This window comes from Pinus tabuliformis, chromosome 3_2 (assembly GCF_031772625.1).
Source record: "Pinus tabuliformis cultivar Carrire ecotype Pingquan chromosome 3_2, CPIR1, whole genome shotgun sequence".
Taxonomy (NCBI): Eukaryota; Viridiplantae; Streptophyta; class Pinopsida; order Pinales; family Pinaceae; genus Pinus; species Pinus tabuliformis.
Window position 1 is genome coordinate 614,889,210 of NC_142302.1, and position 144,179 is coordinate 615,033,388.

The following is a 144,179-nucleotide window of genomic DNA, read 5'->3' on the forward strand; positions in this document are numbered from 1 at the left end:
TCCTTTCCCGTTTTTGGCGGCCCTGCCTTTGCTACCCCTGGTGGTGACGAAGGTGATGCTTCCTTCCCCTTTCCTATTTCCTTGAGCCGGGCTTCGAAAGGCGACTGGCCTATTTTTCGTGTCCAGGAAGTTATTTTTGGGCTCCCCTTTTCGGGGGTGGCTGATGTTTTAGAAGGGGTTCTTGCACTGGGTGAAGTAGGGACGTCCCCTGAAGTGATTTGGCTGCTGGGTGGAGGCTGTGGCTTGCCCGTGGTCATCCTCTTGCTTCTCTTGGCTTCAGATGGTAGAGGGGTCTCCCTCTCCCTTTTCTCCTTCGGTTTTGGAGGTGTACTGAGGGCAGCCAACGCCGCTGCTGCCTCCTTTTCGAGAATGCCAGCCTTCTCTTTCTTGCGTTTTGCTCTCTCAGAGCTCCTTGTAGAGGGCCCCTCCTTTTCAGATTTCGGGCTTCCTGTGGAAGACCCTGCTTTGCCCACTTCCGGGCCTCCTGTAGAAGATTCTTTCTCTGTCTTCAGACTCTCTGTAGGGGGCTGTTTCTCAATGACTTTCGGGCCTCTCGTAGAAGCCCCTTTTTCCAATTTCGGGCTTCCTGTAGAAGCCCTTGTCTCTGTCTTCAGGCTTCCTGTAGAAGCCTGTGGTTGCACTTTCGGGCTTCCTGTAGAAGCCTTTGTCTCTGTTTTTGGGCTTCCTGTAGAAGCCTGTTCTCCACCGATTTTTGGGCTTCCTGTAGAAGCCTTGGTCTTTGCTTTTGGGCTTCCTGTAGAAGCCTGCTTCTCACTGATCTTCGAGCTTCCTGTAGAAGCCTTTGTCTTTGTTTTCGGGCTTCCTGTAGAAGCCTATTTTTCAATGATTTTTGGGCTTCCTGTAGAAGCTTGAGTTTGTGTTTTCGGGCTTCCTGTAGAAGCCTGTTTTTGCTTTCCTGTAGACACAGGTGTCTCCACTTCCGCTTGCTTGCCTGCTTGAGTTTTGCTTTTTGCTTTGGGTGCAGGTGCTGTTGAGGTACTTGGGCTGACGTGGGCCACCTCTGCTTTGTCCATTCTGCTCTTCATCCTCTTTTCCCTTGCTGACAGGATAGGTGTGCCACCCTTTTCTTTGTCCTTCTTCTCCTCAGCCACTGCTTCCTTTTCTTCACTGCTGGAGGAGCCACTATCTTCGACTAGCATTTTTATGTCCCCATCTCGTGTTAGATTCCTAAATGACTCCCAGGAGAGGGGAACTTTATATGAGTGCAGTGCATCCTCCACAAGCAATTTGATCAGCCCATGGTGTGCCACCTGATCTGGGATGCCATCTTTCAGCTTTGTAGCACACTCCATTAAGGATTGCAACAGGAAATAAGGAATGCTTAATTTCTTTTCTACAGGAAGCTCACTCCGGTGCCTCAATTCGGTAAGCAACCGGAAATGATACCCGTAGACGATGCTATAGCGGCCCTCACAGGTTATATATTTCATTATCTGGAGGCTGACTTCGTTCCAAGGTGGTAACAAACTGGTCCTTCGTACTCCATTCTTATCCTCCGAGAATTCTTCCTCAGGTGGAAAGAATTCTTTCTTTGCTTGCTGGCTTTGCTTTCGTTCTTCCTTGTCCCACGGCAAACCCATAGGGAGTTCTGTAATCCGACTGATGTACTGTGGGGTAATCTTAAGGCTTAGGCCCCTGAAGGTTACTGTAGCTAGTGTCTTAGATTTCGGCCTTAAAGCCTGCAGAAATTCTTCAGCTACTTCATCATCGTAACCCTGCAACTTATCACAAAAAGACATCCATTGAACCCTTGTGAATAGTTCTAACACCTCCTGGTTTTCTCTTAATTTGGTGGAATCTGTGGGTTCCCGCCTGATAAACCCACCCGGCATGATGAACACGGGGGTTTTGACTAAAGGTGACAAATGCAAAGGAGATTCGGTCTATTTTAGGCAGAGCATGCATAAAATTCACAAAACACAGTCTAATTATACTGCTATCGTGTAGAAGCGATAGTATAGGCACAGCAATCCGATATTTTTATGACCAGACTGTGAATAATGATCTTGCCACCTTTGAAAGCCAATTGCGGAAGGAGTTTCAGGGTTACCTTTTTCTGCCACCTTTTCTTACGTGAGGAATTCACCTTCCTGTAGAACTGCGTTCCTGTAAAGACTGCTTCCTGTAGGACTGCGTTCCTGTAGAAACTATTCCTGTAGGAGCAGTGTGCAAACTTCGGGGAGGACTGTAGTTGGCCAGCGGTCGAGATGTGCTTCACCGGCGTTCTGGTAGCTGAAAGCTCGGTGTATCAACGTGCAGAGGAAATCAGAAGAGCCCCTCGAGTTTTGAAGTGGAGGTTGATGAATACATGCGCATAATCTAGCCGATTAGATTTTGAATCGGCGCAGCTCGTGGCACGGGGGGTGAGCTGTCCCCGCCGGACCGTTGGGCGACGTCACCCATCATTCACCTGCATATTCACTCACTGCCGCATTCATTCCCACAGATCTGCCGCCGCCCTTTTCGGTTAAACTCGTTTCTCGGTTGACGGGACTATCCTCACGTGCGTGCTGCGTATTTTCTTTGTCGTGGCTGCCACCCAAGCATCCGACTATACCATAACTAGCCGACGTGGCCAGTCAACTGGCCATACAGCCGCTCAACCATTCATTTCTACGCCATGCAAACAAATCAAAGTAATACTCATGCGATTTGGTGGAAGGAAGGGTTGAGACACTTACCTGCGCGCGGCTGCACACGATTTTTTGGTTTTTGGACGACGGGGAGCGGATCTACCTGCTGCATGCGGCTTACCAGTCCCGGAGGCTCATGGTTACAGGATGCTGGCGATGGAGTGGATGCTCTGGTTTCCTGCGCCCGTGTGTTGTTTGCAGAGGGCGGTGCTGTGAATGGTATCCACTCATGCAGGTTTGACTGTTACAGGATTCCCGCGGGGTGCCTTGTAACAGTCTCGCCTCCTTGGGTGCATGCTGCACGACGATGGATAGAATCTTCTGATCACGCTCCCGGAGCTTCTGATGCTCGACATGGATGTGGTATGAGCTCTCGGTGCTTGTTTTTCTTTGACAAATGGCTTTACCACGAGAACTCATTGATCTGGTTTGCTGGTGCAAGGATCTTGGTTGCATGGCAACGAGGATGGTGGAGCAAGGTAATAGCGATGTTCAGGGGTGCCAACAGTGGCATGCATGCATCCAACCCATTCCTTAGTCGCTAGATCTCCGTTTGAAACAAATTTTTGGCTGTCCCAAACTTCTACAGGAAGTTTCCTGTAGAACACAGAGCTTCCTGTAGAAAGTTCGGCCTTCCTGTAGAAAGTCTGCACTTTCCTGTAGAAAATCCGCGCCTTCCTGTAGAAAGACTGCACCCTCCTGTAGAAAGACTGCGCCTTCCTGTAGAAAGACAGCAGCTTCCTGTAGAAGATTCAAACCATGATAAAATTGCACATACCTTGAAAAAACATGGGTGCTCTTGGTGGAGGTACTGATGAGGTTCCTTGACAGCATGATAAGGACCCTTGGCTGTGAGTTGAAGGGCTTCCTCTTCTCCCTAGAGCATCTGCAACCTGCAATTTTTACCATATTTTGCTTATTATGTTTTCTTTTTTCTCTTTTTTCTTCTTTTTCTTTTTTTTTTTTTTGAAAGATAACAGGGGCGCCTCAAGGAGGTTTTCACCCGTGCCATCTGCCCTGAGCACCTCAGAGAGGTTTTCACTCAAGGATCTTTTTCAACCTTTTCTCTTCTTTTTTCTTTTTTTTTGAAAAAGCAATAGGAGCGCCTCAATGAGGTTTTCACCCCTACTACCTGCCTTGGGCGCCTCAGAGAGGTTTTCACCCAAGGATCTTTATTTCTTTTTTTTCTTTTTTTTCTTTTTTTCTTTTTTTTTTCTTTTTTTTTTTTCAGATCTTCTTTCAGGGTGTGCCAGAGGCAGAGGCAGAACCCTTCTCTATGACCAATACAGATTTCTCCATAGTTTTGATAAACTCTTGTCTTGAGAGAGGTCTCCTGTAAATCTTCAATCGATGCCCATTGACAAGCATGGGAATGGCTTCCTCATCAATGGTTCGAATGAGGACAGATCCATTGTCATGGCATTTCTCCACTGTGTATGGTCCTAGCCATCTGGTTCTCAGCTTCCCCTTGAAATCTTTGTATCTGGAATCATACAACAAAGCCCAATCTCCCGGCTGAAATTGCTTGTCATGGAGATGTTGGTCATGCCACACCTTCCTCTGAAGTTGAACCACTTCTGAGTGAAGGAGGGCCTACATGCGGTGCTCATCCAGGCCATTCAGCTGCAATAACCTTTCTTGCTGTGCATGGCTGAGATCTAGGTCCAGCTGAGCTGCCATCCTCAAAGTGTTATACTCAAACTCAATGGACAGCAAAGCTTTCTTCCCATAGACCAGCTCATAAGGTGTGAAGCCGGTGGTGGTCTTCCAAGTGGTGTTGTAAGCCCATGTGGCCTCAACCAGGCGATCTGCCCAATCTTTTCTGCTGCTGCTCACCACTTTGGTCAAGATCCCTTCTAATGCTCTATTGGTGACTTCCACCTGCCCATTTGCTTGAGGGTGATAGGGGGTGGAAGTCCTATGCTTGATCTTGTGATGAGCTAGGAGATCTTCAACCAAGTTGGATGTGAACTGGCTCCCTTGATCGGTGACCAGCTCTCTTGGATAGCCAAACTTATAGAAGATGTTCTCTCTTAGGAACTCGGCCACCTTTTCTTCTGTTGCTGCTTTGATTGCTTTGGTCTCTGCCCACTTTGTCAAATAGTCAGTACACACAATGACGTAAGTCCTTTGCCTCGAAGAGGGGTTGATTGGGCCCACAAAGTCCATGCCCCACTTCTCAAATGGCTCAAGAGTCACTTGAGGTTGGAGAGGCATCTCATCCCTTTGGGTCAGTTTCCCCATTCTTTGGCATTGGTCACACTGACTGACATATCTTCTGACATCTTGATGAAGTGTGGGCCAATAGTAGCCTGCCTGCAGGATCTTGAAGGCAGTTCCCTTTGCTGCAAAATGCCCTCCACAAGGCCCATCATGACAAGTGAGGAGGATATCAAAGACTTCCTCCTCCCTTACATAACGCCTTAAGATCTGATCGGGGCCAAGCTTGAACAGATTGCCCCCGATCCAAGTGAATGAGGCACTTTTTCTGATGATTCTGCTCTTCTCTCTGGAAGATAGGTGTGGAGGGAACTGTGTTGAAACAAGATAGTTTGCTATATCAGCAAACCATGGAGAGAGTACTGAAATAGCAAACAGATGTTCATCAGGCATCTGATCATCCACTGTTCCATCCTCATCTGCAGACAAATCCAATCTAGATAAAAAGTCAGCAACAACATTTTCTCTACCTGGTTTATCGACAATGGTTAGATCAAACTGCTGCAATAAAAGTAACCATCTAATAATACGAGCATTCACATCTGGCTTATTCATCAAATATCTAATAGCTGCATGGTCAGTATGTACAAAGGTCTGGTAACCAGTAATATAATGTCGTAACTTGTTCAATGCATGGACCACAGCCAAGAATTATTTTTCGGTTACAGTGTAATTCAGCTCAACTTTGGACAAGTTTTTGCTAACAAAGTAAATGGCATATGGAAGTTTCTGCTCAACTTGTCCTAAAGCTGCACCTATGGCTTTGTTCGAGGCATCGGTGTGGATGTGGAAAGGTAGGGCCCAGTTTGGACCTCTCAGGATTAGGGCTGACACCAACTTGTCCTTCAATTCATTTAAAGCCCTCTGACAATCGTCAGTCCATTTAAACTCCACATCTTTTGCCAACAGACCAAACAATGGCGAGGCTAGCTTGCTGAAATCTTTAATGAATCTCCGGTAGTATCCTGCTAATCCCAAGAAACTCCGGACATCCCTTACCTTTTGAGGAGGTGGAACCCTCTTGATGAGAGCAATTTTGTTAGGATCCACCTGCAATCCTTGGGAAGAAATGGTATGGCCTAGCACGGTCCCTTCAGTCATCAGGAATTCACATTTTTCAGGACTGAGGGACAGGTTCATCTCAATGCATTTGGCTAGGACTTTTCCCAGATTGGACAATGCTTCCTGGAAGTTGGCCCATAAGGAGTAAAGTCATCCATATAGATTTCCACTGCATCATGGACCAGCTCCGAGAAGATGCTTAAGACAGCCCTCTGGAAAGTAGCAGGAGCATTGCATAGCCCAAAGGGAAGGACTCGGTAGGCAAAGGTGCCCCAAGGACAAGTGAAGGTGGTCTTATCTTGGTCTTCCGGGCTGATTTGGATTTGATTGTACCCGCTAAACCCATCCAGGAAAGAGAAGAACTTCTTTCCTGCCAGTCCATCCAACACTTGATCTATGAAAGGTAGAGGGAAATGGTCCTTATTGGTAGCTTTGTTCAATTCTCGGTAGTCCACACAAATTCTCCATTTCCCATTTTTCTTGGGAACCAACACTAGAGGGGACACCCATTCACTATCTGAGATGGGGTAGATGAATCCGGCATCCAACAGTTTCTGCAATTCTTCCTTGACAATGTCTTTAAGGGCTGGATCCATTCTCCTCTGAGGTTGCCTAACCGGTTTACAATCCTCTTTGATGTATATATGATGGGTACAGACCGAAGGATGGACTCCTTTCATTTCCTTATAGCTCCAAGCAAAAGCATCTAGGTGGTTGGCCAACAGACTACACAGCTCCTTTTCCTGGGAAGGAGATAGGGAGGAGCTGATCTTCAATGCTTTCTCAGGGCCGAACTCCACATTCTTGACTCTGGGAGTAACAGGGTTGGTTGTACAGAGGTCCACTAAGGTGCTAGCTTGGGCATCCTCCACCAATTCCTCTAAGGGTAGAGCACTGGAAGGTGGGTTTTGGATCAAGTTCTCGATCAAGTCATCCTCGGTTAGGGGGTTTCTTCTAGTGGTATCTAGGGTACACAGAGGTGCTGAATACACCTCGTCTTCTTATCCTTCTTCCAACCAGAGTGGTAAATCATGCTCTAAAGAAGGTTGGGCAGGAGGGTATAGGACTAGCTGCTTGGACATGGGACCATTTTTTATGGTCATGTTTCCTACCCGACAACTTATGTAAGCATCTGCAGTAGCTAACCAAGGCCTTCCCAAAATGAGAGGATATCCAGTAAGCTTGGCCTTTGGTTGCAGAACTAGGAAGTCTGCAGGGTATTCCCAAGAATCAATGGAGACCATGACATCCTCCACAATCCCTTCGGGAGTCACGGTGGAGCGATCTGCTAATTGCAGTACTGTCGAGGTCTTCCTCAAGGAACCCTGAAGATTGAGTTTAAGCATCGTATCCCTGGTCATCACATTGATGGCCGCCCCCAGATCAATCAAGGTGTGGGGGATAATGGTGCCATTGATGTGAACATCTACTACAGGACTTCCAGGATCTAGGTACTTTGGGCAGATGACTTGTCCTAGCATAAGGTCAGACAGTTGTCCTATGACATTGATAGTTGAGGCATCTTTCTTCCGTCTGCCTGGGTGTTTGAAACACTTCTCCTTAATCAGCTTGTTATATATTGGCACATCCTTGATGGCTTGGAGAAGTGGGATTTTTATACACAACTGCTTGAGCTCTCCCAGAAGCTCATCTTCTTCCGGGTTGGGTTGTGTGGTGGCTGTTAGTCTCTCAAGAAAGGGTGGAATGGCCTTTGGTTCACTTTCCTGATGGTCTTCCTCATCCTCTCGGGGAGGAGGCTGGCGATCTGGTAGAGTCTTTCCAGATCTAAGATTGATCTCCTAGATCTCCACAGCATAGGTAGGGCATGAGGTTTCCCCAGTGTATACCTGTTGGGCCTGTCTATTGTTGGGGTTCGGGTTCGGTTGAGCAGGCATTTGAGGTTGCCTTGGAGGAGCAGGAGGTAATGGTTTAGGTTGCACTGGTGGTGGAGGCAAAATGGCAGGAGGAGTGTTGTATTAGGGCCTCCACCCCGACTGAGGTGCATTCCATTGAGGCTGTGGCTGGGTATATGAGTGATATGGATGAGAAGTAGGTTGAGTGGGGTACTGAGGTGGATAAGACCATGGAGGAGGCATGGACCATGAAGGATGAGCAGGGGGACCCCAGGAAGGCATAGGAGTTGACTGGTTGGGGTTGTAATAAGCTTGAGATGCCCCTTGCATCCCCTGCTGATAAGGTCTAGATCCTTGTGGCCTCCTTTGGTTGAGGTAATAGAGAGGCTCTATGGGAGCTTCGGTCCCTTGGTACATGGCTTTAAACCCAGGTAAGGTTGGACACTGATTTGTGGGATGGTCCTCCTCACAAACGAAACACACTTCAACCAAATGCAGTGGACATTCGTTCTTAGGGTGCCTCCTTGTGCACCTAGGACAGAAGACAGCCAAGGCTCTCTCAGCCTCTTCTTTCTTTTGCTGAATCCTGAATGTATCAAGCTGCATGGAAATGGTTTGTCTCACCTCACTCTTAAGATCTTCTAATTGGTTTGCAAGTTCATGTTTGGAGAAAGGGACACTTGTTGAGAGGTGGTTTCCTCTACCTCGTTTCCGAGCTGCCCTGGAGTGGTTTCTAAACACAGTCTTGATGTCCTCATAAGGCAGTTGGTAAATGTCCCCCCCAGCTAACATGTGAAGGGTATCTAAGAGGTCTTCAGGGACTCCTCGGAGTAGGACCAACTTGAGGGATTCAGGGTCAAGTGTACATCTGGCCCGCTTATAGCTTAGTTGGAACCTCTCCTCATAATCCTTTAAGGACTCATCATTCCCCATGGACATCCGAAAGATTTCCCCCTTTGTTTCCTTGGACCTACAGTAATCCCGGTACTTGGTGTTGAAAGCTTGCTGCATTTGAGCCCAAGTGGTGATACTATTCCCAGGTAAGCCCATGAACCAGCGTAGTGCTGCATCCTTGGAAGGGAAAAGTTTCAACTTTTTCTCATCTTCAGTATAGTCATAGGTTCTACAAAGGATAGCAAACTCAAACAGGAAGGTATCTGGATCTTCAGTGGTCAACCCATGGAAGTGAGGTAAGGCGGAGGGGCTAATGTTTTTCATTTTCATCTCTCCATTGGTCTCTCGGATGGGGAAGGCACCTTCTATTCTCTCATCTTCTCTTCTATTGTCAGCCATAGCTTCAGGTGGATTGGTCTCTAACTCTTCTTCTACTATAGGGTCTTTCGATATCTCAAGTTGTTCACCTATAGGTTCCTCTGGGTCACTGTCACCAAAGAAGAGAGAAGGGTGACTCAGTGATGTGGTGGGGGTGTTTGGTAGGAATTTGCCTGATCTATCTCGGTTCCTACGAGGCATGAAATGGAAAAGACTTTCTTTTTCTTTTTGCTTGCTTTTGCTTTGCTTTTCTTTTGGTACCTGCAAAACTGAGACAGATTGATCTACAACTAACTATGAAAGATGCAAAATTAACTGAAAGCAGGAAAGAACTAATCTACTTTGCTCAAATGAAATTGCAGAAAGGAAATGCTAGTCTATGAAAGCAGGAAATGCTAATCTATGAAAGCAGGAAATGTCTATGCTACTTTTGCAGAATGGAAATGAAGTAAACTACTAGCAGAAGGCAAGAGTAAGAAAGTAGAAGAAAAGAAACAATTACTAATACTCTGACGCTTCCCCGGCAACGACGCCAAAAAGGATGGTGAGCTCCAGTATTGTAGCAATAATGCTACAACTCCTGGGGCTTCCTGTCTCTTAATTTTATCAACCCGGTAGTTCGTACAAACTTGGAAGCGACGGTGCTGTATGCACAAGTACTAGCTCTTGTCGCAGCTGTCACTTGGTCAGCTGGCACAAGTCCGCTAGGGCTCAAGCCAACTTCTATAGGCTCACAGAAGAAGCTTTATGAGTGATGGACGAAAGCTATCTTGAAGGAAGCTAACCTACTTTGCAACAAGGAAATGGAAAGCTAACAAAGCATAGAAACCCTAGGAAACCCTAATTTAACTAGTCTAACCTCTATGATGCAAAGAATGTGAAGGAAACTTCTACCAATGATGCCATTACTTCTAATAAGTGAAAATGCATGAATCTAATCTACTTGCATCTCAAAAGACATGTTTTTGTATTTTTTTCTTTAAGTGGATGGAGTGATTGTGATTTTGTGCTTATTAGGGTTTGGTTGTGCAGATGTGATGCGGAAGGAAGGAAAGCTTGAGAAAGGTTGGGGAGGCTAGGAGAGGTCCCCAGAGATCCTTAGCATCAGTCCACAGAGGTTCCTCACGTTCAGAGGCTCAGCAACCGAGTGAGTGGCCTCCTACAGGATGTCTGCAGGGGATTCTACAGGAACCGCAGGGGTTTCTACAAGAAGTCTACAAATTGCTACAGGATGACCTACTGTGGGTGTTTGAAGTGATGGTGGAGTGATGGAATGGTAGGGGGAGATGTGTAAGGTAGGAATAAGGCTGGTGATGGCTCAGGAGTGGAGAAGTAGGATGGAGAACGAGTGTATGAAGTGGGTTGATGGATGGAAGGTTATAACAACGAAATGTCTAAAGAATGAAGTTATGTGAGGAGTGGAGGAGTTTGGGAGATAACAAAGTGGAGCAGAGGTTGAGGATGTGGTTGTATGCGTGATCAAGATGAAGAAGGAGGTAATAGAATGATGAAAAGCAGTGTAAATGAAACAAATGGCTTATGACTGTCACCAAGATGAAAATTCATTAACCTAAGCTACCTGAACTCAATGAACAGCAATATAAAGCGTGTAGAGGAATGTGCATGAAGCGGTGATGAAGGTGTATGATGCAAGAGTGAAGTGCATGGAAAGATCTATCATAAACGAGACTATGTTGCAGCATGTATAAAGTGAAGAACTGCGTATTTTTGTGGCTAGTATAGGCTGCACTCCAATCTCCAAACAGAGATGGCAGTGGAGACTTTCTCAACCTTTTTTGCTGGAGCTCCAATGTATTATCAACCTGCTAATCTAACTAAACAACCGAAAGCAATTCAACCATAAACTAGTCCTATCTATGCTCATGAAAACGACTAAATTACCAAACTGTGAATTCGAATTACATGTGAAAATAAACAAACTCAAAGTGCTGGAACGAAATGCAAACACATTACAACACTGAGGAGATCTATTGCTCTCAGGTTGGGCCCTAACCTGAGAGCTATAGCTCCTTGAGAAAACTCAGAACTAGATCAAAATCTGCCTTCTTTATTCATAATCTGATGTCATGCCAAATTGGCTTACAAAAATAACTACACCGAGCTGTGCTCAAAAATTACAATAGTAATGCGAAAGTTTCAACAACCTATCAAAGGCTACGGCCTCCATACTTATGAAAAAACGATCATCCAACAGGTGTCCTTGATTTTAGGAGCTCGGCTGTCCAACTGAAGTTTAAACTGCTGATCCTGTAGGACAGTCATAATTGCTATTCCTGTAGAACAGTTATAACTGCTGTTCCTGTAGAACAGCTGGCTGCTTCTAAGCTCGGTGGGCAGATGGATTGGAGCTCGGAGCTATGGTGGGAATCACGAGGAGGGTCCCAAGACTGTGGACATCCTCTCCTAAAAACCAGCAGTGCCACCTCATTGTCTCCTTGTCTCCTTTTCACGTGGTCTTTTCTCCCTTTTAATGCAAAAACCTGGAATCATAATGCATTAGTCACGTAGATAAAATGTCTACCCTTCTTCCTACGAACAACACGAATAAACTAAGAAATGCATGCATAAGCAGTAAAAAGTGAATGGTTTGAGCAAAGCAAGTAGGCCAAATGAGCCCAAATTATACCAAAAATTGGGGCTCATCAAAGGCTATGGGTTGAGATAGAATCCTTGGAGCCCTGGACAACTTTGGAAGAGACCAATTTGGTTGGTATTAGTGATTTCTAGACCGGTTAGGTGAAATCATTGTGGTTGAGGGTTGAGGTGGTATGGCCTCTGGAAGCCTTGGTTGGTTCTATTTGGTTTAACCCATATGATCCCACGTTCATGCTTGGAATATGGCGTGGGGGTGATTGGCTGAAAGAGAGATTTTGGTTCAGCTAATCTATGGTTGGGTGGTACTTAGAAGTCCCTAACTTGGTTAGATTTTGCATATGTTAATATGAGATATTTTCCTATTGTGATCAATGAGCATATGTACTGGTTGTTATGTTGATCTTATGGCTGATTTTTCATGGCTTCTATTCTGGTTATATGCATGGTTATATGATGTGCTCTTACTATGGATGTCGTTCATGATCTGATAATGATCCGGATTTAAACAGGAACGCAACAAAATACAGAGATAACCATATACACAAAGATGCAGCGGAAATAATGCTTCATTTCATTAATAGAAAATACTGAAATATGCTTACAAACAGGAATGGAAATAAACTAGCTAGGGCGACGGTAGCTTATCTCTGAGAAGATATGTGGTGGCTACATGCCTCTCAACTGTGTTACAATGAGGCTCGAAGGCCTATTTATTGTTGAGAAACAATGAAAAACCCTTAACATTCCAAAACCTAACCCTAGAAGATGAAACGCCAAACTGTGGGCCCCGTTTGGGTAAATTGGTACACCAACTTCCTAGGGTCGTAACTTTGGCATACGATCTCCGTTTGATGCGTACAATAGCTCGTTAGAAATATCTATCCGAGCACTACCACTTTAGGAGGCAACATTCGTCCATGGACCCATGTTGCCCCAGATTTCCCAAAAAACATCGTTTAGGGCCTCAAAACGGCTCTGGAAGTTTAGGACCCGAAAAACTGCTAAAAATAGTAAGTTGTGCTACAATTAAGGAAACTGAAAATGCTGAGATAAACGATGGTGGGGGTCCAGGTGGACTTGGTAGGTGGCCACCAATATCCACCTGGATCATTCCTCCCCCCTTAGGAAGCAATGGTCCCCATTGCGTTGAGTTCCTCCATGAGATGAGGAAACTTTTGTTGAACTTGTTCCCTGGTGAGCCACTTGCCCTGGTGAAGGAGTTGGCCTACTTTGACAACTCGATACAGTTGGATATTCTGTTGGCGAGTGTTCTTGATCTGTGTGTCCATGATCTGATCATTTGCAGCTTGTTCCATGCAATCTGGAATTAATTCTGTGGGTGTGAGCTGTTCTGCAATGTCGGATGTGTCTAGCAATGGTGGAAAGAATGGCCGAAGGCGGTCCACATTGAACACTGGGTGCAGGCCAAGGAATGGGGGAATGCTGAGCTCAAATGATTATCTCCCATAGCCTTATTAATGGTGTAAGGACCATATCGGAGTGGTCTCAGTTTCCGATAGGCTCCAGTAAGGCATTCCTTTTGCAAATGCAACCAAACTTTGTCGCCCACCTGAAACTTGTGTGGCACCCGATGTTGATCATGTCGCTGCTTGTACTTGGCATTTGATTTCTCCAGAATTTCATGGACCTACTGGTGAATATGTTGGATGTGCTCAATGAAGCTGGTGGCCTTATCTGTTTCGTACTGGACATGAGCTGAATTTATGTGAGTAGCTGCAAGTGGCATGGCCACATCAATGGGGCATAGTGGTTGGAATCCCAAACCCACCTGAAAAGGGCTACGGTCAGTGGAGCTGTGAAGAGCTCGGTTGTAGCTGTGCTGACCATAGGGGAGGCTCTCGTCCCATGCGCGTGGATGCTTTGAGTTATACATGCGCAGAATGTGCACAATCATCCTATTGACAACCTCTATCTGGCCATCAGTTTGAGGATGGAAGGCTGTGGACTTCGTGAGTTTGGTGTCCAGCATTGACCAAAGACTGGACCAAAATGTGCTGAGGAACCGACTGTCCCGATCTGAGATGATAGACTGTGGGATCCCAAAGTGCACCCACACTCGTTCAAAGAAGAGTTTAGTAGTGGCTTCTACTGTGATATTCTTCTTGCAGGCCACCATAATGGCCATCTTCGAGAACCTGTTGATGACCACAAAAACACAATCATTTCCATGCTTAGTGGAAGGAAGGCCTGACATGTAATCCATGGAGATGGATTCCCAAGGACGACTCGGGGTAGGAAACGGGGTATAGAGGCCGTGCTTCTTGATGGTCAGTTTGGCAATGGCACAGGCAGTACATGATCTGATGTACTTCCCAACATCCTGTCAAAGATTCGGCCAATAGAAATAATTTCGCAGTACTGCCACTATTTTCTCGACCCCAAAATGCCCAACAGCCCGACTGTAGTGTGCTTCCCAAATCATCTTGGCACGCTCGCTTGAAGGAACACAAAGGTGACCCAGGTGGCATAACAGGGCATCTTGGAGGTGAAAATCTGGAACATGTTGACCCTCCAAGAGTGTCTAGTATGTGTGGCCGAATTCTGGGTCGCTTTTGTAGAGAAGTGGCCAATCAGAAGTCTCGTGCCCACAAGAGTTGAGCACGGTGGTTAACGCCATGATCGATGGTCGACTGAGGCAATCTCCAACATTATTGGTGCTGCCCTTCTTATACTTGATATTCAAGTGGAACTGTTGCAGGTACGTAGACCACTTCGATTGGTGATCATTCTGCAATTTCCCTTGTGTCTGTATGAACTGCAGGGGTCAGTGGTCTGTGTGGATGACTGTTTCCTTCCCCAAAATGTAATGCTTCCATTGTCGGCAGGCCTGCATAATGGAATACATCTCTTTATCATAAGTGGGGTACTTCCGAACTGTGTCTCAAAGTGTTTCACTGTGATATGCCACTGGATGTCCATGTTGAGTAAGGACTGCCCCAATAGCATAGTCAGAGGCATCTGTCTCGACCTCAAATGGTTGTTGTAAATCTGGTAACGCGAGCACTGGTGTCGTGCAGAGGCGATCCTTCAACTCTATGAATGCCTTTTGTTGAGATTCAGACCAACATAATTTTGCTTTCGCCCCTCCCTTGGTGACTTGACTCAAGGGCCAAGTAATATGAGAAAACCCCAACACGAACCTGTGGTAGAAGTTGGCAAGACCTAGAAAGCTGCAGAGCTCTGTTAGAATGGTTGGAGATGGCCAATCCCGAATGACTTGGATCTTGGCTGGATCCACATGCACCCCCTGTTCATCAATGATTTATCCCAGATACTGAACCTGGGTCATGCCAAAAGTGCATTTCTCCAAATTGACACATAGCTTGTGTTGCCGCAGTGTTTGGAGAACCTGTCGGATGTGGTGGAGGTGCTCTTCCCAACTCTGGCTGAAGATCAGAATGTCATCCAAGTATACTACTACAAATGAGTTCGTGAATGGCCGCAAGAGGTCATCCATTAGCCTCATGAAGGTTGCAGGAGCATTCGTCAATCCGAAAGGCATAACCAACCATTCAAAAAGGCCCTCCTTGGATTTGAAGGTAGTTTTCCACACATCAGAGGGTTCGATTGGTACCTGGTGATATCCTGACTTCAGATCAATCTTGCTGAAATATTTTGCCCCTTTAGTTGGTCCAGGAGGTCATCAATCCGTGGGATCGGGTACCTATTACGGACAGTGATCTTGTTCAGCACCCGATAGTCAATACAGAGTCTCCATGTCCCATCCTTCTTCTGTACCAACATGATCGGGCTCCCACAAGGTGATGAACTCGGACGGATGTAACCTTTCTGCAGGAGCTCCTGAATCTGCCTCTTGATTTCATCGTTCTCCAGAACGGAGCGCCGATAAATTGGTCCATTGGGTAGCGGCGCACCTGGGGTCAGATCGATGGAGTGCTTGACCTGACAATGCAGAGGAACCCCTGCGGGGGAGGTGAAGATGTCCTCGTACTCCTCCACGACCTTGTCCATCTGTAGTTGTCATGCAGAGGGGCCTTGTCTAGAGGCCGCAGCCACCGTCTTCTTCTTTCCTTGAAGGCGTATCATCAGGAAAACAAATTTCTTGGTTTTGGAAATGAGCTTACTGCATTGTTTTGCAGTAATCAAAGAGATGGCGGTAGGTGGTGCTACCTCTGGTATCCTGTACAACTTATTTCCCAATGTAATAATAACAGCACGGGGCCTTGATTCATACACAGCATGTCACTTCCACAAGTATGGTTGTCCTAATAATACATCACAAACTTCAAGGGGAGCAATGTCACGCAATACCTCATCCGTGAAGGGCTTGATGTTGTATGGAAGGCGACACTGCTGGCTCACGCGAAGATCTCGTCCTTGGTGAAGCCACCCAATGGTGTACGGTTGTGGATGCGCTGTGGTCGGTAAGCCCAACCGCTTCACGACCTCTGCCGAAATGAGGTTCTTTTGGCTCCCGCTATCAACAATGAACTGTATCGGGGAGCCCTTTACCCACATCTAGGAGTGGAAGAGACGCTCCTCCTCCTCTGGATCTTCGGGTTCATTTTTCTGGATCTTGGCGGTAGCAACAGTGGCGTTGGGATCCTCATCAATGATCTGCTTCCCTTTGTCATCCCCCTTATCGGGTTCTGACTCAGAGTCGGAACATGCATCTGATTCTGAAACCTTTAGCTCAACCACTAGTGACTGCTTGGCCCGACACTCACTTGTGTTGTGAGTGGAGCTCTTATGGAACTCACACCATTTTCCCGTGTCCTTTTTCGGCTTCGCGGCGCTGTTCTTTGCTTGTAGCTTCGACGGGTTGTCTTGGGTTGCCCCGCCTTGGCTTTGTCCTTTGTTCTGTGGTTTAGGGGCACCTTTCCCCTGCTTTGGATTTGCAGATCCAAAGTCTCGCTTCTTTTGTTTAAACTTCTGCTCGACCTTGACGGCATATCGGTATGTTGTGCCGAGCGAGGAGATGTTCAGGAATTGTATTTCTTCCTGGATGTACTTGTGCAGGCAGCCACGGTATTTGAGTATCAAATGTTGCTCTGAATCCTTGATACCCAACTTTGTGTGAAGGGTATGGAAAAGATTGGTGAACTCCGGCACGTCTTGGTCCCTTCCCTGCCGCAGCGTGGTCCACTTTATGTATTCATCCTCATAGCTTCCGACAGGGTAGTACTGCTCCTTGATGGCATCCCAGAATGAATTCTAGGTGGGTGCGGCTGAAAATAGTGAGCCAGTACTTTCATCCTTCTACTCACAGTAGGTTTCCCACCAGTCCTTGACGTGGGGGCTGCTTTGAGAAGAGCGAAAACAATCTTTTCCCGACTCGAAAATTCATGAACAGAAAAATAACCCTCTAGTAGATTTAACCATTTATCTACGGCATCTGCGTCTATCTGACCCTCGAATATGGGGATTTCAAAATTAACTTGTACCTTAAAGGGCGTGGCGTTTCCAGAGTAGCTGCTGGAAGCCGATGCGTCGCTTCTGGGTAGCCGCTGAAGGATCTAGGCAAAGTTGTCCATCATTGCGTTCCGTTGTCGCTCGAGGGCTTCTTCGAGCAAGATTTTGATAGGATCTCCTGCCCCCTCGTCTTTCTTCTCATCCGCCATGGGAGGCCGTCAGGATTTGCGAGGCTGGTCTTGCAAAGGTTCGACCAGTTCAAGCCCTAACTCCTTATATCCCGACCTTGTTGGGGACATGCAAAGAAAAACAGAGAAAAAGCAGACCGCTCTGATATCACTGATCCGGATTTAAACAGGAACACAACAAAATACAGAGATAACCATATACACAAAGATGCAGCGGAAATAATGCTTCATTTCATTAATAGAAAATACTGAAATATGCTTACAAATAGGAATGGAAATAAACTAGCTAGGGCGATGGTAGCTTATCTCTGAGAAGAGATGTGGTGGCTACATGCCTCTCAACTGTGTTACAATGAGGCTCGAAGGCCTATTATTGTTGAGAAACAATGAAAAACCCTTAACATTCCAAAACCTAACCCTAGAAGATGAAACGCCAAACTGTGGGCCCCGTTTGGGTAAATTGGTACACCAACTTCCCGGGGTCGTAACTTTGGCATACGATCTCTGTTTGGCGCGTACAATAGCTCGTTAGAAAGATCTATCCGAGCACTACCACTTGGGAGGCAACATTGATTGGTTGATGGACCCATGTTGCCCCAGATTTCCCAAAAAACGTCGTTTAGGGTCTCAAAACGGCTCCGGAAGTTCAGGACCTGAAAAACTGCTAAAAATAGTAAGTTGTGCTACAATTAAGGAAACTGAAAATGCTGAGATAAACAATGGTGGGGGTCCAAGTGGACTTGGCAGGTGGCCACCAATATCCACCTGGATCAGATAAGTTATTGAATGATTGATGAATGCACGTGATAAAAAGTGTTGTTGCGGCTACTTGAGAGGGAATTGGACCTTCTTGATGATTCTATGACGAAGTATAGAAGTTTATGATAAGATATGCATTCATGACCAGTAACTTCTATGTTTATCATATTTTTGACGAAATGTTTATCGTGAGACTAGCATGCTTTAAGAAAGACCTAGCTTGATTTTTGGTTGCAAAAACTTATTATAACCTTAGATTGCATTTTGAAAAGTTTTGGGCATTTCTAGGTAGTGGCCTGAAGGCTAGCCTTGAAAATGTGGCACATGTCTTGCCACTACATGCACATAATTTGTTATGAAACCAGCTCAAGAAAATATAGAAAAGATAGATCAACACCTTAGAATTCAGCCTCTTCGAGGGGGCAACCTCCTTTACATTACATAAATGAACAATTCTTCAATGATACAAATGACAAAACCTCCTTTCTATATATAGGAGTCTAAGGAGTCACAATATAATCCAGCCGACCTAACAATAATAATATAAAGCCACAAAAATAACAATAGAGGGATTCTATGGGGCACGGAAATAACAATATGGGGGTAATAGGGGCACAACAATATAAATAAGGGGTATAACTACAATAGTAATGGGGTAATCACTAGTATTATAGGGACCCAACATGCCCCTCTCCTTCAAAAAAGTGTTGTCCTCAACACTTGAGTAGTTCTGGATACTTCTGCATAAAATTCTCATCCTCCCATGTGGAATCTTCAGCGGATAAGTTCTTCCACTTGATAAGATACTCTGAAATTGATCGATTTCGTAGCTGTCGAGTTCTTGTTTCTGTGACTGCTTCCGGTTCCAATATAATTTTTCCTTCCTCATCAAGTTCTGGAAATATTGTTTGAATTGGGAGCTTGTCACCTATAACCTTCTTTAAACATGAAAAATGGAAAACTGGGTGCAATCGAGAAGCTGCAGGAAGCTCCAATTTGTATGCCATAGTACCAATCTTTTGCAACACCTTGTACGGACCATAATACTTTGGTGATAATTTATTATCCTTCTTAGCTTGCTTTAGGGACATTTGCTTATATGGTTGTAGCCGTAGGAATACCCAATCACCTACATCAAAACTTCTTTCACTGCGATGTTGATCTGCCTGTTGTTTCATTCTATTTTGTGCCAACACGAGGTTATCCTTTAAGAGTTGGAGGACTTGTTGTTGATGTTCGATGTGATGTTCCACTGCCTGAACCTTAGAATTTTCTCTTAAATATGATGTGATGGATGGTGGTTGATACCCATAAAGTGCCATAAATGGGGTCATTTTTGTTGTTGTATGGAAGGAAGTGTTATACCACCATTCAGCCAGAGGCAACCATTTGACCCATTGTGTCTGTTTATCAGATACAAAGCAACGAAGATATCCTTCCAAACATTTGTTTACTATCTCAGTTTGCCCATCAGATTGAGGATGATAAGATGAGCTATGAGCTAACTGAGTACCAAGACAAGAAAATAATTCTGTCCAAAAATTTCCAGTGAAAATGGGATCTCTGTCACTTACAATAATCTTTGGGTTTCCATGTAGCTTTTGAATTGTTTCCATAAATGCAGTAGAAACTGTACTGGCTTTAAATGGATGTGATAATGCACAAAAGTGTGCATACTTGGTAAGTCTGTCAACTACCACCATGATGACACTCTTTCCCTCAGACTTGGGTAAACCTGTGATAAAATCCATTGAAACCTCCTCCCAACGTTGGCTTGGAATGGATAAAGGTTGTAATAGACCCGGTGTCTTAATTGTTTCAACTTTATTTTGCTGGCAAACCAAACATTCCGCCACAAACTTTTGAATATCTGATTTAAGGCCATCCCAAAAAAATTCCTTCTTAACCCTGTGGTAAGTTTTTAAAAATCCTGAGTGCCCTCCTAAGGGAGAAGTGTGCAATTCCATAAGAATCTTTTGTTTTAGCTGGGAATTCTTACAGAGGTATAAGCGATCTTTGTACCATAACGAATCATTTTGCCAGCTAAATGTATCAGAAGTACTGGAATCTTGTTGTAGCTTTCGAATAAGTGCCCACACTTCTTCGTCATTCTTCCATTCCTCCCTTGCTTCGTTTATCCAATCTGGTTGGATAATAGAAATGGCACACAACAATGCTTCCACATCCTCATCCTTTCTTGAGAGTGCATCTGCCACCACATTTTGCTTCCCTTTTTTGTAGATGATTTCAAAGTCATAACCCAACATCTTTGTGACCCACTTTTGTTGCTCTTCAGAGGATAATCTTTGTTCTAAAAAGTATTTAAGGCTATCATGATCCGTTTTTACCTTGAAGTGTCTTCCCATTAGGTAGGGTCGCCATTTCTTAAGTGCATGGAGTATTGCCAACATTTCCTTCTCATAAATAGCTTTGCTTAAAAACTTTCCCTTGATTGGACGACTTTCAAAAGCAATGGGTCTTTCATCTTGCATTAGAACAGCACCAATTCCATTTCCTGAAGCATCACATTCCACAATAAAGGTTTTTGTGAAGTCCGTGTAGCTAAGACCGGTGCTTGGCACATTGCCTCTTTAAGATGTTCAAAGGCCTTTGTTGCTTCCGGAGTCCATGAAAATGAATCTTTCTTCAATAATGTTGTTAGAGGTGCTGCTATTCTCCCATAATTCTTAACAAACTTGCGATAATACCCTGTCAACCCAAGAAATCCTCGCAGATGCTTTATGGATGTGGGGATTTTCCATTCCTTAATGGCTTTAATTTTGCTAGGGTCTACCTTAACTCCTTCATGAGATACAATATGACCCAAATATTCCACCTCCTGGACTCCAAAGAAACATTTGGATCTTTTTGCATATAATTGTTTCTCCTCCAATAGTTGTAGCACCCTGTCAACATGTTCAACATGATCCTTCCAAGACTTGCTGTAGATTAGTATATCATCAAAAAATACTAACACAAATTTTCTAAGGAATGGTTTGAAAATTGAATTCATCAAACCTTGAAATGTTGAAGGTGCATTGGTAAGGCCAAAAGGCATGACCAAAAATTCATAATGACCCTCATGAGTTCTAAATGCCGTTTTTGGAATGTCTTCAATCTTCATTCTGATTTGATGATATCCCGAACGAAGATCCAACTTGGTGAAGTAAATTGATCCATGCAATTCATCCAGTAATTCATCAATAACAGGAATGGGGAACTTATCTTTAATAGTGAGCTTGTTGAGCTCCCTATAATCTGGACACATGCGCCATGATCCATCCTTCTTGTGCACCAATACTACTGGAGCTGAGAAAGAACTTTGACTTGGTTGAATTATACCAGCCTCTAGCATTTCTGCAACCATACGTTCAATTTCACTCTTTTGGACATAGGGATATCTGTACGGCCTGATGTTTGGAGGAACACTTCCTGGAATCAGATGAATAGCATGATCATGATCACGCATAGGTGGGAGACCCTTGGGAGTCTCAAATACCTTGGAATGATTGTCCAAGACTTTTTGGAGATCTGGAGAAATAGATGATTCCAATGTGGAAACATCTAGCGAGCATAATTGTGCAATTACACCTCTTTGCTCCTTTTTTAGAAGCTTTGTCATACCATGAGAGCTGATTATCTTTCCTGGTTTCCCTGCAATACCCCTTAATTCAACTTCCTTTCCTTCCATAGAAAATTTGATGAAAAGTTCTTGAAAATTAAAAGCTATTGTACCCAAGGATTGTAGCCATTGGACTCCTAGTACAACATCAGCACCTCCCATTGGAATGGAAAGCATTGGGCTAGTCAATACATATTCTCCCATGGATAGCTTGATATTATGGCACTTTCCAGAGCAATTTATTGTTCCTCCATTTGCAATCATCACTTGACACTCTGGTGCTGGATATAGGAAGCAATTCAATTCTTTTGCTACCCTACAATGAAAAAAATTGTGGGTGCTTCCTGAATCAATCAACACTATTACCTTTTTCTTCTTGATTTGTCCTTCTATCTTGATGGTTTGAGGAGTGGTAATTCCCGCCAATGCATTACAAGATATGGTTGGATTTATTTGTTCTTCATCTAGGCTTTGTTCCTGGGGTATATCTTCTTCTTTTGACCTTTCTTGCTCCTTTTCTTCTTCCTCTTCACAATCTATGTAGAATAATTTCTTCTCAGCACACTTATGACCTTTAGTGTATTTGCTATCACAACTGTAACAAAGCCCTTTTTCTCTTTTTTCTTCCAATTGTTGTGGTGTCAACCTTATAGGTTGTGGAAGACTAGGGGCAACAACACTTCCATCTTTATAGTTGTGAGTGGTATGCTTCCTAGTTGCCATAATTTTGCTTTCCATTTTTCTTGCTAACCTGAATGCCTTCTCTAATGAATCAGGTTCCCAAAGGCGAACATCATGTTGGATATTATCCTTTAAAGACCCTATGAACACATCAATCCTATGCTCCTCTGGAATATCTTTTACCCTTATGTTCAATTTTTGGAACTCCTCAATGTGCTCCATTACTGAACCCTTTTGTTTGAGACTTATCAATTGGCTAAAAAAAGTGTTTCTTTTTGTATCTTCATAATGTGCTATCAATTCTTCCGTAAAAATTGCCCAAGTGATAAAATTTTTACGAGAGCAAAGCCATTGATACCATACAAACTGATTTGGTTCCAAATATACAGTTGCCATACGTACCTTTTGTGTGTTTTGCACATTATTGAGATCGAAGAACTGCTCCATCTGTAATATCCATGTGGCGGGATCCTTGCCATCAAACTTCCTCATATCGATTTTTGGAATATGGTGGGTCTTCGATCCAACATTAGAGTCTATGGAATCATGATTAACATTACTTTTGTTCACATCATGAGTTTCCTTTACAACCTTTTCACCATTAGTAAGTATTTCTTGTAAAAAATTTGTCAAATATGTCTTCAAATCTGCCATGTCTGTCTTCAAATCTGTCTTCAAATCATCCATCTTAGCTTCCATGCCCTTTATCTTAGACTCCACGCCATTTATCTTAGATTCCACGCCATTTATCTTAGCTTCTGTTAGCTTTTGTGAGCGTGACATATGTTGCACTTGTTCTTGTAATTTTGATATATCATGTAGCATTTCTTCCTCTTCTTCATGAGTCATGCTAGAGATTTTAGGTTCCTTACTAGGTGTTTGCATTTTATTTCCTCAGGGCATCAGTTACCGATAATAATGCTTTACTATGCCCTTTGAATTCCGTTAAACCAAGCTTACACAAAAATTAAAAAAAAATCTACACACATTTTTTCACTTTATAGAAGCCTGATATTGAATCTGATGTATCTCTGTAATTTCAGATCATCCAATTCTGAGGTTGCAACCTGTAGTCGCCTTCTGCGTCCTCTTTCCAATGCCACAATTCTGAGCCCAATTGGATTCTCCAAGGAAGAGTTATGTGAAATCTCCCACGGTGACTTGCTTTTAGACTGGTTCAGTAGTTCGAACTTGTACGACATGCCACGAGTCACTGTTTCAACCTTTGAATCTGAAACACACATACAAGAAACTACAGTCTGTGCTCTTTCTGTACCTTTTTACGAAATTTCAATCCAATCCTCAGAGAGAGAGTTATGACGATTTTCCCCAGGTCACCTGTTTTGAATGTAATTCAGGAGTCTGCAAAAAGGCCAACTTCCTCAGATCATATCTCCGACAATATCGCGCGAAAAACTCTGAAATTCTGACCCGAGGTTCAGCGCCAATTCTTCTCAAATGGGTTTTTTTTGCGACTTCTGAAACGTCACAGAAAAAAAGGTATAGCGAAAATGCCACGATGACCTGTTTGGAGCAGCGAAACCCTAGAATCCAAAGCTCTGATACCAAATGTTATGAAACCAGCTCAAGAAAAGATAGAAAAGATAGATCAACGCCTTAGAATTCAGCCTCTTCGAGGGGGAAACCTCCTTTACATTACATAAATGAACAATTCTTCGATGATACAAATGACAAAACCTCCTTTCTATATATAGGAGTCTAAGGAGTCACAATATAATCCAGCCGACCTAACAATAATAATATAAAGCCACAAAAATAACAATAGAGGGATTCTATGGGGCACAGAAATAACAATATGGGGGTAATAGGGGCACAACAATATAAATAAGGGGTATAAATACAATAGTAATGGGGTAATCACTAGTATTATAGGGACCCAACATAATTGACATATTTGGGTCAAAACCACATGCAAGCAGTCCTATGGGTGCGGTTAGAGCCTCATAACCACATGCACAATGTGTGATGGGTGCGACTGGGGTATCAAGCTTGTAAAAATGAGTTCCAACTCAGGGATTGATGATTAGGAGTGGTTGTCAGGCACCTGAGCAATCTAGTGTCACTGAGGGGTGGTAGTATGTGTTTCAGTTGTAGGCCCCACCTCCATAACTGGAACTTGGAGGTCAGGTCATGTCTGTTGATCTAAAGATGATCTAAGGTTGTCATTGATGTCAACCCAAGCAGCACTATGGGTTGCCTTGATCTTGCAAGGAAATTTTGACTTGACAACTTACTCTATTTTGAGTCAAGAATCTTCTAGATAGATTCTACTCATCGAGATGTTTCCGTTGATATATGGCACGCCAAGTAATTCTTCACGGTTTGAGAGATATTCATGTTTGAAGTTAGTAACCCTAATTAGTGGGCTAAAACCCTATGGAGTTGTGGCATGGCACTCATAGTTGGTTTTGGTCATTGAATAGTCATTAATTAATAATTTTTTAAGCTCCTAAAATCCCTCCAACATTCTCTATAGAAGCCCCTCTCAACTCTATAAAAATAAATCTCATATATCCTCCAAATGTAGCGATCGTAGCATTTTCGCTATAACTTCATTTCTGCAAAGTCTTATATTCTGAAATTAAAACCCATTTGATTCACAATCTGGATGAACGTCGTGACCAAATTTCAGATCTTGGTTCGCTATATTTTCGGAGATATGATCTGTGGAAGTTAGGGTTTTTGTAGGTTGTTGAATTTCATCTCAAAGAAGTGACCTTGGGAAAATCATCATAACTCTCTCTCTGAGAAGAGGATTGGAATTCTGTAAAAAGTGGCAGATAGTGCACAGACTGTAGTTTTCTATGTATAAATTTCAGAACCGAAGGAGGAAACAGTGACACGTGGCACATCGTACAAGTTCACTCTACTGAGCTAGTCCATAATTAGGTCATTGTGAGAGATTGGGCATAACTTTGCCTTGAAGATTCCAATCGGGTCAGACATGTGGCATTGGAAATAAGACTCAGAGGACTTCTACAGGACTGATGATCACATGTTGGGGATCTGAAATCGCAAAGATACCTCAAATTAAATATTGTGCTCCTAGAAGGCAAGAAAAACTAGATCAAGTGTTGTCAAGAGGTGTAAAGGACCAGACTTTCTAGGGCAGCAAAGAGCAAGGTGCAGAAAAATGATGCAGAAAAGGTAAGCTACAGGTAAGTATATTCTATATATGCATGTTCATCTCTTAATTGCATTAGGTCCTTTGTATTCTAATTTGTTGTTTTTGTTTAGCACTGACATATGCTCTGCAGGATGAGGTAAGTTTTGCTATTATCATGTCATGGGTAATTCCTTGAAGACCTTTTGCAGGTATTATATATTCATCAAGAGAAGACTCAATGCATAATCTAATGTTCTGAAGAATGAGAAAGGGTAGCATGACAAGAGAAACAATAAAGGTGCAGAACAGCGGTAAGAAGTTCACCACATGAAGTCTTTAAGTGGGCAGCACTGCATACAGACATTGTAAAAGTATCATTGTACAGAGTCATTGTAAAATAATCTTTGTAAAAGTTTTACAAGTGTCATCTCCCAAGAGTTGAAGAGGCAGTGTCAGGAGTTCTAGGATCATCATTAGGTAGTTGTGTCATAGTTGGGGTTATGGTCTAGTGTGTCTTCTTCTTCTACATCATTCTATATCCTTGTAAAGTGGACCATTTTCCCTGGTACGGGAGTCCATTATTCTTTTATTCTTCTATAGGGTGTTAGGCTGGTGCTAGGCTAGTGCATGAAGTCACCAACAGGTTCAAGCCTGTGAAAAATTCAGGGTGGTAGGGTGGTGCTAGGGTGAGTTGTAGCTCATTGGGTGTTGGGGTATCCGTTCAGTTATCTACTGAAGAATCTCGGGCATTGGAGCGTCCATCCAGTGGGAGCTGGAGAAGAATGCTTTTCTAGATTCTAGGAAGTTGGAGCTTTCTTTTCAATTGGAGTTGAATATTAAAGAATTATTAGAAAAGCGTTTGGTGGTTTTTGACCCGGATGGGGTTTTCCACCTATAATTTTTGTGCCTCCGGTGTTCTTTTATTCACTGTTGTTACTGCATAAACATTAATTATAATGGAAGATTAACTAATGCTCTGAAAAGATTTAAAAGTGCTAATTGATAAGGAATACTGATTCACCCCCTGCCCTCTTAGTATTTTCCAACAATATCATAGTAACACTCAGCTCATGTTTACCCTAAAGAGCTTGTAAAAGAAGGTAAATGTGGGAGGGGTCATTACATGTTGTCATCATGATGTGGCATGATGTCATTAGGGAAGAAGGTTTGAAATCCATTTGGAGTGCTACCAAGTCATCATAATGCTTAATCATCAACAATAGAAGATAAATATCCATTAATAATGTACAATGCTAGCCCCAGGGCATCTTGTCATCTCCTAGACACACATAATATACAAGTTAAATCTAGCCTATATCACCAACATCCAAGGTCATAAGACTAAGGGAGGGTGTCATCAGGTGTGCCAAGTCATCTTTAAGAGAATTCTCTTCAAAATGTGCCAAAAATCCTATATCAAAGTGCTTTGTGTCATCATCAAAGTGTTTCTACATCATCTATGAAGAGTTGGAGAAGCATCATATTACCCCTCAAGGGATCTCAACTATACCTGTAAGAATCATCTAAGACATACTCAACTAATCAAGTGAAATCATCATCATGGGTATAAGAATCATAACAACATCAAGGTGGACCACCTTCAATGTCAAAGTGATCCAGGATGATCCAAGGTGCCTCAAAATTATATAGTCCCAAATTGTGATGAAAATATTGTCATGTCGAATAGATCGACGAGATGATTCCAACGCAACTTTAATGGGATCAAATGAAGTTTGTATGAGAAAGTTATCACATTCTGAAGTTTTTCTACAATAAGCCAAAAAGGAAGGAAAAAGTGACACGTGGTAGCCCCTCAAGGCGACACGTGGTGTAGGGACCAACCCTATATTTTTTTTATTTTATTTTATTATTATTATTTTATTTATTTTATTTATTTTTTATTTTTTATTTTTTTAACTAAGAATACAACCATAAGGAACTAGCATTGGGAACTCAAAAATATTAAGCACTTATATAAAACATCCATGAATTTCACTGCATTACACATAGCATCTATTTTACATGTTATTAACTAAAGTCATAATGAAGTCATATAAAGGAACATTATAATAACATAGGTACCGTTCACCAGGAGACGAGATTCAATCTTGACTTGCCACTACTTGCACTCCTTGTTGTCGGTCGCCTCCAAGTATGAATGTTGACATGCTTAATCACAATGCAGTGACCCACCAGTTGACCTCCCAGCCTACTCCTTGGGCACTATCCTTCCCCACGAACCCCCGAGATGCAATGGGGTTGTACAATGGAGGAAATGTATTAGCTCGTAGAGGAGAGCACTCCTTGGCTCAAGATTCCTCTCTCTAAAGTTCTCTACCTCACCAAACTCACTATAGCTCGTAGTTACTATTCTGACATAGTCTCATCCACCCAACAATAGGGTAGAAAAATGTCCCTTCTCCCATGGTCCGCCCCCTCTTTTATAGGAGTCTGTTATGTAACCAGCTCACAAAAATATAGAAAAGATAGATGAACGTCTTAGAAATAAGCCTCTTCGAGGGGGCAACCTCCTTTACATTACACAAATGAACAATTCTTCGATGATACAAATGACAAGACCTTCTTTCTATATATAGGAGTCTAAGGGATCATAATATAATCAAAGCCGACATAACAATAATAATGTAAGGGAACAATAATAACAGTAGTGGGCTTCTATGGGGCACAATAATAACAATATCGGGACTACATGGGTACAACAATATAATAAGGGGGTTGTACTAATAACAATAAGGGGTTACACTAGTAGTATAGGGGCCTAACATGCCCCTCTCCTTCAAAAAGTGTTGTCCTCAACGCTTGAGTAGTTCTTGATGCTTCTGTATAAAATTCTTGTCCTCCCATGTGGAATCTTCAGCAGGTAAGTTCTTCCACTTGATGAGATACTCTGAAATTGATCGATTTCGTAGTTGTCGGGTTCTTGTTTCTGTGACTGCTCCAGGTTCCAATATGATTTCTCCTTCCTCTTCAAGTTCTAGCAATATTGTTTGAGTTGGGATCTTCAGCAACTTTTGAATGAGTTTCCACCCTTCTTCACCATTCTTCCATTCATCCCTTGCTTTGTTTATCAAATTTGGTTGGATATTTATACCAACCTCTACCATTTTTGCAACCATATGTTCAATTTCACTCCTTTGGGCATATGGATATCTATAAGGTCTGACGTTTGGAGGAACACTTCCTGAAATAAAATGAATAGCATGATCATGATCACTAATACGTAGGAGACATTTGGGAGTCTCAAATACCTTGGAATGATTGACCAAGACTTTTTGGAGATCTGGAGAAATACATGATTTCAATGTGGGAACCATTAGCGAACATAATTGTGCAATTACGCCTCATTTTTCTTTCCTTAGAAGCTTTGTCATTCCATTGGAGATTATTATCTTTCCTGGTTTCCCAGTGATACCTCTTAATTCAACTTCCTTTCCTTTTGAAGAAAATTTCATGAAAAGTTCTTGAAAATTAAAATATGTTGTACCTAAGGATTGTAGCCATTGGACTCCTAATACAACATCAGTACCACCCATTAGAACAGAAATCATTGGGCTATTCAATACGTATTCTTCCATGGATAGCTTGATATTATGGCACTTTCTAGAGAAATTTATGGTTCCTCCACTTACAACCATCACTTGACACTCTGGTGTTGGATATAGGAAGCAATTCAATTCCTTGGCTATCTTACAATTAATAAAATTATGGGTACTACCTAAATCAATCAACACTATTACCTTTTTCTTCTTGATATGTCCTTCTATCTTTATAGTTTGAGGAGTGGTAATTCCGACCAATGCATTACAAGATATGGTCAGATTCATTTCTTCTTTCTCTGGGGTTGGTTCTTGATGAGTATCCTTTTCTTTTGATGTTTCTTGATACTTTTCTTCCTGATATTTCACTGCTTGAACCTTCTTCTTCTTGATATGCCCTTCTATCTTGAGAGTTTGAGGAGTGGTAATTCCTGCCATTGCAATACAAGATATGGTCGAATTCATTTGTTCTTTCCATAGGGTTGGTTCCAAGTGTATATACTCTTCTTTTGACATTTCTTGATCCTTTTCTTCATTATGAGGCCTTTCTTGTAGCGGCTTTGTCCCACCTTCCTTCAAACCCTCCATGTCTTTCTTCAAATTTTCCATGCCTTTCTTCCAATATGCTTTCATGTCATTAATATCAACTTCCATGGCATAGATAAGACTACTTATCTTCTCCTTCTCTAGAACATCATTTACCCTTATATTCAATTTTTGAAAGTCCTCAATGTGCTCTGCCATTGAACCCTTTTGTTTGAGATTTGTCAATTGGCTAAAGAATGTGTTGCTCTTGGTATCCTCATAATGCTCTACAATTTCCTCCATGAAAATTGATCACGTGACAAGTGGTTTACGAGAACAAAGCCCTTTATACCATAAAAATTGATTCGGTTCTAAATAATTAGATGCAATACATACCTTTTGTAACAATGGTACACCATGTAGATCAAAATATTTCTCCAACTGTAGTATCCAATTTACAGAATCCTTGCCATCAAACTTCCTCATCTCGCTTTTTCTTGATTTTAGGAGCTTGATATTGAAACGACTATAAATTTGTAATTTCGGCTCTTCCAATTCTAAAATTGTGACCTACAGTAGCCCTTTGTGTCCTCTTTCCAATGCCACCAGTCTGATCAAAATTGGATTCTCCAAGAAATAGTTATGCACAATCTCCCAAGATGACCTGATTATATACCTTTTTAGAAGAGCAAACTTGTATGAAGTTCCACGTATCACTATTTTGACTTTGGGATCTACAAAATATACACAAGAAACTGCATTTCATCCTCTTTCTGTAACTTCTTACGAACTTTCAATCTGATGCTCAGAGCGACAGTTATGACGATTTTCCCAAGGTGACCTGTGTGGAATGCAATTCGGGGGTCTGCAACAACCCTAACTTCCTCAGAATATATGTCTAAAAATATAGCGAGACAGGATCTGAAATTCGGAGCCAAGGTTTAGACATATTTCTTCTCAAATGGGTTTTTGTTTTAGCTTCTGAAACTTTGTAGCGAAAGAGTTATAGCGAAAATCCCATGATGACCTGTTTTAGTTGAAATTCTGGAGCTTGCAAAAACCCTAAATTCCTCAGATCATATCTCCAAAAATATAGCGAGACAAGCTCTAAAATTCAGACCCGAGGTTCAGCACGATTTTGTCTCGAATGGTTTTTTTTTTCACTTCTGAAACGCCGCAGAAAAAAAAAAAAAATTATAGCGAAAATTCCATAATGACCTATTTGGAGCAGCGAAACCCTAGAATCCAAAGCTCTGATACCAAATGTTATGAAACCAGCTCACAAAAAGATAGAAAAGATAGATGAATGCCTTAGAAATAAGCCTCTTCGAGGGGGCAACCTCCTTTACATTACACAAATGAACAATTCTTGGATGATACAAATGACAAGACCTCCTTTCTATATATAGGAGTCTAAGGGATCATAATATAATTAGAGTCGACATAACAATAATAATGTAAGGGCATAATAATAACAATAGTGGGCTTCTATGGGGCACAATAATAACAATATGAGGACTACATGGGTACAACAATATAATAAGGGGGTTGTACTAATAACAATAAGGGGTTACACTAGTAATATAGGGGCCTAACAGAGTCCTCATAAGTGACACTTGGCATTTCATGCATAATTAACTATTTTCATTAATCTAATAGTTTAATTATTCACCCACCCATGTGTCACTCTCTCATCAAGGATATCCAAAATTATTTACTTAAATTTTAATTCAAAAATAACATTTTTCCTCACCTTAACAAGATTCCTATTTCTTCTCCTAGTTGTCTCTCGATCCCTCTTTTTTACTCCTTAATTTGTGTTCATTACTAAAGTCAATTGACAAGTCACAGATTTGATCCCCTATCTACTCCCTAATTTAAGTCAAGTTGCCTCTTAGATGTATATTCTTATGTTGGTTGTTGCCACATGGAGGTTCTCTAAATTTCTCTAAAATTTAATTTATTAATCTTATTTTAATTCAACACCCTCTTCTCTTAATTAGGTTTAACTATTTTAGGATTAATATTTATACTTACATTTATGTCCCTCTTTCCCCTTTTTACCTAATTAAGTTACATTATCTACCTAATATTTTCCAACATGGGAAGGGTAGAGTTTTTAAGGTAAAATATTTTATTTCTTCCTATGATCCCCTTAACCCAAGTTTTATTCTTGATTTAATTACCTTGGTTCTACATCATTTACCACTTGATGTGAATTTACATGGTTTTCATATCTTGATTATATTTATTAATTTATTTATTTTTAATGATTCCAAGGGTGCCAAGTTTGGTCATGCCCTTCAAGAACTTCCCTTGAAGTTCCAAGGGTGTCACGCCTAACAGTTTATTTGTGATGCCAAGGGTGCCAAGTTGGTCGTGCCCTTCAAGAAATTCCCTTGAAGTTCCAAGGGTGCCATGCCACTTGCCCTTCAAACATTCAGTGGCTACAAGGGGAAAGTAAAGGTGCAACGATAGAGACCACTATTATCTCTTATGTTGCATGCTATAGTGAGACTAATGGTGTCAGGGATCAAGGAATCCACCTTGATGCGTGCCCCTTAATAAAATCCTCATGAGCGACCCAACTTTGGGACCTACCCCCACGACATCGTGATCTTCAAGGCGAAGGTGTTTCAACCTTTCCAGCCCAAGTCATGATGAGAGTGCTAGTGGGTGAGATTAGGGACACTGTCCCACCCCTCCCATGCAGTTCCATCCAATTGTACAACCCCATCACCCATATGTGAGTCATTCGGCCAAGCAACTAATTTGTGCCTGCAACCACTAACATATCATCAGAATATAGATATACACATATAGCAGGTTTCAAAATTGACTTAGAATTTCAAAGACAAAATATTAATTTTCATCAAACCAGGTGTCATCAACTCATCATATGCAAGTACCTCTGGTGGTTTCCTGCCATACTCAATAATCATCAGTAATAATGTTTCTCAGTGTTAGTCATTTTCATAATAGCATCATCAACATCACCTAGTCATTCACATCATTGTTCATTGTGAACCAGAACTAATGTAAGTAGCTAACATAGGGACACATCCATCATGGCTATCATCATCATAACATCAATGGAAACATACATATCCATCAAATCCATCATCATCATAACATCAATAGAAAACATACCTATCCATCAAAGTTATCATCGTCATGATATCAATAGAGAGCATACATATCCTTTATTGTTATCATCATCATAAATTCAATAGAGACCAAACATAACCATTTATGCTACAATCATCATAATATCAATAGAGAACATGCATACCCATTAATGCTACAATCATGATAATACCAATAGATAACATACATAACCATTAATGCTATCTTCATCATAATATCAATGGAGAACATACATAAACATCACAACCACTAATAATAGAGTCATGTGTCCAAATCCTCAACCTGAGGTCCTCAAATAATAAAATGTGGGCCTTAGGGCTAAATAAATGTTAATTTAATATCACTGTGAGTCAACTAGAGCGGGGCACTACACGTGGAATGATATATGAGGGACATGTGGTTGGTTCATATAGATGATGTGGCAAACCTTATAGGTGACATGTGGGATGGGTCGTATAGGTGATGTGGCAGCGTCTAAAAGGCATAAGAGGCTCGCGATCTGAGCCCACAAGTTCAATGGATAGGTTTAATGACTTAGTTTAAAAATGACAGATGGATAGAGCTAATGAGGTTCGACCCTATGATCAATGGAACCATATGAAAATTGCCTCAGCAATAGGCCATGAGTGGCAGTTGTAACCAGTTATGGAAATACTCTATTTAAACTTTCGTTATAACTAAAAAAATACCAAAAATGGGAGACCTGTGGGCTTGACCTCGGGGCCTCTGTGCAACAACTGTAACTGATGTGTCATATTACATTTACCCACCAACACAATGTCAGAAAGTTATAATGTGCATGTGGGCTAAGGCACATGTTGTATGTTTGTTGTAAACATGGTTAATATGATTGTTGGGGGCATTTAATATTTATAAAAAAGTTCCATTTATAAATGTTTTACAACAATGGGGCCGCAACCTCCATGGGTTTGACTTTGGGGTTGGGATCCCCAAGCGTTGTATATGTAAAAGGTTTTCAAATATGCCACAGGGGTTATGGTTGTAAAGAAAGATTGAGCTCCTTAAGGTTAATGTGAGCATTATCACTATGTATGTGTGGGTAAATGCTCATTTTTAAGCCCTTTTGGAGTTTAAGAAAGGAAATATTTGTCAAGGGGTTGTTTGAGGCTTTTTAAAACTACATAATAGAGAGCCAACTAGTGAGATTGAAGGCTTTGACGTAATTTGAGTCATTTTGCATCATAATTGAAGAGGTCACTCCATTGAAATCAGAATCAGAGACATGGCCCATACTGGGTGAACTTCATTATCAATCTTGTTATGTTCCTTTTGTTTATTTACAATTATTTATTTTTATTAATAGCATTTTTTTTCAAGTTTGGTATTTCACATTTTGCTTAAAACATCAAATCATAGGCTCATAATAAAAGATCCTGATCAAGTTTGGTATTAGAGCATAGTGAGCTAATCTGCTTTGGTTTTTTTAGTGTGGATGATCACTAGTTCTAAGCTTAAAAAGGGAGAAGGTGAACTTGAAGCTTACAATCCTGAATTTGGTTTGAGAAGCTTCACTCAAAGAGAAGAGATGGCTTCACCAAGATGAGAGAATCCTCTTAGATCTGAGTTAGATTTTCTCGAGGCATTTAGTCTGTTGTAGTCAAGAGTGGAAGAGATCTAAAAGAAAGAGGACTTCGAAAGGAGAAGGCATCGTAAATTAAAGAACGAGGGTGATCATCCCCATATTCCTCCATTTTATCCTCCTCCTACAAGACCTCTCTCTCCTCCTCATTCTTCACCCCCTTATTTTCCTTCTAATTCTCCATTGTCATCTCCTCATAAGAAGATTGCTTCAAAGAAGCCATTGTTGAAGTTGGATGTCAAGTTTGACTTACCACTATATAATGGCAAGCTTAACGCAGAAAGATTAGATATTTGTATTTGACAGATAGACATTTATTTTCGTATTCAATATATTCTTGAAGAAGAGGTAAATATTTAGTTAGCCTCTCTTTGGCTTGAAGGTACAATGTTGATTTAGTGGGAAATTAAACTTCAAGAAGGTAGTAAAAATAATGGTAAGCTCCTTTCTTCATGGTTAGAATTCACTAATGTATTGAAGACATAGTTTTATCCTTTAGCATATACTCAGAAAGCAATCATGGAATGAAAAAAATTGAGACAAGGAAAAGGACAATGTGTGTAATTTTTTACTAAATAATTTTGGAAGAAAGCATTGGCTTTGAATATTCCATTAGATTCTCCATAAAAAAATTTAAAATAAATTGGTGCATTTAATAGTTACCTTCACTACACTATTATTTTATTTAATCCCACTAATTTGGATGAAGTATGTGTCCAAGCTAGTCATCTTGATTCTAGGTGAAAGAATGTGCATAGTGATGCTGCGAAGAAGCAACCATCCAAGTAATTTGAAGGAAAATTCAAAGGAAAGAGGAAAAACTAGAAGGCTGCTACATTGAATAAATAATAGGCGAGGCTGACATGCTCTCATTTTAAAAGGAAGGGCATGATAATGCTCACTGTTGGAAGCTACATCCTAATCTAAGGCCTAGGAGGTTCATAGGAAAAGGAAAGAAAAAAAATTCTGCAACAGTGCAACAATATTTGGGATCTAATTCAGGGGATGAAACATAGGCCATAACTATAGGAGTGCAGGGTAAAACATCTTCTCATGCTAGTTCTAGTTCTTCTATTCCATCTCCAAGTACTGAAAGTAGAAGAAGTCAGCTTTTTTAGATAAGGGTGATTATTAAGCATACAAAAGTTGTTACTCTTTTTTATACTAGTTCCCAAATGAATTTAATATCTGAAGTGATTTTTAAGAAACCGGGATTAGAAACAATACCTCACAAGAAACCGTATCCTCTCTGTTGGGTTTGTGATAATGCAGAGCTACAAGAAAGGAAGTAGTGTAAACTTGGATTTGCTATCACTTCAAAATTTGTTAACTAGATTGAATTAGACGTGGTTCCTCTTGATATTTGTGGAATTGTATTAGGAAGCCCTTATTTGTATGACAAGAAGCAATATTCTTCAAGGAGGAGAAAAAATATCACCTCACCAAAGATGGGGTTGAGTATATTGTAAGAGAACACAACATGAAGACCAAGTTATCTCTTGTTACTGCAAGGAAAACAAAGAGGCTCATAAATGCTAGCATGAATTTTATACTTTTTTTGTGAAAGAAAAATATGTGAAACAATCTGATTCTTTTAATGGTTGTGATACTTCTCATAAAGATGAATTAGTTAAAATCATTTCTAACTATGATGATATTTTCTAGGAATCTGAAGGATTACCTCATAAGAGGGAGATTCAACATAAGATTCAACTACAAGAAAGTGACCCTCTTCTTAATGTTGGAATGTACAGAATGTCCATGTTCGAGAATGAAAATATCAAGAAGAAAGCTCTAGTATTTCTTGGAAAGGGAGGCATCAAGCCTAGTTCCTCTCCATGTAGATCTCCTATTGTGATGGTACCAAAGAATGATGGTACATGGAGAATGTGCATTGAATTTCATGCACTAAATAAGATCACAGTAACGAATCGATAACCTCTTCCTCGTATCGATGATTTTCGAGATTATTTAAAAGATGCACTTTACTTCACTAATTTAGACTTGCGAAGTGGCTATCATCAGATTCAAATTTTAGAAGGAGATGTTTAGAAAACCACTTTCAAAACAAAGTAGGGTTTGTTTGAATGGTTAGTGATTCCTTTGTGGCTTTGCAATGCCCTGACAACTTTTATGCATGTGATGAATGATGTTTTTTTACCATTCATTTATGACTTCGTGATGGTCTACTTAGATGATATTCTTGTATTTACAAAACTTGGGATGAGCATGTCAACCATGTCAAGCAAGTATTTGATACTTTGAAGAAGGAGAAGTTATATGTGAAATTTTTGAAGTGTGAATTCAGAAAGACATCATTAGTGAACTTGGGTTACATCATAGGGGTGGTGAATGGAAATAGACCCCTCTAAGGTTGAAGTGATTATAAACTAGCCCAAGACTTCATCAACAACAAAATTTAGAAGTTTCTTAGGAGCAGTCCAATATTGGAGAAAATTTATTGCTAACTTCTCATTTATTGCATCTCCTTTACATGCTTTGACTAGCATGAAATTGTCTTTCAGTGGGGAGGCAAGCAACTGAAATCCTATGATACATTGAAAGAAAATATTAACATAACATCAACGTTAGCATTGTTAGACTTGCAACATCCATTTGAGATAGAGACTGATGCAATTTGATATGCCATGGGAATAGTTTTGATGCAACAACATAAGCCAATCTGTTATCACTAAGACCCTTTCTAAAGTTGTTGTTAATTATACTACATATGATAAAGCGTTGTATGCATTAGTACAAAGTGTTAAGAAATGGAATCATTACTTAATGGGAAAGGAAACAATAATACACACATCATTAACCATTACAATATTTGTAGTGGCAAACTAAGCTACAACATGCATTTTAGGTGGATGGATTTTCTACAACAGTTTCATCTAGTCATTGAGTATAAAATGGGTGTAAGTAACAAAGTGGCTAACATGCTATCTAGACCTCTGATCAATGCATCTATTGTCTTGTGTAATGATTTTGTAGTACTTGACATTTATGTTAAGAAATATGTCAGGGATGCAAACTTCAAATATGTGTACGAGGTATTGACCCATGGTTCACAAGTAGAGAATTACCATTTGAAAGGAAAGTTATTCTATCATTTTACTAAACTATTTATTCGAAAGGATAAAAGAATGCATGTAATCCGAGAAGCTCATACTTCTTGTAGTTCAAGATATTTTGGTGTAGGAAAATTTGTAGCTTATTTGTAGAGATTTTATTATTGGCCTTGAATGAGATAAATCATATCTAGGTATGTAAAAGGGTGTGTATTGTGTGTCAGTAGTAAACCCACTAATAGAAAATCGGTATGTATACACCTCTTCCAATTTCTTCTCATCCATGGGAAAACATCTCTATGGATTTCGTAGGAGGTTTTCCTATGTCCAAAAGAGGTCATGATTAATTGTGTATAGTTGTGGATAGGTTCACCAAAATGTGTATTTTGATGCCTTGTAAGAAGCAAGTGATAATTGAACATAATGCACACTTATTTTATCAGCATGTTTGGGTTCACTTTGGATTGCCCACTTCTATTATTTCATATTGGGATTCCCGATTTTTGGGAGAATTTTGGTCAAGCTTGTGGAGATTGATGGATACCAAGTTGAAGGGAAGTATTGTTTTTCATCAACATAAATGGATATACAGAGGTGGTTAACAAGACCATGGTACATTAGCTCCGAGGATACTATAGTAAGAATTCTAAGCTTTGGGATCAACAACTACACTATGCACAACATGCCTAGAACCGAGCATTGCATTCATTTACACAAATATCTCCATTCAAAACTTGTTTTAGGTACCTGCCAAAGTCTCTATTGGATTTGATTTTTTGGAAAAATGTTGATTCTGATAGGTAGAGAGATGAAGATAAAGCCTAGAAATTCATTCAAAAGATTCAGATGGAGCATGAAGCAATGCGAGAATAGTTGGAGAAGAGCCAAGCCCAATACAAGGCTAGCTAAGGTAAAAATAGAATGGATCACGATTTCCAAGTTGGTGATCGAGTTTGTATACATATAAGCAAAGACATTTTAATAGGGGAAGGTAAGAAGCTCAAGCCAATCTGGTATATCCCATTTACTATTTTGGACAAGATTGGCACTAATTATTTCCATTTAGATTTATTGTTGTACATGTAGATGTATTTAGTTGTGAATGTGGAGAACTTGAAACTATATGAGCCTCTAATGATCATATATCAGTATGAGAGTATTCAAGTTCCCTCCATTGATCATTTTTCTCTTGAGTATCTGAATGAGTTGTAAGAAGACATCATTCTAGATAGGAAGATGAGAAATTCACGTCCAGCAAATGTGGAATATCTCCAAACGGGCTATAAGGGAATGAATCCAAGCATATCATGATGGATAAAGAGAGGGAAAGTTAGGGAGCAATACCCTCACCTATTTGCTAAGTAATTTAATGTTTGGTGGTCTAAAATCTTCTTAGTGGGGAGGATTGATCTAGGAGGATCCAAGATACCTCAAAATTTAGTAATCCCAAATCACAATGAAAATATCACCATGTCAAAGAGATCAACAAGATGATTCCAATGCAACTTGAATGGGCTCAAACAAACTTCGTATGAGAAAGTTATTATGTTCTGAAGTTTTCTGACAACATGTAGAAAAAGGAAGGACAAAGTGACACGTAGCAGCCCCTCAGGGTGACACCTAGTAGGCCATATGGCAGACATGTGGCTGGTCCAATCGTTGTCATGGCAAGATATACATGTGACATGTGGCATCCTCTGAAAGGTAAAAGAGGCTCGAATCCAAGCCCACAAGTTTAGTGGACAAGTATAATGACTTAGTTTAAAAATGGATGACGGATAGAGCCAATGGTGTTCAACCCTGTGACCAACGAAACCACGTGACAAATGCCCCACAAATAGGTCATGGACAACAATTGCGACTAGTTGTCGGAATATTATACTTAAACTTTCGTTATAACTAAATAACAAAAATGGGAGGCCCGCGAGCTTGATCCCGAGACCTCCATGCAACGATTGTAACCAATGTGTCATATTCCATCCAACCATTAATACAACATGAGACTATTATAACGTGCACGTGGGTTGAGGCACATGTTGTATGATTGTTCTATAACACACTTAATATGATTGGAGGGGGAGTTTGATAGTTATAAAAAAGTTCCATTTATATATATGTTTTATAACTATGGGGCTGCAACCTCCATAGGTTCAACCATGTGGTTGTGGTCTCCCAATGCTATATATGTAAAAGGTTTGCCAACACCACAAGGGTTGTGGTTGTAAAGAAAGGTCGAGCTCCGTAGTGTTATTGTGAGCATTATCATTGTGTATGTGTGGGTAAATGCTTATTTTTATGCCCTTTTAGAGATTAAGAAAGGAGAGATTTGTGCAAGGGATTCTTTGAGGCTTTGTACAACTGCATAATAGAGAGCCAACTATTGAGATTGAAGGCTTTGACGTAATTTGATTCATTTTTCATCATAATTAAAGAGGCAACTCCATTGGAAGTAGACTCAGAGACATAGCCCACATTGGGTGAACTCTGTTATCAATCTCGTTGTGTTCCTTTTATTTATCTGTAATTATTTATTTTTATTCATAGCATTTTAAAATAGTTTCTTCAAGTTTGGTATTTCACATTCTATTTAAAACAACAAATTGTAGGCTCGTAATAAAATATCCTGATCACAAAGCCATCAAAGTACTTTATAGATGCATGTATCTTCAATTGTCTTATTGTCTTATGATTGTGCAAAGGTAACCATACATAAGCATAGGAGGGTTTTCACATGACCGTACTTGGTGCTTCCTACACTAAGAGGAGGAATAGTTCCTAGGGCGACCCATTCAAATGTTAGGTACAAGTGATAGGTGTTATGGATTGGGTTTTACTACATGAGAGGTGTCATTGTATGATATTATGCTATATAGAACTATTTTCAATGAGCTCCTTTGTAGAGGAAGCACTTAGTTGTTTGAGTTACCTTCCCTGTTTTTCCAAGTCCCCATATTTAGCTTTATCCTCATTCGATATGACTTATTTAACAATATTTATTTATTTATCACGCTACAATGATGATATAATCACTCTTTAATGATGGGAAGTTTTTCACTTCATAAGGGTCTAGATGTTCATTGAGAGTTCCTTTTATATTGATAGGCGTGATATGCATGGATACTCTCATGGTAAAGTGGCTATGCAAGAGGGGCTACAATTCAATCTATAAATGAATTTTTATTGCTTTACATCCCTTATTATTATTTTGCATTTTTATATTTGGATCGTGTTTTTTCTTTTCTTATAAATGCATCAACCTTGGGTATTTCCAACCCCGTTTCCTCTTAGAACAAGGAAAATAGGGAACCAATATAAGCAATTGAAAACAATCAACCAAAATATGGGATAATGAAATGAAGGGCATGATGAAAAGTGTTAGGTATGAATAACATGGAACCCTACCATGATCAAAGCCTCCTATTTGTGCCCTCCCAAAGGAATGTCATGCTAGAATATGGGCAAATGGTAACCACTAAGGTGAAGCAAGGGAATAATTAAACAACCAATACCTGTTTATAATCCAATTTCAACTTTTGATCCATACTAGAATGCCTTCACCTTAAATGAAATCACTTAAATGCAAAAAATGGTTAATTTACCTCACAATAGATGACTCACTTTCATCATATGAGTAAGCTAGATAAATGAGTGTACTAACGGGAGAATGGGTGAGAGGCATCTATGGCTTGCTATCTGTGGATGATAGTAAGGGCTTTTGGCTAATAAGTTGTATCATAGGAGAAAAATATTCTCCCAGGGTTACACATGTATGTGGATGGGTAACATGGACCAAAAGCCTCCCTAAATGAGGATGTGTGTTTTAGAACGAATCATTATATAATTTTTCATATATCTTGGTACTATAAGGGTGGAATAATTGGAGGAATTGTCTTGTAAGACTTATTTTAGTGGTAGGTCTCAATTTGCAGATTTGGGGTCCAAAACCCTCTAAATCAATTTTGAGACATCAAACGATAAATTTTACGATCAACACTTTGTAAACATGACTCATAACCCCTCAACACTATTTAACACTATTTTACCTAGCAAGACCTTCTCAGAATGGAATGAACATAAATTTTAGGTCAACCCAAAGAAAAAGACGTGGAAAAATGATTTAAATTACAATAATTTCCATAGCAAAGCAAGTTGACATAAGTTTTATAGTATAACGGATTTGTTGCACTTGAGTGCATTTAAAAGAAATGTTGGCAAAAGGTGAACTCAAATAGCTTTTAGAACTTAAGTGTATCACTAACATTTGTATATACTTCGAGGATCCAGAAAATTAACATTAAATAATAATCTTTATCAAATTAATAATACAATGGAATGTGGCTCTTCATTCCATGAAGAGTCAATGGAATTCTTAAAAGAGAGTTCACAAAACTAAGGGTTAGTTATGATTAGTTATAAAAATAAAAGAGGTAATGGTAAACAATAATTATAAGGAGAAAATAATTGAGAAGCCACTGGGATACGTATTGGGTTTACGTCATCTTTATAATATATATATTTTTAAATACCCAAAGTCATTTGTACAGTGTGATTTCTTAAATAGTTAATTATTTTTATATTTTAATTTTGTGTTGTGATTCTAATAAAAGTATAATTTTTTTTTTAATAATGACGTCTTGGCCAGTGACTTGCCTCGCTATTAGAATCACAACACAAAACTATTCAACTCCCACAAAACTATTTACTTCGTAATTGAGCTATAAAATATTAGTCTGGGTAACACGGGTGGATTAATATTTTAAACTGAGCGTTGATTTCATGAAGATCATGATAATTTTATATAAAGGTGCATGTTCATGTTTTTTCTGGTAATGTGGACACTATAATTAAATTCTAAGCTTATAGTTTATTTTCAGATTGTTTTTCTGAATCCACCTATAATATTTTTTTCCACATATTCATTTGACTACTAAAACATAAGGTCTAAATAGCTTTTTTTGCTTAAACAAAAAAAAAAACTTAGAAACATACTCTCTTAACATAGAATATAGTTTGAAACATAGTGACCAAATACGTCTGAATCGGTGGAAATGAGTTCGATTCGTATTTCGAATAGTTCAATAAAAATTCGATCCAGTTCATATTCGCTTGTGCATTCCTACTCAGACTCATCCTATTATTTCTTGACTATTGTTTTTGCATATTATTATCACTTACTATTGAATCCCTGCATAATGTGAGACCGTGCATTTCTAATCAGACTATTCCTATTATATCTTGGAGTATTTTTTGCAGATTAGTATTACTTATTATTACTTGCTGGTTATATAAAATGCAAGCCTAATTTTTCTAATTAGATAAACAAAAAAATCTGAAGTGTCTCCAATGGTAAATGTAATTATATTTAAACTGAAAATAGATGTTAATGGAGGCAAGAGAGCAGTAAAATAGAAACTAATGTAAAATGGAAACAGGTGCCAATAAAGGCAGGATAGCAGATAAAATGGAAACTAATGGCCACGGAAATTTACCAAGATTTTAAAATTTAGACAAAATATATGTCAATGGAAACAAGATAAGAGGTAAAATTGAAACTAATGGCAACCTGAAATTTTCAGATTTCAAAATTTTAATGTTTCCTTTAATTTAAAACACTGAGATAAGTAGAAAAGAGAATTTTGAAGTTGACTAAAAACTAATTGATTTTTTTATATATATTTATGTTAAGAATTGATTTTTCGATATATATTTTTGTTAAAAGGAATTTAAAAAAAATAAGTTTTAAATATTTAATTTTTAAATATCTTAACTATAAAAAGGATTTTAAAATAAAATCAGAAACTAAATATGGATATATTTTTTAGTTTTGTATATTATATTGATTAAATTTATTTAAATTTCAAAATAAATGGAAAGAAAATGAAAGAAAAGTATTTAAGTTATATATATATATATATAAAAGATGTATAGTGACAAATTTTCTCCGAATTGAATTTTTTTTTTCCGAATTTTTACAGTATCGTATCGTATTCGAATCCGAATTCGAATTCAAACTTGGTAACTATGGTTTGAAATAAACACTTTATTATTATCATTATCTGGGATGAGCAGAAAACTCAAACTATCGAGGCTATACACATTTTTGAGACAAAGCATTTTTTGCTATGATTTCAGGGGTGAACATTTTGAAACGCAGTTGCAGCCCAATTCACAGTTTCCAAGGCAGCCTTTGGCGTTCAGTCTACTATGGATTTAAATGAGCTACCGTCGCCATGGAGTCGATGTCTCTGCAACTTCGCTGCAAAATGCCGTTTGAGGAATTTCTCTGGATTTCTTGTTTCAATTAATGGCTTTGTAAGGCCTCCATTGTGAAACAATGAAAACCACTTGAAGTCCACGGTGAACCTATCAGCTGATCGAGCGAACTTGCTGCAAACTTTGTTCCCAAGAGTCTGTCTGCTGTTTTACTCACTCATTTAGATGAGGTGAGCAGATTGTGGCATCAGCAGTTTGGCCATCTCAACTACCGCTATTTGCAACAACTCAGCAAGCAGAGCATGGTTATGGGGTTGCAGGATGTAAGATTTTCTGAGCATGGTTATGGGGTTGTAAGATGTAAGATTTTATGATGGTGTCTGCCAAGGCATTCTTGGCAGATCTTAGATTTCACCAGTCTGAGCACTTCTGCTATTTTCAACTCCAGTTCCCTTTCCTCTTAGCCATGTTCCTCTGGCTCAGAACAGGGACTAGCTGTCACGCAACCGTCTTGTTATTATTTACACTGAAATAATAAAGTGAAAATTAAATTTATTACTTTTATTCAATTTTATCAACTTAAAAAATATATATGTTATAAAGTGAAAATTAAAATTAAATTGATAAAATATTTATTTTTCTTCACGAGTATTAGTATTAAAGATAATTTAATTATTTTACATTTTTAAACCATTTCTATATTATTTTAATAAATATTAAATGTATATTAAAAAGATAATAATTTTTTTTACAATAATTATTAATATTTATTTCTTAACATTTATATATTATTTTAACCATTCTCGATTTTTTTTTCTTTAAAGTTAAAGCCTTCCACCAGCCTAGATCCATCTTAACACTGGATCTATCAAGTGCTGAGAGGGATCAAATCTCTCGAGGTGCAAACCTATTTTTGAGTGCAAAACTTGAGGAAAGGTTTACACCTCGAGAGATTTGATCCCTCTCGATGCTTGATAGATCTGGTATTAAGATGGATCTAGGTTGGTTTCAGTCGTGTGCGGTCATACAAAATTTGTTGAACATCTAATTATTTTGATCATTTTAAATATGCTAAATATGTCTAAGATTAATTTGGTCAATTTAATTTAAAATTTTCTTAGTTACCTTGGTTTGTTGAGATGAGAGAAATTGTTAGTAACTTGAATGATGAAAAATGATGAAATACAAATTTTGAGTGCAAAGTGTCAATGTAAAAAATTTGATAGATAGAAAATGTGAATTCTAAGAATATAGTCAATTACAAACAATGCAATCAATCTGAAACTATTTTCTTCTACTGTTCCTATTGTCACACCTATTAGTTTTTCCATTGTTTCATACAAAATTTGTTGAACATCTAATTATTTTGATCATTTTAAATATGCTAAATATGTCTAAGATTAATTTGGTCAATTTAATTTAAAATTTTCTTAGTTACCTCAGTTTGTTGAGATGAGAGACATTGTTAGTAACTTGAATGATGAAAAATGATGAAATACAAATTTTGAGTGCAAAGTGTCAATGTAACAAATTTGATAGATAGAAAATGTGAATTCTAAGAATATAGTCAATTACAAACAATGCAATCAATTTGAAACTATTTTCTTCTACTGTTCCTATTGTCACACCTATTAGTTTTTCCATTTTCTCATATCGATCATATGAAAAGAGTAGTTGGAATCATAGACCATTCAAATATTTAACTCGAGCTACTGTAGTAAACAACATACCTTGTCTTTGTTGCTCTCCAATATTAATAGTAGTTTTCTCGAAATTCAATCATTGTGACTTATGGAGTGTTAAACCCCAAATAATTTTCAATGGTAGTTATTTTCTATTACCGCGTTTGAATGCAAAGTAATTAACAATGTTGAATGATGGAAAATGGGAATAATAAGAATGTACCGAATTATAAATAGTTCATAGTTTCAAGAAGAAAATATTTGGGGTAAGCAAACATTTTATTTATGAAGAAAATTCAAGTATTGTATTTATGGTTGAATAATTTTTATGTGCTTACATTGAGAGAGTGTGTGTGTGTTTTGGGTCTGAGAAGGAGATACAAGGGGAGATAGATATATAGATGGGGCGGGGAGAGGGAAGAAGGGAGAGGAAAAGACAGGGAGGGAGGAAGAGATATATATATGGAGAGAGAAATGTTAAAGAGAGAGAGAAGGGGAAGAGAGAGAGAAGGAGGGGAAAGGAAGGAAGGGAGGGAGAGAGAGATATATAGATATAGAGAGAGTGTGTGTATGTTTAGGAGCTGAGATAAAGAGATAGAGAAGGAGAGACAATGGGAGATAGAGATATAGATGGAGGAGGTAGAGATGTGATTACACTGAAACCAATGCACACTATTAATCTAATTACTTTGAAATTAATGTACACCATACATCTTGTTGCATCAAATCAGAAATCAACATCTACACTAAAATCAATGTATCTAGTGCAAACAATCAAATAGGAACTAGCCTTCCATTAATGAGAGAGAGTTACAATAGAAACTAGCTTACTATTTTCCTTGTCCTGCCAATGGGGAAATTAGACCAAAGAAAAAATAGTAGGAATTTTGTCCAAAAAAACAATAATATGCTAACATCATTAGGAAGATAACATATGTCCTTAAAAAGATGATATGGCCAAGGCATATTAACCAAAGAGTTTATAGTGACTACTAGCCATGAATACACACACACACACACACATATATATAGACCACAAAAATTGAATTTTATAACCACAATAACAACAACCACTAAACAAAAATATAGTAAACATTTGGAAATTTAAGAGGAGGTGGAAACCTCAATAAGTTTAGGATTCACATGACTATTAGGAGGGGATGACCCCTTGCCATGTGGAATGATGGCCTTGATCATTGACAAGAACTTATCTATTTCTCAAAATTGAAGTTAGTGCTCATCCATCATTATCAGAATCTCATCTTTTGCATACTTCCTCTCAAGGAGGAATTTACCCATAAGTGATTTTAATGGCTAGTGTAGGTTGGTTGCATGAAGGTACTAATTATGTGTACCCCTTCTGTGCCCAATATCCAACACACAACAACAATGGAAAATAACTCATTGTTCAACTGACAATCTCACTCATTAATAATATCCTCCTCGACTTCTATAATTTCTTGTTGAATCTCAAGTGGCATTTGCATGTGATAGAGTCAGGGAAAGGATTATGTTCTAACCCTAGCTCTTGATCCTCCATGTGCACCTTTGTCTCCAACACCTCTATGTGAGCGAGCATGTTACTTAGGTATCTTGTGAAAATATGAGTTGAATCGAGCCTTAGTCAATCACCCCTTGCTAACAATCAACCTATAAGAGAGGTACAAAAGCTATCATGAGCAGAGCAGACCCAATATCCACCTAAGAGCTAGAGCTAATGACACCCCAAAAATGGTAGTGTTAGAAGCAAGTGAGAGAAGGGATAACACCGAGAATTATCTAAAACTTCCATGAAGGAGAAGAGGAACACCACATCACATGACATCAATTGAAGAATAGCCCAAAGGAAGACATAACATACCTGAAACTGATGTTGTTTAGTGAAACAGAGCTTTGTTGTATCCCAGGAACATAGGGAATCCCCTAAGCCAAAGGAGGGAGACATTGTTTATAGATTAGTAAACAAAAAATGAGTGCATTGAGACACCAAAAGCAGGTAACACTAATAAACTTTACCTAATACCAGACTCTTAGGGAGAAACCAAGAGGACGAGGAATAGAACTAAAATAAACATAGGGTAAGAGGAGCCAGACTAAGAGTGTCTAGTCCTTCCTTAGGAAAATGTTGGCTGGAATATGAATGTTGGAGAATTTCCTTCGAAGACCAAAATGATACACTTCCTAGAAGCCACTTAGCCAAAGCAAGAGGATAAAAAAGCTCACCAAAGTAGTACATCATTGAACCATGCCATCACTTGTTGTACTGACCATGATCATTAAGAAACAAAGAATCTTCTCATAATCAATTCCTAGGTAGTTGAGTTGCTAGATGGATACGAGAAAGTAATCACTAGAGTGAGAATTTATACTCATAATGAATGCAATTAAGACCATGTCTCTTCACATGAAAGAAGGTGGCATCTACATCTACCTCATCTTATGCTTGACGTAATAGTAAGGTACCACCTTCATCTTCTCCCACCTTCCTCCTTACCCAATCAATTTGAAGTGTATAACCATTATCTTAATAAGCATAAAATAATTATTTTTTAAACCAAATTTAACAATCATTACCAAAATTACACATAAGCATATAATCTAACATATAGATGCTCAGATTTAAATATCATACCAAAATGATTAAAATTCAAACCTAGATATTCAAAACAAAATGTACTCGTGATCACACTTCTTTTGACCTACCTTATTTAATTATACATTGGTATGCACCCTTTACATAGTGCATTGGTTCCACTATGTAATGGGTTGTAGGAATTGTCATAACCTTTCATTCTTTTGTGGACATTGTGATTCTATGTAATTCTTTAAATACATATATACCTTTGTAGATCCATCTTAATTCAAAATCTTTCAAGCATCTAGAGGGATCAAACCTCTCAGGGTGAAAACCTCTTTTTTTAGTGTAAAACTTGAGAAGAACTTAAGAGATTTGATCCCTCTCAATGCTTAATAAATCTGAAGTTTATATATATATTTCAAAATGCACAATAAAATTCTTTATCATTAATAATATTTTTAAAATTCAACACATTAATTTTATATTAAAAATTAAATAACTTATAAAAATCCATTTCGTTAAGCTAAGCCTATATAATATATATGTGGGGAGTTTGACGAAGAACAGAACTCACAGTAGCGAAATGAGTCATGAGTCAAAGACCATCGTTTTTAAAAAATTATGATAGATAATCATGCATCTGCACCATTGAAATGAATAATTGAATGACAGACTGGGACAGTGAAGTCGAGCATATCACTTGACTATTATGCGTTGCATGCTTTGGTACCCCTCATAGAATTTTACAATTTTGTTTGAGGTCTTCAATGTGAGGAGAAATGGGTATCCAGGCTTCAATGTATGGTCTTGCTCTCTGTTTTTTGATCGTTGGTCTCGTTCTCCATAGTTTGATGAGAGGAGAAATGGATATCCAGGCTTCAATATATGATCTCGCTCTCCATAATGTGAGGAGAAATGGGTATCCAGGCTTCAATGTATGGTCTTGCTCTCTGTTTTTTGATCGTTGGTCTCGTTCTCCATAGTTTGATGAGAGGAGAAATGGATATCCAGGCTTCAATATATGATCTCGCTCTCCATAATTTGAGCAGAGGAGAAATGGATATCCAGACTTCAATTCATGGACAAACAGAATTCGCACTCGAATTCTCGAAACTAGTATTGGAAGCAAGTATGGAGCAGAATGTTGTTTTCTCTCCATTGAGCATAAGTGTGACAATGAGCATGGCTGCAACCGGTTCAAAATGTAAAAGTCTTAACTTACAGCCCAAAGATCATCAATACCGAATATTTCACAAACAGAACTTTATATGAGATGACATACCTTGATCAACAGCGGAAGATGTAATGGCTGCCATCTACTTTGATCTGACTCCTGACTATTCCTCTTCTTTAGAATTCGGTTTCTCTCCTCTTGCCCTCACTTTCTTTATGTACTTCTTGATGGAGAAGAATGCAACTCTTGTGTGGGAGAGAGAGGACCCAATCCTTTATATATTGAACTTTAAGTCTGGTACGTCCATCATATACCAATTCAACGCTTTAATGCTTTAATCCTTTAATGCTTTAATGCTTTAATGCTTTAATGCTTTTAATTATAGAATGACTTAATTAGTTGGGTCACATTAAGATTTAGAAACTTCCATTTAATTTCTAACATTCTCCCACTTGACCCGACTATTCATAATATTAAGTGTTGAACATCATACTATGATAAATTGCTGAGAGTTATGGCGGTTGTGCACTATTAATTCAATGCATTCCCTTCCATATACTACAATACCAACAATCCATCAATTCATACTCATAATTTATATAAAACAGCATAATGGTCCACATAATGTCTTATATCATAATGATTAAACATAATATCTTTATAAGACTCTTTCTTGTTTAAAATTACATAAAATACGTATTACTACATTAAAACAAGAAACACATGATTGTATATCAGAAACACATAAAAGAGCTCAAAATGTCACACATCAATTATCATTAATACAACCAAGACCCATTCTTTGAACATGTTCCTTAAATTGTCTTGGTTGTAACCCTTTCGTCAAAGGGTCTGTAATCATAAGTTCTGTCCTGATGTGCATGATTGACATTCTTTGTTTCTGAACCTCATCTTTCACAACAAGATACTTCAGTTCCATATGTTTGGCACCTTTAGAGTACTTGTCGTTCTTTGAGAAAAACACTGTTGCAGAGTTATCACAATAAATTTTCAGCGGCTTGCTAATGGTGTCGACAACCGCAAGTCCTGAAATAAAGTTCCGCAACCATAATGCATGAATTGTGGCTTCAAAATATGCCACAAATTCTGCCTCCATAGTGGATGAAGCAACGATAGTCTGTTTCGCACTTTTCCATGATATGGCACCTTGAGCAAACATAAACAGGTAACCAAAAGTCGATTTTCTAGTATCGATGCATCCAGCAAAATCTGAATCGCTATATCCAATCACTTCTGATTCATTGGATGAGCATGTAATCTTTCGTTGAGAGAAATTCCTTAGTCTCATGCAATATACTTAAATTATTTGCAGCAAGCAAGACGTCATCAACATAAAGGACCAGATAAATAAACTTGCTCCCACTGATCTTTCGGTATATACAGTGATCAACCGTATTTTCCTTAAAACCAAAAGATGTAATAATGGTATTGAACTTAATATACCACTGCCGGGATGCTTGTTTAAGCCCATATATTGACTTCTTAAGTTTACACACCAATTGTTCTTTACTTTCTACAGAAAAACCCTCAGGTTGATCCATATAAACATCCTCATCAAGATCTCCATTCAGAAAAGTTGTTTTCACATCCATTTGATGCAACTCCAAATCATAATGAGCTACTAATGTCATTATTATTCTTAGTGAGTCCTTTTTCGAAACAGTAGAAAATGTCTCCTTGTAATCAACACCATCTTTCTGAGTGTAACCCTTAGCAACAAGTCTAGCTTTATACCGTTTGATATTACCACTAGAGTCGTGTTTGGTTTTAAAAACCCATTTGCATCCGACTCTTTTACAGCCATGTGGTAACTCAACGAGATCCCAAACTTCATTCTGTTGCATGGATTTCAGTTCTTCTTTCATGGCATTAATCCATTCCTTTGACTCTTTACTTTCTACAGCATGTGAAAACGAAACTGGATCCTTATTGATTCCAATATCATAATCTGATTTTTGCATATAAACCACATAATCATTAGAAATAGATGACCTACGATTTCTTTGAGGTCTTCTTAATGCTACTTGTTGTGGTTCATGCATATCAGCATTATGTAAGTCATTTCCTTCAGGAAGTACTTCTTCATTTATATGTTGTTCATTATCATCATGTTGTTATACAACAGCTGGAACAACATCTGGAGTAATAGTAGATGGAGGAATTATTCTAGGAAATGTAACATTTACCCTTGTTTCCTTTATTTCTACTATTTCTCTTCTAGTACTCCCACTGACTTCACCATTCTCAATGAATCTTGCATTACCAGTTTCTACAATTCTTGGACTATGATTAGGATAGTAAAACACATACCCTTTAGATTTCTCAGGGTAACCTAAAAAATACCCACTGATCGTTCGAGAATCTAATTTCTTTTCATGTGGATTATAAATTCTCGCTTCCGCTGGACAACCCCAAACATGCAGGTGTCTTAAGCTAGGTTTCCTGTTAGTCCATAACTCAAAAGGAGTCTTTTGAACAGCTTTACTAGGAACCCTATTCAACAAATAATTAGCGGTTTTGAGAGCATACGACCACAAATTCTTAGGTAGTGTAGAATCTGACATCATACTCCTAATCATATCTATTAACGTCCTATTGCGCCTTTCTGCTACACCATTTTGCTGTGGTGTACCTGGCATTGTGTATTGCGCACATATGCCATGACTTTCGAGGAATTTTGCAAATGGACCTGGACACTGGCCTGACTCATCATATTTACCATAATATTCACCACCTCTATCAGACCTTATGATTTTCACCTTTTTATCTAATTGCCTCTCAACTTCCTTTACAAATGTCTCAAGGACATTCACAGATTGAGATTTTTCATGAAGCAAATAGACATAACCATAACGGGAAAAATCGTCAATGAAAGTGATGAAATACTTTTCTCCATTAAAGGCTGGAGTGTCCATAGGTCCGCAAATATCAGTGTGTATTATTTCAAGAAGCTGGCTGCTTCTAGTGGCTCCTTTCTTATTATGTTTGGTTTGTTTACCTTTAATACAATCCACACATAATTCTAGATCACTAAAGTCCAAATTTGACAAAATTTCATTACTTACTAATTTCATCATTCTTTCTTTGGATATATGACCTAGTCGTTTATGCCACAAGAAAGCAGAATTTTCATTCAACCTGCTACGTTTACATCCAACATTATTTACTACATTCAACAAGGAATTCGCATAAGTGTCATTCAGTTTCAATTTATATAAACCATCAATTAGAATACCAGAACCAACATTATCAGTATTCTTATATAAATCAAAACAACCAGATCCAATCATACATCTAAAACCAGAAATATCCAATTTACTTGCGGAAATAAGGTTTCTAGATAATGAAGGTACATAAAGGGTACTGTATAAGTCTAATACATATCCACTTTCTAGAATTAGACGATAAGTCCCAATGCCTTCAATTGAAGATTTCATTCCGTTTCCCATAAAAAGAAAACGATCTTCATTTGGATTTATGGTTCGGATCGTAAGAAATCCCTGCATATTGTTGGAAACATGAGTTGTAGCACCAGTATCAAGCCACCATGTATTAATAGGAACTTCAACTAAATTTGATTCAAAACATACGAAAGATAAATCACCTTGAAATCAAAAATGAAATAACTATAAGCTCATAACTAACGCGATTCAGATATAGACATAATAGTATAATATAGCACTCCTTTGGGTAGATACTATCTTATACTTAACATAATTAAATACCAAAACATAAGTAGGTAATAAATATATTCAATTAAATAGAACTGACATCTTTGGATGATCAATATTTATTTAATCAAAATATCTATCAAACCTCATCATGTCAACTAGTTGTAGAACAAGACTTTCCTTTGGGTAAGTTCTCAGGTTCTATCATTAGTGACGCCAGTTCTTAATTGGTATTATGATAACTGGCAATTTCTATCAATAATCATTATGTCACTTATGCACTAAATGATTATTCTGATTTTGACCACTTTGGTGATTAACAAAATCATAAATCTCATGTGCATAAATAATTTATAACACATACCTTATGCAAAACAACATTCTGATTTTGACCACTTTGGTGATTAACAAAATCATAAATCTCATTAATGTTCCAAAAATGACTACAAAAGCAAGCCAGATGTGCATCCAGTAACATAAGGCACAACTTATTGAAAGATGGCATAGGAGCATCTAAAGGAAATATCTTGCGAGTGAAACTATGTCCCCTTCACCCTTCGATGGGATACTCTGTTTCATTCAATCCTTCACAAAATGCCTTTCTGATCTGTAAACCACTTTATAAAAATATTTATCAAACGCCAGTTTTCAGGCGATACAAGACCAAACAGCTTGATTATTAGTTGTAAGTGAAAATGAAATAAGTCCGTATATGCAGTCATGTTACCTTCTGACTGCTCTTACACACAGCGATGCATACGGGAGTATTTTATGAGAATGGGTTTCACTGTTAATACAAACTAATAGATCATCTGGAGCTTATGAAGCTCGGGGCTCAAACACATACTTACTAGGCACCCACGTTCACACCGTGGCTTAGGAGGTTCCACAATAACCCTTACACTGAACAAAACAAAACAGTGCAACCCTAGGGTATAACCTCGGACCAATGCACAAACCAAACATGTAATACTGAGCTAAAATCTCGACTACCAGACCAGAATATAATAAATGTGATCTTAAAGCGGATTTATTCATTCATCCAAGAATCGATCCTTAGCTTTTAGGTCAAGAACGAGTCGTTGAGATTTATTGGATCTCAGTCAGAGGTGCGAGTGACACATTATAGACTTGAATCATTAGAATGAACGAGCCAATACAGTCACCATAGAGTAATTACGCAAGCACTGTGATCCGATCATAGCAGCGAGTTACAGGCTATAAGACCCTAGCCCATTATTGTAATGCGATCATGCAATGCGATCATGTAATTTTGTTGATGGGATTTTTGTCTCAATCACATGAGTAAAGCACAGTAATATTACAGTAATATTTCGGTTTGCACGCTTCTGCCGAAAGTAAAATTAAAGAAAAACACAGAGGTCCAGAATCCCCTTCGGCATCGACATGCACAGCTTCAAAATCTTGACTTATCAAATTTCCATTATATTCATTCGCAAGGGCAATCATAGGAAATATTCAGTTATTGATTGGCTCTGATACCAAATGTAAAAGTCTTAACTTACAGCGCAAAGATCATCAATACCGAATATTTCACAAACAGAACTTTATATGAGATGACATACCTTGATCAACAGCGGAAGATGTAATGGCTGCCATCTACTTTGATCTGACTCCTGACTGTTCCTCTTCTTCAGAATTCGGTTTCTCTCCATCAAGAATGCAACTCTTGTGTGGGAGAGAGAGGAACCAATCCTTTATATATTTAACTTTAAGTCTGGTACGTCCATCATATACCAATTCAACGCTTTAATGCTTTAATCCTTTAATGCTTTAATGCTTTAATGCTTTTAATTATAGAATGACTTAATTAGTTGGGTCACATTAAGATTTAGAAACTTCCATTTAATTTCTAACACAAAAGGCCCAACACTCGACCAGTTTCGCACTTGTCTGAAATTGAAGGAGGTTCCTCAATTCTATGAATTCGCTTCTCAGCTCGCTTATGTAGTTCTGGCCGATGGAAATCCTAGGAGAGGGCCTCACTTATCGTTTATTAACGGAGTATGGGTGGATAAATCCATGCCGTTGAAGCCCAGTTTTGGGGATATTGTGAAGAAGCATTACAACGCTGAAGCTCGAATGGTGGATTTTCTGAATAAGGTACGCGATATATGCTATTCTCCATTCTATCTATTTTTGCTTCTATTCAACTTGAACTTTGTCTCCTCTGCTTAGAATTTAGGGAGGAAAAAGGGGCAGAGTCCTTACGTTCGGTTAAAGAAGTGAGTCGAGTGGGGGTGAGGTTTACAGGCATCCCAAGCCCGGGAGATTATGTTGGTGCCTATTAATCATGGAGTTACCTTTGAGCTCAGAGTGTCATCACTTCAAAATCACCATCAAAATCATGTGTAGTATTCAACCTTGTTTTTAGTGGGCCTATTCTTTCAGCCTTTTCAACCTATTGGTTATTCTTGTACTCTCTGTAAGGCACAATGAATTTTTAGTTTTTTTGGAGTCGTCTACCGAGGTGGGGAATTGCCCCATAAATGGTTGGGATAAAAAAATTTCAAAAAATCTTGTAAAAGTAGGGTTTGAATCATGTTTTTGATGGTGGAAATAAATCCAGCACCATCAAAAAATTTTAAGGCACCTAAAATTATGAAGTTTGATACCTTTTACTTAAATTTACCATCCGATAGCCAAAATTTCCATAACTTTTAAGGCAAAAGTTAGACTACAGCCTTTTTTTTTTTTTTTCTTTGGTGTCGGTGAGGTCGGGGTAGGGTTGAGGCAGAGGAAGGGAATGCATTTTATATTTTAATTCTAAACAGTAAATAGGCCAAAAGGCAGCCACACAAGTTTTCTTCGCTCGTTAGACGAGGCTAGTTAGGATCTGCTCTGCCTTCGATCTCAAGAGAATGGGCATTTTCCTAAAATGCAAATCTGCAAATCTGGATTGGATTTTCACAACTAGCTCTGATCCAGAAGTCATTTTTTTCCTTGATGTTGTTTATGGATTTTAAAGATTGACTTGAAGATATCAGTTTTGTTGGCTATTTTGAAGCTTAATTAATAAGTATAGAGGAGAATTCACCTCATGACGTCTCATAACGAAGTTTTTATGCAATGGATACTTAACCAATCTAAAAGTTATTATTCTTCCCCAATAAAGTGAATTAGTCAGGTTGGTTGACACTGTCTTCTCCCTAAGGAAACTGTGCTTCTTCGTCTCATCACATCGTAGAGGCCGGTGTTTGCTTGTGGAATCAGCCATTTGTTCCAGATAAGACTCTCCACTGAAAAGGGGCAACGAACAAGGTGCTTTACTTAACAGCAATCTATGCCTGAAAATCTTTAACAGCCTTGCAGTTCCATATAAATGGATTAATTGTTTCAGATCTGTGTCAAACCACAGAACAACATCTGTAAGGCCAATGTACTTTAGCATATTCATAACTGTTAAACTGTTATGTAGAACCAACAGCCTAATTGCACTGAACTCAAATAGAGTGGGATGTTTGGATACATTGACACCACCTAATCCATAATATTTTATTCAGGAATTTTATCAACAGTTTTCTTCTTCCTGCTGAAGATCTTATCTAGCTCAAGTTGAACTTCCTGCTGAACTTCAATAACTTCTAATGGCTGATTGGTGAGAGTTATGAATTGCTTGTAATCATACTAGAAGCATGCATGATAGAACCCCTATTCACATTTAAAATGAATTGCAGCTTTAACCATACCTTTACCTCAGTTTGCTACTGTTCTTTGTTTTCTAAAAGATTATGCTTTAGTCTTGTACTTGTGGAAGGGAATTGATGCAAATTCTTGTATAATTTGTCTTTTCATAGCTCATAAAAACGTTTGAATGCATTTTGAAAGCAACAAAGGAATGTTTTGATTTCTTTTGTCATTTTTTTCATCCAGTGGAATGAAGTCAGAATGGAGATCAATAAATGGGCTGCAGATGAAACAAAGGGGAAAATACAGGAACCACTGCCAGCTGATTCTGTGGACCAATACACCAGGTTGGTCTTGGCAAATGCATTGTACTTTAAGGGTACATGGCAGCGGGAATTTGATTCCTCAGAAACAAAGAGAGGAACTTTTAACTTGCTTAATGGTGAAACTGTGCAAGTGCCTATGATGACTACGAAAAAGAAACAATTTATTAAGAGAGTTGGGGACTGCCAAATTCTCTGTCTTCCCTATGTCCAAGGAAATGACAAGCGGTCATTTTCCATGTATTTCCTGTTACCTGATAAAAAAGATGGCCTTCCTGATCTTGAAAAAACTATGGATCTTAATTTTTGTGAGAACCATCTATCCCGAGGACATGAAGTTGAGGTAGGATCTTTTAATCTACCTCGCTTTAAGATTTCCTTTTCTTCTGAGGCACATGAATTTCTGGAAAAATTGGGTTTGGTGTTGCCTTTTTCTAATGGGGCAGACTTCACAGAAATGGTGGATTCACCTGTGGCCAAGTCTCTGCACATTTCAAATGTTTTTCACAGTTCATTTGTGGAGGTTAATGAAAAGGGCACTGAAGCTGCGGCTGTTACTGTCGGTGTTTTTCCTCAATGTTACAACCCTCCTGTGGACTTTATAGCTGACCATCCCTTCATGTTTATGATAAAGGAAGACAAAAGTGGAGTAATTCTGTTTGTTGGACATATATGGAATCCTTTGAATAACTAAGCTCAAAAAGCTTTTTGCAAAACTGGAGGTTTTAGAAGCAGAGTATAAACCAAATGGCTGATTTAGTGGTTTGAAAAGAGTATCCATGAATATTCCTGGAATTATAGTATTATGTATAGGATTGCTGATTAAGATTAGTATAGAACAGTTTTAATTTTGGATTTACCAAGTCTCAAGTGTTAAGAAAGGTCAAACTTGTGAACATGTAAATCTCTTTTAAATGCAAAATTTGAAAAAATATTTACACTTCTAAGAGATTTTATACCTTTCTACAATTAATAGATTCAAAATTTAGATAAATTTATGCTTACCATTTATAATACTATTGATATTTTATATAAATTTCAAATTTCTCTATATAATATCCTTATTTTTAATGTTATATGTATAGGATTAGATTATAAGGAGAGAGCCTTTTGAGATCATTATTATTTGATTTTTTCTTAATGTGATATGTATATTGTGTTTTTTTTTCCTAATAATTTGTTGGTAATTTTATTAATAAAAACAAAATTGCAATATAATAAATTGAATTGACCTGACTTTTTATTTTTGTTATTTTTTAATTGTGTCAATATTATATTTTTAATTATTATTTTTTATTTAACACTTCAATATAACATCCCCTCCATGCTAGATAGTAGAGTACCCCTCAACATAATTAGTCTCTATGCAAGATAGTACCAATAAAGTTACAATTTAAATCTTGCAAGCTATGTATTTAATATGTTTTCCTTATTTAGACAATAACAATTTAAAGTATTGACTTAGGCACATGAATTAATATAATAACAACAAACATGGGTAGAAAATAACCAGAGTTTATTGTGGCAAATGTAATGTATTGTGACTTGGCATAACACTTACATTTTGTTTTAGTTCTTTAATTCCTATCTATGTGGTCATTTAACCTATGTTGAACTAAGGGTTGTCATGTGGAGATTGAGGATAAGCCACATTGAATGATTTCCTAAATTTTGCTAATTTCTCACATGTATTTATTTATTGAGTGTGTCTAATGTTGGGTTGTGTTATATTCTTTCCATGACTAGCTACCCTAGTTAACCAGGGGGTTAAAGTGGAGGTGAAGCCCTCCCTTTGTTGCACCAATTGCACAGCGGGGGGGGGTAATTTTTTTTGGACCCTATATTAGGTTGGGCGGACCTACCTATGGTTTTGTGCATGGTTTTCACACATGGTTTTGGATGCGATGGTTTTCGGTCCATGGTATTGGATGCTTTGGCATATATAAATATGTATTGTAACATTGAAATGAACATAATGAAAAATCAAGCTGGTAGTCCCGGTTTTGGGATCCAGGGGAAAATCTCTGTGTATATATGTTTTATGTGTTATGCTCTCACATTGTTTATCTTTTGTTCTTAGAATTCGTATGCAGGTAATTTCTGTACGGGGTTAAAACCTACATTATGCTATAATGATAAGAGTTTGGATTCGTCCACAGGTCTTGGATAGATGGGGATTGTGTGCTTTGTTAAGACACTCCTTTAAGTGAAGTCATTGGTTCAATTCCCCACCCCGATCAAGATGATATATTGGAAATGATGAAGATGTAGTCCCACCAAGCTTACAAAACAAGACAATAGTTTGGATTCTTTATCTCCATTTCATTTGTGACTTGTATTAATACCAAGTTTTCTTTCATTCCATATTTGCTCGTCTTAATTAAATTGAGATAGTAAAGAGAGACTAAGTTCAATAGTATCATTTTAAATCCAATTTTTATGAGTGACTTTGTTTTTCTTACATAAGAGAGAGTATAGATTTTTACTCTATAAGCTCATCTTCATTGGAAACAACTCACTCACCAACTTATTTCGAATTCAATATTAATGTGTTGCCTCATAGAAAATAAGGCATCAATATAAAACCAATCTAATATTATAATTATTTTTGTTTCTCAATCATTCCCTTCACACAATTGTTATCTTAATGTCTTCCAATTAAAACTAGTATTTCTAACGTTTGGATAATAGTTTTCCAATTTTTCTTATGATTAAATCTCTTATGACCTAATACAATGTTAAAAGAATGAAATCTCGTCTCCTCTTAGTATAGAATTCAACATAGTTTGATAATTCTCTAGGGTTAGGGTTTTTGCATAGACCAACCCTCAATTAATATTTATTTTTTCACATTCTAGAATTTTCTCGAGATTCCACATGTGACTAGCCGCACACATGAGTAATGGAGGTTGGAATGACATCCACTTGGTACCATGGTGGTCACCAAGGTAGGTCAACTTTTAGGAGGTATAACTTGTAAATACAAACTCTTATTAAGGTGATTATTGAATCGTTTGAAATGCCTAATTGTGTAGAACAATATTGAAGGATTTGGAGCTATGCTCGCAAAGTTTTGACTGCAAAAAGTGTCACTTGATTCCTTAAAATGGCTATGAAAGGTTTTGAACCTCAAATTTCCAAACTAGGACCTATTACCAAAATGGGCCTTGCAAGGCAATTCATTTAATTTTTTCACCTTAAAAGTAATAAGATAAATGAAAAACTATATAATGATATATTTTGTATTAACCTCCCCATTTAGGGAGGTTGTGGTCCTCAAATTTTTTATTTGAATAAGGCGAGGGAATTTTTCCTCTACCTTTTCCCTAGACTACCATTTTCCCTTTCTTGGAAGTTGTCCTTTCAACTCAATTTTCCGAATGTAATGTTGCCTATATCTAGTATTTCTATACTTCTTTTACAAAATTATATCTTTGGCCAACACTACTTGAACTTCTAGTGTTAAAGTCTTTATGGTAGGTAGGAAGTACTCCCTAGTTTCCTTATCCAACATGGAGGGTTCATAAAGTTTTGAATTTTCCACATTTAGTCTATTGATTAAATGCATGTATGTGAGAGTAGATTGAGTTTGTTGGCATTATCAGTTGCTTTCTCCAATGTCTTGAAAGGACCATACAAAAAAACATTGATCTTCTTACTAGGACCTTGAGTCCTTTTTTGTTTAGTTGCAACTAAACTTTGTCTCCCACCTTAAATGTTTTCTAAATTTTACACTAAGTATGTTTGGCCTTGTACTTTCATGTGATTTATTTAGTGTCTCTTGTACATGAAAATTACTTTTCCTAATATCTTCAACAATTCTCAACTTTCAATACTTCTCATCTGATGTCTTCATGTTTATGGGAAAACTAGTGTCTTTTCAAGCGACTAGCCCTCTAGGTTTGGTAGCTACCCTAGAAACAAAAGTTTAAAGCAATTCACGATTTCTTCTATGTATGATAGATAAGAGAAAGATAATGGAACCAACCTGGAACTTCCGCTTAATTCCTTGCTTGATCTCTCTCCCCCTTGACAGAGCTTGCAACTCCTCCCACGTACTTATTCTGCTTGGAGAGTACCTGTAGAAACACAGTAACAAAGAACCGTCAAAGCATATTGATCTATTATATCATAAACATTACAAAATCAGATATGTAATGAACATACAATAGCATTCACAAATGATAACATTCATAATTGCACAATCATATGGAAGAAAACTTGAATAACTTTATTAAATAGAAGGGAGAATTACAACCCAGTTGTCTAATCCAGAATCAAGCCCTCTTCACCTCATGAAATAGCAAGATCACACCAACAATACAATGCTCTTTCCTCAATTACAAACTATCAGCACTTCCTTGCAATTCACAATATTCCAGCCTCGCGGATCTCTTAGATGAGGGATCCATTTATAGATGTGTACAAGGGTGTGAGTCATCTCTGGGTTTTGATTAGTGTCATTCCACTTGTTACATTTGGTTACACAAGAGGAGAGATAACTGAAGTTTAGATCTCTTACTCATCCTTGGGCAAATTTAGAGAGGTAAGTGTCATAGGAGAAGTTTCTAGAAGATTCCATGAGTAACCACCTAGCAAACTGTCTCGGACATTTGTCCATCCTCGCCCATCGCACCCTATAGAAGGCCCAAATAGTATGCATCGCACCTGAGCAATCTATCACTCAATATGGATTGCACCTGGCCATTGTAGCAGTCAGTATGGTTCAATTTAGGCCATTTCTGGATGGTTTTTCAGGTGGAACTTTTGGGGAATGATGTAATCAGATGACCATGTTCTTTTAGGGTATGAAGCAACTCTTTTAGGGGTTGATGAGCCCTAGTTTATCGACATATAAGTTTGGGGTTGAAGTGCCCAAATATGTCTATAACAGATGCCCCCTAAAGCATGAAGTTGTAAATCTTGATGTCGAGTGAAATGCTTTATCATGAGGATCCGAGGTTTCGAAACTGGAAGGTGACCTGTATAAGATACAATACAATACATCATCTTAATATAATTTTCATGATCTAGCTGAGGTGGGCATCCCCATGCTCAGCTTTATAAATTCATTTCATATACATAGATTAAATATTCGTTGGCAGATGCAGATTGGTGATTCTTCAGATGTAGAGTCATCATCCTTGGTTTGGATGACTATCTTTCTAGCGTCTTTGTACATTTGATGTTCTTATATCCTTGAATATATCACAGCCCAGATGGATGAAACTAGATCTGGGGTCTTCAAACTCGTTCAATATTCGCCCGATGTACAAGTCGATCCATGTGAAAAGATGTTCTGAAGTCAAACATGGAAAGACATCGCCTAATTACCAGCCAATAATGTGAGCTATTAACAAATGCGAGAGGAATCACCGATAATGATAATGACCCTCAAGGTACTATAGTACAATTCACGTGGTGTGAATATATGATCCGATGTCAAACACCACGCAAAATCTTTCGGTCGAAGGCCATTGATGTCAACCTGTCGCCGGAAGTGAGAAACTTGCCATTGAGGCATGCAAGTTTCAAAGCACTGAAAGGGTTGTTTCTAAGTCAACTTCTTAGATAATGAGCTGATGTCGACAAGAAGTGACCCGTTGTAGGAGGGCCTTAATGTATCCCACATCTACGAAACGAAACGAAGCAAATGATTTTCTAGAGGTGAAAATGATTTGACGACACAAGGTTCAGAATGGTGGTCATGAAAAATGAAGGTTGAAGATATTACAGTGGATGAGACGTTAACTGGATGGTGAATTCTCGATTGAATGACTTCTCTTGAACATATCGACGACACTGGGATGAATTGGTAGCGTTAACCCCAAAAGATGGATGGTGTGAAAGACCAATGATGAGATGACCGGTGAACGGAATAACCCAACCCAACTCAATCACAGAGATGAAGTGAAAGTGTCATGTTCAAGAGCGACCTGCTACCATAAAGTTTTCAAGTTTTCTTCCCTTTTTCCCTAGTCATTGCTGACTAGTGCCTCTTTATTTTTGTCAAGCTTGAGGAGGATAACATTTTCTTGTTCTATAATTTTCCCTTCAGGCAAACCTATCGCTATGTTTTAACGAGTCTAGTGACAGTGAAACTCGTTCTTGTCTAGGTGGACAAGTTTGTCGCTATTGTTTTAACGAGTTTAACAACAAGGATAACTCAGTCCTTTTCATGTTTAGAGAGTTTAAAAAGGGACGAAAAGGGAACTCTGTCTTGTCTAGAATTGACAAGTTTGTTGCTATTATTTTAACGAGTTTAACGACAAGGATAACTTGGTCCTTTTCATGTTTAGAGAGTTTGAAAAGGGACGAAAAGGAAACTCCAGAAGTTCTTTTTCGTAGAATAATCCCTTAGGTCTGAAAAAGATTAAAATAATACAAAAGGGATGACTTTTTGATCACTTTAATGAGCCGAAAAAGACAAGCGCTCGAACTTTTTCGTGAGATAATCCCTCAGGTCCAAAAAAGATTAAAATATACAGGAGGGATGGCACTTCCAATCACTTTAACGAGCTAGAGAGGAAAATTTCTTGACAATATTTTCATATTTAACAAGTCTGAAAAGGGTTTAACGGGGACTTGATTTTGAGGAACGAGTGGTGTTCAGGGTAGCAACTGGTTCCCGGTAAGCTTGGAACTTCTAAAAACATGGTCATTTCTAGGAAGAGCTTGGCTAACAAGACCACTTGTCGCAGTTGTTCCTCAAAATGGTAAACAACCAAGTGGAAGTGTATGATTGGCCAAAAGAATGGAGTGATGGGGGGTACACAACCAAGGCTCAAAAGGCTGATAGAACGACAATCACAAAGGGTATTTACTGAAGGTGGGTTCATTTTTTAACGAGCTTGAACCTTGGGGGAACTATGCTCGGTTTCAGTTTCATTTTTTTACAAGCTTAAAATGGAAAGATATGCTTGAACTAGTTTCTATTTCTACACAAGCTCAAAACTAAAAAGCTAGAAACGACAAAGCTAAAAAGCTAGAAAAGTCAAAACTAAAAAGCTAGAAACGACAAAACTAAAATTTAAAAAGAAATTGAAAAAAGGTTTGCATGCCCCCAGCATGATGAAAAGAAGAGTCTCCAGTAGCCATATGGAAACTTTACTGAGGTTAGGTAGGATGGTTTCGTCCGCAGAATAGACAAAACACTTCCTTGGCTTCGTCTGCAGAATAGACAAAGGTGAATGGTGTGTCAGACCAATCACATAACCTACAGGGAAACTTATCTTCTCAGCTGGGTTCGTCCGCAGAATAGACAAGGGTGCATGCCCCCTAAGCTTCGTTGCATTCACCAGACTACTCATGGTAATTAGGTGGATGGAATGAAGGTTGAAGAGACACCGTTGAAATAAAAGGACCATTTAGGGATGATGATTGACTTGGAGCTATGTTTGAACCAGGAAATGAAAGCTGGTCAATGGTGACAATTTTGCCTTCATGTGGAAAACACATCACTCTGAAGAGTGTTGAAACAATAGCTTCCATGTTATAAACACAGTCACGTCCAAGGAGTAGATTGTAATCTAATGGTCCTGGGACTACCATCACATTCAACTGAACGGTTTTCCTTCTCAAGGTGATCAGTAACTTAGGAAGTATCCCTAATGGTCGACTGGTTCCTTTGTTAAAGCCTAACAGATTCTGTGTAATAGGCATAAGCGATGGCGAACCAAGCACTTTCCAAGCAGTTGAGGAAAGGATACTCACTGATGCCCCTTCATCTATGATAGTGTCAGACACGATCATTTTGTAAACTTGTACTATGATCTGGAAAGGTACATAAGAAGGAAGGTGGGATCTTGCTAGTCAATTCCGATCAAAGGAAGTAACCAAACTACTTGGAGGGGGTACCCAATAAACGAGAGAAAAAACCCCTTGAGTTTCAAGAATTGGATGATTTTCCCCCTGTTGCGAAGGAACGGGTTGATTGCCCCCAAGTTAATCGGACTTTGAAGTAACAAAAAGAATTTGAACGGTATCGTTCTCACTCTCTTCGAGAAGGGTAGGATTTTCTGAAGGTAAAACTGGGTCAACTATCACTTCGACCTGTTGACTTTGGTCGGGTATAGACTCATGAGATTTACTTTCAGAGAGAGTGATTTCGACCGACGGTTGATTCAAGTCAGTCGATTTTTCAACTAGTAAAGGACTTGGGGAAAGTTTCTGGTAACCAGATGGAAGTCGTTACGGTGAAGCAGGACGGTTATCCAACACTCTTTTGGCTTCATCCAAAAAGGGACAACGGTGAAGGGAATGATTACCTTCACATAACCTACATGGAACTTTGACCTTTCCTTTCTATCCGTTAACTTCACTATCACTAGTTGATGGTGTATTACCAACATGATCACCAGAGGTTGATGACACCGATTGGTGCGAACGGGGGGACCATTCTCTCAAGATCCGAGGAAAGCAAGGACAATCTCGATGAAAATGGTCTCCTCTACAAATTATGCATGGAAATTTGGGTTTAGGAGCTTTAATGTGCGGATTTTCACCAGATGAAGCATGGTTGCCCCCTTGCTGAATTTGCTTCTTCTTCTTCTCCTTCCCTTTCTTCTTCTTCTCAGCCACCCGGTTACTAGCATCACTACTTTCACCAAGCGAAGAGGAAGAAGGGGAGGGAGAAACAAACGAAGAAGAAGGCGAAGGTTCAAATTCAATATCAACTGGATGCTGATTTGATTGCTGAGGAATCACAATAATTTGAACCACAGAGGTTGAGAACAGCCATACTGGCAGGCCAATGGTAAGTCCTAGAAGGAATAATGTGGCCATGTGAGGAGCACCAATATTTCCCCAAGAAGTAAAAGGTCGAGAGGGATTCCTTGATTGGTGGACTCCATATATCTCAACCTAAGATCAACTAAGGAACAGGGATGTTATTCCGTATTTAATTAATTTTAATGACTCTTTGACACAACTTTGCTTTTTCAATTTTTAAGAGTCGAGAAAAAGCTAAAGATGACGCTAGTCCCCTTCGATTTTTAATGAGCCTAAAGTGACAAGTGCTCAGATGGACCTTTTCTTTTAAAGAGTTGAAAGGGAACGAAAGTGACTATTCTAGAAAATCTAGACAGTGGGATTACCAAACCAATAGCAAAACTACAAAATACACCTTGGTGATAAATTAAAAAGAAATTACCAAGGACTTATGTATGGTAGTCAATCTTATTGAATGTTGTGTTCAGTGCATTGCGATCAATAAGGCAGCAGACTCGGCTTCCTAGGATAAAGGATATAAGCCTATTGTGGTCTCCCAATATATACGCGACGGTACGGGGAGCACAAGTTTGTGCTATCACTTGTCATATCAAGGAGGAGGAATCACCCAACCTTCGATGAAAACGATAGTTACTAGTTTTTACGACATCGGAACACATCTCTAGCCTAGACCTCTAGATGTGTTGCGTTAAGTTCCAAAGCGTTGTTAAGTTCATTGACATTTATTTTAAAGTTGATCTTGTTTAAAGTTTGCCTTTCAATGGTTCACCGCATGATGTTGATTTAAATTCCTAAAATGCAATCTACAATGATAAACATTTGTTGTTTATTTTGAACAATGAAAATCCTAGCTACTAGGGAAAGAAGATTACAATTCTTTCAAACAAAGAGCAAAGAGCACACAGTAGTGCAGTTTCCTAAATCATTTTTCGCACACAAACTAAATGCAAATGCAAATGCATGTATTTGTTTTCATTCCCCTTAATGTGAAAAAATGCCCAAAAAGGAAAACTAAATGCAGTAAAGATTTGAAATATTTTACTCAAAGCAACATTTTCGACAATTTCTTTTTCAAAATAGAAAGGAAGACTAAACGACACTTTTCAATTTTGAATAAAAGAATTCTTTCTACACTTTGAATATCAACAAATCAAACCAAATACATGACGAAAATTTCAGTCAACTATTCAGGGAAGGAAGAATCCACGACACTTCTCTTTTCAACACAAAACGACAGTTACGACACTTTTTGCATCAAAGCAACAAATCGATTTAAACAACTTTTCGACAAAACACTGTAAATGATGAAAAAATACAAAAAAACATTCACTAATCCTAATCAATGGAGGCTGATCTATGTGATGCAAGCAGGCTTCAGTAAGGAGGCATTATTCATAAGCAGCAAAACAACTAAACAAAACTGAAAACAAGGACAAAAACCCCCAATTTCTAGAATGGAAATAGGTTTAGTCATTCATCGCACCTGGGCTTCACAGAAACATGGATGCATCACACTTTACAGACTCGAGAGGTGTGATTCATACTGGTTTACAGTGACAGACAGTGCGATGGGCTAGGGAGCGCAACTGAAGTGGGTTTTGGCTTAGATGTGCAGCTGTTTTCAGTGAGTTAAGCTGAGCTATGATGGACAGTAAAGAGCAAAGTACAGAGGAATGTCTTGAGAGGTTACTGAGCTACCAAAAGGGCATCTAGAATGCTTGTAAGTCAAATGTTTAATTCATAAACTAAACCAGAGATTGACTGAAGCAACATTCATCTACTATGCAATTGCAGAGCAAGAGCAGTTCGAAGGCTACCTAGCTGACTTCAGGCTCTGTCTATAGTTTATAAAACAAACATCTATTCGTTCCCCAGTGGAGTCGCCAATTTGTTTTTGGGAAAACTAGTGTCTTTTTGAGCGACTAGCCCTCTAGGTTTGGCAGCTACCCTAGAAACAATAGTTTAAAGCAATTCACGATTTCTTCTATGTATGATAGATAAGAGAAAGACAATGGAACCTGTTAGCCTCCTATACCAATAGGTTTTCATCTCTCATGATTGACAGTGGAAGTGCCAAAAATGTTCACCTTCCATGCTGCTAAGGTTCCATTTTTGTGAAAGAAGCAGACAATTAAAAAATGTAAAGAGGGTATGCCTTAAAATAAAAATCAAAGGGCAAGAAAATGAATTGGTCAAAGAAAAAATAAAAGAAATGAACCCCAAACAAAGACCATGAAAGTGGCTAGTCCAAATTGCCACTACTACTTTGATGGGTGGTCCAACAGCTCAAGCTGGGCCTCTCCATGTTTTGAATTGCATGTTGTAGACTAGAGAGGAAGTACCTGTTCAAACAGCTCAAGCTTGACAGATGACTAGGTGGATAGAGAAAGAAAGGAGCCCAACTGCTAAATCTGGGCCCTTGGAAGTCATAAGGGTAGACTTAGATAGGAGGGCAGCAAAAAGAAAAGAGAATTATCATGGTTTGCAAGGCCAAGTGCACCCATCCAAAGGAAGAAAAAATTTTAGGCATAATAGGCAGGGTAGGCAGTGGAAGGTTGCAGAAAGCATGATCTAAGTATATCAGTTGGCAAAAATCACAATGATGTCACCAGCAGGAGAAAGGCAAGACCAATGGCTCATTTGGCAAACTACTAAACCATCACTAACTTCCCTCATCCCCTTCAAAAGTTTCTTGCTAACCTCCCCATGAGCACTGCAGGATCTGCCTGATCAGTCCTCCTTACACTCTTCATTTGTACAAATTTCATGTCAGAAGTGACTTCTCTCTTTGAAAAGGAGCCACATTTCTTGTGTAAAAATTCTTTTCATTTTGATCTACTCCCTAACTAAGTTTGTTTCCTAAAAAGGCTTAGTATCTGTCACTTCCCATTCACACTCCCCTCCAGTGCTAACTACTAACTCTATCTACACTAAATCCCTTATGTTCCCCTTTTCCCCTACTACTATAACACCATGGTGTATAAAACCCCAAGCAATGTATAAATATCCCCCCTTTAGCACTATAGCTAAATAACACTTCTAAGGGAGACATTAGTCCACCAGGGACTACAGTCAACCCTTGCTTTTTGGGATTACTCTAACCTCCAGTTAGATTAATAACCTACACTAAACCCTCATCCACCCTTGTTCTGAAAAATGCCTATGAAAATCCCTTCCCCCCGCTTGAACCCAACATTTAAAGGTTTTTTAAAAAACCCGATAGATTAACCCATATATTCCAAAACCCACGCAAAAACCCCTTAACCAAAGTTTTGAACCCCGAAGTATTAAATAAATGGTTTATTGGCTGGCGGGACCCCCCAAAACATGCACGATGGGTCGGGACCCCCGCCAACCCTTGATCTCCCGCCCCCTTTGATCCAACGGTGGGCTGGAATTTTGAGATTTGAACACGCCGCTGTTTAACATCCGGGGAACGGGTGGTTTTGGCCCCCATACACTGGATGCGTGGCAGCCGGCGGGGGTGTTCGGAGCCCCCCTCCCCGATACCGCCTTCTCCCAAAAGCGGTGCGGGGAGACCGCTTACCACCCTCCCGCTTACCACCTTCCCCGTCACGTCACTCCACGTCATCCTGACGTCATGTCCCCGGCCCCCGCCCTCGCGCCTCGTGGCCCTCCATGTCACCTTGCCACCCCACACCGCCCGCCACCGTGTCCCGCCACGCTGGCCTCCAGCTCAGCACCCACGTCACCCTCCGTACCCGGGCCCGCCATGACGTCATGCTGACGTCATCGGCGGAAAAGCGCCAATGACCCATATTTTCCAAAATGGTCGTTAAAAACGCGCAAAAGAGCCGTTTTGTGTCATTTTCACGTGAAAAAGACAGAGTCACTGTTCTATGCGTTCATAGCGAAATTTGCCTCCAAGCCGCCAGATTCAAAGCTACAGACGCCGCAACTCATCAATTTAGCTGCATTTTTCACCCACTGTTCAAACCGGAGGCTCTCGGCATCGTTCATCCAGGTATTTGCCAGAGTTCACCTGTTTTACCATATTTATGCCATTTCTCTGCAAATTGTCCATAAAACACCTGCTAATTCCCAAATTAAAGATTGTTTCTTAGTCAATTCTGGACTAGAACACCTGCATTGTCCCCTGCTCCAAAATTTGATGTTAAAACAATAATTCGCGGTCTTAATTTGCAAATTCATCCTCAAGCTGCCCGGCATTGTTCCCTTTTGCCGGGTGCAGGCTTAAAAAGCTGCATTTTACCATTTTAAGTCCTGCCCACCCTCTGCATTTCATCTTCATTATTCACAATTCCTGTGAATTTTCCAAAGCAGAGCAGAGGCAAGCCTGCCTAGCCTGCCTATTTCTCTTTGAAGAATATTTCTAGCATTATCTGCATTCAGTCTATCACCTGAGCTTTGAGGGACCTGTCAAGCTATCTGCACTTACCTTGTTCTATTCAGAAATTACAAATGGCTGCCCCTGCACCCACAGCTCTCAGTGTTGCCCCCATGAATCCACCAAATAAAGAGCTGGAGTCCCTGCCTCTTGCTGACAGGGATTACCTCATCCAAGACTTTGTGGGTGATAGGAACCATTTGCAGACTCTCAGGGAGTTGAGAGATGACTATTTGAATGGCAAGGATACATATGGGATATGGGAATCAAATCTGCCATATTACTTTCTCCCATCTGTTAACATTTTTCCAGAGATTATTCGCCTATGTGCTGAGAATTATGATGCAAATCACAGAGCTGTCAAGTCTCCATCTGGGAGCATCCTCTTTCACATTAATGCTAAGTCCATCAACCAGATGCTCAACTTTAAACAGACTCAGCTGTTGTTTCCTTTCTCCATGAACTATCTACTGGATACAGGTGCCAAGATGTCCACTGATGACATTCAGAAGATCACCAAGACATTTATGAGGCCTGACTGCCAGCCCACAGGGCCACCTCCCTACTTATATGTCTATTTTACTGATGTAGGCAAACTTCTGCTGGACATGATTTCATATGTGTTGGGCTATAAAACCAGTGAATATGTTGATGAGACAGTGCTGGTATTACTAGCTGCTTATAGCCCAGGCCAACCTCCTGCCTACAAATATAATTTTGCTAAATTCATAGCCAACAAGATACATGAGCAGCTTTTCAAAGTGGACAGGGAGGGCATCTTCAAGTATTCATCTTATATCTACCACATGTTCATGTACTACCAGTCCGAGGCTTTTCCATGCTACATCAAAAAGCTGGATTCTAGAGGAGAAAGAAGATTTGTTATCTTCTGGACATCTGTCTTCCACCAAGTCCAAAATTCACCATATTCATATTGTGAATTTATTGATCAATTTGTATACCCAGTCTCCTGCTTATTGATGAGGTCCCCTCCTCCCAGAGTGTCATTTGAAATACAGAAAACCCTGCAGCTCTCTAAAAACTATAAAATAGGTGATTGGTACCTATACCAGGATCATACAGTCATCAGAATCTATGGCTGTGAGCTCTGTCCATACAGGCTCCCAAAATATGTGCCCATGAGACTGTTTGCCTTGGAGTATTATAGGCAGCTCATTCACTCTGACCTCACCCACTTCCACAGTGCCAAAAAGAAAGCCCACCTCAAGTTCAAGCACCACCTAGGCCCCTTCATCATGAACAAAAAAGAGGGATGGCAAGATGCTGAGCAAATCCTCAAAGACAAGTACATGCTCTCAAAAAGCTTCCGGTGGGTCCCTTATGACCCTGAAGGCTTCATCTGTGCTAGGAGGGTTAAGTACAAGCTGTTAGGCTAGGAGCATTGCAAATATCCACATATTGAACAGTATGCCAATCAGCAAGAATGGAAACAAGATACATTAATTGAGAAATTAACTGAAGAAGAGATAATGCAAAAGAATGTCAAGGATTTGGAAAAAACTCTTGACTTAGATTCTGTGCAGCAGGTAATCTTCAAGCAACCACATCCAGTGGGAGAAGGGACCTCAGCCACAACAACTGCACCAGCCACCCAGGCACCTTCCACAGCAGCATCAGGTACAGATAAAGGTAAAGGGATAATGGGTGCTGAAGAGGAAACACTAAAAGAACAGCCTGCCTCCTCAATTGGGCAGCAACAAGAGCAGACCCCTCCACCACAAACAGAGCCACCAGCAGCACCAATTTTGCAGACTCCAGCACATGAGGAGAGAGGTAAGAAAAGAGACAGAGAAGAGTCCACTCCCGCTAGTGGATCCTCCCAGCAACCTGAGGCCAAGAGGCAAAAGGTTGACTCCCCAATAGTAGAAGAAATAAGTGAAGAAGTCCTTGACAGTCCAAGGAAAGATGGGGAAGGCAGCCAGCAAACGGGCACAAGCTCCTTTCAGCAGGAGCAGGGATTGCAGCTTGGCTTGGAGGTGTCCTCCTCCACTCAGCAGAGCAAGAAGCCTTCAAGCACTAAGGCTTCTTTCAAACAAATAAAGGCACAAAATGACTTGCTGAGAGTAGAAGTATATAAACAGTTTCTCAAGGCAACACCAGCCAAGCAAGAAAGGCTAATGTCTGTATATGACATTCAAGAGGAGAAAATGATCCTCAGCCACTTCAAACCTAAGGTGCCGCAGCCTAAATCAGCTGCAGATTTTGTAAGGACAAGGGTGGAAGTCATGGCAAAAGACATTCACCCCATGGACCAAATTGAACTGCACAAGCAGACTGGAGAAATGGTCTATGCCACCTTGGTGGACAGGGCAACAATGGCCCATGAATTAAAGGAATCATTGAAGAATACCAACATTCAGTTGGATTTTGAGAGAATGTCCTCCATGGCCAAGGACAACAGGATCAAATCATTAGAGGACATCATTATAGACCTAGGACATGATCCTAAGGACCCAAAGGGCATGAGGGCCCTCATGAAGAAAAAGGAAGATGACCTTAATGCATTGAAGAAAAGGTTAAAGCTGCTGCCCACCGAGCACCCCCAAACAACAGAATTGCAGAAGGAAAAGGAGGCCGATGAGCAACTTGATCTAATAATGCAGCTCAATCAAAAGGTCCTCGATTTGGAAAAGGAGCTTGAAGGGGCACTACAAGATAAGCAGGGAGAATCCACATCCCAAGCTCCTCCAACTACTTCAACCACTGCAACAACTACAGAGGCAGCAGTAGCCCCTGTAACAACTGCAACAACTACAGAGGCAGCAGTAGCCCCTGTAACAACTACAACAACAACAGAAGCAGCAGCAACAACCACAGCCCCAGAGTCCAGTTTAAACATGGAAGATTTGACTAAGGCTATCAAAGAAATGGAGCTCCAGGCTACTGAGATTAAGCAGGCCAAGGAAAAGTTGGCAGAGCTAGAGGCCAAATATGACAAATCAAAGATGACTGTGGCAGAGCAAGGTAGAGAAATAAAGGCCCTGAAAGAGAAAATAAAGGCCTTGGAGAAAGAGCTCAAGCTAGAAAGTGCTATGGCAGAAATAAAAAGAATTTTGTGGGCCCGAATTGACCAATCCATTACTAGACAATGGAAGTCAATCAAGATTGTGCATGAACAAATGGAATTAATTGCCAAAGCACAGATAGAGATCCAGAAGGCTAGAACAGTACTGGGGAACAGGCCTGAGCAGGCCAATAGAATGATACACTTTTTGAACAATCAGACCCAGGAGGAGCTAGCAGCCATCAACATTGTCAACAGAACAGAGGCTGTCCTTACGGCTAAAAAGGTGCTGACTCTCAGGAATTATGTACAGACTGTAGAGAGAAAGTGCCACGAAATACAGGCTGAGGTGGATGAATACAAGCTCAAAATGGGAGCACTACAAGGAAAGGGATTGCCCAGCCTACTAACCAGCACAGGGAAACTGCTCCCCCGTGAGCAATATGCTGCCAGGATGTCAACTTTTATTGAAAATCATATCACTGCATCTGCAAGTACTTCTGAGGAAGCAGGGCCTCCAACAGGGCAGGGCCTTTATGACAAACTTGAAAATCTGTTTTTCATTGAAAATGAAATCCACCACCTTTTTGAGGTTCCTCCTAATTTTTACAGGTATACAGAGGCAGATGAAACATTGGTGAAAATTCGAAGACACCAGCTGCCCAAAGAGGATTGGTGGCAGGCAATGCTACAAATTTTGCCACAGTAGTCTCAGTTGCTCGGTCCCAGTCAGCCTCAACTCAACAAAAGGAAAAAAGCATAATAAAGACAGCGCTTTAGGTAGCCGAAAGGGTGACTCAGCAAAGGACAGCGACAACAAGCAAAAGATCAAAAATATGCAAATTTTGGGCAGCATATCTTCAGCTGACTCCAACGGTCACAAAGTCAACATTCTCTGACCATTTTGGACAGCTAAGGCACTGAGGAGTTACTACAGCATTTACTTTCTCAGCTACAATGCTCCAGTAGTTGGCACGACATTAATGAAACATTTACTCATTAGCTAGATATTTTCTTATGTAAATTATTTATATATACCTCCCCTGGCAACGTATGAGGGGTTGGTGATTTTATTCTGAGGCAAATGTATTGTATATTTTCATATTATCTAATGCAAAAGGCTGAAAAAGCTCAGTGATTTCCTGAATGTTTGATGTCTTGGTGATGCTATGCGTGCTGTTGCAGAATTCCTGTGCTGTCTGATGGAACAATAAGTTTTTCTCAATCTATGTTTTGTCTTCTTATGTTTATTAAATCATACACACGTCTCACTAATCTAGCAGTAGAGAAAAGGAATAGTACAGGAAATGTTTGGTTACACCTTGTGCTCAATCTTTATTGCTGAAAATGTTTTCTTCAGAATTGATCATGAACATGAATTCTTAATTGCTCATGTTTTCATTAATTCTATAAATATGAATGTTATGTAGAAATTCTTCACTGCTTCTAAATAATATTCTCACTGTTTCTCCATACCAGTTTGTTGAAAGATTCTTAATTGCCTTTCATACCCTGGTTACATCACACTTAATCACAGATTCAAAGAATTGTTTCTCAGACACTTATCTGGCTCTGCAGCATCACTATTGTATCAACACAGACATATCAAACAAATTAAGCACCACTGACTCCATGCCCAATGGCCTAGAACACCCTGGTAAGCACATATATATCTTGACTGAAGTCATCATCCAGCAAATTCCAAAAACAAAACCTTGAGCATCATAACTAGCCTAAAATATTATACAAACAAAGTTAAATCATAAAGAGAGAGCCCTCTCTGGTCATAGGTAGGCTAGAACCTGTGACCCAAAGATTGGTTAGTGGTTACCTCGGCCGTATTCCATTGGGAGTCAAAGGGAACAACCTGAGTGATAACAGAACCAACCTGAAACTTTCGCTTAATCCCTTGCTTGATCTCTCTCCCCCTTGACAGAGCTTGCAATTCCTCCCCATACTTATCTCGCTTGGAGAGTACCTGTAGAAACACAGTAACAAAGAATCGTCAAAGCATCTTGATCTATTATCATAAATATTACAAAATCAGATATGTAATGAACATACAATAGCATTCACAAATGATAACATTCACAATTACACAATCATATGGAAGAAAACTTGAAGAACTTTATTAAATAGAAGGGAGAATTACAACCCAGTTGTCTGATCCAGCATCAAGCCCTCTTCACCTCATGAAATAGCAAGATCACACCAACAATACAATGCTCTTTCCTCAATTACAAACTATCATCACTTCATTACAATTCACAATATTCCAGCCTCCCGGATCTCTTAGATGAGGGACCATTTATAGATGTGTACAAGGGTGTGAGTCATCTCTGGGTTTTGATTAGTGTCATTCCACTTGTTACATTTGGTTCCACAAGAGGAGAGATAACTGAAGTTTAGATCTCTTACTCATCCTTGGGCGAATTCAGAGAGACAAGTGTCATAGGAGAAGTTTCTAGAAGATTCCATGAGCAACCACCTAGCAAACTGTCTTGGACATTTGTCCATCCTCGCCCATCGCACCCTATAGAAGGCCCAAACAATATGCATCACAATTGAGCAGTGTATCACTCAGTATGCATCACACCTGGCCAGTGTAGCAGTCAGTATGGTTCAATTTAGGCCATTTCTGGATGGTTTTTTCAGGTGGAACTTTTGGGGAATGATGTAATCAGATGACCATGTTCTTTTAGGTTATGAAGCAACTCTTTTAGGGGTTGATGAGCCCTAGTTTATCGACATATAAGTTTGGGGTTGAAGTGCCCAAATATGTCTATAACACTTCCCCCACTCCTTGTCTTCCATAGACAATGTCCAAGGCAAAAGGAAATAAATACCTAAAGAAAGTTTTAAAATAGGACTTATTTGTAGAAGTATGGATTGCTTTGTTATAAGAGTGTTGAATAGATCAAATTTTCATCCCAACTCTTTGGGTGATTTTGATTATAAGGCTTTAAAAGTTGAACCCATGTCTTTTTTACTACTTCTGTTTGTCCATCTATTTATGCATGGAATGTTGAAGATTTCTCAACTTGGATGTCCATGTTTTTCCAAAGTGTAGTATAAAAGGAATTGAGAAATCTAGTATCCCTATATGAAATGATGCTCTTTAAGATTCCAAAGTCTACCTGGACTTGTTTAAAGAACATGTTTGTTGCTTCTTGTCCTTTGATGGTCTTTTTATAAGGGATCAAAATGTGCATCTCACTAAACTTGTCAATTATCACAAACAAATAGTCATGCCCCTTCCTAGGTGTTGGAAAATTTCCCACAAAATCCATGGAAATGTTTTCTTGAGGTTGAGTGTGTGCAAGGAAGCAACGATAAGAACCTTATTTTCTATTACTAGGTTTTTTGGTAAAACAAACTATGCATCCTATCATATATTGAGCTACATCTTCTTACATTTTGGGCTAATACACACACCTTTATAGGTTGGAAATTGTCTTCTCACCACCAAAATGTACTACAACCTTGGAGGTGTGAACCTCTCTATTGAATTTTGATCTTTCACCTTTAGTCGCACAAATATTGTTTATCTTGTAGAGAAACCCATTTCGTAGATGATAGTAGCATTACTGTCAACTTTTTCTATGTGAACCTGGTTGTATGGCTACTAAACATGTCTTTGAAGTCCCCATCTTCTATATATGCCTCTTTGTATACATCATGGGCAAAAGGCTCCATGTGCATAAGAGTTTCCAAAGTTTTAATTTTGGATGTGGTTGGCCTTGAAAGCATGTATACCAACTTATTAGTGTTTCCCTTCTTATATTTGATGACAAGTTGACATTGTCACAAGAAAACCCATCCAATTGCAATGTTTAGTTTACTAAAGCGTGCTTTGGCCTACAAACGTTCTAGTGGTTGGTGATCAGTATGGATGATAGTTTCCTTTCCCATCAGATAGTGATTCCACTTCTTAACAACTTGAAATAGATCAAATAGTTCCTTATCATACATATGATATTTTAAGACTCTCCCATGTAACATTTAAAGATGATAATGTAATAGCTTACCTCCTTATACCAACATTATTCCCACAAAATACCCACTTTCCTCCCATCTCCAATGAAGGGATTCTACAAGTTAGGTAATTTAAGGGATGGTGCTTGATTAATCTTCCATTTTAGCTCATCAAGATATTTGTGTTGATTCATTCCCCTTTAGAAACTCTTACCAGTAGGCATTACAACATGAAGTGGTGCAACTACTACGAAAACATTGTTATTAACTTCCATTGTATTGTGCCACTCCAATGAACCTCCCAACTTTAGTGACATTAGTAGGAGTTAGACGCTTGATGATGGCTTGCATCTTTGTGGGGTCTATCTTGAGCTTCCCTCCACTGATCATGTACCCAAAATACACCAATGGTCACTGCGCAAACTCCCATTTCCTAGGGTTAGATAAAAATTGATGCGTTTTTAGAGTCTTTAACATTTGCATGAGATGTGAGATGTGTTCTTCCCAAGTAGAGATAAAATCCAATATTTCATCCAAATACACTATTATAAATGAGTCTAAATAGAGACATGATACATCATTCGTCAACAACATAAATGTAATTAGTGCATTATAGAAACCAAAAGACATGAATAGCCATTCATACAAACTTTGCCTTGCCTTTAAGGTGGTTTTCTACATGTCTTCTTCTTTAACAAATACCTAATAGTATATTAATTTGAGATCTAACTTGGTGAAGTAATTGACATGTTGCAAATTGTTTAATAAATCATCGATCACAGATAGAGAGTACCAATCTTTGAATGTGATCTTGTTCAAAGTTCTATAGTTAATATAAATTCACCACATTGCATCCATCTAAAATATTATGATGATAGGTGACCCACAAGGTAAGGTGCTTGTTTGAATTACTCCATGCTCTTTAAATGGTTGTTGCAATTATTTCTTTCGTTCATCAACTTCCAGAATAGTCTATCTATAAAACCCAATATTTGGTAATGTGGAGTCAAGCAACAACCATATCTCATATTCCACTTTCCTCTTAGGTGGTGACTCTTAAGGCTCCTACACATGCTCCTACAACACTCCTTTGTATTCCTATAATAACTCCAATTATTTTTTCTACACTTTAGTACATCCCTCTAGGGATTCCTTTACTCTTACTAATTCATTACCCCACTAACTTTTTCTTTATTTTATTTATTATATGTTTGCTATGTGTATCTAAATGTGTTTTGTAATGCAATAATCTCATGCACAAGGATATAGTCACACACTTACAACATTAATTTGTTATGCATATTTAGTAGATGAAAATACGTAACTAATCACAATAGAATTCAAATAAACATTAAAAGTAAGATTTATATGATAAAACATACCAACCGATTGTAGACCTTAGATGTTCCTCCCAACCACAAACCATGCTACTCACATCCTCTTAGCAACGGGTCACCTCTGAGCTAAGGCTTCGATTCCATAATGCCTCGACTTATCTAAAGCCAAGTACATAGCATTACCATGCATAATCAGGTCAAGGTACCAAACAAAGCAACCTACAACCAACAGTCTTGCATCCTCCATCAACCCCATAACCCAAGTAGTGCATCTTGTTCTCCATATGTGTAGTCCCTTAGACTATGTGATTACCTCCATGGTCTCTAATTTGGCTAGCCAAGGATGTTCAAGAGTCTTTTGGTCTCTAAGAGATCCTACTACCTCATGGGTCTCAAGGTATCCCTTTAATCTCACACCGGGGAATTGATCCCCTTTTACCTCATGTCATAGGGTCATATTTGTTTCCCATCTAGGGTGTCTAGTCACCTTTTCCCATAGTTAGATCATGTAGAATGTATGTTATGTAACACTAAGACCCTCACTTTTCTATGCATGTCACTTTCTTGATACATGGCACCTTTTAAAGTCACTTTATGGAATTAAATTAAAACATGCGCCCTTTTAATAATTATTAAGCCATACAAAGCTTCCCTTTTCCACACTGATGGAGTCTTATCCCCCCATGCTCTTTTCATCTAACTTGGTCAGAATTAGTGATTTATTTTATTAATGTGCATGTAATTTCATATTTACAAACTAGGCTCTATGGACCTAAAACATATAAACACATGTGCACATATGCACATGATGCATGAGCATTTAAAACAAATTCTCGCTCAAATTCTAGGAGTCTTCATTTCATGTTTTTGAGCAATAGTTACGTCATTTTTTGTTGAAATAAATTAGAAATAATAATTAGAGATTATACTTTGTTAAGGATTAGTTAATTTATGAGTCAGTTAATAATTAAATAAAAGGATCCAGTTTGGTTATGGGTAGTTGATCCTAGATTTTGGAAGTTACATAAAATGAACCAAAAGAAAGTCCATATTTGGGGTTGGGATGAAAACAATTTAAAATGGTTCTCTATAATTTTCTCTCCCAAGAACAGAATTATGTAATCAAATTTTCAATGAAATGAAGATTCTACAATTACATTCTTAATGCTTTGTTAAGGTTTATGTTCAGGTTCATCTTTGGTTGTTTTAACTTCGTGGTTCCAATGGATATTTAACTGTGGTGACTGCATGGAAGATTGGGAAACAACCTTTGTGTGCAGTAAAACAACAAAACCAGACAAGGCAATGTGATTTACAGATCCTAGAGAAAGCATGGACCCTCAAATTTGAGTATTGTGACTTTCTGAGATTTTATTCCACAGTGTAAATATGGAATAGATTTCAGCTAACATATATTTCTTGGCATTATCATTGTTTGGAATTGGCATTAAAGTGAAATAGTTCATTGTCAATTTAACCCATGGACAACGAGTCATGGTTGATATACCCAAAATAGAGTCAAACCAACAAAACCCATTAAAGCATTACCTACAGGAATTCATGTTCCCTTGTGGTGTTCCTGCGATCACAATTCAATTCATATTCCAAATGTATAATTCCTACTAACTGATCATAGCATTTTCAGACCCCCATTTTTATTTGTTGAAGAAAAGGTTCGTTAATGATGTATTTCACTATATAAGAGAGTGTAAATCTAAGTACACTTTTTTTCAAGGGGTTAGAATACAATTGAGGTTGTATGAAGGAGAAATAGATGCCTTTCTCTGCACCATTAATGGTATTAGAGCATATTTACAGTTGGAGTTTGCAGTTGATAGCAAGGTGATTCCCCAATTACTGTTGTGCAAGAGATGGCACTCAAGATCAGAAGAGGTCGAGATGAACAAGGAAGAGGCCAATGACCTATGGCTAATACAAAATTGTTTGAAGAGGCAAGACTTTTGAGAGAAAGGATGGAGGTTATTGAAGTAGCCAGATAACATGATCATGAAGTTGTGGAAATCTATGAACCAAAAGAGGAATATTTTGAAGAAGGAATACCATTAGAGGAAACTACAAGATTGAGGGTTCTTAAGTCCATATTAAGTTCTCGTTCAAGGCTAAAAGTTGATATTCTGACATATGGGGAGAGTCTAGAACCATAGTAGTTGATCAAATAGATACAAGGAAAAGTTTAGGGGCTAATATTTGCAGCTAGTCTAATTTTCCATGCTTTTTCCAAAAAACAAATAGTTAATTTCCATTTTTTCTAAAAATATTTCTCCCAAGTTTTATAGTTAAAATTAATTTACCTTAAAAATCATCAAAATATTATATAGATACTATATAAAACTATTAGAAAATTAATAATTTTACCTAAAATATCCACCAAATATTTTACAAATTGCATATCATCAACTAGTGAGATTTGCCAAGGTTTCTAAACTTCAAGATAAATTTCTATCCTTAAAATTTTCCATGACTGGATAACTGCCTTGGAAAAATATTTTTATTACGAAGAAGTGAGGACAAGCAAGTGAAATTTGTTGTTATAAGGCTGAAAGGACACACATCCTTATGGTGGGATGTGGTGTGGGATGAAAGAAGGCATAAGAACAAAGCCAAGATTAAAAGTTAGGAGAAAAATGGTGGCTAATTTAAAAGGTAAGTTCCTACCTAAAGATTATGAGTTGATGTTATTTAGAAAAATGAAAAATTTGAGACAAAATTTGATGACAGTAAAAGAGCTCATAGGGGAATTCTACAAGGTAAGCATCAAGGCAGGTTACATAGAAGAAACCCCTAACAGAGTTTTTAAATATATCAATGGGCTAAGGCTTGACAAACATGATGAAATAAGTTTGTTGTCATTGAGGTTTGTAGAGGATGTGTATCATGATGCATTAAAAGATAAGCAAAAGTTAACAAGAAAGATCCAAGGAAAAGGTAGAGGTATGCCAAGAGGAGAAGGATAACAGAAAGGGAAGAAACATGCTAAAACTAGCAATTCCTGACAACAAGAACAAGCAACCTGACCTAATGATTCCAGGGGTAGAGGATCTTCTTGAAGAGAAAGAGGCATATGCAGAGATAATCAAGTTCAATGCTAAACATGTGGCAAGTTATGCCACAAGTCATGGAATTGTAAGGAAAATGATACAAAACAGAGAAATGTACAAGTGATGCAAGCTGAAAATGAAACTAATGGAGTTGAAGTCCTAGAAACCAGAGGATCCCTATTGATGAAAATAGTCTTGTTGAAGACAAGTAAAGAAGTGTGTGAGCCACCTAAAAGAAGGAATTTATTCTAGACAATATGTAAGGAGAAAAGTAAGTGTTGTAAATTAAGTATTAATAATGGTAGCACTAATAATTTAGTCTTTGTAGAAATGGTAGACAAGTTGGGGTTGGAAAGGATGCCACATACTACCCGATACAAAGTTTCTTTGTTGTGGAAATATCAACAAGTATTGGAGAATGAACAATGTAAAGTATATTTTCAGATTGGAGGGTATAAAGACCAAGTGTTGTGTGACATTATGCCCATTGACATTTTCCATGTGCTACTTAGAAGACCTTGGAAATACGATCAGAATGTAAGTTATGATGGGAGGAAGAACACCTGCACATTTGATAAATATGGAAAGAACCACATCATCATGCCATTGAAGGAAGAACAAGAGGAAGTACAAAACGCTCCCAAGATACTGCTGGTTGGTGGAAAGAAATTTTTGAATTAGATCTAAGAAGAAGAGGTAAACTTTGCTTTGATTAGAAAACTCGGAGTGTTTTGACAAACACAAGGTTAGATGATTTGCTAATTGAAGTTCAAATTTTATTGAATGAATATGCTAATATTGTAGTAGATGACTTACCAAATGAGTTGCCACCCATTCAAGGCATAAGGAATCATATATATATGATTTCGAGAGCAAGCTTTCCAAACAAGGAAGCTTATAGAATGACAACAACATAGAATGAAGATATTAGAAAAAAGTGGAATAGTTGCTAGAAAAAAGATTTATCAGGCCTGATAGTTTGAGCCCATGCGTCGTACCTACAATTTTGAGCCCAAAGAAAGGTGGAGAATGGAGAATGTACACCAACTCTAGATCCATAAAAATGATTACAATCGAGTATCGATTTTCTTTTTCCACGCATTAATGTTTTGATGGATTGTATAAGTGGTGCTAAATATTTTCAAATATTGATTTAAATGTGGATATCACCAAATTAGAATAAGGGAAGGAGATTAATGGAAAACTGGCTTTAAAACTAATGAAATATTGTATGAGTGTCTGATCATGCCTTTTGGTTTGACTAATGTGCCTAGTACATTCATGAGACTTATGAATGAAGTACTTAAAGATTTCATAGGAAATTTTGTAATTGTATACCTTGATGATATTCTTGTGTTCAGTCAAACAAAAGAGGAACATATGAGGCACTTAAACTTTGTTCTAAAATTATGCTCCTTGGTATCCCCAAGTGCACTTTGACTTGTTTAAAGAATAACTTTGCTACTTCTTTCTTTTTTATTATCTTTTATAGGGAATGAGAATTCACATGTTGTTGAACCTATAAACTACCATAAACAAATAGTCATGTCACTTATTGGTAGTTGGTAAACCTCACACAAAATTTATGGAAATGATTTCTACGAGATGAGTAGATACATATAACAAATGGTATAAACCCTATTTATTATTACTTTGATTGTTGGTAAATAAAAGTATGCATCCTCTAATGAACCTTGCTACATCTTCATACATTTTGAGAGAGTACACATACCCTTGTAAGTTGGAAACTATCTTTCCAACACCAAAATTCGCTTACATCTTGGAGGCACGAGCCTCTCTAATTAGCTATAATTGATCACATTGATGAACACAAAGCTTGTATAGCATATAAAATAACCTATTTTCGATATGATAGTCAATTTTTTTGTCATCATAATTTTCATGAGTCTAGTACTATAGCTACTAAACACCTCCTTGAAGTCCTCATCTTCTATATATGGCTCATTGTAAGCATCATGGGTGAAAGGATCAATGTGCATTAGAGTTACAAATGTTTTAATTTATGATGTGTGTGGCCTTAAAAGAATATCATCCAACTTGTTTTTGTTTCCATTCTTACACTTGGTCACTAAATGGAATTGTTGTAAGAACTCCATTCACTTGTACTGTAAGGTTTATTGTATCTTGCTCTAGGGCTAAACATATTGTAGTGACTAGTGAGCTATGTGAATGACTATCTCCTTTTCCATTAGATAATGTTTCAATTATTTGTTAGTTTGTACAAAGGCATAAACCTCCATGTCATAAGTAGGGTAGTTGCAAACTTACCCATGAAATACTTCAAAATAGTAGCAAACAATCCCTCCCCCTTGCATCAAGACTACTCCTATGGCATACCCTCTCCCAAGCATGATCAACACAATACATAGAATTCATTTAGAGTGGGAGAAAGATAATTGTTATGGTTGAACAAGGAAATACTATAGAGTCTTAGTAAGAAGACTAAGACTCTACAATATGGTCCTTTTGAGATACTGGAAAAGGTGAGAGACAATTCATATAGACTAGGTATACCTTGATGCGTGTGCATTTACTCTGTGGTGAATGTAGAAAATCTCAAACTCTATGAGTGTTCCATGTTGTATGAATAAGAGGGGCAAGTCCTACCTTCCATAAATGACTTAGAACCCTACGCTTATACAAAGTTAGTAGAGGACATAATTTTGCAAAAGACATCTAGAACTACAAGATAGGGAAAACATGGATTTTGGTATATTGGGTTGAAAAGAAAACTTATATGAATAGAAAAATGATACTACAGGGAGAAGTTACAGGGAAATTTTCCTCACCTCATTTAGTAAAATCTTTTGGGGAAAAAATCCTCCCAAAATAAGGAGGTATGATCTAGATTGTATCACTATATTGTTTTTCATCCATCTTGATGATTTAAGAATGGATAAATTAGAGGAATCAACTACTATCTGTCCCAACTTGGAGAATTGGGATTTGAATCCTTATTAAGCTATTTCGAAACATTAAATGAAGATTTTCTAGGGTCCAAAAAGTCTCACTTATGCCAAACCCCTTGTCATTGTTTTGTATTCAAATATCATTCAAACGATGCAAGAAATACGTCAATTGGGGTTCGTACACAAAAGTTATTAATCATTGAAATTGAACTTCTAGTTTAACCACCATGGTTCAAGAGGATGCCATGTTAGCCTTGTTACTTATGCAAAAAGGGGTTAGCCATGTGTGGACTATGAAGAAGAATTTAGAAGGGTCAAAGTTCAAACTCCAATTGAGAGTTGAAGGCTCAAACTTAACCCCTAGTTGGATAGTGGTATATGCTAAAAATTATCCACCACGAGGATTAGGGTTTCCATTCTATGTTATTGTATATTTTTATATATAAGAAAAGAGAAACACGGAGTGGGATATATGTGGCATGAAAAAGGGGATTATTGTTTTGTAGCATCCTAATAGGCGCAGATCTTAGGTAAGCCCTTAGAGAGTGCATTCTCCTTTGTACTTGTGTTATTTCTATACTAGAGAAAATAAAGCAAAACAACCTCACCTTCTAGTTGGGTTTTCTCCTATAAATGTTTCTTAGATCAATTCTTTGTGTTCATTGTGGATGGTGTGTGGTTTTTTTTGTTGATCTCTTTTTTTTTTATAGTTTATCTATTTTATGCATAAGAAGAAAATCAATAATTAAGAAATATGAAATCCAAAGGAATTTAATCCTCATAGCATATATTTTAGTTTCATTTTATCAGATATGTTGTGACGAACTATCCTATGAAATATCCATAACAATTTAAAAATTAGATATATCAAAATATGTTGATATTTATTTTCAATGCATTTCAAAGGTTTATATACATTAATTGAGATCAATATAAATTAATAGTTTCATAGTTAAAAAGGTTATCATAAAAGATTCAACAATAACTAAGGAGTTGTGCCTAAAACTATGTATGTGTGCCTAAATCCAAATTGTGAATTATCAATCTATTATGATTGACATGAAATTAATAAAATGTATAAATACATATAATGTGTATAAAATTAAATGTCTTAAAATTAAACTATAACCAGATTTATCTTTCAATAAGCATGTATAGAGTAGTGATTTTGACCCTCGTCTATGTATTTATGGATGTTTATAGAGTCAACATTTAGTTCTCATTACATCATTTCGTTTGAATGTTCATTTATTTATTTCTTTAGAGGTAATTCAATTATTTAAATAAAGTTAATTTTCTCATCTTCAATTTGGAAGAGTTAATAAATATTGTAATTAGTTGACAACTTATATTAAAGTTATCCAAATAAGAAGATGTAAACTAGAGTGTAACAGCCCAAGTGAAAATTCCATGTAATAAAAGTTAAAAGCAATAACCATGGTCAATGGGACACTTATTCCAAACTGAATGTTGGGCAAGACATCCTAAGGAGTGTTAATTTGGTTGTTTATGGTTAAGGAAATTGAGAAAGGCAATGGCTAAGGTTTTGGAAAGACAAAATCACATTTTTGACACATTTATTTATGAAAATAATGGAAATTAGGAGAAAAGGGAGGTGAAAGGTCATAGGTTGCATGTGAGGAGGAAAATGAAGGAAAAGAATGGAAAATAAAGAAAATAGAGACTTCATTCATAAAAAGGTTTATGAGGATTAGTTGGTAACCTTTTGTCAGTTGAGTTTTGGAGCTCTCTCATTATTCTCTCCCTCTCTCTCTCACTCTTGGACACTTAGAGTTTCATGGAGCACTTTGGCACTGGAGCAAGAAAGACAGAGAATGTAAGAGGAAGCAAAGATCAAGTAGGGAAAGGTAAGATCAAGCAACTACAACATGCTTCATTACATATATCGACTTGCATGTGTATTTTCCTTGCTAGATTTGGTATGCATGGGTTGCATGTGTTAATTTTCTACCATGGCATGGGTTTTTCTAGGTGTGACAGTATTTTCAGCCTAGCCTTGCCATTTCCTGATAGCTTTGATGAGATGGGTTCTCTCATTCGGTTTATGTGAGATGGCCAGATTGGATTCGAAGCTGAGTGGGGTGGATCTCCGATTTGAGAAACACATGGTCTGAGTGGTCCCTGAACCAGAATGAGGATCACTAAGCCACTGGCCTAGTAACCCTTGAACCGGACTGTGGGTTGCGGTAAAGCCAAATTGTGTGCCTCGGTGGGCCTAGGAATCCTTGCTGGTGAATGGCGAAATATACGGTAAAGTCAAGAGGTGGATTTTCGCTCCATTGGACCGAGTGGTACTGGGATGGGATGCATGGTAAAGCCTAGAGAGTATGTCTCGGTGTAGGGCCTAGTGATCCCTGGATCGGACTGTGGATGCACGGTAAAGCCTAAGAGATTAGGAGGCACTCAAATTCCTCACCGTGTAGGCAGAGAACTTTGGTGGCATCCATGTTGATTGGTGATTTTGGTGTGTTCTATGAGTCCCACATTCATGCTTGGAATATGACACGGGGGTGATTGACTGAAGAGAGACTTGGCTCAGCTAATCTATGGTCAGATGGAACGTGGTAGTCCCATCTCTAGATGGTTCATTGCATCCATTAATGAGAAATTCATTCCCTTGTTTTTCATGTGTAAATGTATTGATGTATATGTGGATTTTAACGGTTGATATGTTTATGATATTTTTGTTCCCACTATGTTGGTTATATGTATATTTTATTACAACAACTATGTATGGCTCTCAGCATGCTTTTACTTGTAAATGAATAGATAGTGTATCTATGGCCTAATAGATAATGCAACAAATGACATGAGGGAACAATGGTTCATAGTGATTCTCAGATAAGTATGAGATCCCTACACTTAATTCAATTGTTTACACTTGTAGGTTACATGTTGATGATGTGTTTAACGAAATGCCTGTCATGGCTAGTAGGGGTCTGGTTATGGTTTTGTTCAATTTATTGCTTTTGCATCATTGTTTCCCCATATTTTTACTGATTTTAAGCTAACACTTCATTATGGGCAGTGGCTTGGGCTATGGGCCTGAAAAAGTGGCTTAAGTCTAAGGGTCGCTGGCACAGAACTGGAAATTTTGGTCCCTAGTTGTTGGTAGGCAAGTCTGTGAAAGTGATTTTAGGTTGTTGGTCACTCCCTTGCCCATAGCATGAGAGCGACTATGGCCTAAGAGATCTAGAACAATAGTGGAACCCATGGCCAGGCTGTCTGAGTAGTTGACTTGTCTCCTGACGGTTCTGTTGATGATGTTGGATCACTGTGAATGATGTTCCATCGATTCTACTTCCTTAAGGTCACATAGGAAGTTGAATTTGATCATAGTAGCCTCTTGTCTCATGTTTACCCCGGTTGGCATGGTTACTTGGGTGGATGTGAGAGGAAGGCGTTACATAGAGGTATTTATTATCCTAAAATTGAGTAAACCTGCACCCACTCTCAACTACTTTTGTAAATACAAACACATAAAGTGCACAAACACTACTATTAATGTTGTTGGAAATCCCAACTATAGATACAATAAAAATGTCTTATATTCATTAACATGGAAAACCACAATTAATTTATCTTTTTTATTTTAGTTACATATTTATACTTATACCATAAATATTATTATATACATATTTATACTTATACCATAAATATTATTGCGTTAAGAGACACTTTACAATCTAATATATTAACAATATTATAAAATATTATATTAATCGATCCCATTATTTAAAATAAATTAAAATTTAAAAAATCGCTCATTTATTTACTATTATTTTGTTATAACTAAACAATAAACAATAAATATACAAACGTGACAAGCGTATTGTATAGATAAGTCGAGAAAAGTCGTTTTTTAACGAGGGACGGTTCTAAATATATTGGCATGCGACAGAATTGCTACATTGCTAAGTCAAACAAATGAAAGATCCCACCCCTAAAATCTGATTCTAGAAAAAATTAATGAGTCGGTGAAATAAAAATAATAACTATACTTATATGGCTAGCTTTACAACTTAATGAGTCGGTGAAATAAAAATAATAACTATACTTATATGGCTAGCTTTACAACTTGGTTAAGAATGTCGTAATCTATATGGCTAGCTTTACAACTTGGTTAAGAATGTCGTAATCAATGGAGTGAATTATTATCTGGCCAAAATTTCTTCAGAGTTATAAGATTTTGGAAATTTCCAAATTTTATTATTTAAATAAATTTATAACTTTTATAGATTTAAAACTAATATTATTAATATTAATATTAATATATAAATAATTATGTTTTATAGATTTGAAATTAAATATTGTTAATATTAATATATAAATTATTATATTTTAAAATTGTTTTTGTTTGGCTAAGAGTTTATTATTTTCGAATTTAAGAAAACAAGTTAACATCTTAATATTTATAGGCATCTGGTAGGAGACTTCTTATAGATCACTAGTGGGGTAATTATATGTGGCATGGTTTTCCTTGAACGATAGTGATGAGTCAACCTGCATTAGAGGATAACATCGAGTTATAGTTGTCTCCACTATTGGTTGTTATGATATGTTTTCCCAATATTTTTTGAATGTAAAACTTGACTAGAGATTTGCAACTCAAGAAATTTGATCCCTCTAGACATTTGATGAATGGTTGACTTATTCCAATTAATGTTTAGGTAAAGGTTTGATATAATCACATGACTTTAGAGAAAATTGTACCTGAAGCAAAATCCATTTTTAGTAAATTTGAATTTTAAAATTCCTTTTAGTATGATACATCTTAAGTTTGAATTTATTAAAGATAATTTAATATAAAAAAATTAAGTGTAAACAACTTACTAGTTACAAGATTTGAAATTATGTTTGTTAATTATATTATATATAGCCATTGCCTAAATATGTTATATTTCGGAGTTTTGGTTGAATCTGGCTATTTTTTTGGGCCAAATCTTATGTTTTTTTTGTTTGAAATGGATATTTGACTACATATATGGATTTAGCACCTTGCCTTAAAGAGTTTACAACTCAAACTTGTAATTCGAAGAGATCCCTATCGAATTCTAAATAATTTAAATAGGAAAATACTCCAGAAAACCCTCCAAAACTTAGAACAAATAGACTACAACTTATATATATCCAAGAAACCCAAAGCCAAATTACAAGCCATATAAATCGTCACACCTAAAGCCAAATTACAAACCACAGAAATCGTGCTTATGAAATCCAACAGATTCCAAATAAAGAATTGCTTGTTAAGAAAATATTTCAACAAAACCAACAAACTAATCTACCTATTTACTAATGTAAGCATTATTTTTCAATCTCTTTTATTTTTAATCTACCCATTTACTAATATAAACCTTATTTCCAATTTTTTTATTTTTAATAAATAATACCCAAAAATTTTCTATTAAATTAAAGTTTCCAAAAAAATTTGCAATATTCTCTCTGTCTCTGTAAACAGGTGCATGCGCATGCATATTCACTTAGATTGTAAAAAGTTTGCTTGCATATGCTTACGTATTTTCATTTTTGAATCTCTTTTGCACATAGATATTCAATGATTTCAATCTCATATATGAATTGACTGATATCTCCATTTCTCAATGAAAAACAATAATAGGGATTTTAGGATCATGAAAGCATAACCAGTAGGAAAACCTTTTTTCTGGTATACTCTCAGTAGCATATGCAAAACACTACCAACAAGAGGTATTGCGCAGCAGCTAATCCCTGCCGTAAGCTAGAGGAACATGGGAATTGGAGTGCTTTGTGGGATAAACTGTGATTGTGTTTTATTGGGTGAACTGTAATTCCAATTTCAATGGGCTCAATTGATGGTCTGCTTATGTGTCAATACAAACAAGAAAACTTGTAAAAGTAGATGCTTCCATTGAGACAAACTATTGCGCTACTCTAGCTTGCAAAACTAGAGATGTGAGTACAAAAACCCTTGCAAGAGTTGTTTTCCAGATCTAACAAGAAACTCGAAAGAACAACATAGAGGAGAGGCTATAATTAGCATTAAAACCCCTGCAAGATTTATTTCCAGCTGGAATAAGGAATGTATATTATTTTTCTTGTTTCAACAGAGAAGAGCAGAGACCTTCATTCGATCTAAAACCCTTGCCAGAAATGTCATAAATCTCCAGGATAATTTAGTTCTATTTTTTTTTATGGTACAATTTGAAGGCCACCACTTCCACTCGTACTTATACGGGCATTGCAGGGGAATTGATCCCGAATACTACAAAAAAAACAGGCATGGATATATCACAGCATATTTAAAGGTATTGAATGGGAGGCTTAGAGTCCCGATGCAGATCTTCCACAGTTCCCTATATATTCCTCGCAGAGGAAGGGACTTACACTGATCATGGGACCTGAATTTAAACACTGATTATAATAATAAAGTTTTGTGTTCGGCTTCTTTGAAAATTTTTTAACTTCATATGCTGATGTGGCACTGAGATCTGGATGAGTGGATATTCTTTTGTCTTGGAATGTTGTCCGCCATTGCAGATAAAGTGGAAAATATTTTTGGAATATTTAAAGGGATAAATAATTTTGGAATAGTTCTGAGTTATGCGATTGATATGTGATAAGCTCTTTGGTAAACAGTTGGCCTGCAAATTAGGAAGATGCCAAGGTTTATTTTTGGATTTGTGTTGCTTTTTTTTTTTAAATATGCGGCTATAGTTTAAGATGTTCCTCACTCGACATGCGGACGCAGGTTTGAGAAATAGTTCAGTGTCAAACCTCACCGTCGGGGTATGCTCCAACTCCGAGAAAGTAACCTAGTTAAGAAGACGTTGTGCTTCACTGAAATTTTCTTGGGTTTCTAAATGGGTCACGTTCCAGAGAATAAACGTGATAAATAATATAAAATATTCCATGTACAGATTATAAAAGTTGACACATTATCATAAAATTTCCAAAATATTGTACTGATTGACTCACATTTCCATTGAGAGAAAAGGAAGTTACATTGCATGATCACCACTTGTTACATTGCATGGTCGCCACTTGTTCTCGTTGGAGATTACAATCTTCATTGCATGGTAGCCACTTGTTCTGGTTGGAGATTACAATCTTTTGATGAGTATTGTAACCATAATGCATAGAGCTACTTCTATTTTGACCTGCTCAGTGCAGGTTGTAGTGAAAGTCGCTCCTTTTAAATTTATTGGAAAACAATGTATAGGGCCGAACAACAAGCTCCTGTAATACTTCTACGAATTACGAGCACGAGCTTAACCATTCACCTGGTCATGAATAGTCTAACAATGCTTGAAGGCTTTGATTCTGGTTCTGCTACTATACTACATAGAGTGAAGGAGCCAAGAGAACCGTTGAACTTTTTGAGTGTCATGTTGTTCTCGTGGGTAATGAAGCCAATGCTTGAACAATTGGGGTTTGTTGTAAATGACCCTACGTAGTGGAGAGTAGTTAGGGTAGCTACCATGATACTAAGGTAGTTTCCATGATACTAACACTGAAGCAGATTATTTCTCTTCCACACTGTAATTAATACTACCAGGGATCGATGAAAACTTAGCCATGGTTAAATTCACTCCTTTTAAATTTAATGGAAAATAATGTACAGAGCCGAACAACTTGAAATTTAATTTTGTGCATTTACTTTTTATGCAGTTAATATGAACCTTTCTGGTTCAATAAGCGAGCACCTAACAACAAGGAGCAGGATGAAGCGGTATGAAATAAAGCAACATATGAGCAAGCAGCTTAAAAAGGTGTACTATACTGGGGTTTAGGGGTATTTTCAAACTATTGGTAAGTAAATAAGCTAATGGATGTATTTCAGTAACTAGGTAAGAGTGTCTAAATCAGGTCTGTAGGAAGGTTCTGTCAGTAAGAATGAAGACATACATCATTGCTAGAATATGCCTACTTGCTTTTTTTATGTCGAAACCTTTCTTCTTTAGTTATTCAAATCCGCATCCCCGACATTATTAGTGAGAAGAGGGATCTTCATTGTTACTGTGTAGTATAAGACATTAGCTGCTTATAGCAGCCACCATGGTCATCCAGCCAGGTTGTATACCTCTCACCTAAGCCAGGTTATATACCTCTCGCATGGGCGTCAAGTACTAAAGCTAAGAGCGTACCCCATTCGATAGCCCGTAACACCCATGGATAATTCCCGGTCCAGCCAAGCCCAGATCTGAAGGACCCTTGAACTCGAGCTAGGGAAGCAAAGGCCAGATACTCTAGGTATGAACCTATGACGCATATGTATGATATTATCGTCAATTCGACAGGTGAGCGGGTTGGTTTCTTTAGCCTGCTCACTAGAAATAGGACTGCAACATTCATTGCCTTTTGTAATATTCTGGACCATTGCTTGTTCTCATTTCTTATAGCCGATTATCATTTACCCTTTTCTCATTGCCTTAAGTATAGTGACACTCGTAGACAATAGTCATTGAGCCGGAAGGGTAGTTGATAATCAATCATCGCTAGTGCTCATTATGATTGTCAGAAGGTAATAATTTGGTAATATTCTGCATGTAAGAACTTGCAAAAACAGAGTGATTAGTAATTTGGTAATACTCTGCATGTACTAACTTCCAAAAGCACCGTGTTAATCATTGAAAGAATGCATTTTTACCTTATTTAACAGTGTTTAACAGTGATAAATTGCTTGTTTATTTTTTTTTTTGCTGAAGCAAGAGACGATCCTTCTATTTCATTAAAACAAAAATAATGTTACAAAATGTACAAAAATCCATCCATCATCATGGACTCAGAAAAAATAAGGGTATCCTGCCATAGACATGACCCCCCCTAGAACAGTCATTAACAAACTCTCAAATTACACAAAAAAGTTGGACTAAAAGATTCACCAACCACATGGAGAACTCTGGTACCTTCCACCCCCACCATGGAAACGACCATACTTCACGCGCCAACCATTGGCTAAGGAAAAAAGTGCCTCAATAAGACTCGTGGAGAAAAAGACCTGGCCCCACAAAAACAACACGGTCGTTTCTAACCGTAGATCTAGATGGATAGATCCAACGGCCAGGAGCAATATCGTGCTACCAAGATGACCTAACGTTAGTGTGCGATGGGGGGCAGTATTCCTTACCACCCCCCTACCATGTGTATGAAGCCTAATGGGATCGCTACCAAAATTCCAATACCATTTATCGCTCAGGAGCCGAGCGATCACCTGGAAACTGCTTTGAACCCAGTTTTCCGTTCCGAAAGTGGATTGAAGGGAGATTGTCGCCGCCGGAAATCCCACCAATCTGGACCGATGAACAACACGAATAATCCCTGTTGTTGAATCGCTTCGCATGATCCGACGGCTGAGGATCATTTCACACCGCCTAATATCACTGAACATTAGCGCTTCCCGCCAACTAGACCAATAACTTGCATGATCAATCCCAGCCATTGAAACACTTCGCATGATCCGATGGCTGAGGATCATTTTGCACCGACTAATTTCACTGAACATTAGTGTGCGATGAGGGCGGTATTTTAGCCGACCCCACCACCACGTGTAGCCCTCTGTATGGAATCGCTTCAAAATCGGCAAAACCATTTCCTGCTTGTGAGGGCCGCGATCACTTGAAAACCTCTCTCGGCCCGGTAAATTGATCCTAGACAGAAAACCCTTGGTTTTGCGGTTGTCGAGAGTTCCCGGGCTCCTACCTATCATTTCGTTTTCTCGGCCAGAAACTAGGAAGGACAAAACTCCCACCAACCGGTCTTTCTTAGACGAACCTGGGCTGCCCAACTGAGTATCCACTGGAATCTCAAAAACAATGTTGACTCGTTTTACTATGGCTGAAAAAGAACTACAACCCCCTGAAGACATGAAAGTGGAAAAATAAGAAACATAGAACACCTGAATCAACTGGATTCCATCTCCATGGCCCTACTCCGAAACGCAACCCTATCTTCATCTGCCTGGTCATAACATTTTGCTTTTAACCTACTCTAAGGCATTTCTTGCCAGCCAAATGCAATCCTGTTCCCTGTGTTGATCACCCCTTGATTGGCAAGAAGATCAACCAATTTATTTGCCGATCTTCTTACATGTTTAAAGCTAACAGTCCGAAGGCTCTAGAGGTGCTGTTGAATCCATTAAAAGCCCTGGATTAGATGCCAGTTCCTTGAGACCTTTTCCGACCTTGTGCCCCAGCTGATCCTCTTGACTGATTCGATGATTAACTATGAATTAGCTTCAACAATCACATTTTGCCGATTATCCTGTTTCAGGAAACCTAAGCACTGATCCATAGCCATCAATTCCGCCATGTTATTAGTGGCTTTTCCTAAATGATAGTAGAAGATGAAAAGTACTCCACCATTCTCATCCCTTAACACACCTCCATGACCCGCAAAGCCCGGGTTTCCCTTTGAAGCCCCATCAATGTTGAATTTCAAAAAGCCCTTGGGGGGAGGATGCCAGACATCTTGCTCAGAATCCAAGGAGATAACTTTCCTATCCCATCCCTGAGGTATAAGTCCCTGCAATCCCAGATCGCCGAGAGTTTTCAAATCTGTAGCAGAAGGAGTGTTCTTAGGGAGATTTCGCACAATAGTGCCAACCGTTTCCTTGATTTGTTTCAAAATCTGCTCCAAAAGGCTCTGGGATGGCCTCTTTTCATTCTTGAAGATTTTGTTGTTCCTTTCTTTCCAGAAATTCCAAATAATAAAACTTGGCATGATAGCCCAAGCTGAGCTAAGAATCTCATTGTCTGAAAAGGTTCTTCTCCATCTGTTTAGGGTATGGATGATGCTCCCTTTATCCCTGTCAGTCTGTTGGAAAATGGTGGCAAAAGAATCCCACAAACTGGAGGTGAAGATACAATTGTTGAGAAGGTGCTCCATAGTTTCCTTTTGGGCTTCACAGAGCAGACATCTGGAAGGCCCCAGGACACCCCTCTTCTTGATATTATCCCAGGCCAGGATTTTCTTATGCTGGACCAGCCACATGAAGAGTTTAATCTTCATCCAACCTTGATGTCTCCATAGGTCTTGCCAAGTCTTATCTGGAGTTTGTGAGCTAAGGTCAAGGAGAATGAGTTTTGCTTCTTTGAGATTAAAGGTACCCTCACTTTTGTTGCCCCATATTAGCTGATCTTCCTCCCCGGATTTCAAAATCTTCCTTTGCTCTAACATATTTTTTAGAGTCTCTGCTTTAGCCTTCAGGGGGCTTCCATCCCTGAACTCAAAGTTCCTCTAGGTTCTCCATTTTCCAATACTGTTGGTTTGGACCCAAAAGTCTTTTCCTTTAGATAACCCTTTAGTATCTGTATCTTCCTTGAGATCCCTCAAGTCTTCCTTTAACAAAATAGGTTCTTGTTGCCATCTATCTTCCTAGAATAGGGCAAGATTTTCTTCTCTGATTTCCCAGAAGCTGTTTCCTTGGACTAAGCCCCTGTTGTCCCACGCCTTATTCCAGATGTGAGAGCCCTTATTGTATCCTGACATTCTTATTAGATCATTGTTTTGACACATGTGTGCATATTTTCCTTTCCATATCTTTGCCCATTGTGCCTCAGGATCTTTAACCCATCGCCACCATAATTTGTCTCTTAAAGCCTTACTTAGAATCTCAGGATCATCCAGACCGAGTCCTCCATAATTTTTGGGTTTGCAGATTTTTTCCCATGCTACCAAGGCCCATTTCTTTTTTTTCTTCCCCCCTTGCCCCAAAGAAAGTCTCTTTGAACATTTCTAAATTGCTGCAGAATATCTTTGGGGGTTGGGAGAGTTGATAGCATGAAGACTGGTATTGATTGAAGGACAGCCTTGGTTAGCACCAACCTACCAACCAAATTTAAAGATCTGAAAGTCCATTTCCTAATCTTATCTTGCAGTTTTCTAATTACAGGCTCATAGATGCTCTTGTGAAAAGGCTTGGCCGTTAGAGGGACTCCCAAATATTTTGAAGGGAGGATCTGCTTTTGAAAGCCCAAAATTCTATAAATATTTCTCTGAATAGCAATGTGAGTATTAAAGAAAAACTCTTATATTTGGAGAGATTAACTTCCATACCTGAAGCCATGGCGAAGTCTCTCGGGATTTGCTTACAAGATAGAGCTTATTTGACTGTGGGGATGCCCTGCAGCATGGTATCATCCAAAAATTGTTGATGTGTTAAGGCTTGACCCTCTTTAGTAAGTTGGAGACCTTTGACTTTACCAACCTCTTTAGCATGCCTGATAGATCTACACAACCCTTCCATCATGAGAATGAAGAGAAAGGGAGAGAGTGGATCTCCTTGCCTGAGGCCTCTTGAAGGAATAAAAGTCTCTGAAGGAGAACCATTAATAAGAATTGAAAAACTAAGAGAAGTTACTAGGGCCATTACCCATTTGATCCAATTGTGATCAAACCCAAAAGCTATGAGAACTTTTCTGATATAGTTCCAATTCAGCTTATTAAAAGCTTTGGTTATATCCAACTGCATGATCATTCCAGCTTTCCTCTTACTTGTTAGAGAGTGCACCACCTCATGAGCTTGAATTATGTTGTCGAGGATTTGCCTACCTTCCACATATCCAGATTGTTCTCCCGACACCAGGGTGGGGAGAAGAGGTTTGAGTCTATTGGCCACAACCTTGGATATTATCTTGTAGACCACATTGCACAAGGCAATGGGTCTAAACCTATCAGGAGTTAGAGCTAAATCTTGTTTAGGGATTAGGGCAATAAAAGTGGTATTAAGCGCCTTCAAAATGGTTTTGTCCCTCCTAGAGTCCTCCACTACATTCAGAGCATCCTGTTTTACAATATTCCAGCAAGCTTTGAAGAAATCAACATTGAAACCATCTGGACCTGGTGCTTTACCATTTTGCATTTCTTTTAGGACCTCACTGATCTCCTCTTCCGAAACTGGTCTATTAAGGTTGAAATTGTCCTCATTGGAAACCAGCTTTGGTATATGTCTTGATATAATCCTAATAGATTGTTCCCTATCTGAACAAGATTCCTAAGCAATACCACGAAAGTGCTGACCCAGCACTACTGCTATTTCTTCATGAGAATGCAGAAGATTACCTCCTTCATCCTGACAGAAGAAATCTTGTTGTGAGCTCTGTTCGCTACAGTGGATCTGTGGAAAAATCTGGTATTGCGTTCTCCTTCTTTTAGCCATTGCACTCTAGATTTTTTCCTCCAAAAAATCTCTTCTTGTTTACAAAATTTCTCCCATTCTTGTTGATACTTGGTTGCCTGCTCAATTCTATCCTAATAAAAACCCTCCCTGATAAGGGTTTGGTTGAGTTCCTGCATTTTTCCCTCAACATATTTTTTTTCCTTCAAAAATATTACCAAACTCCTTCTCGTTCCACTCTTTGAGCCTGAGTTTGATATGTTTTAGTCTTTTTTGAAGTAGGAACATGCTTGTGCCCTGAATGTTTAAATCTTCAGCCCACCAGATGGCTATGTTGTTGACGAAATCTGGGTGGGAAAGCCAGATTTTTTCAAATCTGAAAGGTCTATTCTTGGGGGTACCAATGCCCTGAATTTCCAATTGCACTGGCCAATGATCAGAGCCTCCAAAGCGGAGAACTCTTGCAACTATGTCATTGTCCTTGAGCATAAGATCCTCTGAGATAATGAATCTATCTAATTTGGAAGCCACTTGAGACTTTCCTCCTCTTTTATTGTTCCAAGTAAAGGTACCATTACTCATAACAATATCCACTAACTTCATATTGTCTATGAAGGATTGGAAAGCACAAGAATCTTTATTTAGAGTTCTGGTGCCCCTATTTTTCTCTGACAAAGATTTGATCGTATTGAAATCACCCCCCAAGATCCAAGGGATACTTGCATGTCTTTCGCTGAGATCCTGCAGGGAATCTAAAAGCTTGAGTTTGCCATCCATTCTTTGGGGACCATACACATTCATAACCAGGTAGACTTCCTTATCTCCCACTGGTTGTATGACCACTGATAGATAATCCCTGGCTGCCTCTGCATCTATAATTTCAATTTTGTGGGGGTTCCAAAGCGTGAGAATGCTACCTACTGTTTTCTCTTCTCTGACTTCCAGAAACTCAAATTTATTGAGCCATTTACTGTGAATCTCTTTTATTTTATGAATGGAACATTTAGTCTCCTGGATGAAGATTACATCCGGTGCTGCTTGTTTCATTCTATTACTAAGTAATCTTTGTTTTCTTTTACTGCCTAGGCCTCTAATATTCCAAGAAGTGAACTTCATTATTAAAGATTTGTAAAGGAGTAACTGGATAGGTCTTTCATCTTACCTGAGTCTATCATTAGCTTTCCACATTCCATCAAAAGCTCGTTCTGCTTTTTCCTGCCTCTTTTCTTCCCTGGGTATCTGGGTGCCAAGCCCGGTGTGGATTTCATAGCTTTCACACCTTCGCTACCCTGCCTTTCATGATTCCCTTGCTTTTCCAGCCCTATGGTCTGAGTTTTCCATAAGAACAGTTGTTGAACTCTATTGAACTCCTTTGGACTTAATGAATCCACTCCCTCCCTAGTTCCTTGTTTCAAGAATGCTTCTAGATCTAGATTCTCTTTCTCAAGAATCTCCTGTAGTTCGTGGTCTTCCATTTCCATCTCACTCTGGGTAATTTCTAGATCCATCTTCGAGTTTGTGTCACCCATCATTTCTTCTTTCTGTTTGTTAATGTTTTGTGTTTGCTCATCCTCTTCTTTATTCTCCTCGTTCAATGGACTGTCTCCCTTGGCCTGATTTGTTTTCGTTATCCCCTCTTCCTCCTCTAGTGCTTGAAACCTATTTTGACTGGCTTGTTGCCTTTCATTTTGATGTGTCTTTGATCCCCTCTTTCTCCCTTTTCCTTTCTGGACCACTTTGTGAAAGCTTTCAGTGTCTTTCATGGTATTGGTTTTACTATTATTTTCAGTTTTACTGAGAGGGAAATCTTTGAATAGATGCCCATGCTCATGACATTTACGACATCTGAATGGGATGTGCTCATAATCCACTGTTTGTACCCATTCTTCATCAAACACTTCTAATATTACCTCATTCGGCAGAGCTCCAAAAAGATCCATCTCCACACATATTCTTGCAAAGGATGTGTATTTTCCCCCTCTGGTGGCCTCAGAAGCTTTGACAAAACGTCCTAACTTATTTCTTACGACAGATAGGGATTCCAGTTGCCAGTAATCCAAAGGTAGAGAGTAGATTCTTACCCAAACCAGGACCGAGGTAAAAGTTTCACGTTCTGGGACAAAATTCATGATCCAAGGTCTCATATACAGGCATGCTGCTGCATAAAAGTAGGCCCCCCCTTCAAACACTCTGTCCTTATCTTTAATGTTTGCAAAGACTACAGTAAATAATCCCTTTGACCCAAGATGTAGTTCTATGCTTCCTTTTCATTTCCAGTGGTATTTAATCCATGTTTGTAAAGCTTTTTCAGTGGGCCATAAACCCATGAACTTACAAATGATTGCATAAGTTTGCATGTGGTCCCTATGCGCCTGTAAAGCAGGATCATTCAAAACAACTCTAGGAGTGATAGTAGTCTTAGGTTTTCATGGTCCCTTTTGAGTTTTGTCTTTTGTGCCTATTCCTTGTCCACTTTCTTGCTTTCTTTAGTGTTGTTATTCTCCTTAGATTCAAAGCCCTTCTACTCCTTTTCTCTGTTTCTTTGCCTTTCAGCTGAAGGATCTCTATCCTCTTTTATTGGTTTTTTCCTCTGCTGGCCACTACCTGCTTGTAGGAGGGAGTGGAGCTCCCTCCTTTACGACCTTCCATGGAGAATGAACTCTGTAAACTGTAACCCTAGCTCAAAAATCGCCCTCCTCGCACCCATTCTTGACAATTGTTATATTGATAAATTTCTTGTTTATTCAGACAGAAGGCTACAACCACAAAACAGGCTTGGTTCGAGGGTCACCACACATTCTTTTCTTTGCATAGGTATGTTTTTTTTTTACAGTGAATCTAATTATATACTTCAGATTCAACATTAATAGGGTAGGTAGAGTTGAAGGATTCTTAAAACACCTTACCTTTTATTTTGCTGAAAGGTTGAGTGTTTGAGTTCCCTTTTGAATATCTGCCTCTATCTACGTCTATATACCGGCCTCTATGGACTCTGTTCTCTGTGATGACTTCTTCGACTGTTATCAGGAGGATATGCAGGATATGTAACGGCCTCTGCTCTCTATGATGACTTCTTCAGCTGTTGTTAGGAGGATATGTAGGATATGTAACAGGAAATTTCTCTACTTCTAGATAGCTTGACACCCTATCGAGGTTTCGTAGCGGGTAGATCGACACCCTCTTGCTCGACACCCCTGCCGATGTTTCAGAGCAGGCATGTTTTGAGAAGCTCGTGCGCTAATAATAAGCAAGCAAATACAAGAGCAGGGGCAGCCGCAGGAGATTAGATAGCACTCACAGATAACACTCGCAGGAGATTAGATAGCACTCACAGATAGCACTCACCAGCGGGATGCTAAAACCCAAGAAGGATGTCGAAACCCAGGATTATATAGCTGGCAGGCTGAGGTGACTTTTGAAATAGGTAGTAGTTGAAATAGGTGGAAGGCTATCAAGCATAGCGTATGCATGGTTATATAGATGGCAAGCATAGCTTATGCATGACTATCTAGCTAGTAGGCTCACATAAATTTTGTTATCAAATGAAAACATTTACCCTTCGTGAATTAACATTTATTGCTTTCTTTAATGCTAATATTAGTTTGAAACAATTTCAAAATGTTTTAAATAAATTTTGTTTTCAAATGAAAACATTTACCCTTCGTGAATTAACTTTTATTGCTTTCTTTAATGCTAATATTAGTTTCAAAATGTTTTAAATGCGAAGTAAATGGCTAGATCTAATATATAGTTTTGTCTCCCCGCCTCAAGAACTAATATATAGTTTTGCCTAGGCCAAATAAGATGGTGAAACCATATGTGCCTTAAAACTTTGCATATACGTGGTCGGGAAGACTAAAAAATAGGTGAACTAATCAATTTAACATTGCCAATCGATTACTATGGTCCCATGCCATTGCCAGATGGCAGATACTAATAAGGAATAAGGTTTAAGTCTGCATTGATAATGTGGACTCAATATTTTCATATATGACTAGATGACAATACCAGTTTGAAGTATTGAGTTAGGTTCATGTAAATATGTATAGGAGCTAATAATAGAAAATGGTAAAAGGGATTATCTTTACCTTGTCAGAAAACAACCACCTGTCTATGGCTCTAAGTGTTAGCAAAATGTTTATCTTAATTTTTCAAGTACATAAATCACAATATATAGTCGTTGTTGTAGAGGATCTCTTTTGTTTTTCATAAATGATATCTGAAAGTTGTTATTAAATGACGTTGTCTATTAAGACCATAAGAAAGTCTCGTTATTGTTTCCTTAAAAATTTTAATTATAAGAGTTTTTAAATCATTTTTTATAATGAAAATAGATTCAACATCATCAAAATTCGTTAAAATTTAACAATTGTAATTTAAAATTTTCAAAATTTCTATTAAATTTAATAAAACACTCACCAAAATTTTCACTATTTTCTTTAAAAAAAAATCATAACCTCTATAAACTACTCTGTTAAATCAATATTTTCACAAAAGAGGCAATGGTCTGTCTGTCCGTGTCACTTGGATACAGACAGGTGCATGCACATAAATATAGACTCACTTGGATTGTAAAAGTTTGCCCAGCATATTCTCATTTATGTTTTTTAAAGCTCTATTTCATATAGGTATTTAAGCGCTCTATTGCAGGAAGGTATACAATAATTTTAACCTCAAATATGACTCGATTTATATCTCCATTTTTCATTATAAGGTTTTTATGATAAATATGAATGAAAACTTATATGTCTAGATTTATGTCTCCATTTTTCATTATAAGATTTTTATGATAAATATGAATAAAAATTTAATTGTTTTTCATGAAACCACCCCTGTATGAAATCCTTTTTGATACAGATAATGTTTCTGTATGTGGAATGTTTATTCCTTTATTCTCTTATATTGAAATTTTTTCTAAACATCAAACCCAATGTTTATTTTATTTTTTTAGATTCTAAAAATGTTGACAAAATTTCAATGCTCAAATAATTATGCTTTAGATAATTTAACTTAAATCTTAAATTTTAAGATTCTAAAAATGTTGACAAAATTTCAATGCTCAAATAATTATGCTTTAGATAATTTAACTTAAATCTTAAATTTTAAGTTAAAATTTTGTTAAAATTTTTAAAAGAAAAATATTCTATATTAAAATAATCAATGTAGTTTATCTTATTTCTGAATCTACTAAATTTGAAGCTCTAAAAAGAATTAAATCTATTAACTTTAAAACTTTTTTAAGGTGCAAAATGGAGAAGAAAATGATTTTTGAAAGACATGAAAGATAGATATAAAAAGTAAAATAAAAATGACAAAGGATACACTTCTGACCAATCAAACACAACAAAAGGGACAAGATTTCTGCTAGTATTTGAATAAAAAGTAAAAGAGATGAAATTTGAGGTAGTCTTGAAGACCGAATCACAGGTTTAGACTATGGGAAACTAATTGACTAATGGCATCAACTCTATTTGGAAATAGAAGTTGAACATATGCAAGGTTTGATCGACTGAGGGAAATAAATTGAAGTAGTCTAACTAACAAGTATGCAAAAATTGAATCAATCAACTTCCATCTTGCCTCAACGTGCCTCAGTTGACCTAACAATTGACTAATTAGCTTCTAAGGTGACTTAGTTGATTGTCAAATAAGTGGCACTGGTATGTCATTTTGACATGAGATAATATTAGCACAACCACATTAATAAATATGGTTGATATAGTATCATTTTGACATGAGATAATATTAGCACAACCACATTAATAAATATGGTTGATGTACATTATAGGCTGTTATAAAAAATCACAAAATATTTTATTAGAACATCAACTAATAAGAAGTCCAAAACAACACAATCATTGTATATATTATTAACAATAAATATAAGTAACTTTTGTGCCCAATTTTTAACTAATTTTAATAACCAGTAATATCTATAAATTTAATTTCTAATGCAATAGAATCTATCAAAATGACGATCATTAAAATGAATATAAACAACCTATAATCTAATTATAAAATGCTTGAACATTATAAATTAGGCCAACATAGAAAAACTGACATATTTGTAAGATTCCAAACGATAAAAATTTCGATAGATCTAGAACATCTTAGTGTTCTGATTTAAAACAAATTTTCATCAAGAACAAGAACACAGACAAGATGTAGAAATGCAACCCTTTTATTTATATTATTAGTTGAAAACAAAATACATGCCCATACAATAAAACGGAGCTCCTGCAAATGGCATGCACGATTGCTCATTAAAAGACTGATCTAAGACACTGAAGCTCAATTGTGGACCCTGGATGGATCCACCAGACAAATTCACCACGAGGTTTTCGTCCTGGGATCAAAACTGGAACTAGCCACGCCAAGTTCTCAAGAAAACACAATAGGATAGATAAATCAGAATGATCCAAATGCCTAGCTTCTATCCCATTTTAAAGGCTTGATCGACTCTATAGAACCTTATTTTATTATTTTCCCTCGAAAATTGAAGGAAAATACCATGGGTTGATACCATGAGAAAATACCACAGTAAATACCATGGGCAGATCCCGTCCAATTTGACCATATCAAGAAAGGGGATATTACAAATCCTCCCACCCAAAGATTTCTTGCCCTCAAGCAATCCACTTCTATCCACAACAAAAGAATTCATACATTGATACCAGGATCCCCTACAAACCAGTGTGTTATCCCATGCCTCCATGCTAAATGATCCTAAATGGATCCTTTGATACTTGGATCCCAAACAATCCTTCGACCAATCCTGCCCTCAATAGATTTACCTGGATCCCAATGCCACCTAAGTCTTGGGACCTGTGGGTTATGATACTACCTCATTCCTCCATCACTGATTGTGCCTAAGAGCCCATGTTGTGATATGCCCTTGGCTAAGAGTGTCCTCCTTAGAATCATCTCATCAATAGAGTACCAACTCATAATCTCTCGCCAATCCATGTTGTGGGAAGGATGAATACATGGAACAAATATACTATGTTGATGTTGCTCGATGTCCCACTCATGTTTTCCTACCCAATCACTCAACATGATCCATTTGAAGAATTCTTCCCTGATATCCCTAATGTGTAGGGGTGGCTGGGTAGTGTTGCAAGCCTTATCTGTGTACTCCTATAGAGGGTTATTCTGGAACTCCACATTGTACTCCTCTTGCTACTTTGTGAGGGACTTGAGTCACTCCTCAACACTAGATAGCTTGGCCATTGATTCAACACATACTCTTATGATCTCTCAATTTTACTATTCTCCTTTAAGGCCGTGTCTCGGATTACCCAGACTCTCTGCTTCAACATCATAAGGTTTGTCTTAAAATGTATGATCTTTTCTCGAAAGTCCTCTATTGGCAATTATGGTGCCCTGTTGAATGTCTCTATACCTGTCTGCACTAGATGCCCAACAACCACAACTTCAATTTGAGCTTTTAACCGACTCTCTGGGAATGGTTTGTTTTTCACATTACGTCTTTTATGTTTCTCCTCATGATCCTTCTCATCATGCCGGTTCACTATTGCTGGCTCCTCACTCGAATTTCCCTGGCCTCCTCCATCTGTGAAGACAATATGTTGTTCATCCTCTCCAATTGTTGAACATATATGTACTGGTGGGTTGTCATCTACACTTTACTGCTCATACTCCTCTTGGATATCTATGGAATCAATTGTACAAGAGTCTACCACATTCTTAGGAGGAATTACCTCCTTCCTTTCCCCGTGTACTTTGTCAAGTTGATTGGTTATCATCGACTTGTCTTGCAAGTATCTCTGAAAATCATGGTGTTGTTGCTCACCATCTGTACTTGACTGCTCGGATCCTTCGTGGGTGCTCTCCTGAAAATCGATGAACCCAACTATAGATGAATCCCCATGATTTGAAGCAATCTCCTCTTGTTCTGTCCTTGTTGCCTCCTTTCTGTCACCTGGACATGAATGGTCAAGAGCCCAAGGACCCTTGCAAATAAAGCATAGTCCTCTCCTCCTTAGTTCATTCTTGCTGCAGGTTTTACTACCTTTTTTCTTGCTTCCTCCATCAATCCTTTTAAGCTCCTTCTTAGTCAACACCCTTCTGAGCAATTTTATGTTTTGCATGACCAACTTCTCCACTATATCATAGGCAGTTGGTGATAAAATTAGTCCCTTTCTCCAAATGGTCAACAATGTGGATCTTAGGATCTTGTAGATATCAACATCTCCTTCTAAAAACAAGGACATAATATTTTGTATGCTTGTTTTGATACTATCTAGGTGAGTTGATGTAATGTTAGTGTAAAATTTCTAGAACACTTGAAAGATCAAGTCCTCACATTCTAGATTCAGCATGAATGTGCCAAAGCTAAACTCTGCCATGAGTTCTAAGATTCTGTGCCGCTTTTGAAAAGTAGCATGCATCATGTTGTTCAACCCTTGAAGGGCTTCCACTATCAATTGCAATATTTCCCGCATGATATCATTGTTGTAAGGTGGTAGTGGCGATGTTAAAGCTATGGTCCCGTTGAGACACGAGGCAACTGTGAGTCTAACATTTTCACAAGGATGCTCCAAGAACATGGGTTGTATCAAAGCAATCATTGATGGCTCTAAGGCCCAACTTGACCTTTTCCAATTTGATTTCTTTATTAGGGACAAAGCCATATCTAATGTGTCCAACCGTAAGAGTACATCCTCGGACTTTGTATACTGCAATTTGGATCCAAGTTCAAAGAGACGCTTGCTTTTTACATATTCCTTCTTGATGTCCTTTAACTATTGAAGGATAGCATGAACCTTTCGAGAGAAAGGCTTGTTGTTCTGTTCTTTCTTCTCATCTGTAAGTTGTTTCCATTTTTTATCCGAAGAAGTATTCTAGCCCAGAGGATCGACTGATGTATACCATGTTGATTTATGAGGTGCTTCCAAAAGTAAAATGATGACATTTTGGCTTGGCATTAATGGATTATGATACTTAGCCTTTCTTTTCTCTCCTTGACTCTCTTCAATAAAGTCGATTTACACCCCTTTTGAGAAATCAATCTATACTGGTTTTGAATCTTCAACCTCCATAAAGAAATTAAATCCTACAAATAATAATATAACTGAATACAACCATCGTTGGTGAAGAAATCAAAACCTCAAACAAATTCCCAAAAAACACAATTAATTTTAATGCCTAAAACATTTCTGTTGGGCACCAAATCGGGCTATCTTTCTGTTGCATTTCCATCTCTCTTTTTGTCCTTTTTGCACTTATTCATCTGTATTTACTATGCTAAATCCGCAAGGTAATTACCCCTTTTGTGTCTATATGAATATTTTATTAATGAAGTAAATTCGCGGGGTTTTGCCTATTCGCAGCACTAAAATGCATGTTTGACAACAACTTTCGGAGAATAGTGTTGAGCGATAAAAATATGTCTTTTTAACTCCTAATTATCTTCACATTAATTGTCAACCCAGGGACAACTTTTTATTTCAAGAGTGTACTTAGTCTGAGGCTCTATTTACTCAAGAGTAATGTTTTGCAGTATAGTGCTTAAAATCCAAAAGCAAATGAATGCTTGAAATGAAATCTACTTACAATTAAAAGAAACTTAACACTATGAAACTTAAATCATTCACTCAGAAAACTACAACAACTTATCAGTCAAGGATACAGTAGCAATAACTCATTCCTTGTAAATTGATGCAAATGAAATCAAACATAAACAAGATCCACAATCTGAGAACTTAGGTAGCGATAGCCAATGTCCTTTACAGTTGTTGATCTTACAATCCATACTAAAGCAATAAACTGAAAATGATAAATCAATAATGTTGCTAACAGAAATGGAATAAACACGCTTGCTGCAATAACATTTAAAAGGCAAAAACAAATCCTTGCGTGAAAGAGATAACAACAAAGTCTATTTGAACAACAAAGCTAATTTACCGGAAATGAACAACAACAAAGCTAAATTAACAACAATCTGTAATGAACAACAAAACCTTAGTCTAAGGAAATAAATATAGCAATTGTATCCTACAGGAATCAGATAACAACCTTTACTCTAAGGATAAATCAGACAACATATGGAAATAGAATGGCAAATAATTAGAAATGAAATATAGAACATCACTTAAGATCAAATAGAAATGTACAGTGAACCAAAATACACACGACACACCTTAATATTAAGAGAAACATTAATTTGACTTCGATACCACAAATATCAATCTCAGTTATAAAGAATAACGATTGTAATTCGTAATGAAACAACAATGTTAGTTGAACAACAATCGCGATTAAGTGTAAACCATAGATGAATATAGTAATACCAACTTATGAATGTCACAACACGGTTACTCTGGAATTGAACATCAATAGCATTCTATAAGGACCAGTAACTTTATATCAATAATTAAAGGAACAGTAATGCGTTACAAATATAGAATGAACAATACGACATTCCTGTCATACAGAACGATATTACTCAGTTGAACATAAATCGAATATAACAGAACCGTGATGTAAAATAACAAAACACATCAGATTACCGAACAAAGTTGATAATGAAAACCACACACGAATTAGAAATAATGGTACAGGAGCGAGTATTCCACCAGGGCCGGGCCCTTAGCCTCCAGGGACACACCGCTTAAGATTACTCCAGGATTAAAGATGGAATGGCAACCATATTTATATTAAGACATCAAAACAAAGTTACAGTGCATTACAATAAGAAATCTCTCCATCTCTCAACCATTATCCATTCTCTCCACCATCCTCAATTCTGAATCTCTAATTCTCAAATCATAATTCTGAATCCATCATTCCCATTCTCTGATCTCTGTTCTGATTTAAATACACAGAGAGCAGTTACAACTGTGATGATTACAATATGATCATTATTACAAAATTGGATTGTTTCTAACCAATTGATCAACAAGAAAATATATTTCCATCCATCTTTCAACAAGAGCAAGGCGAATTTGGCTTTGCAGCTGAGATTTGGAAAACGGCCACACAGCAAATCTGAGAAAATTATGCTCAAAGAAACCTATGTTTCTCTCAATAAAAGCCGAATTTGGGTAAACCATTCTTTACTAAAGTTAATTTGGTCCATTCTGGACAAAACCCATATTCTGGATTTTCCAGATTCTTTTTCATTTACCCAGAATATCAACCGCAAAACTGTCACTTCTTATTCCAGTGAATTTCTGAGTTGGAATATTTAATGATCAAATCTTCAATCTGGAAATTGTATTGGAGGCTAAAAATGGTGAATAATGTACAACCAATTTATTAAAACTATCATTGATAAAATCATGCATAGTCATCAATTATTAGAAATAAAGGAGAATAAATAATATTCATCCATAAGAGCATAAATCATTATAAAATGGATTTATATAATAAATTATAATAAATGACATGATAAAGAAGAGTAAAAATGGATGAAATAAGTGTTTAAAAAGTGGTCGTATTCACATCCCAACAAATAGGTACCGATCTTTCAGTGTCCTACAGCAGATCCGTAGTTCACAGCAACGACCAACCATAAGGAAGCCATGTAGCTGGAGTTGCAGATGTCCGTGAACCATTATTGGACCATTCTCTGATCTTGTTCATTTGGTGTTGGTGCCATTCTGAACCAATGTATATTTCTAGGTATACGGTTGCCAGGTTTTGGGGAAGGATGTTGTTCTCCTTCGCTTTGTATAAAAGACAGGTTATTCTTGTAAAAGGGGGACTTCCCATTGATATTGTAATAGCTTTCTTCCAGTTAATAATATATCATTCCTTTTTGTTGCTCCACTCTTCGTTGTGATTAACGTGGCCCTGATGAGAGAGTTGGGCCTGCTCTTTTGATCAGGTGCTATGTAGTTCCTGTTGTGTGTCATTTATCATTTCATCATTGTTGCTGCAGATTGTTATTTCTTGTAATTGCTTTTCTTGGGTACTGCAGTTAGTTTCAGTTTTACAACAATGCTTTGAGTATTAATCACGAACCCTTGGTCAGTGATGGATGGTAACCTTGCCCCTGCATATACTTTGCATGTTGCCTTGAAAAGGATATGCACCCGGATTGATAAATTAATGTAGGAAAAAGGGTGAATAGATTGTTCATACTTGGACCCCAACATTTTGGCGCCGTTGCCGAGGAGGCTAACAAGGTGCAAGACACGATCTGAACCAACCAGAGGGTCAATATCTCGTCCTAGGGAGAGAACAAGTTTTCTCACTCTACTCCAGGTCCTAAGCGTAGGTGTTTCTTTTTGCTTGTTTTTATTTTCTTTCCTATTTTCTTAGGGCCAACCTCTTGTCCTGGGGAGGGAGGAGTCTTTTGACGCCCTGCTCCAGCCCAAAGTTAGATTTATTTTTCAACCCTTTTGTGTTTTAATTTCGGGAAACCCTAGCTTTTACCCTGGGGAGGGAGGAGTCTTTTGACGCCATACTTCATATCTGGAAGTATTAGGTCTTCTCAGAGGTGTGTTTTTGTTTATGTTTCTTGTCCTGGGGAGGGAGGATTCCTTTGACGCCCTGCTCCAGGCCCTGAACCTTAGAATCCAACTCTTTTCTATTAGTTGTCTTTCTTTTCGTAAGCTCTTTTGTCTTGGGGAAGGAATGGTCTTTTGACATCTTACTTCAAGACTAAAGTGTTGTAAGTCGACACCAAGACCTTATGTCATATCATTATTTGTATGAACAGAGAACAAAATAAGAGGGGTAGAGGAAGAGCCCCAAAGAGGGGAGGATTAGACTTGGGAAGAAAGACTTACATCCGGCAAATTATAGCAAAAGTTGAATCAGAAGCATCCTCTCGCGCAGCCGTGAGACCAGGTGCGCGGAGAGTAAAATCCGAGGGACAATCGGTAGATCAACCAGTACTGTCTACAACATTCTTGGGTGATTCGACACAGCAGCCCCTTCCAGCAGTTGAGGAGACATCCAGCAGTATACTTGACCAGGGGAACCCTAAGCTGTAATAGAAGGGGAAGAGGTTGCAAGCTGAACATCGATAGGGTCAGACCACTCCAGCAAAGGAAAGGAGGTTGTAGCCAAGGGATCAAGTCATCAAGACGCAGGAGAAGGAAACGTAGGGGCACTCGCATCACCAAGGGACCGGGGAAGTGCCGTCAAAGCAACTCGAACCTAAGTGGTAAGGAACCCTCGGCCATCTTCCACAGAGCCTGTTGAAATACCCAGTGGTTATTGGAGGATATTTATGGCACCTACAACCTCCACTATTGATTTTCTGATCAGGGATCTGGGAGCTGGCGCGCCCACGAAGCCCATTCCATTAACAACCTTACCAAGCTTTCATGGGCTTATTTCAGAAGACCCCGACACATTTTTGTTTGAGTTTGACATTGTGTGCCGGGGGTATGACTACATGATTGATGCACAGAAGTTAAAAAATTTTCCTGCCACACTAAAAGGGACAACTCTGCGATGGTTTATGGGCCTTGGAGGAAGTTCTATTTCCACGTGGGATGATATGTGAACAACTTTCCTTGGAAAATACTAGGTTTATTGCAAATCCCAGAACATCAAAGAGGAACTTTTTAAGTTCACACAAAAAGAAGATGAGAGCTTGGAAGACTATGTGGAATGACTTAAGTACACATTACAGAGGTTAGGTCACTCCGAACTAGACAAGGATATTCTGAAAATTATCCTCCTTCGGGCTTTTCGTGAGGACTCTTTGGAACTGTTGAACATCGTAGGAAAGGGAGATATATCAAAGGAAAGCATCGAGGTTATCTATGAACTATGCATCCAGTGCTCGAGGGGACTCGCAAGAAATAGACAAGGGATTCACTCAGCAAGGGTATCTGGCAGGGGTGTTACGAAGGCAGAAATCAGAAACCTGCTGGACAACTTGAGAAAGGATATCTTGAGTACTTTGTCGGCACAGATGGACACACTGCAAGTGAAACAGAAGCAGCCGGAATTGGATAGGACCATGGCTATATTTTTCCCAAAGTGTAGAAAGAAGCATCCAGAGGGAATTTCCATTGAACTCCATAGAGGAATGCACAATCTGTGAATTAAATCATGCAACAAGCTCATGCCCCTCCTTTCCAAGCCTAAAAGTAGTGTTTCAAGGGACAGGAGAAGACATGGAGTAGTTGTACCTCATGGGGTCTAAAAAGCCATGGTAGCCTCGACCACCAATGGGAAATCAAGGTATGTACTCGGACACATCTCAATATTTCAATAATTTCAATATGAATCCTCAATCCATGCCCTATCCACCCATGTGGCCACAATACCAGTTTCCACCTTGGAAGTAGTGGAGTCCTCAAGCCGGTTCAAGCTCCCCATGGGCTCTAACTTGGCGAGGATCTTCTCCTGGGCAGTTTCCTCAGCTGATGCCACAACAGCAACTCCAACTGTCCTCTAATGTGCCTCCTAGTAGTCAACCTGTTCGTCCCCAACTTCCCATCCAACCTAACCCAAATCCTAATAATAAAGGAGTTCATCAAACCGACACTCTCAACCTACCTTCATATAGCATTTCCACTGCAGAATTGTATGAAATGAATTTACGATCAGGGCGGACAGTCGATGCTCAACCTCCACCAGTTATCATTGAACAACTTGATAGTGAGGGTAAAGAATCAGAATTAATTAACAAGGAACCAAAACAAATTGGTAGAAATTAGGCGCCTCCTGCAAAACAACATCAATCTGAACCACCCTATCCAGAAAGACTGACTTTGAGTAAATCAAGCCCTCAGGCTGAATTTGACTTATTAGGTGAATTATAGAACTTATTTGTTAAAATTCCCCTGTTACAAGCTATGAAGTATGTACCGATATAGGCAAAGACTCTTAGGGAACACTGTTCGAAGAAGCCTACAAAGAAATCCAAAGACCCCCTTACTATTCACGTCATGGGAAAATTATCAGATTTTATGATGGGAAAGTCAATGCCTGTAAAGTATGGAGATCCAGGGAACCCAATTCTGACAGTGCAAATTAATGGGATAGAAATTCTGAATGTGCTAGTAGATCTAGGTGTTGCCATCAACATTATCACCACTGAAGCTATGCATACATTAGGTCTTCGTAACTTGAAGCACACACCTACTATGTTAGAACTGGTAGATCGATCTACAGTAAAACCAATAGGAAAGTTAGAAGATGTAACAATTTCGGTGGATTCATGGTACTATCCCATAGATTTCCTTGTATTACACACGCAATCTTCGGTCAGCGGCCATCCCATGATTTTAGGGAGGCCATGGTTGGCTACTGCAGATGCTTACATTGGGTGCCGTTCAGGGCACATGGTCATTTCAAATGGGCACAACACTAAGAATTTAGTGTTATACCCACTTGCAGAACCAAACCCATCCACAAAACTAGCAGGTAGCAAGAAAATTTTATCCAGGAAGGAACCTGAATCGGAAAATGAGGAATTAAGACCAGTCCTTACTATTGGATAGGCCCTCTAGTTAAAAATGGAATCGGAGGATGATGTAATCACCTCCTTTATGGATGATCCTTGCTTCGTTTCAAAACCAAATCAACAAATCCTAGAATCCATATTAAGCTGTGAAACATAGGAAACTATTGAAACAACAGAGGGATCTTAGGAGCCACTTGTAGTTGCACCCCATGGAAGTATCCCAGTAGAATTAGAACTAGGAAAGAACCTGAACATTAACACCTGTCAGAATCCCAGAAGAAACAAATTTTAGATGTCCTTCGGAAACATAAAGAAGCCTTTTCCTGGGATTACTCAGAAATGAAGGGGATTCCTTCTATTTTATGTACCCACCATATATATATTAAGGAAGATTACCGTCCGGTGAGATAGCCTCAGAGAAGGATGAACCCTGCATTGAAAAATGTTGTTAAAGAAGAACTTTAGAAATTACTGGACGTGGGTTTTATTTACCCCATTTCAGACAGCCAATGGGTTTCTCCATTAGTAATTGTCCCTAAGAAAAATGGTAAATGGCGGATATGCATGGATTATAGAGAATTAAATAAGGCATCGCAGAAAGACCATTTTCCTTTACCATTTATTGACCAAGTTCTGGACACATTGGCTGGCAAAAAGTTTTCTCCTTCCTAGACGGATTTAGCGGGTATAACTAGATCCAGATAGCTCTTGAAGATCAAGACAAAACTACTTTCACATCCCCTTGGGGAACATTCGCATACCAGGTCCTTCCTTTTGGCTTGTGTAATGCACCTGCAACGTTCTAGAGGGCAATTTTGGGGATCTTCTCTGATTTGGTGAACGATAGTATCGAAATTTACATGGACAACTTTACTCCATATTGGGATTCATTTGTAGAAGGGTTGAGAAATATAGAGAAAGTTCTTGAAAAGTGCATACATGCACGTGTCTCCTTAAGTACGATAAAATGCCATATGATGATGGAGGAAGGAACTGTTCTGGGACATTTTCTCTTGGCTGAAGGAATTCGGATGGACCCAGCTAAAATAAAGGTAATTCTGTACTTTTTGATACCCAAAACATCCACGTAAGTATGCAGCTTTATTGGTTGTACCAATTATTACAGGCGCTTTATAGAAAATTTTGCTAAAGTAGCACATCCACTTTTTCATCTGCTGACAAAAGATGCAGATTTTGTGTGGACAGGTGACTATGATGTAGCCTTCATGAAAATCAAGGAATTGGTCTGTAGCGCTCCGATCCTTAGAGGGCCAGACTGGGCATTACCATTCCATATTCAGACAGATGCTTCCCAGACAGTAGTTGGTCAGTATTAGGACAGCAAGAGGATAGGGTACCATATGTAGTTTACTATGCTAGTAATAATTTGGCCCCTGATGAATTAAATTACACAGTGACTAAAAACGAGTTCCTTGCTGTCATCTATGCCATCAACAAATTCTGGCATTACATTACCGGGTATCCTACCTTTGTACATACTGATCATGCAACTATCAGGTATTTAATGAATAAACCTGTTACCCCTGGTCACATTACAAGATGGCTTTTGCTACTACAAGAATTTGACATTACTATAGTAGATAAACCAAGGAAGGATAATGTGGTTGTTGATTTCCTGTCTAGGATAGAAAATGATGGTAAGAATACACCAATTGAAGATAATTTTCCAGATGAACATCTTTTTGCAGTTTCTGCTAACACTCCGTGGTATGCATATATTGCTAACTATCTTGCTACAGGGAAAATGCCACGTCATTTGTCATATAAGGATTAGAGGAAGATTATTCATCATAGTACACGATATTCATGGATGGAAGGGTATCTCTTTCATACAGGGGTTGATCAACAGATTCGACGTGTGGCAGAGGATGACATCTATGAGATATTAAAGGCCGCCCATGACGGACCCTGTGGAGGACATTTTGCAGATAAGAGAATAGGCCACAAAGTGCTGCAAATGGGATACTACTGGCCTTCCATCTTTCGTGATGCTCAGGATTATGTCCGTAGATGTGATAGTTGCCAACAGATGGGACAACCTGGGAAAGTAGATGAAATGCCTCTATAGCCCCAGATAGTCCTCGAACCTTTTGAGAAATGGGCCATCGATTTTGTTGGACCTTTCAATCCACCTTCTCATCAGAAAGCTCACATCTTGGTCTGCACTGATTATGTGACTAAATGGGTGGAAGCCAAAGCGGTCGCAAGAGAAACAGAGCAAGTAGTGGCAGACTTTCTTTTTGAAGAAATCTTTGCTCGATATGGTACTCCAAGGGAAATTGTGTCAGATGGAGGAGCGCAATTCACATCTCACATGATAGGGAAGTTGATGCAGAAATACAGGGTTATACACAGAGTGACAACCCCTTATCATCCCCAGGCAAATGGATAAGTAGAAAGTACAAACTAGATATTGGAAAATATCTTGACAAAAATAGTAGCAAGTCATCACCGGGACTGGGCACAAAAACTTACAGAAGCTTTATGGGCGTATAGAACAACATGGCAGAACACAACCGAGTGTTCTCCATTTGAGTTAGTCTATGGGAAATCCCCCTTGTTTCCAGTAGAATTTGAGATCAACACGCTCAGAACAACTTTAGAAGTAGGCCTAGACTTATCAGACGCACAAAAGCACCGACTGGAATAGCTCAATGAGTTGGACGAGATTCGATCGGTAGTTGTTTAGAAAAATATTGCTATTCAATAGCAGAGAATGAAATGGCATGATAAATTTATCAAGAGCAAGGTGTTTCACGTAGGGGATTGGGCATTAATTTACGATTCTTGATTTAAAGATTTCAAAGGCAATATTCACACTTGTTGGATGGGACTGTACGAAGTGGATGCAGTGTTTGACAATGGAACAGTTAGACTAATTACAATAGATGGGAATCATACCTCGTTCTTAGTAAATGGATACTATCTAAAGCTATACCACCGTCCAGCCTCTAGAGATGCCTTCATCAAACATCTCTCTGACTCATCTGGTTTAATGGTTATTGGTATAAAGGACACTCTCACTTTGCTCTAAAAATAATAATAATAATAATAAAGATAAAAATAATATATATATACATATATATATCTATATATATATATATATATATATATATATATATATATATATATATATATATATATATATAGATATAGATATAGATATAGATATAAACAACTGTTATTACTTAATTGTTTGTATTTTGCAGGAATAACAAAGGAATATAGCTAGGAGAAATGTAACACTCAATGTTGTTACTCCGCTGGTGTCATTACTCAGCCGTTGTTGTTACTCTACCGTTGTTGTTACTCTGCCGGTGCTGTTACTCAGCCATTGTTGTTACTCCACTGGTGCTATTACTCTGTCGTTGCCGTTACTCCGCTAGTGTTGTTATTTCGTTGTTTCCCTTACTCCACCATGTTGTTACTTCACTGGTGCCGTTACTAAGCTATTGTTGTTACTTTGCCGCTGTTGTTACTCCGCTGGTGTTGTTACTCTGTCGATGTTGTTACACTGACAGTGCTATTACTTCGCCAGTGCTGATACTCCATCACTGGTGATACTCCATCGTTGCTGATACTTCGTGTGCTGTTACTCTGCCAGTTATTTTATTGTTACTCCTCCACAAGGTAGGTCCCTAGGTACGTCTCCACTGACTTTTATGGATTTAGTTAAAATATTCCAAAAGACACCAATACGTGTTGCGGATGGCCATAATTAAGTTGGGGGGGGGGGGGGGGGGGGGGGTCCCGTCATAATAAACGATGACGTACCAACAAAAATGCATTCATATCACATGATTCACACCAAACTAAATCTAATGATTACGACGATTTCGTAATCACGACCCCGACGCATTGGAATGCGTATTCGTATGCAAAAAGTCATAACCGGTCACTTCCCCAACACGCCGCATTAAACCATTGAAAACATCCAACCGTACTGCCATAACTCACCATCATTCTCTGAGATTTCTTCAAATGTACTAGTACTGTTACCATCCTTTTTCCTGAGGCGACCATGACGTTATTATTGTTTCCAACAGTTTGGGTCCCTATCATTCTCCCCTACCAACTAACTATATTCGTCGTGATGATCCCGCCTCTACAGTGATGGGTGGACGGTCTGTGCAGCGTGAGCCAAAAGACACAACAAGAGTTCAAAACTGTAAGGAAATATGGCAGTTCTTTGAAAATACAGGTTGGGATGTCTACTTTGACAAGTTGAGGGGGTCCAATGAGGCAATTACGGTGGAATTCACACTCAATATGGAAGAAGAAAGTTCTCGGGTCCGCAGGATAGAAGTCCATGTTACGGAGGAAGCCATTGCAGAAGTTAATGGGCTCCCTCAAAATGGACAAAGATGGTTTTCAAGGAGAAATTCCCTCTCGAAATTTCCCGAAGCCTTTTTGCAGGAAGTTGAAAGCATTGCTCAGAAGGGTCGAGGATACGACCGAAACTCATTACCGCATCCATGGGGAGAGGTAGCAAAGTTTGTAATAAAGTATATAACTTGTGAAGGGAGATACTCCACTGTGTTTTAATATCATCTCCAGATTTTATCTCACCTCTGATTCCCCCAAGCAGAGGCCTTCTCATTAAATGTGCCTTATTTCCTACTAAGGAGTCTTTAGCTGATGGCGATCATTACCCACCACGGGCTGGTCCAGCTACTGGTAAAGAATGCAATTAGACAGATTCCAATTCCGTGGGAGCTATTCCGAGGTTCCACAGAGGAAGAGATAACAACCGCTATTGCCGCAAGGGAAGATGAACCAAAAGCAATGGAGGAAGAATATGGAGAAGGAAATTACTACATTGAACAAGAGGAGCCAGAGGAGATGGAAATTGAATCTGAAGAACTTGAAGAAGAGGCTGCTCCTCAAGAGCAAGCCGCAACTACGAAACTGATAGAAGATGGAGGAATCGACATAGAAAGGCTCACTAGTACCATGGCTGAGGCTGTTCCAAAAGAACCAGCCTTGACTGTGGAGCTAGTAGAGCAAATCGATAACATGACAACAACAGAAGAGGTACCACAACAAGCAAGGACGGGAGAATTGGTTGATATTGCGGCTGAAGGTACCCCACAAGAACCTCCTGCCACCGTGGAACCAATGGAGGAAGACAACCCGAATGAAGAAGAGGTCGTGGCCACCCCGACCATAGAACCAATGGAGGAGGACGAACTAGGACGAGAAGATCTCGGAGCTGGGAGAACCATGGAAACTATGGAGGAAGTTCTGGGAGAACTAAGGCATGAGGCTGGCGCTGCTCCACAAGAACCAGCATCAACCTCAGGACCAAACACTGTACAAGCAAGGAACGTGACCCAGAACAAAATTTTTGAAGGCTAGAATGAAGATCCCTGCTAGTTTTCCTTTTTCTCTTCTATCCCAAGAGGAGCGAGGATATCTTGTTCCCCATGGTGCACAGAAGAAGACATCGTTGTTCCTCCTGCTTTGAAATTTGACGAGTCGACTAGAAGAAGAGGTGCCGGATAGGACCCTTTTGAAGGACAGCTCAGAGAAGAGGAGTCTGAAACATCACAAAGACCACAACTGGGTGGGATCGATGCTGCCCAGGCGACAAGCATCTCGGAGCCTGAAAGGGAAGAAGAGGCAGATATCCCTAAGGTAGGGAACCTGGAGGGGTTCCAGTAGAAAGATTAATGGGTGATCATCTCACAAGGGCATCACCGGTCGTAGTGATCACACAACAAAAGGAAGCAGTTGTTAGCGAAGAGGAGGGACCAAGAGAAGCAGTCCCAATGAATGAGCCAATGGTAAGGCCGGGCGAGAAGGACGTAAAACAAGAAATAATTTAGGAAGAACGGGCAATGGAAGGAAACCCAGCGGTCGGCGTAGCAGAAGATTTCCCAGGAGATTTACCTCCAGTTGAACCTATTGCAGAAGCTGAAGAGGTTTTGGTTAAGAAAGAATGGGTGGAGTTGTGTGAACAATGAAGACTACTTGTCAAACAAAAATACCAACTGCAATTCAGAGAAACAATGCGGCTCAAGACAAAGGTTAGGAAGTTGAGAAAATAGGTACATAAATTGCAGAAGCAGGTAAGGAAATACAAGCGGTAGGCCAAAAAGTCCCAAGCCACAGTAGTGGAAGCAGGGACTCAGGTGGACCAGATAACCACAACTTCTGCTGCCACTCAAACAGACCCGGTCGAGCAACTGTTTGAAGACCGTGAATATGCCCTAACAATCGAAGTGCCAACTTGGAAATCCACTGCAACACGGTATCAACGTGAGGTAAAAAGAAAGAACGAGCCTCCACAACCATTTTTGAATATGTGGAGTGTATAGATGTCATGAGGTTGAGGCATGCAAAGCAACAGCTCAAGATGGAGCAGCTGGAAAGGCAAGTGGCAGAATTGAAAGCTGATAAGGAGCAGATGTTTAACTTAGCACAAGAGGTGATGACATGTCATTCCCCGGTTTCTTGTTATTCTTTATTCTTACATGAACATTTTCTTTTCTTTTGCATGGAGAGCATCAAGAACGAGATCAGTTATGAAATAGAGGATGGTGTACAATTCCTCCGCATATTGAGGAGCCATGACTTGCCAACTTAGCATTTGATGTGTGAGTTTTACATGCATGGGTATCTACTGCGCGTGGACAGAGGATTCAACCTGGTCCCATATGTGGGAGACATTCATTTAAGGGCTCTCACCTCTTACACTTTTAATCAGATTAGTTGGCAGAAGACTTTTAATACATTTGAGTCCAATTAGGTTACGAAGCTCTTTATGGTAAGAGGAGAACATGAAAGGTCAATCACCATGTTCACTAAACACAACACCTTTTTGGGAATTGAGGGAAACAAGGAAAGAATGCTAAGGACACAAAAATGGTGCCTTGATCTTTGTGTCAAACAATTAGTCACATTTCAAGATGAAGCCCTTGATTGTTGTCAGAAAAGATGGATGATGTCACCTATGTTGGGTTGTGTTATATTCTTTCCACGACTAGCCCACGTAGCTAATTGGGGGGTTAGAGGGGGGGCAGAGCACCCCATTCATTGAGCTGATTGTGTAGCGAGGGGGTGGTCATAAGGGGTTTGAGGTGTACTTGTAACCCCACTTTATGGGGTCTAGGACAACGCCCCGGAAAATTTTGGTTTTGGACACTATGGTAGGTTGGGTGGACCCACCTATGGTTTTGTGCATGATTTTCGCACATGTTTTTTGGATGCGATGGTTTTCAGTGCATGGTATTGGACGCGATGGTTTTCGTTCCATGGTATTGGATGCTTCGGCATGTATAAATATGTATTATAACATTGAAAGGAACATAATGAAAAATCAAGCTAGTAGTCCCGGTTTTGGGATCCAGGGGAAAATCTTTATGTATATGTGTTTTATGTATTATTCTCTCGCATTGTTTATTTTCTGTGTTTTAGAATTCGTATGCAGGTAATTTCTGTACAGGGTTAAAACCTACATTTGGTATCAAAGCAGATTTGGCTTCAAGGGGATGCCTTTGTTGCTGAGGGATTTCGCTCGGGCCTGTGGTAGACCCTATTCAATGGGAGATTTGCAAGATTGATTCTGGTGGTGAAAGAAGATGGCAAGAAGTGGAAAGATAGAGATCGAGAAATTTAATGGTCAGAGTTTTGAGTTGTGGAAACTCAAGATGGAGGATCTGTTGGTGGATAAAGATCAATGGATCACGGTAGATCTGGGTACTAAACTAATGGGAGTGTCCGTTGAAGAATGGAAGAAGTTGGATCAGAAGGCAAAGAGCACAATACGATTGTGTGTCTCAAATTCAGTATTGCTGAATGTATCAGGGGAAGCTACGGCAAAGGCTTTGTGGGACAAGTTAGGGACTTTGTACCAATATAAGTCTCTGGTGAATAAACTGTTCCCGCGGAAAAAGCTGTATAACCTGAGAATGAAAGATGGAGACTTGGTGACAGAACATCTGAACGCATTTAACACTGTGGTAAGTTAGTTATTATCTGTTGATATTAAAATTTCAGATGAAGATAAGTGCATCATTTTGTTGTGTTCTCTACCAGATTCTTGGGATAGTCTCGTTATTGCAATAGGTAGCAATGCAACTACTTTGCAGTTTGATGAAATAGTCTCAGCCTTGCTGACGGAGGAGATGAGGCAGAAAAATATGGAGAGCCAAAATGGTGATGCCTTGTCTGTACGAGGACGGTCACAGAACAGAAACAAAAATAAGTCATCAAGTGGGAGATCTAAATCTAGAGGGAGATCTAAATCTCTAGGAAAACCTGTAAAGGTGGTGTGCTGGAAATGCGGAAAGGAAGGCCACCTTAAAAGGGACTGTAAATCTAAAGCTCCTGACAAAGGAAAGGTATCTGATGAGGCTCCTTCCGCAGAGGCGAAAACCACCTCAGATGGAGGTGGGGATGCATACTTGGCTTCTTCAAGTACACATGTAGATCATGAGGCATGGTTGATTGACTCAGGTGCATCCTTTCACTTCACTCCCCATAGAGAGTGGTTCTGCGAGTATGAGAAATATGATGGTGGTGATGTCTTCTTGGGGGATGACAGGAAGGCTAGAATCATTGGTCACGGAAAAGTAAAGTTGAAGTTGCAAGGTGGAAGGGTTAGAACGCTTCTAGGTGTTCTACATATTCCTGCATTAGCCATAAATCTAATTTCTGTAAGCAAGCTGGATGATGCAGGTGTAAAAACAATGTTCGATAAGGATACCTGCAAAATGGTTCGGGGAGCACTGGTATTGATGCGAGGAGTTCGGATTGGAACTCTGTACAAGCTGCAAGGTAACACTGTTATTGATGGGTGCAATAGTTCTATGGTTCTTGAAAGTGGAGCAGAAAATCTAGTGGTCTCTGGAGAGAAGACCATGTTGTGGCATCAAAGGCTTGGACATATTGGAGAGAAGGGCCTTCGAATACTTCATGGTAAAGGTATGGTAGAAGGTATGAGTAATAGATCTCTGGATTTTGATTTCTGTGAAAATTGTGTATATAGGAAGCAGAATCGAGTGAGTTTCCCCTCTGGTAGTAAGAGGGTGAAACAGATATTAGAACTTGTGCACAGTGATGTGTTTGGACTTGTGAAGGTTCCATCACTGGGTAATTCTGTGTACTATGTATCATTTATAGATGAAATCTCAAGGAATACATGGATATATTTCCTTAAGAAGAAATCTGAAGTCTTTGACAGGTTTAAAGAATTTAAGGCTCTGGTGGAAAACCAGACAGAGAAGAAGATAAAGGTGCCGAGGACAGATAATGGTAGAGAGTTTTGTAGCAAGGAATTTGAAGAATTATGTAAGAAGTGTGGTATATCACGGTAGAGGACTACTCCATATACACCTCAACAAAATGGAGTTGCAGAAAGAATGAATAAGACGTTGATGGAAAGGGCAAGAAGCATGCTCAGTGGTGCCGGGTTAGGACAGGAATTCTAGGCAGAGGTGGTGCATACTGCATGTTACCTGGTCAACAAGTCACCTTCATCAGCGTTGGAGGATAAGACTCCATAAGAGGTATGGACTGGTAAGAAACCCTCTCTTTCACATCTGAGGGTATTTGGATGTGATGCATATGTACATGTTCCAAAGGAGAAATGAACCAAGTTGGATAGTAAATCTAAAAAGTGCATCTTTATTGGGTATAAGGATGGTTTAAAGAGTTATAAGATTTGGAACCCAGTAACAAGGAAGGTTTTGTACAGCCGAGATGTGGTGTTTAGAGAGGTGAAAGATGTTATTAAACATGAAGTCCAACCAAAGGAACCTGAGAAGATAGAGTTTGAGCTAAAGGAGGAAGAATCAGACTCTACAACAGAGGAGGAATTAGAAGATAAAGAGCAAAAAACTCCAGCTGTGAGAAGATCAGTTCGAGAAAGAAGGCAGCCTGAAAGGTATAGTCCATCTGCTTTCTGTTCAAATTTTTCTTTGTCTGTTACTGATGATGATCCTAGAACTGTGAAGGAAGCAGTGGATTTAGAGGATGGAAAACTCTGGAAAGAGACCATGGTTGATGAAATGGCATCTTTACACAAAAATGAGGCTTGGGATCTGATGGAGTTGCCGACTAGAAGGAAACCCATTGGCAGAAAATGGTTGTTCAAAAAGAAGACAAATGCAAAAGGAAAAGTGGAGAAATAGAAAGCTCGGTTGGTAGCAAAAGGTTATTCCCAGGTGCCAGGAATTGATTTTGGTGATATTATTTCTCCTGTTGCCAAGGTAACTTCAATTAGATTACTTTTATCTGTTGCTGCTGCTTTTGATTTTGAGGTAGAACAAATGGATGTGAAGACAACATTTCTTTGCGGGGATCTAGAAGAGGAGATCTACATGAAGCAACCTGAAGGCTTTGTGGTGAAGGGTAAGAAAGAACTGGTATGGAAGTTAAAGAAGTCTCTATATGGGTTAAAACAGTGACCAAGGATGTGGTATCAGAAATTTGATACATTTATACGAGGACTTGACTTCACTAGAAGCAAAGCAAATCACTGTGTGTATTTTAAATTAATTGGTGACCGTGTTATTTATCTGGTCTTGTATGTGGATGATATGTTGTTGGTTGGAAATGACAAATAAATTATCTAGGATTTGAAGACCCAATTGTCCTCCAAATTCGACATGAAAGATCTTGGTGCTACAAACTATTTTTTGGGCATGGAAATTAAAAGAGATCGCACAAAGAGGAAGCTCTGGTTAAACCAGAGGAAGTATTCGAGACAATACTGCAGAGGTTTAATATGCAAGATAGTAAACCAGTGAAGGTTTCTATTCCTGTAGGTGTGAGGTTATCTGCTGAACAGTGTCCCAAGACACAAGAAGAGGAGGAGGACACGTCCCGTGTTCCATATGCAAGTGCAGTCGGTAGCCTGATGTATGCAATGGTCTGTACTAGACCAGACATTGCACATGCAGTGGGAGTATTGAGCAGGTTTATGTCAAAACCAGTGAAGGAGCACTGGATAACAGTGAAGCAGGTTTTCAGGTATTTGCGTGGCACTAGTGATTATGGTTTGTGCTACCAAGGAAGACCAGGATTGGATAGAGTGTTGGATATTCATGGCTTTGTTGATGCAGACTGGGCTGGAGATCTAGATCAAAGAAGATCGACAAGTGGGTATGTGTTTAACCTATTTGGAGGTGCAGATAGTTGGATGAGTAAGAAAAAATCTGTAGTGGAAATATCAACTACAGAGGCAGAATACATAGCAGCCACTCATGCAAGCAAGGAAGCAGTTTGGTTGCAAAGATTGTGTTCAAGTATGGGGTTAGTACAGGAAGCTATAAGGATAGACTGTGACAGCCAAAGTGCAATTTTCTTGGCAAAGAACCCTGCATATCATTCAAAGACAAAGCACATTGATGTTTAATATCACTTAGTGAGGGATATGATAGAAGACAATAAGGTGTTGCTGGTAAAGGTGGACACTTTGAAGAATACTGCAGATGCATTGACAAAATTTGTGAGCTCTGAGAAGTTCTCTTGGTGTAGAGAAACAATGGGTGTTTCAGGGCTGGAAAAATAACTAAGCTCTCTTGTGGCCCCCTGTGGAAAGAAAACAACAAGTGGGAGAATGTTAGGTTGTGTTATATTCTTTCCACGACTAGCCCACATAGTTAATTGGGGGGTTAGAGGGGGGGCAGAGCACCCCCTTCGTTGCACCGATTGTTTAGCGAGGGGGGTCATAGGGGGTTTGAGGTGTACCCGTAACCCCACTTTATGGGGTCTGGGGTAGCGCCCCAAGAAATTTTGGTTTTGGGCACTATGTTAGGTTGGGCGGACCCACCTATGGTTTTGTGCATGATTTTCGCACATGTCTTTTAGACGCGATGGTTTTCGGTCCATGGTATTGGATGCTTCGGCACGTATAAATATGTATTATAACATTGAAAGGAACATAATGAAAATCAAGCTAGTAGTCCCAATTTTGGGATCCAGGGGAAAATCTTTGTGTATATGTATTTTATGTGTTATGCTCTCGCATCGTTTATTTTCTGTGTTTTAGAATTCGTATGCAGGTAATTTCTGTACTGGGTTAAAACATACAACCTACAGCTGTTCGGAATAGGGAACCGTTTGGAGCACCGAATTTCGCACGAGCACTTAGCAGAGTGCCAAGGAATGTGGCGTGCATCCGAACATGCGGGGTCCAGTGGATGGGGATCCGGTTCCAGTTTCCCACCATCTGGTTACCAGTGGAAAATTACACCCCAGCATATAATGTTCCAGGTGATTGGTGGAAGGAAATCCTCCTCTCAAAAGGTTTTAAGGTTCCAGGGACAAAGATGGCTGAAGAGTATGATCTCGCTCAACTCCAGGAAGCCAACAGTCTGCATAACCCAGACCTGCAGAGGCAGCGAACTGCATGAGGACATGCAGAAGGCTAGTTGGGGGGAGATGTTGGGCACCAAATCAGGCTATCTTTCTATTGCATTTCCATCCCTCTTTTTGTCCTTTTTGCACTTATTCATCTGTATTTACTATGCTAAATCTACAAGGTAATTACCCCTTTCCTGTCTATTGGAATATTTTATTAATGAAGTAAAGTCGTGGGTTTTGCCTATTCATAGCACTAAAACGCATGTTTGACCGCAGCTTTCAGAGAATAGGTATCGATCTTTCAGCGTCCCACAACAGATCCGCAATTCACAACAATGACCAACCATAAGGAAGCCGTGTAGTTGGAGTCGTAGATGTCCCTGAACCATTCTTGGACCATTCTTTGATTTTTTTCTCATTCGGTGTTGGTGCCGTTCTGAATCGATGTATATTTCTGGGTATACGGTTACCAGGTTTTTGGGAAGGATGTTGTTCTCCTTCGCTTTGTATAAAAGACAGGTTATTCCTGTAAAAGGGGGACTCCCCATCGATATTGTAATAGTTTTCTTCCAGTTAATAATATATCATTCCTTTTTGTTACTCCACTCTTCACTGTGATTAACGTAGCCCTGATCAGAGAGCTGGGCCCGCTCTTCTGATCAGGTGCTACATAGTTCCTGTTGTGTGTCATTTATCATTTCATGGTTGCTGTTGCAAATTGTTATTTCTTGTAATTGCTTTTCTTGAGTACTGCAGTTAGTTTTAGTTTTACAACAATGCTTTGAGTATTAATCATGAACCCTTGGTCGGTGACGGATGGTAACCTTGCCCCTGCATATACTTTGCGTGTTGCCTTGAAAAGGATACGCACCCGGATTGATAAATTAATGTAGGAAAAAGGGTGAATAGATTGTTCATACCTGGACCCCAACAATTTCTACAATATTTTTCTCTTCTTCTTTTTTTTAACCACCCCTTCTCAATAAATATTCCCTTATATTACTGTATACAAATAAGTATCTAAACTTCTCACTCTAAATAAAATTTTCCAAACAAAAATTGTGGTTGATGCACCACCATATAAACTTGTTGCCCAATGCATTTGACTAGTATTCTGCTGAAAGCAATTACATCACCCACAGAACAGGAAAGGCTGCATGGCATTTTATTAATTAAGACTACCCACGATAAAACAAGGTAATAGAGGTAGATTATACCAAACGAAAGGAACTAGCCCTGAATAATGTTGTAGGGGATTTTCTATGGGAAAATAATGTCGTTTGTGATAGACTGGATGGATTCTCGGTTTTAAGAGGAATACTTCATTGAATAATGGAGGATTTACAAATAATCTGGGGCTCATGCAACCTTTAATATGTCATTCGGCTCATTAGACGACTCCCATGTATAATAAAGGTGTAACATCTCAGTGTTCTGATTTAAAACAATTTTTTATCAAGAAGAAGAACAAGGACAAGATCTAGAAATGTAGCCTTTTTATTGATATTATTAGCTGAAAACAAAATAGATGCCCATACAACAAAAATGGAGCTCCTGCAAATGGCATGCACCGCTGCTAGTTAAAAGGCTAATCTAAGACATTGAAACTCAATTGTGGACCCTGGATGGATCCACCAGACAAATTTACCACAAGGTTTTCGTCCTGCGATCAAAACTGGATATGGCCACTCCAAGTTCTCAAGAAAACGCAATAGGATAAATAAATTAGAATGATCCAAATGTCTAGCTTCAGTCGCCTTTTAAAGGCTCGATAGACTCTCTAGAACCTTATTTTATTAATTTCCCTTGAAAGCCGAAAGAAAATACCATAGTAAATACTGTGGGCAGATCCTGTCCAATTTGACCATATCAAGAAAGAAGATATTACAAAAGAAATCCAAAACAACACAATCATTGTATATATTATTAATAATAAATATAAGTAACTTTTGTGCCCAATTTTTAACTAATTTTAAAAATCAATAATATCATATATATTATTAACAATAAATATAAGTAACTTTTGTATAAAATGTTTTTAAGAAGAAATTACATTGAAGATTTTGGTCGACGTGTTTAGAATCAACAAGTGTGATTCATCTTCAAGACTATAAAATTTAATTTCTAATGCAATAAATCTATCAAAAAAGTGATCATCAAAATGAATATAAACCACCTATAAGCGAATTATGAAATGCTTGAACATTATAAATAAGGTCAGCAGACAAAAAAACTGGCATATTACAGTAGTTATATATATGTTTCCCTGTGCCCTTATTCATGTCAGTTAACAAATATTGTGCTCACAAGGTCAAGGTCCCTAAGTTCACATGAAAGGATTTTTTGTTTGAAACTGTATTCTTTTTCTGTAGGATTGGAGGTAGTTAGAATAACCTTCTTGCTGTAGTACTCCACATGCACACTCTTGGAATCACAATATTTGCAAGTATTTTTCACTTGAATTTCCACCCATTCTTTGTCTATAAGCTTCCAGCTAGACAATATATCTTTCAAATCACACTCGATAGCCTTCTGAACCACAAGTTGAGTACCATTTTTGGACACAACACCACCATCTGAGATCATACAAATACCAATAGAAAACACATTATCATGAGCATCTTTAAATGATTGGGTTTAGCTTTGGATATATTCAGCCGATTTTCAATGAGCAATGCCTTTGCAGTAAATTACAAACCATAAATCAACCCATAAATCTCTATACCTTATGGTTTGATTGGTTGCACCAAGCAATTGACAACTATCAAGAAACTGAAAATTGAAAAAAGATTAGCAAATTTATCATATTAAATCATGTATTAGATGAAGAATTGAAATCCTAACGAAAATATAAATCTCTCAAACCCAATTTCAATATAAACTATTTATAACATAATTAAACATTTTTGTAAATACCAAAATTGACAAATCAATATTTTAGTGGATGAATTTGTTGCTTCCCATCAATAAAATTATACATAAAGAAAATGTGTATGATTTGTTTCATTATTTTACACCCGAGAGTGATCTAGTGACTTAGTTTGTGAAGTTGAAATCAATCAACTTACTTTCACAACCAAAACCGAAGAATTGATTCTAGACCTAAGAGAATGTTATACCATGCCAACAATGAGAGGTGATTTTTAGATTAGTAATAATTACATAATGTTAGATTTTTGTGATTCATGTTGATAATAAGTTTGTCTTTAGGATTAATCACATTGTAAATATTTAGGAGTTTGGAACCAATTAATGTACTTCATCCTTAGGACAAATGGTGAAAAAATAAACCTTCACAAAGATTTAAATAACAGAGAAGCATTTTTTGGCGGAATTAGCCTTTAGAAACTAACAGTTAAGAAAAAGTTCTTAAAAATTAATTAAAAATATATAATATTAAATTAATTATTAATTATTTAATTACAATTTCAATATTACCATGTAATAAATTAAGGTATATAATGATATAATATAATATAATACTAAAATAATAAAATAAAATTTTATTTATTAATAATTTATTTTTAATGTTAATGTTAAAACTTAAATTAAAAAAAAATGATTTACTAGTTATAAATTAGTAATTATAGAATAAGGAAAATATAAATTCAATTATGTTTAGACAATATGATTTAGATATACATTGTCTAATTGTAAATATAATGTGTTTTATCTCTTTGCTTCAATCCCCATCATGCATATAAATATTACTGATTGAACATATTTAGATATACATTCAATGTCTAATTGTAAATATGATGTGTTTTATATTTTTGCTTCAATCCCATCATGGATATGAACATTGCTGATTTATATTCAATTTATGGTTCGTTTTTATAGATTTATTTTAAATTATAGATTTATTTTATATTTTTAAATGGTTATTCACCTAATTCTCTTAAAATGTATTAGATATTTATCCCCCAAAATGTATTTCACATAAAATCTCTAATCCAAAAAATATAACGCCAAAGAAAAGTATTAAAATTGTCTCCACTCTCATCTAAGTAACATATATTATTCACTTAACTTAATTTTCTTATCCATCTCAAAGGGTATCCCATGTATTAGATATTTATCCCCCAAAATGTATTTCACATAAAATCTCTAATCCAAAAAATATAACGCCAAAGAAAAGTATTAAAATTGTCTCCACTCTCATCTAAGTAACATATATTATTCACTTAACTTAATTTTCTTATCCATCTCAAAGGGTATCCCTTAATAAGATTGGTAAGTAATCCTACTCAGTAATGAGAATTGGTTTAATAGAACAATGTTTTGGGTATTTTTAGAGAAATATAAGAAACATCAATTAAAAAATAGCACAAAGAAAATATAATATACTTTTAGTTTTTTTTTTTTTTTTGCGTAAACATCTCACCATTTACAAATTTTGAAATTATATTTTAAATATGTTTAATATTTTTTTACATTAAAATTTGAATACGAAAATATGTAACAAATCTCATTCATACTATTATTAACTATATTTTATTTTTAATTATTATTCTCTGACATCACAACTTCGACCGACAAAGTTTGTAACATATCTCTTCTTCTTTAAGATTTGGATTCATATTAATTTATTATATTTATTTATGAATATTATTATTTAATATTAAATGTCAAACCTGTGTAACAAATTTCTTTTATACTTCTAATATTTAAAATGATGTTAATTTATTATATTTCATTTATGATTATTATGTTCCAATATTAAATATTGGATACGCTAGTGTGGCACAAATCTCGTCTGCATTTCTATTATTGTTCTTCGACATTACCAATCAAACGTGTGAAAAAAATGCAGTCGTGACGATATTTTACTGAAGCGTCTGAGATGAACAAATATCCGTGAGAAAATGCAATCTTGGAAAAAAAAAACAAGTACTATGTTTTTATTATTGACAAGTTGAACGATGAAATGAAAATGTGTATCAATGTGTTTGTTTTATTGGAAAACATATTTTTTTTAAAAGAAATTGTTGAATTGTTATCACAGTAAATTGGAGTTGGTTTTTTCTGAACATTTGAAATATCTTTCAATAATCTTCTCAACTACACTGCTTGACAAGTTACTAAATTTGCTGCTACATGTTTTGCCTCCGCAGAAGATATTGAAATGATTCACTGTTTCTTGGATGCCCATGAAATCAAATTGGTTCCAAAAAGAAAAACATACCTCGAGGTGCTTTTTCGATCCTCTAAACTCCCTACATAATCGATGTCTGTATAACCTAAAAGTGAACCATTTTCAGAATGTGTATAGAACAAACCATAGTCTCTTGTCCATGTAATATACCTTAAGATCCTTTTTGCAACTTTCCAATGAGTGATCTTAGGTGACTGCATAAACCAGGAGAAAAAACTCGCTGCAAACATAGTATCAGGTCTAGTTGTAGTTAGATACAACAAATTACCAACCATACTTTTATACATTGTGGAATCAACTGGTGGTGCTACATTTCCTTTGCTTAGTTTTGTGCCTTGAGAAATTGGTGTATCTACAAATTTACAATTGGTCATTCTGAGCAAAGAAGATGCCATAAGCAGATTGGTGAATTTCAATGCCTAAGAAGTATTTCATGACTCCTAGATCTATCATATCAAACTTTGTTTGCATTGCTGCTTTGAAATATTCTAACATCATATTTCATATATATAGAAGATCATCTACAGAAAGAATACAATAAGAATTTTACCTTCATGTGTTTCGGTATACAAATTTGGCTCATGTTTGCTTTTGCAAAAACCAATTTTTATGAGATAGGTGTCAATGCCACTGTACCAAGCTCTTGGAGCTTGTTTCAAACCATATAACGCTTTCTTTAATATGTATAGCTTATGCTCTTCTCTTGAAACTTCAAAACTAGGAGGCTTTTCTACATAAACTTCTTCCTGCAATATACCATTTAGGAAGGTAGATTTTACATCAAGATGATAGAATTTCCATTTATGTTGAGCTGTTGTGGACAAAATGGTTTTGACAGTGTCACACTTGCTATTGGAGCCAAGGTTTCACCATAGTCGACACCAAACTGTTGTTAGAATCCTTTGGCAACCAGCCTTGCCTTATGTTTCTCAATATCTCCTTTTTCATTCAGTGTGGTCTTATATACCCATTTTACACCAATTCTGGTTTTGTCTCTTGGGAGATTAGCTAATTCCCAAGTCTAATTCTTCTTTATGCAACAATTTCCTGGTTCATTGCATCTATCTAATGCTTTTCTTTAACCGCTTCTTTAAAATGAGTTGGTTGAGATGAAAAAAATGCAAACATATTGTGTTGGTCCAACTCATGCTCCTGCTCATATATTTCTCTAATGCTTCTTGTTTGCTGATTATCTTCTGAAGATGTTGACTGGTGGATTCATTGCTTGAAGATGTACCAAGTTTATAATGGTATGGTTCTTCTTGAACCTACAATCTTGGTGTCTATGGTGGATAAAAAGACCGATTTGAAGATTCATCAACATTACTAGACCAAGTTTCATTTAAAAAAAATGACATCTCTACGTAAAACAGACTTCCTGGTAACTGGATTATAAAGTATGTAGGCCTTTGACTACTCACCATAGCCTACGAAAATACATCTTTCACTCCTATCATCAAACTTCTTTCGTAGCTACTGAGGAACATGTGAAAATGCTATTCATCCAAAAATTCTAAAGTGAGATACATTTACCTTTTTACCATCTCATGCTTCTTGAGGTACTATATCTTGGAGACTAGTCATTGGACATCTATTGAGTACATACAATGCTATCGAAATAGCTTCAACCCAATAATTATTTGCCAACCTCTTCTCACAAAACATACATCTAACCATGTTCATAATTGACTGATTTTTCCTTTTTGCCACTCCATTTTGCTCTGGAGTATATATTGTTGTGTTCTGCATTATGATTCCTTGTTGTTGACAAAAATATTTGAAGTCATTGGAGGTGTACTCTCCTCTGTCGGATCTGAGTACTTTCCAAGGCTTTCCACTTTGTTTTTCTGCTTCAGCTTTGAACTCTTTAAATCTTAAGAAAGTATCTAATTTATTTTTAGAAAATATACCCATATGTTCCTACTATAATCATGAATGAATGTCAGAAAATAAAGATTAACACCAATGGATTGTGTTTGCATTGTACCACAAATTTGTAAGAACAAGCTCTAAAGGCTCTTTTTCTCTAGAGGAAAATGTGGGAAAACTATCTCTTTTATGCTTGGATAGAACACAAATTTCACAACTACAGTCTTTTTCATTCATAATAGGGAGACCAATGACGATTGATTGTTTCTGAAGCTGACCTAGAGTATTGAATAGGATATGACCATATATAGAATGCCATTGTTGAGATTAATCTATTCTTAACACATTATGGACTAAATACTAGGAGAGATTTCGAGCTACAGGAAAGGCTGCATGACGCTTTATTAATTAAGACTACCCACGATAAAACAAGGTAACGGAGGTCGATTATACAAACCAAAGGAACCGGCCCTGAATAATGCTGTAGCGGATTTGCTATGGGAAAATAACGCCGTTTGTGATAGTCTGGATGGATTCTCGGTTTTAAGAGGAATGCTTCATTGAATAATGGAGGATTTACAAATAATCTCGGGCTCATGCAACCTTTAATATGTCATCCAATATGACTCCAGTTTTACCCATTTGAATAACGTTGTCCCTATTATATGAAAAATGATAATTACACACCTTTAATATGTCATCCAATATAACTCCAGTTTTACCCATTTGAATAACGTTGTCATTATTATATAGAAATGATAATTACACCTTTATCAAACTTGGCACTCTTAACCAGGCAGAAGAATTGACTGTCAAAAGTGGTCTGAATTTGAACAAAAAATTTCAAAAATTTTATAGAGACAGTGTTTGAATTGTGTTTTTGATAATGGAAATGGATTTAGCACCATAAAAAATGTCTAGGACACCTAAAATTTTAAAGTTTAACAACTGTAATATAGATTTACAAAAATCTTTATCTAATTTATTTGAAATATGACCAGAATTTCCATAACTTTCCAGCAACTCCTTCACCTGGTTAAACTACTAGTTAACCTGGGACTGACCCATCGACCAATACAATCATCGGCCCCACCAGATGTAGCGGCTCAGTGATTTGTTCAATCCGATTTAACACTTGAGGATGCAGCGGACCTATCAAAGGAAGGTGTCACCATTCATCTCCTTTGTTGGACAGTACAAACCCAGATTCTTCAAGTGTGGAGTTAATTCACCTGCATCCACTCGATTAAAGGAGTCAACTGAACAAGCCCGATCTAGTCCGGTTGCTGCGATTGGCTTGACCTCTCTCACTGCTCTTGTGCTCTCGTCCTCGATGGCATGGCCTGCACTCCTAATTTTCCTTGCATACAGGGCTCAGTGTTCTGTTCTAACACACAGTGTCCGATTTTTGTATGAGATGGCCGCTTCGTCCTCTGATTGACTCCCGTATGGCTCCACGGTCTTGGACAGGACCATGCTCCTCGACCCTCTTTTTCTCCATGATTTTGGACTGAGATGGCCGCTTCGTCCTCTGATTGACTCCCGTATGGCTCCACGGTCTTGGACAGGACCATGCTCCTCGACCCTCTTTTTCTCCATGGTTTTGGACAAGACCACACTTCCTGTATTTTTAAGTCAATTGTAAATTTCTCAAATATTCAGGAATGAGATGGACATGAGCGCGGTTTAACCGTGTATTCAAATATTCAAGAAATAAGATGAACATATTGTAAATTTCTCAAATATTCAGGAATGAGATGGACATGAGCGCGGTTTAACCGTGTATTCAAATATTCAAGAAATAAGATGAACATGAATATATGAGATGGACATGAGCGCGGTTTAACCGTGCATTCAAATATTCAAGAAATAAGATGAACATGAATATTTTTTGACCGTACATTCGAATATTCAAGAAATCTGCAATCAACTTAAATTCAAAACCACATGTCTCCGTCACAGCCATAACCTTTAACCTACAAAGGTTATACGACGATATACAAGACTCTCGACCTTTACGGATATACAAATCTCAACTTCTTATAGTGACTTTTAATCAATTAGTGGATTGGCTCATGATCGTTCTCGACCCACTGCATGAGTCTGGCGTTGCCTTCCAGCTCCTCCGATCCCTACGTGACTGAACTGTATGACTCTTGCTCTACCTTCCGGCTCCTCCGATTCCTACGTGACTGAACTATATGACTCTGGCGCTTTCTTTCGGCTCCTCCGATCCCTACGTGACTGAGCCTTAAATTATTGTTCTCTCGACCTGTGAAAAGGCCCAAAGAGAGACTCTTGTATACAATGTTTATCGCTCCCACTCCTCCAAATCAAATATGATAATGAAATTTTGCCCCAGATTTAACCTGATGGGAAAATATTTTAGCTCCATATGCTTCTCGGCCTTCTAAACAATCGGGCGTTGAATAATTTTACAGTTGTTGTTATTCAACTGTTAGCATACAAGAATCTTGAGCATAGCAATCAACATAATTTCCCCTTCAATTAGGCACTCGAATTATGCCCAAAAACATGACAGTGTCGGCTCACTGTAGCGTTGAAAAGATGCGGCCCACATGAATGGATCTTCCACTAAAAGTGTGCCTCGATCCGGCCCAAATTCAAGCTTTTAAATCTCATGTAGATAATTATTCTGCCAACTAGGGTAGTTAGAAAACCACAGAAATTGGACGAGCAGCTAGGGTGATTATGGAGAATTATCGAAGACTAGTTTCTCTGGGTCTTTGATCTGTAATAAAAACATCCAAAAACAATTTCACGCTGACAAGATCAGCACAACTGTGATACCACTGTAAGATTCCAAACGATAAAAAAATTTGATAGATCTACAACATTTCAATGTTCTGATTTAAAACAAATTTTTATCAAGAACAAGAACAAAGATAAGATCTAGAAATGTAGCTTCTTTATTTATATTATTAGCTGAAAACAAATACATGTCCATACAACAAAAATGGAGCTCCTGCAAATGGCATGCACCACTGCTCGTTAAAAGATTAATTTAAGACACTGAAACTCAATTGTGGACCCTGGATGGATCCACAGACAAATTCACCACGAGGTTTTCGTCCCGCGATCAAAACTGGATCTGGCCACACCAAGTTCTCAAGAAAACACAATAAGATAAATAAATTAGAATGATCCAAATGCCTAGCTTTAGCCCCAGGCTTGATAGACTCTCTAGAACCTTATTTTATTATTTTCCCTTGAAAACCTAAAGAAAATACCATGGAAAAATACCATAGTAAATACCCCAGGAGATCCCATCCAATTTGACCATATCAAGAAAGAAGATATTACAAAACAAATCTAAAACAACACAATCATTGTATATATTATTAACAATAAATATAAGTAACTTTTGTGCCTAATTTTAAACTAATTTTAATAATCAATAATATCATATATATTTTTAACAATAAATATAAGTAACTTTTGTATAAAATGTTTTTTTTTTTAAGAAATCACATTGAAAATTTTGGTGGACGTTTCAAACCAACAAGTGTGATTCATCTTCAGGATTATAGAATTTAATTTCTAATACAATATAATCTATCAAAAAAGTGATCATCAAAATGAATATAAACCACCTATAATCAAATTATAAAATGCTTGAACATTATAAATAAGGCCAGCCGACAAAAAAACTGGCCTATTACAAACTGGCCTATTACAGTAGTTATATATATGTTTCTACTGTGCCCTTATTCATGTCAGTTAACAAATATTGCGCTTACAATGTCAAGGTCCCTAAGTTCATATGAAAGGATTTTCTGTTTGAAACTGTATTCTTTTTCCGTAGGATTGGAGGCAGTTAGAATAGCCTTCTTACTGTAGTACTCTACATGCACACTCTTGGAATCACAATATTTGCAAGTATTTTTCACTTGAATTTCCACCCATTCTTTGTCTATAAGCTTCCAATTAGACAATATATCTTTCTCACACTCGATAGCCTTCTGAACCACAAGTTGAGTACCATTTTTGGACACAACAGCACCGTCTGAGATCATACAAATACCAAACAGAAAACACATTATCATGAGCATCCTTTCAATGATTGGGTTTAGCTTTGGCTTATTCAGCTGATTTTCAACGAGCAATGCCTTTACAGTAAATTACAAACCATAATCAACCCACAATCTCTGTACCTTATGGTTTGATTGCGTACACCAAGCAATTGGCAACTATCAGAAACTGAAAATTGAAAAATTATTAGCAAATTTATCGTATTAAATCATGTATTAGATGAAGAATTGAAATCCTAACGAAAATATAAATCTCTCAGACCCAATTTCAATATAAACTATTTATAACCTAATTAAACATTTTTGTAAATACCAAAATTGACAAATCAATATTTTAGTGGATGAATTTATTGCTTCCCATCAATAAAATTATACATAAAGAAAATGTGTATGATTTGTTTCATTATTTTACACCTGAGAGTGATCTACACTTAGTTTGTGAAGTTGAAATCAATCTAACTTACTTTCACAACCAAAACCCTAGAATCAACTTAGTTTGTGAAGTTGAAATCAATCAACTTACTTTCACAATCAAAACCCAAGAATTGATTCTAGACCTAAGAGAATGTTATACCATGCCAATATGGTGATTTTTAGATTAGTAATAATTACACAATATTAGATTTTAGATTTTTGTGATTCATATTGATAATAAGTTTGTCTTCAGGATTAATCACATTGTAAATATTTAGGAGTTTCGAACCAACTAATGTACTTCATCCTCAGGACAAATGGTGAAAAAATCAACCTTCAAAAAGGTTTAAATAATAAAGAAGCATTCTTCTGCGGAATTAACCTTTAGAAACCAAGAGTTAAAAAAAAAATCTTAAAAATTAATTAAAAAAATATAATATTAAATTAATTATTAATTATTTAATTATAATTTCAATATTACAATGTAATAAATTAAAGTATATAATGATATAATATCATATAATACTAAAATAATAAGATAAAATTTTATTTATTAATAATTTATTTATAATATTAATGATAAAACTTCAATTAAAAAAATAATTTACTAATTATAAATTAGTAATTATAATATAAAAAATAATTCAATTATGGTTAGACAATATGATTTAGATATACATTCAATGTCTAATTGTAAATATAATGGGTTTTATATTTTTGCTTCAATCCCCATCCTGCATATGAATATTACTGATTGAACATATTTAGATATACATTCAATGTCTAATTGTAAATATAATGTGTTATATCTTTTTGCTTCAATTCCCATCATGAATATGAATATTGCTGATTTATGTTCAATTTATAGTTTGGTTTTTATAGATTTATTTTAGATTATATATTTATTTTATATTTTTAAATGGTTATTCACCTGATTTTCTTAAAATCTCTTAGGCATTTACCTCCCAAAATGTATTTCACATAAAATCTCTAAACCAAAAAATATGACCCAAAAAAAATATTAAAATGGTCTCCACTCTCATCTAAGTAACATATATTATTCACTTAACTTAATTTTCTTATCCATCTCAAAGGGTATCCCCTAATAAGATTGGTAAGTAATCCTACTCAGTAATGAGAGTAGATTTAATAGAACAATGTTTTGGGTATTTTTAGGGAAATATAAGAAACATCAATTAAAAAATAGCACAAAGAAAATATAATATACCTTGAGCTAAGGTAAACATCTCAGCATTTACAAATTTTGAAATTATATTAATTAATTATATTTTAAATATGTTTAATATTTTTTTACATTAAAATTTGAATATGAAAATATGTAACAAATCTCATTCATACTTGAAGATAAAATCATATTTATTAACTATATTTTATTTTCAATTATTATTCTCTGACATCACAACTTGGACCGACAAAGTTTGTAACATATCTCTTCCACTCCAAAAGATTTGGACTCATATTAATTTATTATATTTATTTATGAATATTATTATTTAATATTAAATGTAAGACCTGTGTAACAAATTTCTTTTATACTTCTAATATTTGAAATGATGTTAATTTATTATATTTCATTTATGATTATTAGTTTCTGATATTAAATATTGGATACGCTAGTGTGTAACAAATCTCGTCTGCATTTCTATTATTGTTCTTCGACATTATCAATCAAACGTGTGAAAAAAATGCAGTCGTGACGATATTTTATTTAAGCGTCTGAGATGAACAAATATCCGTGAGAAAATGCAATCTTGGAAAAGAAAAACAAGTACTATGTTTTTATTATTGACAAGTTCACGGATGAAATGAAAATGTGTATCAATGTGTTTGTTTTATTGGAAAATATGATTTTTTGATAAAGAAATTGTTGAACTGCTATCACAGTGAATTGGAGTTGGCTTTTCTGAATATTTGAAATATTTTTCAATAATCTTCTCAACTACACTGCTTGACAAGCCACTGAATTTGCTGCTACATATTTTGCCTCTGCAGAAGATATTGAAACGATTGACTGTTTCTTGGATGCCCATGAAATCAGATTGGTTCCAAGAAGAAAAGCATACTTCGAGGTGCTTTTGCGATCCTCTAAACTCTCTACATAATCGATGTCTGTATAACCTAAAAGTGAACCATTTTCAGAATGTGTATAGAACAAACCATAGTCTCTTGTCCATGTAATATACCTTAAGATCCTTTTTGCAACTTTCCAATGAGTGATCTTAGGTGACTGCATAAACCAGGAGACAAAACTCGCTGCAAACATAGTATCAGGTCTAGTTGTAGTTAGATACAACAAATTACCAACCATACTTTTATACATTGTGGAATCAACTAGTGGTGCTACATTTCCTTTGCTTAGTTTTGTGCCTTGAGAAATTGGTGTATCTACAAATTTACAATTGGTCATTCTGAGCAAAGAAGATGCCATAAGCAGATTGGTGAATTTCAATGCCTAAGAAGTATTTCATGACTCCTAGATCTGTCATATCAAACTTTGTTTGCATTGCTTCTTTGAAATATTCTAACATCATATTTCATATATATAGAAGATCATCTACAGAAATAATACAATAAGAATTTTACCTTCATGCGTTTTGGTATACAAATTTGGCTCATGACTGCTTCTGCAAAAACCACTTTTGATGAGATAGGTATCAATGCGACTGTACCAAGCTCTTGGAGCTTGTTTCAAACCATATAAAGCTTTCTTTAATATGTATAGCTTATGTTCTTGTCTTGAAACTTCAAAACTAGGAGGCTTCTCTACATAAACTTCTTCCTGCAATATACCATTTAGGAAGGCAGATTTTACATCAAGATGATAGAATTTCCATTTGTGTTGAGCTGTTGTGGACAAAATGGTTCTGATAGTGTCACACTTGCTATTGGAGCCAAGGTTTCACCATAGTCGACACCAAACTGTTGTTAGAATCCTTTGGCAACCAGCCTTGCCTTATGTTTCTCAATATCTCCTTTTTCATTCAGTGTGGTCTTATATACCCATTTTACACCAATTCTGGTTTTGTCTCTTGGGAGATCAGCGAATTCCCAAGTCTAATTATTCTTTATGGCACCAATTTCTTGGTTCATTGCATCTATCTAATGCTTTTCTTTAACTGCTTCTTTAAAATGAGTTGGTTGAGATGAAAGAAATGCAAACATATTGTGTTGGTCCAACTCATGCTCCTACTCATATATTTCTCTGATGCTTCTTGTTTGCTGATTATCTTCTGAAGATGTTGAATGACTGGTGGATTCACTGCTTGAAGATGTACCATGTTTAGAATGGTATGGTTCTTCTTGAACCTACAATCTTGGTGTCTATGGTGGATAAAAAGACCGATTTGAAGATTCATCAACATTACCAGACCAAGTTTTATTTTCAAAAAAATTGACATCTCTACTTAAAACAAACTTCCTGGTAACTGGATTATAAAGTATGTAGGCCTTTGACTACTCACCATAGCCTACAAAAATACATCTTTCACTCCTATCATCAAGCTTCTTTCGTAGCTACTGAGGAACATGTGAAAATGCTATTCATCCAAAAATTCTAAAGTGAGATACATTTACCTTTTTACCATCTCATGCTTCTTAAGGTACTATATCTTGGAGACTAGTCATTGGAGATCTATTGAGTACATACACTGCTGTCGAAATAGCTTCAACCCAATAATTATTTGCCAACTTCTTCTCACAAAACATACATCTGACCATGTTCATAATCCACTGATTTTTCCTTTTTGCCACTCCATTTTGCTTTGGAGTATATATTGTTGTGTTCTGCATTATGATTCCTTGTTGTTGACAAAAATATTTGAAGTCATTGGAGGTGTACTCTCCTCCTCTGTCGGATATGAGTACTTTCCAAGGCTTTCCACTTTGTTTTTCTGCTTCAGCTTTGAACTCTTTAAATTTTAAGAAAGTATCTAATTTATTTTTAGAAAACATACCCATATGTTCCTACTATAATCATGAATGAATGTCAGAAAATAAAGATTAACACCAATGGATTGTGTTTGCATTGTACCACATAAACCTGTATGAACAAGATCTAAAGGCTCTTTTTCTCTAGAGGAAGATGTGGGAAAGCTATCTCTTTTATGCTTGGATAGAACACAAATTTCACAATTACAGTATTTTTCATTCATAGTAGGGAGACCAATGACGATTGATTATTTCTGAAGCTGACTTAGAGTCTTGAATGGGATATGGCCATATCTAGAATGCCATAGTTGAGATTCATCTATTCTTGACACATTATGGACTAAATACTGTGAGAGATTTCGACTTCTAAGAGTCAAAGGAAACATCTTATTCTTGGTTTTTTCAACCTTTGATATCAGTCTTCTATTGGGAAATTTGTCATAGATATAACATGTGTTCCCTTGGAATATTAGATCATAACCATGTTCCATCAGTTGTCCTACACTAATGAGGTTATGCTTCAGATGTGGAACATAATAAGTATCAAGTATGTATTTATGTTGATTCGGTTTAGTAAGATTAGGGACAATACATTTTCCATCAGCTTTAATGCAAGAACAATCTCGAAGAGTAATTTCTGATGCTATGGAAGCATCAAGATAAGAAAGTAGATTTTTGCTACATGTCATATGATTGCTGCAGCCACTGTCCAAGAACCAAAGATCCTTGTTGTGAGCGTCTTCAAAAAGATGGCATGAAAGAAACATTATTTCAAAGGATTCTCCTTCATTGTTGGAGAGATGGACACTGCCTCTTTGTTAATCTGATTGTTTCTTTCTGCATTCATATTCATAATGCCCAAATTTCTTGCAGTAATAACATTGGACATTAGATTTTCTCCATGGTTTACTTCTCTGAGTTTGGTTTTGTGGAGGTCTCCATTGCTCTGCTGAATGATGATGTTCTGATCTGCCTCTGTTTGGGCCTCTGTCTCGCTTGTTGCCACCTCTATATCCTCTACCTCTGCCTCTGCCAAAAGAGAGTTGTGCTTTGAAAGCTTGTTCCATGGAATCTTCTGCCAAGTTGAGTCTTGTTTCATGTGCCAAAAGTGATCCAGTCAACTGTTCTACTGAGAAAGTTGTAAAATCTTTGGATTCCAGAATGGTTGTTACAATCATGTCATATTTCTTGGGTAGACTTCGAAGGAATTTTTGAACAATTTTTTGATCTGAAATGGTTTCACCAATGAGTTTGATCTGATTGACTATTCCCACGACTCTATTCATGAACTGATCCACATTTTCTATGTCAGTCATCTTTAGGGTTTCAAATTGTGATCTCAATGTTTGTAATTTAATTGTCTTCACTATATCATTACCTTGATACACAACTTTCAAGATTTCCCAAGCTTCATGTGTTGTGGATGCACGAGTTATCTTGTCGAAAATAGAGTCATCGACTGAGTTTTGTATCCAACATTTGGCTCTGTGTTCTTTCTATCTGAGTTCAGTGGCTGCATTCCTCTGATTATTGGACATGGCCAGCCATGCTTCTTGGTTCAACTCTACATAGGCAGCCTGAAGTGTATCCCAACACTCTTTGGCGTGCATAAATATCTTCATTCTTAAAAACCAAAACTCGTAATTTTTGCAAAACGAAATCAAAGTATGTGGCAAAGCACTAAAAAAAAAGCCATTTCTACAAATACAAATTTGCGCACCTTTTTTTTAAACCCCTTTTTAATATTTTTATATTTTAGGTCAAACAACACCTCCTTAAAAAAAAATCTCTCGTTAGTTGATCTCGACCTTTTAAGATCCCATTTTTTTAAGAATTTAAATTAAAAAACCCTTCTATTTATAAAAGGACCTTTCAAAAAATTTAAAAACCTTTTTAAATCCTTTTAAAAAACACTTCTTTAAATCCTTTAGACGAATGAACATATGAAACTAATTTCGAACCTTTGAAATAAATAAGAGAAATTGTGGAGGTGGAATTTGTTCATTCCATTTGATTATTCACATAAACGAGTTTGTTTGTTTGTTAAACAAAAACACGACTTACGAGGAGGCTTCCAAAACAACTTTCAATAAATTTTCACACCTTAAATGCAGAGCCTGTTGACCTTTCTGAAACTCGTTTGTATTTTTGCACAAGCCTTCGAATTCGGTGAGCTGAGCCTTAAAATTTTACCTTTTTGCTGTGCGCAGCTCCGACGGGATCTGCTGCGCAATCGTGCGTAGTACTTCATGCACGGTGTGTGGAAATTTTAAGAATTCGACAAATTTGTAAGTTTACGACTTTGTGTGTAGTTTATGTACTAAGCTTCTTTTACAGTTGCATAATTGTTTTTTTTACTTAGCCTCTCACGCTTTTTTTTGCGAGCCCAATTTTTTTTTAAACGTTGCTCTTTTTGGACGAGAGACTTATGTGTCCGATATTATGATAAAAATGGAAAGTAAAAAAATGGAGCAGAGATTGCTCTTCTCAATATTCAAAATGACTAAATATATTACATTGTAAACATCAATAATAAATGATTGAAATAGAACTCAACACCTAAGGAGTAGAACTAGGATAAAACTGAAACAATTTTGTTTTTTAGACATTTATTTAACCCTTTGAATAACTAAACTCAATGAGCGTTTCCTAAAACTAGAAGTTTTAGAAGCAAAATATGAACGCAAACCGATGTATAAGCTAAAATAGCTATTCCATTGTTTTGCAAACAACATCAACAAAGGTGGATTGATAGTTTAAATACGATTTTCAATAGGTTGCTCTAGACGAGACTATAGTAATCATTTTTTTGTTGTAGCATTAATCTGTGCATGTCTAAGTTAAAGTCTAAACTTAATAAGTTTTATAAAGTGTAATCAATCAACCTATCACATGGACGAATTGATTTTCCAGGACCAAGAAGGACTAGTAAGATTTTTTATCATCTTATTTGGCCTCTTCCCGAGGCAGAGAGGTATAACATCATGTAAAATGCTATCATATAAGCTATAATAATATGATGTTTGGCCAAATTTGTTTGATTCATATTTCTAATGTTAGCATTAATTCATTGAAATTAAATGTTTGTTTACGTTTATTCTTTTGGTTGCTAATTTTTTCATGTATCTCTTGGCCACTGGCAGTACACCATTTGTGGATACATTACACCGCTAGCAGTAGATCGCTTGACCACTTGTCTCGCACCGTTTGAAAAGTTTGCATGGGCATACCACCTGGCTGGCACCGCTTGCAAAGTTTGCATGTATTTTCTGGCACTGCTTGCAAAATCTGCATGTAGTCTACATGTATTGGCATCCCTGCTCACATGAAGGGCAGGGTAGAGCATATTGCTTACATGTAATGGTGGAAAAGCTTCTACTCCTCCCTGCACCTCCCTGCAACTGTAAATAGCTTTGCTTTGCTCCCTGCACCTCCCTGCAATTGCAATTAGCTTTGTTGTGCTCCCTACAATAGCGCCAAAATAGGTGTATCTTCAGCGGTACCAGAATTGCATGAATGGGAAAAGCGTGAATTCCACTAGTTTACTGCAAATTGTGGGAACCATTATGAAGTGCATCCAATCTAGAAGGAATCAGATCAAAAGAGGAAGTGCATCCAACCTAGAAGAAGTGCATCCAATCTAGAAGGAATCAGACCAAAAGAGGAATCAAGCCAAAAACAAAAAATAATTGATTGGTAAGCAGAAACTCACCATGAACTATTATACCCTTTGATTGCAAGAAAAATGGTTTCCCCTCTATATTTATTTTTGTGTGCATCATCTTCATTTGAGTTATTATAATCAATCTTT

At 37.9% G+C, this 144,179-nt stretch overlaps 1 protein-coding gene and 1 long non-coding RNA gene across 2 annotated transcripts; one reads left to right on the plus strand and one right to left on the minus strand.

Moving 5' to 3' along the window:
• Nucleotides 1–48,855: 48,855 nt before the first annotated feature.
• LOC149182111 (serpin-ZXA-like) lies at nucleotides 48,856–57,552 on the plus strand. The gene is made up of 3 exons (XM_089416763.1): nucleotides 48,856–49,028; nucleotides 54,576–54,814; nucleotides 56,585–57,552. The coding sequence occupies exons 1-3, from the start codon at nucleotides 48,881–48,883 to the stop codon at nucleotides 57,353–57,355; spliced, it is 1,158 nt and encodes a 385-aa protein (XP_089272889.1). The 5' UTR covers nucleotides 48,856–48,880; the 3' UTR covers nucleotides 57,356–57,552.
• Nucleotides 57,553–60,651: 3,099 nt separating this feature from the next.
• On the minus strand, nucleotides 60,652–100,155 carry LOC149182112 (uncharacterized). Its single transcript, XR_016257584.1, has 3 exons — nucleotides 100,107–100,155; nucleotides 74,674–74,763; nucleotides 60,652–60,740 (listed from the first exon to the last, which is right to left on the minus strand). It is a non-coding gene; the product is annotated as an uncharacterized LOC149182112 (long non-coding RNA).
• Nucleotides 100,156–144,179: the final 44,024 nt, after the last annotated feature.

Bases quoted from the DNA above. Each gene is read 5' to 3' on its own strand.
- LOC149182111 (XM_089416763.1), top strand. From the start codon at position 48,881: ATGGATATCCAGACTTCAATTCATGGACAAACAGAATTCGCACTCGAA. The intron at 49,029-54,575 runs GTAAAAGTCTTA...CTAACACAAAAG, and splicing joins GGCTGCAACCGGTTCAAAAT to GCCCAACACTCGACCAGTTT. The intron at 54,815-56,584 runs GTACGCGATATA...TTTTTCATCCAG, and splicing joins TGGTGGATTTTCTGAATAAG to TGGAATGAAGTCAGAATGGA.